Source organism: Fundulus heteroclitus, chromosome 10 (assembly GCF_011125445.2).
Source record: "Fundulus heteroclitus isolate FHET01 chromosome 10, MU-UCD_Fhet_4.1, whole genome shotgun sequence".
Classification (NCBI taxonomy): domain Eukaryota; kingdom Metazoa; phylum Chordata; class Actinopteri; order Cyprinodontiformes; family Fundulidae; genus Fundulus; species Fundulus heteroclitus.
Window position 1 is genome coordinate 12112245 of NC_046370.1, and position 144179 is coordinate 12256423.

Below are 144179 nucleotides of genomic sequence, written 5' to 3' on the forward strand. Positions count from 1 at the left end.
CTGTCCGCTGGCCCAAAGTTGTTACTTAGGCAGAACATGGGTATCGATGGCGACAGAACCGTTGTTAATCAAGCAGCAGCAGAACTTTAAAGACAAATTAATATGGGTTCTTTTGAATTTCGCGATTTTCAAACGCGTTCCCTGGTCACGTGACTGACCTCGCGACCGTTTGGATTAACGGCGGGACGTAAAACCGTTAAGAGACGTTAGGTCATTTTAAAAAAGGCGCAACGGCTGACTATAACGGTTTTCAGAGAAAATCCCAGATAAACCCAAAAATGACTAAAGTTGTCTGCTTATACTTATACTGTGTGGTTATACTTTCAAATATTTTACAATGTATTGATATTTACAGTTCCCTTTCTACCCGGGAGCAATGCAACGAAGTTTAGCTCAAATGTGCATCACTAATATGCAGCTGAACGATAATAAAGCCTGGCTAAGTATTTTTGCGCCTAAATATGTCAGGGAAATCGTTTAGTGGACTAAAATCTTCTTCGCTGTGACTCTGCGGAGTTAAAATTGTAGTTTTTGACGCAATGAACAACCGGTTAATTTTCCCTGAAATAACTCTACAAGCTTACATTCCAAGAAAACTCGCCTTAAACCTTTAAAACTATTCTTACCATGTTCTCGTCGTGGTAAACTTCAACGGAAACGTCGAGACTTGGACAGGTTTATCGACTCAACTACTACGAAGTCGCTGGAAGAGTGAGAATAATTCGAACGGTTCACGCAGAGATTTAAATGGACTGTTCCATTAGGCTGGGGGGCGGGGGGGTGGACTTTACCATTGAGGGAGGGAAATCACAAGATAAATTGATAAAACATGATAAATAAATCCATAAAAGAAAAATAACTTATATTTAAAATGTTTTACCAAGAGTTCCATCTTTTGATATATTTTATCTATGCAGGTTTTATCCGGTTCCAGTGTCCAATTTGATCATTTTAATGAAGCACTACATTAACCAGAGTACTTTGCAAACTCATTGCCTTGTTGTCTGGCAACGTGCGGCCATGGAGAAGTGCCGGTGCTTCGGTTAACAGTAAAAATTTATCGACTTAAAGTTGTAACAGAAGGAGAAAATATACAGTTGACCACGTATAGTATTAGGTTTCAATAGATTTTTAGTTTGACTGGCTAAGAAATCTTTAACATTAGTTGTTTTTCCCCTGTTGTGAAATAAACTGGTAGAATTTTGTTATGATTTACCTATACATGAGATATTATCCCAACAACCCCTCGTCATGGTTCGTTTTTTTTTTTATTATTATTATTTTTAGTTAGTATAGTAAGCAGGAAGATAAGTGCATATTTGCCATTGGAGCATAACGATGGACCATTTAGACTGTTTCAAATATATGAGTAGGCCCAGTATTTACAGACTGTGGTGGATTTGTAATTTTACTTCTGGAGTTTTGTTTTGAGTCTGTGCCAATGACACAAAGTGTTATATGCAATAAAAGGAGCATGGGAAGGAGATTTTCAGGTTGGTACATTAAAAAAAAAAACAGAAAAAAAAGTTTTATATGCACGTAATGTTCCTGAAAGGACAATTATCTTCTATCAAATGATTCATAACCAGCAATTGGGAAGCTGTTTTTTTTTTTTTTCTTAGAATTGCTTCTGTGCTTGTTTTCTACTAAAACAGAAAATACTCCTTCAGGGAAGAAGTTCCTGTAGGAGTATTTGGAGTGGCAATTTCACATTGGAAAACAAGAAAAAAAAAGAAGCCCTAACATTTATGTTCAATTGGTATCAATAAATCATTTTGATTTGAATTATTTAACTCCTTTTGACTTGAATTAAAGATATATTTTCATTGTAAAATGCTGATCATCAAGCCAAAAATGAGCAACGTCTGCAACTCAAAATAGGATAGAACAACCAATCCGACAATTGGTGTTTTCAAGATACACTTAAGCACAACACGACAATTTAACTGGGAAAATTAACAAACCACTGACGTTAATCGAGTTTTTGTCATAACAGCAAGAGGGTGTGTGTGGTCAAACATTTGTTTTTGTCAAAGACAAATTCAAACGGTGGAGGCGAAACCCTTTAATCTTGTGTGTTTATTTATTTTATGTATTTAATTAATAACTATCGTCTCCAGCAACCTGCTGGAAACGATAGTTCATTCATTCAAACCCAGAGTGCTCTGAGTGGGTCGCTCATTCACAACGAAGACATTACAATGAAATTTATTAGTAATAATAATAAAAATTTTAATTATTATGATTATATATATTATTATAACTATATTATTATTATTATATATTTTACTATGACTATATTATTATTATTATCATTATATGGATAATAACGGGCCATACCGCGGTCGTTTTAAATGCCGCCCTACCCGGCACACCGCGTTCCTACCCGACTGACGAATGGAGCGCACCCCTAAGCCACACGCGCTTATGAAAAAAACAAAAAAACAAAAAAACATGGCTGTACCCTTGCTCAGGTTACACCACGTTTCGTTGTTCGTTTCTAATGGGCATAAATTAGCCTCCGACCTCGTCTCCAAATACAAGTTTAATTTGTTTGCCACTAGACTAACTGACAGGTCCACGCAGGTGGCATTCCGAAAGGGAGCGGCTGTCTTCGTTGTGAATGAGCGACCCACTCAGAGCGCTCTGGGTTTGAATGAATGGCCGCAGGTTGCTGGGAACGACAGGAACGATCAAAACTCCGCCGATGCTCCGCGGGTCAGCCTGGGGAAACACAAGCGGAGTCGGCCGTCGTGTCTTTACGACGTCCACCTGGACCACCCGGTGGACTCTGTCAGCAACGTGTGTTTTGAGGTGAGCGACGTGGAAAGGGCGTTCAAGGAGCTCCGACGCCTGGGCTGCGACTTCTACGTCCCCCCCACGACGGTCGAGGACGAGAATGGCCTCGTCACCTACTCCGTGGTCAAATCGGTCGTGGGAAACGTGTGCCATACATTGATCGATAAGACGAAGTATGGAGGGATATTTTTGCCGGGGTTTGACGTCACTGAGAAGGACTGGGACTTGGAAAAGGAGGACTTGTCTTGTCCAGTGACCCATTTTGATCACGTTACCTACGCGTGTCCCAGGAACTCAACCCACCAGGTCATGAAGTGGTACGAGAAACTTTTTGGGTTTCAGCGATTTTTTATAGATGGGTAAGATACGTCCCAATTTATTCTTCCCCCATTCTATGGCAAGCTGTTGTCACATATAATCAAACCACTCTCCTTATATCAGAAAGGTCATTCCTCGCAGTCAAATTTAATTCTTATCAGCCACTGTGGAATTAAAACAAAATTGAAACAGCCTTGACAGCGACAACTATAACCAGCTATATTATTACATTTTAATTTTGCAACACTTCTCACTGACTTATTAAAGGGGATCTGGTAAGTAAATAAATAAATAAATCACACTGTTAAAGCAAGCCCACCTTAAAACCCTTTAGGTCATTGAATGGTTTGATAACTGTCTTTTTTACAAAGCACAGAAAACAGCTGCATTTTTTAACCTCAACTTCATTCAGTGGGACTAATGCAGGCCTTCAGGGGTCTGTCTTAGGGCCACTCTAGTTCATCGATAATGTTGACTGCACTATCGCAACGCTGTTTTGTTGAATTTATGCCAACAATGCCCATAGAGCTCAGTTAAGTATTCGCCTCTAACTTTTCATTCTTTCCAAAAACAAGGGAAAAATAGTTATTTGGTGTGTGTTTGCACTGTTCCTGTGCGCTGGTATACGTTTTGGCCAATACTAGACATCTATTGCAGATATCCATAGTTTAATTAAGTGTTTCTCAATAAAAAAAAAAATATATCACTTCGGGTATAGGAGAACTTATTGATTATCTGGAAGTCAAGTATTTGGAGTTTAAGACGTTATTCTTCCCAAGACAAAAGACAGCGCCCTGCAAAAGCATCAACACATCTTGAATTTTTGTCTTTACAGTTATCACGTCACAACCAGAGACTTGAGTGTATTTTTGAGATTTTATGTGTTAGACCAACGCAAGGTAGCTCATAGTTCATGGTGAAGAGGAAGGGAAACGATCCGTGGTTTTCCAACTTTTTCCGAGATAAAAACAGGAAAAGTAGCGGGGAGCATTCTTTAAAATTGAGTTCAATCCAGATTCACAACTGGATTTAGGTCTAGACTTTGACTTAGCCATTCTAACATATGAATATGCTTTGATCTTAACCATTTAGGATAATTTTTCAGATAAGAATAAAAACAGAAACCACAATTTATTTTCCTTTTCTTTCACAATTATATATGTGCTGTATAAATACATTTGCCTTGCCTTGCCTAGAGGGTACTGATACTTTTCTAAGGTGCAGTATTTTAATTTTCCCAGGAATCTAACTGCTTTCAGACACCCACAAATAGGTTAGTCTCACCAAGAATACACATTGCAGCTATTTCTTTAATAGATTGCTCACCAGGACAGGCACTACGGTGCCATTTATCCAGATAAATGATCTTTATGCTATCTTTTGTAGTGATGAAGATGTGGACGAAGGTTTTGTGGTGAACCAGGAAGGAGTCGGGCTTCGACTCACTGCCATGGAGTACTGGAAGTGCAGCAAAGCCGGCATCTCTCTCCCCTTCACGGACAAGAGAGAGCCCGACTGCAAGTTCGTCATCGCAGAATCACTTCCTCATCAAAGTAAAAGGAGCCAGCTGATATTTCAGATCGCTCCACAGGTTTATGACGTCGCAGCTTCTGAGCGCCGGCCCTGCTCTTCCTCTTTTAGGTCGCAACCAGGTGGACACCTTCCTGGAGCAGCACAGAGCGGCGGGCATCCAGCACATCGCCCTCTACACCAAAGACATCGTCTCTGCTGCACACACGATGGCTGAAGCCGGCGTCCAGTTTTTCTCCCCTCCCCCTGCCTACTACACAGAGGTTTGAATCGCTCCCAGTCGCACAGCCTGTTTGCATAAGAGAGAAATGCATATCAGATCAGCGTATCCAGTACCACATCAGAGCTGGTTTTACTCCCGAATGTCTAGCGTCTTGGGGAAGATTCCCTCATGCAGCCCAGTTCTTAATCGCTCTCTTTAGGACCAGGATGCCACCAGGCATGCCACTGTTTGTGCAGTGAAACAACTCTGAAGAAGCCTTTAAAAATAACAACACAGAAATATCAAGTCTGTGGTGTGGATCATATATTCAGGTCAATAATTCAATTATAAAACTACCAGTTCAACTAGTTATTTGTTCATTTTGACGATTATAGCTTACAGGTAATGAAAAAAATACAGTTTCTCAGACTTATAATATAAGACTATATATATATATATATATATATAATTTTTTAATACAGATATTTTATGGCCTACAGAATTGCGGGAAAGATTGCTGACTTGACAGTTTCCCAGCAGAAAATCATTGACGCCCTCCACAAAGCTGGGTGACCCACAAAAGGCTTCTGCTACAAGGCGATCTGTTCCCAGAGTGCTGTATGCAACCATGTGAATGGAACATCTCATGGAAGGAAAAAAATGTGTTAGAAAGAGGCAAAAAAGCAAAAAAAAGATAACTGATAACAGCAAAGCACAGTCTAAAGTTTGGTTGAGCTTCATCAGGCATCGGCTGAGGCTCATTAGATGGTTTTACATTTATATCGTAGGGAATACCTGATTTTGGTCAAATTTTCAAATAAACTTAATACATTTTGCGTATGCTCACCAGAATGTCACCCTATTATGATGGCTATGACCAGGACTCCCAGTTGAGAGATCCTGTATCTCACTGGTGCATTCTAAAAGGAATGAATAAAAAATAAATAAATTTAAAGCAAAAAATTGCTATCATGGTGTTCAGCTATAGTAAAAGACAGAATTCAGTTAAAAAAATGTTACCCTTTCCTAAACTCCAAGTAGACTATTTAGATTATACCTTAATAAACCAAAGCTACAGCTTTCCGGTGTAGAATCAGGATTTTTCGTTTTTAAATAAAACTTAAAAAATGACAGAGGCGCAACAACAAAAAGGAAGATCACATAGTTCATAAAAAGTACTGAAAGCTACAGCGCAGACAGACCTTTTTCTACAGTGATCATGGCACTGCAAAATCACAAGAGAATCATACGATTGTAACATTATTATTAATGTTTATTGCTATAACAACAGCGTTTACGATTGAGCCCACTTCTTCACTCTTCCCATTTCTTCCTTTCAACTGGTTTGGTAACCACTGATTTATTTTTTTCCTCTGGCAGGCTGGAAAGCGGCAGGAAATAGAGGAGGCGGGACACGATCCCCGGAAGCTTTCGGAGCACGGCATCCTTCTGGATGCAGACCTGCAGCAGGATCCGTCGTCCCTGAAAGAATGCAGCGGAAACAAAAGGTGGGACAAGATATCGAGACTTGCAGCCTCTCGTTTTATGCTTTTTGAAGAAATGAAGCCTTTATCAGCTCATCTGCAACTGTTTTGTTGGGATAGATGTCAAACTGTTAAAAAAAAGAGTGTGAAATAATAAACATCTAACACTTTTATTCTGGGCTTTAAATGACACCTTTGAAAATTCTTCAATTAAGGCTGGTCTGATTGCACAACGAAATTAACATTTATTTTGAAAACAAAATTAGGGAGAACAAGCCTGAATTTAATGATAATATCATCCAATCAGCACACATTATAATGCATACAGGCTGAATTATACAGATATACCTCATTAACATGTCCCTTAACAAACTGCAGAGGAATCACACACTTTTTGTGGTAGAGTTGATTTTGACTTGGTTGGTTTGATGTAATGGAGTTTATACATGGTTATAAACATTTTCGTTAGGATTTAGTTAGTGGCTCTTGCAGAAGATGATGATACTCTGCTTTATTCATCCCAAGCTGGTTCTGAGGCGTGTCTGGGATCGTTGTTCGAACCCGTTTCAGCCAGCTAGCTGTTGATTTGAAGGTAAATAATTTGGAGGTAGTTCTCGTTTACTTTGTGTGACACAGCAGTGCCACTGGCAGAAAAATGGCCCCTCAGTATGATGCTACCACCACCGTGCTTGAAAGCTGACTCTTTGATTGTGGCTCGACCGCCCATTCTTTTTCTTTCCTGACCATAAGACGTTTCTCTAGACGGCATTGAGCTTCTCCATTGGGCCAGCTGTACATTTCAGTCGAGCTCAAAGGTACTGGGGCTTCTTTCTTGGTGGTATCATCTGAGATCACATCTTTGTTACTGTGGATTTCCTGTGGACCATGACACTGGTGTTTAAAGCATCTTCCGGTTTATGGCAGGCTTTAGGCTTGGGCGGCTCCTTAGTCGTTCTTAAACTTCCCGACCAATTAGCTTTCATTAACGACCGGAGCTGGTTTTGGTTTTGGAGTGGCTAAAGATCGCTCAAATAGAACTTCTGGAATGACCCGCATTTAAAAAGCAACTTATTTTAATGAGCTTTGCCATTTGTAATAAAGGAACTGCTGAAATATCGGGCGAGAATTATGACAGATGGCTATATGGCAGTGTTGTAGTCAAGTCACTATGCCTCGAGTCCGAGTCCAGGTTCGAGTCTCCAGTGTTCAAGTCTGAGTCAAGTCCAGGTCATAGAAAAAAAAAATCAGTCGAGTCCGAGTCAAGTCCAAGTCGAGTCCTTATTGATCAAGTCGAGTCCAAGTTCCGCAGTGAAAATTAACGTTTGTTGTAGGAACATGCCGTGACGTGTGATGTATGACATTAAGCAGTAACATTCCATTGCACTAATAATTTATATATTAAAATCATACACCAAATAATATTTTAATGACATATTAAAATTATAGCCTAATGATATAAAAAAAAAGTTGAGTCTTTTTCTCAATTTCCGAGTCAGAATGATCTGAATGTAGGAGTCCGAGTCCAAGTTCGAGTCATCGGTGCTCAAGTCCAAGTCAAGTCACGAGTCTCTAAATTTAGCTAATGACTCGGACTCGAGTTCGAGTCTCGGACTCGAGTACTACAACACTGCTATATGGGCAACTGTGGCTCAGTAGGTAGAGTTCTGAGTTTGATTCCTGCTTTCGCCATCACATTTCGATGTGCCCCCTGAGCAAGGCCCTTAACCCTAAGTTGCCTAAAGATCAGTGCATCGGTTTATGAACGTGTGCACTTTAGTCACTGCGACTGGGTGAATGTGGGTCTATTGTAAAGCGCTTTGACTGGTCAGTGTGCCTAGAAAAGGTTTTTATAGATATTGATTCAGTCCATTTCTAGGAAGTGTGTGGTTTCTCTAACCTGACTAGAGCTCCACACGGCTCCACACATCCACCTGGAATCGCTGCCATTGGGAGGGATTTCAGCACCACATAAGGTGGACGAGCCAATCGGGATCGCCGGGCGGGATTTTTGTACATCTGGCGTATCAGAGAAGCGACTATTTGGATTCAGACAACAGTGGCAGCTCGCAGGGAGGATGCAAGCAAGCTGTAACATTGTTGATGATGCTATTTCATCAGTGTTGTCCAACCTACCAGATATAAATTCTTTAAAAGGACACCAGAGAACGGCTTTGAAGGCTTTTGTCGGTGGGAACGATGTTTTCGCCCTTCTCCCGACTACATTTGGCAAGAGCTTGTTGCACGTCAGTAAAGATGACGGACAAGTGGTTTATCCAATCACATGCAAGGATGTTTGATAAGGCCCCTCCTCCTGAAATACATCTCCAATGGAGCGATCCCAGATGGATGTGTGGAGCTCTGCAGAACAAAGTCCATCTGGCGAGAGTCAAGTTAGGGTTTCTCTGCACCTTAATAAGGGACATTTGTTTAAATATTAGTGTGTGTGTGTGTGTGTGTGTGTGTGTATTGGATAAAACCCACAATTTTGAATGAAATTCTTAGCAGTCCTTAATTGTATAATTATTTGAAAATTTGGATCAAAATGCACTAATAAGGCCCAAAATATGTGTCCTGATCTTTGGGCTATGTCTTCAGATATCTCCTGCAGGTGTTTACAAAGCCCATCTTCGCTGAAGACACCTTCTTCCTGGAGCTGATCGAGCGCCGGGGGGCAACGGGGTTTGGCGAGGGGAACATCCGGGCGCTGTGGAGGTCCGTGCAGGCGTACATGGAGAACGAGAGGGAGGGGGGTTCTCAAAGAAAAACTGTGCAGTAATGATCACTTCATGTTTTTCCTACAAGCCTAACTTATTGCCTGTGTGTTTTAAACGTAATGTTATCGCCCTTATAGCGGAAGTTATGCGTGTCAAAAAAATTGTTTTGATGTTTCTCTCTTCATGTTCTGTTAGTGGGGTTTCTTGAATATGACCAGACTGTCTAAAAAAAAAAAAAAAAAATGAAATGTGCCTACATGGGATGCCGACAGTGCTTAAAACGCTTTAGTTTCTGTGCTGTTCTCCCTTTTATCAAAGCAAACCAAATGAACTGAAAGCAGCCGTACCTCAATAAATCTGTTTCTCACCGACTGTAAAGACTAAACACTGCATTTAAACGATGTTCTCCACATGAGGCAAACATTAAACTGAAAAGAAACCTGTTTTTTCTTCTTTCTTTTTTTAAGATACTACCACCCACGAGACTGTTTGTAATTACAATATTAAAAGCACTTTGTTCAGTGCCTTGCAAATGTCTTCCTAGCCACTGGACTTTTTCACATTGTATTTTAATACCACATACTTCAGTGCATTTTTGTTGCTATTTAATATGATTTCCAAACACAACAGAGCGCATAATTGTAAAGCAGTAGGAATAAATGTAGGTTTCAAAAAGTGTGGCACACATTTTACCTCAGCCCCCACTGAGTCACCGCTCTGATAGATTGTTTCCCTGCAGTTACAGTGTTTGTTTTTCTCCACCAGTTTGGCTCATCGTGTGACTTCTTTGTCCAATCTTCTTTGCCAAATAGCGTGAACTCAGACTGGACGGAGAGCATCTGGGAACATCAGTTTTTCAGATCCTGCCGAAGGCTCACGCATTGCTTTGACTACATGAATTATGCTTTGTTCTAAACTAAACCATGCTATTCATAGCCCTGTCTGTGTAGATATTGGCTTTTGGCTGCCTCCAACAGGTTTTCTCCCAGGATTGCTCAGCATTTAGCTCCATCCGTTTCCCCTCCCCCATCAACTCCTACCAGCTTCCCTGTCCCCGTCGAAGAAAACGGGCGTATGACGAGGATGGTGATCCGCACAGTGGCAGCCCACTGCTCCCCAAGGGTGATGGGTTAAATGCAGAGAACATGTTTCATTGGAATGTACGTTGCAATGACAATAAAGATGATTATATTATTATTATAAAGTTTGATCTCATCAGATCAGAGCAGGTTGATGTGCATATTTGTTGCGTCTCCAACATGCAAAATGCACAGCCTTCTATTAATAATGCCTTTCTTCTTACAACTCTACTATAGAGGACAGATTTGTGGAATGCAAGACTAATGATTGTCCTGCTAACATCTTCTCCCTATTGAGCTGTGGATCTCTGCAGCTCCTCCAGAGTTAACCACGGGCCTCTTTCCTGCTTCCCTGAGTAAATGCTCTCCATGCATTCTCTTTCCATTTAGCAAACCTTTTGAGGCATTCACAGAACCGCTTGATTTATACTGAGATTATGTGACACACAAGTTGGACTCTATTTACCATTTTGCCGACTCCTGGAGGAAACTAAATGCGCTGGGTTTTATTTAGCAGCGTCGGAGCAAAGGAGGCTGAACACAATTCACATCAGCCTTTTCTGAGCTAAACCTTAAATCAAACTCCTTAAAGGAATTTGGATCTGGCTTTCTAACCGTTCAGACTAGTGATGCCTCGTGTAGGACGACACTAGAGAACATAAATGCTTTCATGAAGAGTTTGGTGTTAGGCAGTGATACTGGTGAGATAAGATCACACCATGTAAATCACCAGGATGTATATTTAATGCTGCTGGTGGATATCAGCACCTTTGCCACCACTGAGAAGTCTTAAATCCAGGCAGAAAAAAAAATGTTATATTTGAAATAAAATGTCTTTCAGTTAAAACTGAGTCTTGCTTTGGAATGGTATAATAATAAATACAACATTTTGGTGAACGTAGTACACAGCACTTATGTGATACTTGGGTGTCACATAAGTAGCAATTGTGTGATTTTTACAAACTGTTCTTTCTCATAAATCCCCATAATATCTATGCAAATGTTGGTTCAGAATTTGGAACTAATTCTATTAATTAACAAAGCAAATACATGCTAAATTATGAGCAATCAAAAAGTTAATTTGTTTCAGTAACCCAATTAACTAAGGTGAATGCATAATATAGATTAATTACTCATTCTGATGTTTTAAAGCCCTTATGTTATTTTATTTTTTTTTGCTTATGTGTAATGAAAACACAACATTTCAGATTAGAATATTACATCAAACCAATACAAAAATATTCATTTGTAATACAGAAATATGGGCTCAATGAAAAGTGTGTTTAATAGTTGCTTAAAGGTACTTTTAGTCTGACAAATGAGCCTCCTTGGAACCCATATTCTAATTTATTGAATATGACTGTGTATATATGCACGACCTTTCAGATTCTTTGTGCTCTTGGAGTGAGTTCAGTCACTCTAGATGTTCCGGATCCCTCAGGAACCGTCACTGGACAAAACAGCTGCTCCTCTTTAAGACACAGAGGAGTTTTTTTTTATGGTTTTTGGCAACAACTTGGCTTTGGATCCTCTAAGAGGGGGACTTCAGACCCACCGAGATGTGCCCCTTCACTTTAACTTGGCTATAAACATAATTGGTGAGGATTAGTGGGATGGATGAAAGGCAATGAAACTGAGATGGGAGCTCCATGAAAGCCATATGGTTCTTTTTATGCTCTGTCTGTAGTCACAGGATCCCACTGGGTAAAAGACATTTCAGCAACCCGCTGAAAGACAGCTTTTAAAGTCGTGCACTTCTGAATTTCGACAAATGGTGTCAGTGTTTTTCTTTAAATCTATCTGATCTGTGCAACCAGATGCACAAACTGTTAGATATGTTTTTATATAAAGTTAAAAGGACAAAAACAGTTTGGATATCATAGCTTGTTCCTCCAATGTTAAGTAACTAATAACTACCACATTTTTAGAGAGAGGAAGATAGTTTGCATAGATTTGTTTGAGACTCCATGAATAGTAACTGCAATGTGTGATTAAATGGGAATTGTGAGACGCAGAGGGGATTAACTGTTCATTAAAGTTGAGAAGCGATGGCTCCTGTAACAGGAGTTTGTCAGCCATCTGTCCCTGGCCAGGGTGAGCCACAGATGGAGCCCAGCATTATGCAGGGGGCTCTCTTGAAGATTGCTTTTTTTTTTTTTTTTACTGTGAATAAACACTCAGAACATCAAAACCAAAAAATAAGAAAACAAAAGCCTATTCACAAGATGCACGAGTCTTTTTCTTGTAACTCGTTTGGTGAATGCTGCCCCCTACAGGTTTTACACCCACAACACACATTGTCAGCACTTAGAATCCTTTTGTTACTGAAAAGTGCTTTATAAATAAACTTTCCTTGCCTTACCTCCCTCTACTCAACAAGTACAAATATTATCTAATCATTTGCTTAAAAACGACTCATTTGTGAAGTTTTATTGACAGAACAACCTGGGAAAATAGAAGGTTTCCTGTGACATATATGTCATCAAGGGTAATAAGGGCAAAAAATGTAATATACAAGTTCCAAAACATGCACGTGATAAATAAAATATAACTGAGAATACATAATTTAAATTAATGCAATAAAATCTATAACCGTTTAGAATTTTTTTAAATGCACAAATAATAAAATGTAAAAATCATTAAAAAGCTTATAGCAGACACATACACACACACACACAGATAGATAGATAGATAGATAGATAGATAGATAGATAGATAGATAGATAGATAGATAGATAGATAGATAGATAGATAGATAGATAGATAGATAGATAGATAGATACTGTATAAATTAGTATATATTTAAATACTTCTGAGTCCTGTGTTGTTGCAAATGTCCATTAGCCATCAGTTTTATTCATCACAGTAAACTGCTTTGCAGTTGTTAGGGTTTATCTGACGAGACTCTATTACATTATTAAATAATTTCAGGATGGATGGTTTCACAGTACATAAATAATTGTCCAATTATTAAAAATATGATGTATTACTTTTAGTACAATAAAAGTATATATCATTATAAATGCTTCACTTAATGAGTTATACATTCAAGCATATAATTACGTATTTAAGAAATTGACGTCACATTTCTCTAAATATGGATTCTTTGTCATTTCCTGTGTTCCTTTAAATTTCATTCAAAAATATCGGCCATTTATTTTGGCCGTCAATACTGCACTGCCTTTGATTACTGAAGAACCGGACCTTTAAACAAACTTTTTACCTTCAGGCTGGTGCCCGACACTGTGTTGGAGACAAATCCTGGGTTGAAAAAAAAAAAAAAGAAGCAGACAGTCTAAAACCGAGCAGGGCGGTCTGGATAAGATTAGAAGAACACAACAGATGTTACTCCTTGATTAACAATGGTGTCTGCCAGGGGTGAGCCTCAAGCTCCCCACCCTTATGAGGCCTAGTGAAGCAACTTCTTTCTGCCCTCTTGGAAATGCGTTACTGTACAAAGCTTTTTGGGCATCTTACATTAGGAAAATTATTTCATATATTGTTACTTATGGTTGAAGTTTAACGATAAATGTCAATTATTTGACTACTTAAAATTGCCAAATACTTTTTAAATATTAACCGGATTTTGCAATGGTATTCATACATTATGAACCTTTAAACACTGCTGTCACATTAAAACAGCAATTCTCAATGTACTTTAATAGGGCTGTGTAGTAAACCAACACAAAATAGTGCTTATAGTGAAGTGGGATGAGAATGATACCTAAAATTATTTAACATTTTTAATCTGAACAGTGTGTCCCCATTTTTTTTTCTGATAAAACTAAAAAAAAAAAACAGTGTTAACAATTGCCTTCAGAAGTCAATTCATCATGATTGATCCACGATGACTCTGTAGGAGCTGCACAGATCCACTCCTCAGGTTGGATGAGCTGTTGACAGAACAACTATTAGTTCAGCACAACACAAATTTTGCCTTTATAAAAGAGCAGCAAGCAGAAAGTCATTAGTGAAAAGGAGATTTCTTTTGAAGTTTGTTTAAAGCCATGTTGGATCAAACATGTGGAAAAAGCAGTCTGGTCAACAGACAACCAAACTGAACTATTTGGTTTACACGAAGAAAAAAAGGCTGTGATGATGCTTTTCTTCAGCGGGTACTGGGTTGATGCCGAGATAGTTTTACCCAAAACTGAACGTTGCCTACTGTTTGTTCAAAGTCTAAAAAGTACAATATACTTACTAGTCTAATCTTGATGTAATTGTTCATCAGCCTTTCAACATAGTTTGCGAAACTCCAATGTGGAAACACCAGAATTCTGAATATTCCTAAAGATCTAGCTGAAATCAATCTGCTCATGAATCTAGATCACGTGTTATCAATATTTTTACTTCTTAATGCAACTTTTAAATTACACATTAAAACATTTTTTTTTTATGCAGAACGGGCCTTGGGTGTGTTTTAGGGGATGGGCGGGAGGGGAGCCATTCATGCAAGATCAGCCACTGATATTAGATATATTATAAGAGTTCACTTTTGAAACTGAATTAGTAAAATTAACTTTTTAATGATATTGAAATATATTGAATTTGTTTTAATATACTCTGTTTTGACACAAATGTGAACATTTTGCAAACCTATTATGTCAAAATGTAGTTCACATATATATATATATATATATATATATACACATATATACACATACATATATACATATATATATATATATATATATATATATATATATATATATATATATATATATATATATACATATATATATATATATATATATATATATATATATATATATATACGTTCATAAATCTTGTTTAATTCTTAAATCTTGCCAAAAGGAAGACTACTCGTTCAGTTGGATTGAGCCAAATGATTCGGATCCCTGAGAGACAAACGGAAATCCCACCATTATTTTGGCTTAGTTTAGAAACAGCGATTACTTTTCATTACTTCAGGGGGGTTAGGAGACTAGACGAAAAGGTGGAGGGGGTGCGTCCTTCAACAACAATCATTAAAAGTAAATATTATCCATTTATGTCCCACAAACCTTAGTTTAGAGATGTTGTAAACTGTAAATTTTGTGAATATTATGAATAAGCGCAGCCGAATGGGTCATTTAAAAGTGTAATTAGCCGAGCGGAAGCCTCGTCCTCCCCCTGCAGGAGTGGTATCGTCCTCGCAAGTCATCACTGGCTCATTAGCGTGTAGTTCCGTGGGACAGTGGAGTAGTGGGGCAGTGTTGTAGTTTGTAGAGAGCAGCAGAAGTGAGCTGTCCGCTCTGCCTCCTGCCTTGTTCTTGTTTTTTTGTTTTTCTGCGATAAGAAAAACTCAACCTGGCTAACAGAAGCTGAACAGCTGTCTCTGATTTGTCGGAAAGTCCGAGGAACTCATCACAGTGATGCTTGTGAGTAGGAAACGTTGTTCAAATGTTTTGCAAACATTGCTTGGGGAAACTTAGTGGGACACCTCTGTAGCTACGCCACAGAAAGTTTGATGTGTTGTTTTGAAGCCGTGTAGCTCTTAAATGCGGAGAAATGGGATTATTTTTTAGTGTGGCGTCTCTGATAAAGTCTGAACGGAGTTCCTGGGAGTTAGCTTAGCAGGTTTTTCCCCATGAGAACTACCCTTGCTGTGTCCCTTTGTTTTGCCTGTTTTAGCACTCACACTCTTCCCCCCCCCCCCCCGCTTGAGCCGATTATTATTATTGTTTATCTTTTAAAACAAAAAGACAACTCCTCCTTTTTTTATTATGTTCTACCTGTATTACACCCAGACGGTGTGACATCTGTTTGCAAAACTTAATAAAAGTGTTTTGAAATAACTTGTCAAATACATTTTTAGCCAGTATAAACACGAGTAGTGCAATATTAACAATGAGTGTTAATTGTTTTTTTTTTTTTTCTACATATGTATTGACTTTGAAGGCCACAGTCATTTCAGTCTGGTTTCCTTCTATGTAAGACTTGCACACTAAGGTGTTTTGGTCCTTTTTATATATTTATTTATCTTATTTTTATTTATAAACTGACTTTTTTTTAATAGTTGCTGGATACTGGCTGACGCCACCTTATTTTATGGCGTTGCTATTTTTTTTTTTTTTCCTTTCCTTTTTTGATGTTTGGTTTCAGACTGTGCTCGGGCAGCGGAATGTGGTCGTCTTATCGCTTCTGAAAGCCAGCCTACCTCTCAGGTATGAAGTCAGGGTTGGCTGACACGCATCCTACAGATGCTGGCCGTTCGCCAGCCTGCATCATAAGCAAAAGCAGGGAGACGTGAACGCCCAGGCGTCCCAACGCGGCTGCAGTTTGGACCGTGAGAGCTTGGGACGTCAACTTGGGCGTCTGGCGGCTGAAGGCGTGCATGACCTTCTGCGTGTAGAGTTAATACTTTACATTTACCAGGCCCGGGGCCGCTGTTGTCAAGTTCAAAGTTCTGTCCTCGCTGGGGTTTAGTCTCATCGGTCCCTCTGCCAAACTCGTTTCTGTTTCGTTTAGAAATGGGGTTTTAATAGACTCAGCTAGTTCAGTTTTAAGGGGCACTTTTTTTCCTCTTGAAACTGAGAGCCATCCACCTGGAAGGTTGGCCGCTGGCTCATATGAAAAACTGTTGAGCCGAGCATGAGAGAGTTGGCTGGCAGGAAATTTCCCTTTCCTTTTTTTTATATTTAGTAGTAGTTATCTTAATATACATTGAAACTCACCACCTCTTACATTTAATTATGTATGTTTACCAGATTTTTAATTCATATTCCCCCCTTTGGGCTATTGCACACAGGGGTAAATGTTGTGCCACACAGTCTTAAGACAGAAAAATTAGTCTCAAGAACAACTGAAAATGGAAAAATAATGAAGGAATTCCAAGCACTGGGGAATAATTTTAAGTTCTTGGTTTTGATTGATGTATTCACTGGGAACAAAACGTTTTAAATGTTCAGTTTTTTAACCTATCCCCTCCAGGGGGGGAACAAAATCGTCCAATTCCGAACTCGAGCCGATTTATCGCCGCATCTAAGTCTTTTTAGTGAGATGGCCAAAAAGGTGTCAAAGTCACCGGCGTTCTCAGTATGGAGCTGAGCCCCCCCCCCCCCCCCCCACCTGTTTCTGCTGCTTAGCTGGTTAAAAGAGGATTCCTAAACATTTCCTTGCTGACATCAACGTCAGCGTGTTTTTGTAGTCTTACTGCTTGCTGCAGGCTGGTTACCCTGGCAGGTTTCCTGACTATTTAACCAGATAACATCTGCTTGCTTTACTCCCAGCGGGAGTAAGAGCACCTCAAATGTGATCAAAACATCAAAAAAGGATAATATTCTGCACGTCTAAAAAAAAAATAAAAAATAAAAATAACTCTTCTGAGTCGAGCAATGGGTCCTACCCAACTCTTTCAATCAAACTTAGATTAACAAATGTGTGGTTTGTTGGTATTTGTACTCAGCTATTGTACCATGAGAATCTCTTATCGGCCTTTTTTTATGTAGCCACGTCGATTGTCGAACTATTCCGAGCGAATTCTTATTTTGCACGACCGGTTGCTGTGTCTCCTTAGCCCCCTGTGTAATTAAGAGACTTTGTTAGACTTAGCATTCAAGTGGACAACTTTCCTCTCCTACTTGGGCCGGGTTTGCCCAAAGCCTCGATTACCGAGCTCAACGAAGCTCTTGTTCTGGACAAATGTATACAGTGCGAGCGATTATGTATGAGATAATTAAGCAGCGAGCCAGCTTTAAGATCCTAGGCCTCCCTGGCTGCCATGCGTAGCCATGCTGAGCCTTTGTGTTTATGGTAAGTGGGCAGCTGCATGCCTGTGAGACCCTGGCTGTACCCCAGGCCCTCGACTGAGCCCGATAGCTGCCATTGAATCCTCCCGGCCATGCTCATTTCTGACTATTCACCCGCAGCTTTAAAAAATGTGGAGCAAGCCTCCCGGATGACTTGGTTTAATTTCTGTGAAAGTATCGGACAGCTGTGCGCTTGCCAGCGCCCTACAATGAGTTTCATAAAGTTCCTTTCATTGAGTCGGCCTCGACAGCGCTAAGTGCCACCTGCTGCTCGCCTGGAGCTAAATAATGACGCCAACAAAGGAAGTTTCAGGTTTCGAAAAAAAACCTGGCGTTTTCCCCCCCCCGGCGACGGGCGAAGTGCCCTCTGTGTCGGAAAAAGCAGAACAAGATGGCCATTTCGTGTGCATTTCACAATATGCTTTCTGTTTCTACGCAGTCGCTTGGCATATAAGTGATATGTGAATTTATTTGGGTAATCCAAGTAAAAAAAAAAAAAATTTGCTGAGACGTTCATGTCACATAATGAAAAAAACGGATTTCCTGTTAATTTCGATGATTATTGCTTACAGCTGTTTCCCAGACATTTAGGATATTTCATAAGTTGTTTAGGGAAAATTTGTTTTGGGCCGCATAAACATGGGGGAAGACTGCTGACTAAGCAGTTTTCCAGCAGACAGTCACTGAAACAATCCGGTGTAGTCCCCCAAAAGTCCCTGCTAAACAAGTTGGCTGTTCAGCGTGCTGTGTCCAAACACAATAATGGGAAATTGAGTGGAAGGAAAAACTCAAAAAAAAACAAAAACAATACAGTAACGTGGGCTGACTGATAAGTATGTCTACGCTGTAGAACATATGCAGTTAACGCGTGGTTGCAGCTAGCTTAGCATGAATTGCTATAACAGTGTGGCGTCGCATGGAACCGTAAAACCTGTGGAACTGCTAGTAAAGCTCGGGTTGCTTTAATAGAGACTTTCAGCTCATCTGTATGGCTGGACGTCATGTTTCTGATCTTCTGACACATTTTTTCCTTCCACTCAACTTTTCATTAATATGCTTGCACGCGAGAGTCGTTAACGGTCTGTCAGGCGGTTGTGTAGTCAACAGCGTCTGCTATGATTGTGTAGGATATAGCATGGTCATGAAATAACACCTCCATTATTTCCTAACTTTGTTGGTCTTATGTAATCTAGAAAATTTCAGAGAAACTGAATGTTGGGTTTTTCATGTGTTGTAACCAATCCGACTTTATTTATAAGGCACTTTAAACGCACAGAGACTGTACAAAAAACACAAATATAAACAGCATAAAAATAAGTAATATTGATTTTTTTTTTTTTTTTTTTTTTTAAACTATATAGGAAAGAAATGGCATAAAATCAACAAACAATTTAAGCCAAAGTTTTCATAATTAACAGTGATATGTTGTTCTTTGTGCTTTTTGAATTGAATTACTGGAATAAACAAAGTATCTGGTGTTATTCTGAATTATTAAGATGCACCTATATTTAAAAGAAAGTTAATTACAGATTTGGGACCTGCCATTCCTCATGAATTTGGTTCTTTTTTTTTTTTTTTTTTTTTTTTCTTTTTTCTGGGATTCTCGGCCAGAAAACGACCCTGACTCGACATTCTCCGTACAAACGTTACAGCGACGGAGAACTGTGCAAATCCCTGAGTTCGCTTTCCTAGTGTGGCTCAGGTGCTCAGCAGATGCTCCTATTGTCGACTGTTGAATGCCGTTTCTGCAGGAATGTCAAAAACCTCCCTATTGGATCTCCACACTTTTGCATCTTTTCGGAGACAAAAAGCCAAAACCTAGACATCTCAGCGGCAAACCTTTCCGGTTGAGAAGTATTACGAACATGCTGAAGCGATGATATCCAAGGCTGTTGTTTCTACCAGCTGTCGCAGCGCTGTAAAACGGATTAGTATTAGCGCTAATTGTCAGTCAGACACAAAGCTGACAAATCCTTATGTAATGGTGGTCTAACCCGTGGGATTACAGTCTAGGCAATGTATGGAAAAGCTGCTTCAAAGTGAGTAGTCTCTGCTGTTGGGATCCTTGTTGGGTCTGCGGTGGGTGGTCCTTTTTTTTTTTTTTAAATTCAACTAATAGATATTATGAATTAACATGTCATTTCAAGGCAGTTTAAATAGACAAAGGGGGTCCAGTGAAAAGGCCCGTAATTATATCAATACAGTCGGGTCTTATAGTAGGACTCAGATGCAGCCCGGTTCAATCCCAACTCAAACGCAGCGTAATGCAAAGCAGAAAGTTTGACAAAAAAGCCCCTTGTGTGGAGTCGACCCAATACGCTCTGTGGTTTCCTCACTTGTCGTATCTCGCTTGTGCAGCGGCGGTCGCTGGGAGTCTCTGACAAACCAAACCAACCATGGTCGAAAAAGTTTTCACGGACCACAAAGGAAGGACGTGGGTAACATCTGCTCGTCCGAAGGCAGCATCAGTCATCGCCAATCTCGGGACAGATGCCAGCCAGCAATGCAAAGAAAAGAAACTCTGCTGGAAGGTTGTCAGTCAGACAGTAGACTAGTTTTATGCGTATTTGACGGGATGGAAAACGTTCTGCTGCTTTCTGCGCCGCGATTAGGCTTCTCAGCTGTCATGGCTGCCTCGGCCCAGATAAACGGTTATCGGACGGCAGACGCGTAGAGACTCCCGCAGACGCCGCATACATGCAGCGTCACCAGCTCTTAAGGTTTCACGTCAGAACCAGAGGACGGACGGAAACTCTTGATGCTGAGCTTAGCGGTTTGCAAGATGCAGTTCTGGGTGCGGTGATGGACGCAGCTTCTGCTGGCGAGTTTAGGTGTAGATGCCACGGTTTCACAAAACAGGAACATCTGTATGACTTATTTCACTATTTAAAAAGAATTTCTTTCCTATTGTTGACAAAATTACGACGGAGTATTAGGGCCACACATGAAGAGAAAAAATATTTTTGTCATGACGAGATTAAACTCAACATTTCGAGAATAAAGTTGATATACCGTGGCGACTTTAATCTCGACATTCCAAAGTTTGGAGAAAAGAGCAACCACGCTCCACAGCTGCAGTCTCTGCATTTTAATTAAGTGTGAAGGTATATCTTTGCCGTGGTGCAACTGTACAATCATCACTGGAAGCGGTGGCCTACCAATAACGTAACGTCTTTCCCTAGTGATGCTTACCCGGGTTCGCAGTTCTGAATTTGAGATTCTCGAAATGTTGAGTTTAATGTCGACATGGCGACTTTAAAGTCGACATGTCGAGTTTAATCTCGTCATGGCAAAAAAAAAAAATTCCCTTCATGTGTGGCCCTAATACTCCGTCGTACAAAATATCCAATGTTGCTTTAATGCAGTTAAAATAATTTTGCAACCTCCATGTATTCTTTTGTTTTAATACAGTTTTAATAAAAAAAAAAAAATCAGTTTGAGGGATTATTGCATGGATGATAAGAACCCTTTGCTTTTTCTACAGTAAAACTAGTTTAACAAGCGAATGGTTATACCGGTTAGTTAGTCGCGCTGCCTGCTTAGGTAGCCAGCCTGCGCTTGCTCCTTTTTCGTTTCTCATTACTGTTCCACATCACTGTGCCTACGCAGCAATTTGACGGGAAAGTCACGAATCAGACAGGAAGCGAGACACGGGGGGGGGGAAAAGGGAAACACATCCGCTTTTGGGGGAAAATACAAAATAAATTCTCTAAAGCGCGACGCAAACTCCACGCAATTTCGGGCCAGGTTCGTCCTCACACGGCTCGATAAATGATCAAGAAAACGTGTCGATAAACTGTGTTCGTACCCGTGGTCGGAGCTCAGGAGTCCAGATGAGAAGGTAAAACGGCGATTCTCTACGCTGCCAAAAAAATAGGTTCGGGCGCAAACAATGTGTCCCGGCCTAAATCGTAGGAATGACCTGATAGGGCAGTTTGGGATTCTTAAGTTACCACTTTCACATAAACTTACAGTGCATTTTTCTTCTTATTCATTTTAGCCTTTAGGTTTAAAAAACAAACAAAAAAAACAAAAACAGGAATTGGTCACAATCATCAGAAAACTGGAAGTTCATGTCGTCTGAATAAAAACTGTAGTCATCATGCTGTGTAACTCTATTTGCCATACCTGCTCTGGTTTGCAGGTTTGTCTGCCCAAGTAAAAAAGCCCCCCTTCCCTTTTCTAGCAGCTTGTATTTTTATTCATAACCCAAGGCAAGTTTGAGTGGGTTTCCAAGGCGGCGGGCCTACGCTAGGCCTTTTATAATTGTGTGTGTCCGCCTTGTCATGCAGCGGAGGAGGAATGTTTATAATTATGTTATAAACCTCGCCCATTTGAAGGCCTCGGTTCAGATCCATGGCGCTGGGAGAGAGGGGGGGGGGAGGAGAAAGATGATTTAATTGTTGCAGTTTTCCTCTAACCGAACACAGTGGTTCACGGTGGGTGTGCGAAGAATGAGGGACGACGCTGGGATGGGAGGCGCTCCGTGTCGCTTTGTTTGCGTTTCTGTCTCCGGGTCATTTGGATGCATAAACAACCCCCCCCACCGCCCAGAAGCTCCCTCCCTTGTTTGGGTTTGTCGTCTCAAGGTGAAAAGCGTTAGCTGCGGCAATCATATGCTGAATGCAAACGCCACCTCTGGCGTCCTTGCGCGGTCTTGTGATTGCGGCCAACTTCAGACCCCTCGGATCTCGCCTCTTCTTCTGCTTTTGTTTGCTTATCTGCCGCAGTGACCTTCAGGGCGTCATGCGACCAGCTCGTGTCCTCTTTGTTCCACGGCTGCTCCACCTGACCCGGCCTCACGTGTAACCCATCCCCGTGGTAGTGGCAACTATATAGATTTACTAGTGTGTGGGGTGGGGGGGGGGGGGATCAGCAGTTTTAGTGTAATAGTGGAGCAACATTAATACGTGGAAGGTTGCTTTGATAACCGCGAGGTCAGCTATTCCTGGCCTGGCCCCTGAGGAGTCGGTTACACAACTCCTCTGTGGGCTCTGGAGTGGGGACACTTTTTAAGGAAACTCACAAGCATCCAGAAAAAAAAAGAAAGAAAAGAAAGGTGGAGTTCCACTTAATGTGGCTCGCTCGGAGGAGGCCGTGTGGAAGTGAAAACACATGACGGCAGAGGAGACGGATAAAGCGTGTTGTGGGAAGGCATCCTCAGAAAAACCTGAATTTCCATCATCGTCTCTTCCACGTCTGTAGATGTAGAACAGGATGCACGTGTTGGCGCTGCAGAAATGCAGTGTGTGTGTGTGTGTGTGTGTGTGTGTGTGTGTGTGTGTGTGTGAGAGGGAGAGAGAGAGAGAGCTTGGGTTTTTCAGTATTAAATATTTACATGTGCATGAAAAGGCCATTCTGAAAGGTTAAATGTTTGGGGAGGGGGGGTTGAGTTTCAGATTAGTTTGGTTTGTATTCAGTGTAGAGACTGAAATAAGAAATCTGGGCCATTTTGATGATATTACAGAGATTTAATATAATTTTTTTTTTTTTTTATAGTTCCACCCATACATACAGCCAACATTTTGTCTTTTTGTCTTCCCATGTGTTTTATTTCCTGTCGGTTTGTCCATTTGTCTGTTTTCATTAAAGAGTCAACAGCTTCGTTCTTTCTGCTTTGGGTTCATTGCAAACATACAGTAAGATGCAGTTTCTCATAGATTTTAGCTTCTAGCACATTTTTATGCACTATTAGACAACAAGCCTCATCAGATATATTACTAGCCTGGATCCACGGTAACCCCAATGATCGGCTTATATTTACTGCAGTGCAAGCAGCTTTTATGTCACCCAAGCATGGAGTGATCTTGTGATGACCATGAATTTGCAGTATATCGAGCAGCCCTACTGGTAATATTACCAAACAGCTAAGTCGGTCTTTCTGTTAAGTAACTGCAAAGTAGGGCTGGACGATATAGATAAAAAGCATATTTTAATTGCTGCCCTGACCATTTTACGCTGTTGCTTCGCGTCCTATTTTTAGACACAGAGCACACAAGCACTGATTTCAAACTCAACCCTTTATTTAGTCAACGTTTTACCAAAACTGCAAGTTTTTAAAAAAAAGAAAAAAAAAGAACACTTGCTCTCTGAACTCTTTGAAGAGGGGCGGAGCGTTCCTGGGTCTGCATTTGTGATTGGTTGGGAGGATGTAATGTCTGTAATATTAACCTACATGGCTAGAATGCAAAAGGAAGAAAAGCTGTTATTCTATTGAACTTTTTATTTACCTCTTTTTTTCTATTTTATCTATCTATCTATGTATCTATCTATCTATCTATCTATGTATCTATCTATGTATCTATGTATCTATCTATGTATCTATGTATCTATCTATGTATCTATGTATCTATCTATGTATCTATGTATCTATGTATCTATCTATGTATCTATGTATCTATCTATCTATGTATCTATCTATCTATGTATCTATCTATCTATCTATCTATCTATCTATCTATCTATCTATCTATCTATCTATCTATCTAGAGGAAAGTGAAGCAGGCATCTTTCAGCCTGCTGATCAGCAGTGCACATCAGACTTTAAAGGAAACAGAACATTGATATTTTTTTTATTGTATTTTTTTTTATATATGCAACTTTATAAAAAAAAAAGAAGAAAAAAAAAGAGATTTGTTTCAGCTAAACTCAGCTGCCACTTTCCTTTGTGTCATGACTGAAGAGTTTCTGGGCACTCCGCCTTAGACGCTCAGAGAATCCCTGTTGGGGATCTTTTAAGGGTTTACCTTCCATTTGATGATGCATTTCAGAGCGTGCAGGTCAGGCATCCCTTCTCCTCCGCCAGCCGCTTATATGGTGGAGAGAACATCAAAAATGACCCCACTTTTTAACCCCGCTCTCGTCTCTCTCTGTGTCCGCTCAGGACCGGGCCGAGGAGTGAAGCGCCTTCCCGGAGTTGAAGTCGACGGCAGACCGACACCGCCGAGCCCGTCGAGATGGCCCGCAGCCCGAACTGCCTTTACCGCGACGGCTGTGGCCAAGCATGTGCGTTGCCATGGTGATCATCTACAAGAAAACGGTGGACAAAAAGGGCGGCGACGATGTAACGTCAACACGTACGGACTCGGGCACGGTAGGTTGGATGTTTTTCAGATTACATAAGCAGGTGTGTGTGCGTGAGACGCGTCACCTCGTCGGGTTTATGCAACCTTGCCAAGAGACGTCAGCTGCGCTCTTCAAAGCGGCGCGGTCACTCCTCCGGCACACGGATTGAGCTGCTGCTCCGAATTAAGGCCAGCACTCTCTCCATATAAGCCCAATGTTACATTTCTCTCAAAACAAAGATGAAACTCAACTCAATCCTCGAACGCCGCCTGACTGACTAACAGGACATGACATCAGAGAAACGGCTCGAGTGTTTCGCGATCATAAATGGGGGATATTTATGTTACTGTTGCAGATGATTGCATCATAAAATCTGGCAGCACTAAGCAGGATTTCTCGGAGTATTTCTGTTACACAAGGCTGAGTGACTTCTTTTTTTTTTTTTTTTTCTTAAATGTTTTGTTCTGCATCCTTGTCGGCACAGAAAGAAAATTCCCCCACTTATGTGGACAGAGAATGCCCTCAGTCTCGTGAAATGAAGTCATCGTACTCTGGTCGAACTTTCGTTCGCCGCTCACGGGTTGCACAGCACTAATGACACATGCAAAAAAAAATAAAAAAAGCTTTACTTTTACGCGGTTTATTAACTGTTAACAACTATAAACCCACTTTTATTCCTGTGGCGTTTTTAACGGGCTGACGGAGAATCTTCTTCTTTTTCCCCCCATTTCTAACACTTCCAGGCACAGACCATGAGCCAGGGAGCAGCACTTTTTTCTTGTGGACTTATGGGTAAGCTTTTCTCATCTCTCGATCGATATGCAGTTGTTCAGTTGTTCTTTTTGGCTTCACAGGATTTTTATCTGAGCTCTTCTTTTCCATGACTTGATGGGTTTTGCAGCCGATTGCACACATGTTCAAACGTATATAGATGAGCGTAGTAGCCGTAGTTCTCGTTCTTTTTGCTTTTTGTTCTGAGTGTCATTGATGTTTATCTTAAGAGAGGAAGGAACCTACTGTATGCCCTTAGCAGGACAGTTGTTGTCGTGTTTAGCTGCTGACTCAACACCGCGGTTGGTTAGGTCCGCTCGATGCTTTCCTGCACTCGCAGCAACGCCCCGGTCATCAGAGTGTCTGTGATGTGGGTATGGATATATATATATATATATATATATATATATATATATATATATATATATATATATATATATATATATATATATATATATATATATATATATATATATATATATATATATATATATACGTTGAGCTTCCTTCCTTTTTCCAGCCAGCTGCGCACACAGACGGGGACACTAAAGCGCCGCCTCAGGGACATGGCTGGGTTTATTTTTAGCGCCCTCAACGCAGGGCAGCGAGTACTACGAGGGGCCGACGCTCTGACCGGGCCTGAAGCAGGAGTTTGACGGCACTTAAGTCTTTTGATTGTAAAAACTACGCCCTGGTCAGTTATTAGCATCAAGGCGCGCCAAGGGGTTCTAGACGGCTGTGGTTTCAAAGCAGATGTTAAAATTTGTCATATGCCGTTCCTGGGGTTTACAGTTCCTTTTTCATGGATGACTTTCTGAAAAAAAAAAAAATTCCTTCCTTAGATGAAGCATATAGTATCAGATCAGAACTCCCCTCTCAGAGCTGTGCACTGTTGGTCAGCTGGCTGAAAGAAGCCTGCTACACTTCTTTTTTGTTTTTTTTTGTCATTCAGCCAAAAACTGGACTTGGCCAATATTCCTTTGAGCATCTTTAAACAGTGACCAACAAATCAAATGAAAATTCACTTTTTACTTCATCCATTAAGTAAAGGTTAGGAACATGTTTTAATGCGTAATTGGGGATAATTGATCCACTCCGCCTTTTCCTTTTCGTTTTAAATCTGATCGCCCTATCAAAGAACCTGCAGGACGTTTTCTCTCTTTTGTTATAGTCCTTATAGAGAAGCTGTCCCGCCAGCCGTAATCAGTCAAGATCGCATTCAGCAGGTCCGACACCGTTTAGCAAAAGAAAAAGTACAGCAGCCTCCTATCAGCCAGCAGCATGTCAGTGTGCAGCAACAAGTGGGGGTGGGGGGAGGTAGTACACGGCTACATTGTGCTTAGAAAAAAACGGCAGAAAACTCTGAAGTTGTTTTAATCAAATACCAAAGAATTGGACCAAACCACAGAAACATTGTAAATTTACTAGTTTTTAGTTTTTTTTGTTGGCAAAATCTCATAAAACCCTGGTTCGGAGCCGATATGGAAATTTGTGTGCTTTTCTTTTTCTTTTTTTTTTTTAAACCTTGGTATACCCTGATCCCAGTGTTTGTCCCGTCCCTATTGTAGACGCATATGACATCTGCCATCTTCTGTTGACCGTTTTAAAAAAAAAGTCTTTTTCCGTCCTGTTTGTTAAAGAGGCGAGCCGATGGCGCGACGCGGGGACCAGCTGTGCCTTGCAGCAGCGGCCTGTCGGGACCAGCTTGGAGAGCCTGTGGGACGTCCTGCCGGAGGTGCACAGAGCGTCCGCCGACTGGGGCTGGGATGTCGGCTCCGCTTCCAGCACCATCTCCAGCCTGCTGAAGGACCTCAGCCTGAGCGAGGCCTCGCACTCCACAGCTCCGCCCAGCAAGCGCCAGTGCCGCTCCCTGTCCTGCTCCGAAGAGCTCGCCGGCTGCCGCTCCACCTGGCGCCCTCAAGGCTCCCGCGTGTGGACGTCGGTGGAGAAGAGGCGGTGCCACAGCGGGGGCAGCGTCCAGCGCATGTCGCAGCTCGGCTTCCCGGCCATGCAGCGCAGCTCCAGCTTCAGCCTGCCCGCCCGCTCCAACGCCAAGGAGCCCCCGTGCTTCTCCCAGCTGCCAGTCGAGGCCTTCCGCCTTCTCCGGCTCTGCTCTCTCCTCTGAGCCGCCTGCCCAGCCCCTCTACCTCTCGTACGAACAAATCTGCCTTCCCGAGGCCCGGGAACCCTCGTCGGCGAGCTCGCCCGACTCCACTCCAGAGCTGGAGCGCCGCGGAGGAGAGGGCGGCCTCGCTCGGAGCCGCTCGCAGCCGTGCGTCTTAAACGACAAGAAGATCGGCGTGAAACGCAGGAGGCCAGCAGACTCCCACAAACAGAGGCCCTCCCTGGATCTGGCAAAGATGACTCAGGTTGGTGTTTAGAAAAACAGATCATAAAGTAGAAAAGAAAAAAAACATGTGAAAGAAATTAGGTCCTTATTTATGGTGCACATTATGAAAATGCTGCATAACAGATGAGAGCAACTCAAAGGAAAAAAGGGGAGGAAAGAAGCGTAGTTAACAGAAGTGACTTTGGTTTGAAGACTGAGGGAAGACATCACTGTTTAAAAAAGGAAAAAACACTGGAGTTAGACCTAAAACCTTTAATTTAGACTCTAAATCCTCTTGGGGATGTTTAAAACTGGGATTACGGCTAAAGGATAAAGTCTAAAACCTACTTTTAGTTCAGACAATTGGTATAAAAGTTGACTTACCAGTAAACTGACACTTTCATCACATTAAAAAAACAAAAACAAATGAAAACGACACATTTTAAGATTGAATGTTTTAAGAAACATCAGCACTCTTTGCATTTCCACTGGCGAGGGCGGTAATAACAGGACGATGCTTCCCTTTTGGTTTTCATTCACATTTTTTGAAACTTCCTTTTTTTTTTTTCCTGATTGGGCAGAAAAAAAGTCACGTGCCATCCATGACTTAACATCTAAAATACATTTAAAAAGTGCATCAAACCGCAATGCAAAGCAATGTGTCACCTGTATTTACTGTGACGGATTAATCTCCTGGCAATGGCAGCATGAGGAAAAAATAGAAATTGTGGGACCTAAAATAGTGCCTTGTGGAACTAAGTAGCGCAGGTTGAGTTCGTTCGTTTGTCTGTTAAAGAAACTTTGAAGCTCTTAGAAAAAGCTTCAGAGTTGCCTGTGACATGAGCCTGAGGGAAATGTTGTGTATGACCAAATTCAAAGCTGCACTTGGGTTCAATAATCGGGTTTTGATGGTTTGTTCAGGTCAGTAATGGCTCAAAATCCTAACTTTTTTTAAATTTATGTTGTTACTTTTTTTTCATGCTACAACCACAAACCTCAATCTATTTAATTAGGATTTTATGTCATGGACAAACACTAGTGCATAATTAAGTAAAAGTTGTTTAATAAAGGAGCTTAACATTTAGTTTTATTTGTGAAACCTTTAGAAAATGATGCAGAATGTTTTGCATGAAATCTCAGTAACCTACCTCGAAGCTTGTGGTAGTAATGTGACGAAGGAATATTTTGGGAAAGCTTTTTTTTTTATATATATATATTTTATATGACTCTTTTATTGCAAAATGAGCAGATTTGCCCAGAGTCTCCTGTATTTGTCTGACGCAAATCCCGCAGACGTTTACTGGACGAACGCCACGCTCTGCGATCCGAAAACGATCGTCGCCCAGGAGATTTCGTGCGGGTCCCTCTTTTTTTTTTTTTTTTTTTTTTTTTTTTTTTTTTTTTTTTAAAAACGTTTGCTTTGTTACACTCTGTCCGGGGTATTTCTTTTTTCGCTTTTCATGCTGCGAAAACAAAACACCTTCAGCAAAGGTCACGGCGTTCTCCCTCGACACACCTCGCAAGAGTGCGTCCGCCTGCATTGTCGTTGAAAAGCAATCCTTCATTCATGCAGGCCTGTTGAGAGTCGCATTCCACGATGTGGGTGTGTATTTGCATTCGCATGGGAGCAGTGGAAGTGCGTGGTGTCGTATTTACTGCCTGGGAAAAGACAGCTGGGTCCAAGCAGAGCTCCAGAAGATGGCCTGTGTGTGTGTGTGTGTGTGCGCGCACCATCCAGGACACCTTTCTGTTTTAAATGGGTGCATACATGACTCGTACATCCATTATGTCCTTCTGCCCTCACACGGAGCGAAGTTTCCCATGTTTTCATGAACGCAGCAGGCCTTGGTTCTTTCGGAGACAGTCACTCGGAGTTCAGCAGTGTCACTATTGTGACACAGCAAGCAGACGCCGCAGGAGCTTCAAACGGAGGCGAGGTCGACGCAGAGAATAAACAACCCCAGGCGAAACGAGCAGCGATGTTTTCACAGGGCTTGTAGCGGTGGATCTTAGCTATCGTGTTTTTTTTTTTTTTTTTTTTTTTTTGTTTTTTTTTTTTCCCCCCCATTCTGTTAGGGAGGACATTGTCAACGTGGAGAAAGGGGAAAAAAAAAAAGTAAGAACGGTTAGCATTTTAGAAACTGTCTGTAGAAATGTTATTCATTTCTCTTTTCAAGAAACTCTGACCTAAAACATGTTTAGCGGTGATAAGACTCTCCGCCCAGCTGTAGGACTTTTTTTTTTCTTTTTCCAGCTACCTTATCAGGATTCAAAGTCACCTTACTATTCAAAGATCGGCTGCAGTGTTGCTGAATGTGTGTCTCTGAAGCGTGCCGTCATCCGGACACGTCGGCGGTGTAACTTTCCCGAGGAGAAACCAATCTCCTGCTGCGGTGGCTCAAGCCTCGCTTTAGAAATGTCAGGAAGTGGAGCGGTGGCGACTGAAGGTTAAAGATTATCTAAAAATAAAAGTTTCTTTTGGTTTAAGATTGATTTGTTAATCCTAAACTAATTTTAATCTCATCTACAGTGCCCTACACTCCATACAACCACACATTACAATGCATTTCATTTAGGCTTTATTGGATAATAGGGCACAAAGTAGTGCATAAGCATGAAGTGGAAGAAAATCATGCACAGTTGTCCACATTTTTTGCAAACAAAATCCCACTTTGGTTTTATCCTAAATAAAATCCAGTCCAATAGATTGCTTTTGGAAGCCAACACAATAAGTCAGTAGAGTCCGGCTTTGTAGTTTGATCCCAGTATTAATCCAGATTTGTGTTTTTGCTAAAGCTTCAGGTTTTACAACACAGTGCATTAGTCAACAAGCATCATAATAAAGACCAGAGAAAACAACAGACAGGTTAGAGATAAAGGGTGTAGGGGACTGAAGTAGAGTTTTCTCAATAGAAAACCATGGTATGTCCCGTTTTGGCACGAGCCAGGCTAGTAAAGCTGGCAAGATGAACTGGGGAAGAAGAGGAATAAGAAGACGAGCAGATAAGAGGCCCATGGTAACTCGGGTGGGAAAATCTGTTGACGAAACTATTAGTCCTGTTTGCAGTTTCCCGCAAACCATGTAGGGTAGAGATGCACAACAGATCGGCATTCACATTGTCGGCCAATTGTTCCATTTTTAACAATGGTATCGCTCTGATAAGTAAAACTGGGCCGACATCAATAACTGATGTGTATTTCCATTTTGTTGCCGTTTTAGGGCTGTGCATAAAAATCAATACAAAGATTATTATCAATGTTTTTAAAAACGAATTAATATCGATATTCTGGCTTTCAATATCGATATACCTCCCAACCCCTAGGGGGCGTTATTACAGTGCGTCATTTACTCTTCACAGCGAGGAAGAGCAAGTGAGACGAATTTGCAGAATAGCTGACAGGATTTTGGAAGCAGCTTCATCCCTAAAATCAGATGTTTGGGCACATTTTCGGTTTCTGTGATACGTTAAATGCATCGAACAAAATGCACTTTATTTTCTTGATAATATATCCGTGTATAATAACTTGAACATACAATATTTGCCAGGTTTTTGTGATTGAATGGCTTTGAGCATTAATTTGAAAGTAATAAAGATCGATATTAGAGTCAAATCAAGGTGAGCTATATCGAGAATCGGATTGTATCATGAACTATGTATCGAGAATCGTATCAAATCGGTTTATCCTAGATACCCAGCACTAGTGTATGTGTCACAGGGCGGGAAAGGGGGGGGGGGTCAGCCATGTGGTATTTGTTTGGGCGTGTGGCAGTGATGGTAAGGTAGCGCAGGGTTGTTTAACTGAAGCAAAGAGGGAATGTGTGGTCGAAACGGTAGGGAAGTATACTCGACATATTCAATATCGGTTATCGGCCATTGCAGCAATATTGATACCGGATATCAATATTTTTATATTGATGTAGCAACATGTGCAAAAAGGCCCTGTGGTCATATGAGAACCAAAATGCAAAGTGCGGTCAAAGATCAAAGCATCTTAATCTGTTAGCATCTGAGGAAACTGATGTTCACAGCTGCTCTCCATCCAGTCTGTCTTAGCTTGAGCTACTTTGACAAGAACAATGTGCAAACGTTTCAGTCGCTAAACGTCCAAAGCTGGTAGAGACCTGGTCTGAAAGACTTCCTACTGTAACTGGAAGAAAAGGGAGTTCTACAAAGTATGGACTAAGAGGGACTGAGAACTAATAATTACTCCGGTCCCTTTCTCACTCTTTCTTGTGTCCGTATTGGTTCTGTTCCAAGTTCAGGGCCAGAACTCGGACTGCAGAGTCTGAAGTGCTAATGCAGCAATGCAGTACTTGGCCTGCTGTTGACAAATGTCCTTGCTTTTACCAGAGCCAAGGAAAACGGCAAAGCTCCCCTTTGATCTGCAGCGATCCAAGCAACAACCTTTCTCAGTGCTGTTTCATAAGGCATAGATAACAAGATCAGGTTTAGCTTCAAACTTTGGGCCCTTTTTAAACGATTAAATTAACCATACATGTTAATCTGTACACCTGTCCACCTTATTTACACCAGTTAGTCCATCATCCATCAGTCGTACTGTCCGTCCATCAGTTTGTCCCATCTGTTTCCCCCCTGCCACATTTGCAGGTTTTGTTTTTAAAGCTCAGTCTCAATACAGACACTGGAACTAAATTCATGTTGGTGTTTAGTATTAACAATGGACTAATGACTAACTTGAGTCTGGAAAAGTGTGGAGTTTGGACATGAAAATCTCATAAGTACCCTTTCAGAGTCTGAATAGATCAAAACTAAAAAAAACACAACTTTCTGGTCATCATCAGTTTCTTTTTGTAAAGCTAAAGAATGACCTGATCATATCCGCTTGAGGGTTGAATTTTACCCCTCAGTACTGAGTGTGGCTTTTGCTTCATGCTACATCTGTGCCTCATCTGAGACATTCGGATTTATGGATATTGCAGCTAACGCCACTTCCACTGCTCGCAGCTGCTCACTCCTGCACTCATATTTAGACAGGGCGGTTTTTGAAAAGCGAATGACACATTTTAAATGGTCTACAGAAGCGTTTGATGACCAGCTAGTGTTTGTGTCTATAAGTTAATTTAAAACGTAAGTCAGGTTTTCTCATTCAAGTACTTTAAGGTCATTTGATATTTTGGGTTTTCCACCCAAATCAACCGAAGCCATTGATTTATCTGCATCCACACGTCCTAAACCGGGCTACAAGCAACACCTTTAACAGTCACTTTCTTTTTTTAAAGGTTACATAAGCACACAGAGGCCCTATTCTCTCCCTCGTCCCCCTGGCCCGACACCGTCGAGGCAGGAGGCAGCTGTCCTGTCTTCTCCATATTAGCCGTACAGATTGGATAAGCCTCTGTCATAAAAGCTCCTCATTCCGGCACGTACAGCTGTTGCAGGGCATGCCTGCTGCAGCGTTTGGCACATGTGTATTCGCCTGCAGAGGTTTCTAGGTTTTCCAGATCTAAGTGTGCGTTGTGCAGGGCCAGAGGGGTCAAAAGGCCGACATTGGGAATGTATGTCCCCTGGCTGCCTGGGTACTTGGAAAAAAAAGATCACAGCTTTTCTAGCCTTGACCACTCAGAAATGTGAGCTGGATTATATGCTTCAACTAACCCGTTTTTTTTATATTATTAAAAAAAAGTGTTTGTACAAAAGCTCTAAACAGCCATTTTTTGGTATTTTTTTTATTCCTTCAATTATTTTTATTTGATAGAGGGTGGCAGACTTTCTAGCCACTGTATTATTTGTGGAACTGATCTCTGGTTGGACTTTTCTGTTAAAAGAAACACACAAACACTTTTGTGAACAGATGTGAATAAAGAGGCTATATACACTCCTGATCAAAATCTTAAGACCAGTCAAAAAATTGCAAGAATTTGCATTTTGCACTATTGGATCTTAAGAAGGTTCTAAGTAGAGCTTCACAATGTTAAAAGGACAAATCAGTGCAAGAGACAAGAACATTTGAGCAGGGAATTGTCTGAAAACTGCATTTATACTCAAACATGATTTTTTCAGCTGATCAAAAGTTTAAGACCATAGCTCAAAAAAACCCGAACCCCCCCCAAAACAGAAATCAAAATGTCAAAAAAAAGGACTCAGTAATGAGTAGCTCCACCATTCTTGTTGATGACTTCAAACAATCGTTTAGGCATGCTCGATGCCAGTGTTTCCAGGAGGCTAGTGGGAACGTTGCTCCAAGTGTTGAAGATGGCTTCATGAAGGGCATCCATTGTCTGGAACTGATGTCCATTTTTGTAAACTTCCCTTGCCATCCATCCCCAAATGTTCTCAATTGGGTTTAGATCCGGGGAACATGCAGGATGGTCCAAAAGAGTGATGTTATTCTCTTGGAAGAACTCCTTTGTCAGGCGGGCATTGTGAACTGCAGCATTGTCCTGTTGAAAAACCCAATCATTACCACACAGACGAGGGCCCTCAGTCATGAGGGATGCCCGCTGCAACATCTCCACATAGCCAGCTGCTGTTTGACGCCCCTGCACAACCTGAAGCTCCATTGTTCCATTGAAGGAAAACGCACCCCAAATCATGATGGCGCCCCCACCACTGTGCCGTGTAGAAAACATCTCAGGTGGGATCTCCCTGTCATGCCAGTAACGTTGGAAGCCATCAGGACCATCAAGGTTAAATTTTTTCTCATCAGAGAAGACAACTTTCTTCCACCTTTCAATGTCCCATGTTTGGTGCATCCTTGCAAAGTCCAAACGGGCAATTCTGTGGCGTTGAAGAAGACGTGGCCTTTGAAGACGTTTTTTGTTTCTGAAGCCCTTCTCTCGCAGATGCCGTCTGATGGTTATTGGGCTGCAGTCAGCACCAGTAATGGCCTTAATTTGGGTAGAGGATCGTCCCGTGTCTTGACGGACAGCCAATCGGATCCTGCGGCTCAGAGCTGGTGAAATTTTTTGGGGTCTACCACTTGATTTTTTGTTCCATAACCCTCAGGATCATTTAAAAAATGCAAAATGACTGTCTTACTGCGTCCAACCTCAGCAGCGATGGCACGTTGTGAGTGGCCTTGCTTATGCAGCTCAACAATCCTACCACGTTCAAAGTCAGTGAACTTTTTTGCTTTTGCCATCAGGAGGTCTTGACAGTGTAAAGACTTCACAGAAAATGACATGGAATCCAGATGTTTGCACAGCTTTTGGCTTTTAAAGACTATGGTCTTAAACTTTTGATCAGCTGAAAAAATCATGTTTGAGTGTAAATGCAGTTTTCAGACAATTCCCTGCTCAAATGTTCTTGTCTCTTGCACTGATTTGTCCTTTTAACATTGTGAAGCTCTACTTAGAACCTTCTTAAGATTCGGTGTTGCAAAATGCTAATTCTTGCAAATTTTTGACTGGTCTTAAGATTTTGATCAGGAGTGTATTAAAGAGACTAAAGACAAAGCTAAAATAGAAAAATGTCACATTTACAAAAAGTCACAGCGAAAGCAACAGTAGAAGGCTAGATGTGACTATTAAAGTTACATTGACAATGTAAAATTGATAAAAAAAAAATATGTATTTAGATTTTAAATAAGCAGGTAATGTGTCTCTGAGAATGCTATCTTGGCTAAGGATGTTTTCCAGAATGGGGTTTTGACGCTACATCTTAGTAGTTCTGGTAGATCTGTTGTGGTTTTATAATTCCCTGACATAATCTTACGAGTAATAACAAAAGAGAAGGAATGCAAGTTCATTTAAACGTTGAAATAAGAAACTTCAAATGATAAATATCAAATTAGCTAAACTAAGGAGTTCAACATTTTTAGAAAGTTTCAGTGATTTGTATTGTACTTTTGTTTGTTTGTAACGAATTGTTGATGCTCTGTTATGCATGTTTGAGAATACTCTCAAACCCAACCAGTCAACAACCAAATACTCTCAAATGAGAGTATTGCTCAAAGAGAGATGTGAAAGTACCTTTTTTACAAGTCTCGCCATCCACATGGACACCTGGGTCATAACATGTGAAGGCCTATTTGAGTAAATGGATCTGGAAGATCATTAATATACAAACTAAAAAAAATGGATCCAAAACGAGTCCCCTGTGGAACTCCTGTTTACATTTTTATACAAAATTGAATGTGATCACAACACAGTGGCTTCCCTTTTTAAATATTTAACTCATGATTATGGCTTCTCTGAGAAATTATTCTTTGAGAGTTCTTTAGATCTAAAAACATCAGCGCAAACTATATATCTTTTTATCAAATAACTGGTAAATACGTTGTAAAAGGAGGTCAAGTAGCAGTTTTTTTTGTGTAATTGTGCCAAAAGCCAGTGGGTATAATAATAGTAGCTCTGAAGCACCTTTCTCTGATACTTTGGACTGAACCAGGTGAAGGTTACTGAGCCTGTTTTTGCCTGATTCATGAGCAGTACCAGGTTTAGGAACATATTTTAAAGCATTTTTTTCCCCCCCAATTGTCTGGGAAGTGACCATTTTTAACAAAAACTCAACCGTCTAGTTACATGATTTGATGCAAGCACTCTTAACGGCTAGTTTCTTTAGCAATTACCCTCCTCAGGGAAGGTCTCCGTGAGTGCCTGCTGAAAAATGGTCAAGAAACACACAGAAAATATCTCTAATAATTTTATTTGTGCTAAACGTTATCTATATTCATCATAATTAAACGAAACTCTTACATCACTGTGTGTAAGGGCTTATTTGGATTTCACTTTTTGAATTGAATTACTTTGAATACATTAACATTTCAATGATATTCTTTTATTTATATACATCTGTAAGTTAAAAGATTTTGTTGTATACAGTCTTCAATATTCAATACAACTGATTTACACATTTTTATCAGTAATTCCAACATTTCTTTTGATATCTCAGGCAAGAAATTCATTGGCAGATATTTATGACAGAAGAAATCTGTTTATTCAATTGTTCTGATTCAGAAATTATGATATTACCAAGTTTTTGTTAATGATTTGTTTTTGTTGTTTCTCTACAGAAACTTCGGAATTTCCACAGCCTTAGCTGCCCCGGCATCACGAGCGACGACCCGTTAAAGTCCGGCCCGGCGGCCCCCCCTCTCAGGTCCAACACCACCGATGACTTATCCGACAGCGAGGATGTTCCGGAGCTCAACGGGAGCGAGCCGTCTGACGCCGACTGGAACTCCGGCGGCGGCGGCACAATGGCGGGAACGACGGGCGGGAAGGACGGCGAGACCCTGTGGGTGGGACTGTGCAGCATGACGCGGGACATGTATCAGCTCGGAGGAGAGCTCGACATCGAGCAGATTGAGAGGAACTGAGCTGAGCTGCTTTTTCCTCCTCCGAGGGGGAGGAAGCTAATTACGGGACTGGAAGTTTATCACCAGGTGGTACAATAAACAGTGCTGATAGTCTTAAGGACAAAGCGAGAGGGAAGCTCATGCCGAGAGCATTCCAGGGCGTTTCTATTATTTTTCTCTTTTTTTTTTTTTTTTTTTTTTCCCCCCCCTCCTTGAAGAGAGACTGAGCTGGAGTTTTGTGCTTTAAAATTTCCATGTTTTGGGAGTTTGCGTTTCAGGGGCGACTCTCCCCAACTGTGCGGTGTTCTCAGGAGAAATCGGAAGTCAGGAAAGAAGGATTTGAGCGGGACTAAGAAAAAAAAAAAGGATACTATGACACAGCTCTAAATAGCCTGAATAGCCTATTTGTGCTTTGGAGAGAATTCACAGCAGGTTTGTATAAATTCTCTGCACCAGAAAAAGTGTCTTTATTATAATTTTTTTTCCCTCTTGACGTTCCTCACTAGCACAAAGGTACACGACGGAGACGAATGAACACCACTTAACGAGCTTAACGAGCTACCGTCGAAGCTCCGTTCACTCTTTACCGAGCAATAAGCAGCACACAACGCCTATAAAGTATACAGATGATAACATTTTGCTGAGTCACTGCAGGCTCACCTCCGAGATCTGAGCTCCTGAATGTCCGAAAGACGCTTCGAGATGCTAACTGTGTTAATGTTCTTTCTTTATTACGATTTGTAACTACAAAGTTATGTAAAACATGAACATAATTTCTATAAAAAAAAAAAATGAAATAAACCCAGGTTTAAAAGTGGTATTTGTGGTCACGTTCTTTAACTTGCCGTTTTTTGACTTGCCAGGTTGTGATCAGGTGTTTGGAACGGCGCCCTGCCAGAAGAATACACGCCGCTTGAACTTTCCCACATTTTGTCTCAATGCAGCCATTTTGTCGCCGTTTGATTTGACAAAACACCACGTAGGAATGCAAAGCTGTGAAAATGTCACAAGTTATCAAAAATATTGTGGTGCGCATATGTATTCAGACCACTCGAGTTTCTGTTTTGAACGTGAAACTGAAATCTTTTACCCACTCTTCTCTGCAGTACTGAATTAGATGGATGGTGGCGTGATCATCAGTCTGTTCACCTTTTTGGCATTGATGACCTATTGCATTTAGGTCTGGACTTTGACTAGGCCGTTTTTTAGCTGTTTTTTTTTTACCCACGAATATGCTCTGACCGAAACCAATTAATTCTAGCTCTGGCTGTGCATTTGTGACTGGTGTCCTACTATGAGGTGAAACTCCACCCAAGGTTCAAGTTTTGTGCAGCCTCTAACAGGTTTTCCACTTCCTATCGCCAGCTTCCCTGTTCCTGCTTGAAGGAAAGCATCTCCGCATCCTGATTGTGAGTTCAGGGTGACGTGTAATGTTCGGTTCCCTTCACACATTTGCATTTTGATTGTAAAAACAAACAAACAAAAAATCCCTTTTGCAGTCATCTTCGTTGTTGGCATGTCTTGAATCTGCAGCTCCTGAGTTACTGATGGCCTCTTGGCCGATTTGTTGTTTAATGATCTCCTTACCAGGTCTGTGTAATTGAATTGTTAGTTGCACTAGATTGCATTTTGAGTTATCAGAGTAAAGAATCAGATTCTTTGTCAAAAACTGTACAGTGTAACTATGTGCAGTCCCAAGCAGCATCGAAATGTAAAAAAAAATTCTTTAAACATCTGTATAAAATGTTGGCTCAATACAAATGGATGGCACACTTTTTAAGTTCAGATATTGTTTCCATTACCTTTACAACTACGTTGTGTTCGTAATGCTTTAAAGTTTGTCGTTCTAATCTGACATTGTGGAAAACGTTCAGCCGGTATGAATATTTCTGCAAGGCATATCAAAGATACGAGTGAGTGAATGAATTTCCTTAGCTGGCCTACTTTTTTTTTCTTTTTTTTTTGTGTGTGTGTGTGAAACTGTGAGGTTTGACATTTGGTTCACTGGAATAGTTTTACAATGAAAGAGGTTAACTGTTTTTTTTTTTTTTCGAGCAGGCGAACAGTTTCGCTTCAGGTTCCAATTCAATGCCGTTTTTCCAGCAAAATTCTGCAAATGTTTTGTTTTTAAAGCCCAGCTATCGGCTAAACGGCATCTAAGCAATTAACGCCATTGTCGGGGGGCAACGATAAAGACTGACCCAATTAAACGGCATGGAAACAATCGGCAGCAGTAAGCGTGGTGCTGCTGATGGCCCTGTGTTTGTGTGCCGAAGCGGGGGAGGACGCTGAGGAGGGGAGGGAAGTCCGGTCCAAAACGGGGCGGGTGGAGCGGCGAAGCTGAGCGACGGTTCACCCCGAAGACCTCGCTCCCTCCCCGCTGTAGGAAACAAAAGGGGCTTTTTTCTCTAAGGAGCGCGGTGACGTGGGAGGCGGCAGTGAATGTGGGCCATGTGTCAGGGCTGCTGCTGCTCCGTTTGTCTGCTTCCCCTCCCCGCCTCTGGTGCCTGTGCAGACCTCAACAGTTTATATTGTTCACTTTTATTTTTTTGACTCTGTTGTGATTGCGCACCCCTTCACGGCCTGCCCTCGCCGACGGTGACGGCCGACGTTCTTTGAAAGTGTAAGGTAACCCCCCAGAGAGGGAACGAAGTCGCATCATTAAAGGTCCGGCTGAGTAATTTGAAGATTGCTTGACATGCTATTCTCTCCGAGCTCAAATACCGCACAAAGCCCCATCTGTGGGGAATAAAAAAAAAAAAAAAGGAGGCCTCCGAGGCCGGCGCATGCTCCAGTAATGGACGATTATGTTGTCCTGCGAGAATCCGTACGCTTTGCACAGTAAGGTCACGCTCGCCCCTGTCAGCCGCCTGTGGTACGTGCAAGCCACTCACCGGCCCTGGAAATGGGTAAACATGGCCCTTGTTAAACGTGCTGAGCGGCAGGCTGACACACCGAGGGGCCCCGCGGGTCTTTAATCAGCAAAGTGACAGGAGTGAAAGGAGGCTGTGTTCTGGGAGAAGATAGGCGTACAACAGGAGGGGTGGGCAATGTTTGGGCCCCGCGCTGCACGCTCTCACAAACCCCCCCACAAGCGCCAGCTCCAGTTTTTGGTCACTTTTTTGAACTGTCATGGGTGGTTATGCACAGTCCTTTTGTTTCCCCCGATGAAGATTCCCAATGCATATTTGCCTCCGTGTTGTCACAGATGTTCCTGCTCAAGGCTATTACACTATTTGGTCCACATGTGCACAAACCATTTAAGTGCAAAAAAAAAGAAAACGTTTTCAGAACTGATTATACACTGCTGTGAAAAAGCCCCCCCTTCTATTTCAGACTTTGACTAGGCCACTCCAAAAACCTTCAGCCATTCAGAGCTGGGTTTGCTTGGAATCAGGGTCCTGCTGTATTTTTCATTTCATTGACTGAATGAAGGACATTCAAGATTTTCTCGGAGAGCAGGATTCATTTATCCATCGATCGCAGCAAGTTGTTGGATTTATTATGACCGCCTTTTAGAAAAAGTTCCTCCTTTTTCTAGACCGGCGGTGTCCGCTATCAGTCCTTAAACGCCCCCAGATGTTTTCCTGGTTTATCGCACCTCGATACTCTACAAACCCGATGACACGTCGAGGAAGTAATTCGGCTGTGTCGAAGCAGGGACACCGACCTCTGAGGCCTGGAGGTCGTCACTCCTGGTTTTTGTCAAAAGGAGACCGTTAAAAATGCAGCGCATTTGTTTGTCGCCTGTTCACCAAATTCTTCGTAGATCGGAAAAACGACTTGTTGCTTTTTAAGACCTTTCAAGCCTGCGATTGTGTTCCCAGACAGGTGTCTTCATTCTGCTGGTAAATGTAGCTTTAAAAACTAAATACTGCTAGAAGCTGGCTGTAATCAGACCTGGGTGTGGGTAGTGGAACAGAACCCCCCCCCCCCCCCCAAAAAAAATTATTACAGTTAATTTGTGTTTTAACAAGGATGGTTTATGTTGCGGGTTATCTTTAGGGTTAAAATTAGCTTGATGTCAGACATTTACAGTAAGTGTGACAAACAGGAAAAGATCTGTAAGAGGGAAGGTACCTTTTTTAAAAATGGTGTGTGGAGAGGGGCTGTTTAAAACTCCTTTAACTATTGCTTTAAAGGTTCTAGGATTAATTCATATCCACGTATGTAATTCTGTCTTGTCTCAAACATTTGGGTGTGTTGACTATTTTTCAGTGATAATGCTGCTTGCGTGTTGGCTATAAGCCACCGGAATGAAAGTGAACCTGATGCAAAAGCAGAAAGAATCTCAAACGTACGCAGACACACAAGACGTTGGGAACGCTGGCGACAGTTTGTCCGCAGATCCCTTGTGAAAAGTCAACTGCTTTGGAGGCCAACTTGTTGACTGAACTGATTTAATGGTTAACTGTGGGGAAATGACAAATCGAGGCCATAAAAGCTCTCCTGACGATAAGAAAGATCCCGTTTTCCACGTCGGCTGGAGGAAGCGAGCACTCAACGGGCTTCCTTTCTCTCGGACAACGAGGCAACTGAATAAAGGAGACAGAAAGGAGCCCAGAGATATAGAGAGCTGGTTAGAAAGCTGAGGTCTGCCGCAAACGACCACCGTCACGCCCGGATCAAACACACGCACAAGATCGAAAACGGCATCATGGGGGACATGCTTTTTGTCTAGAGGTCTAGAGCGCAAGGCCTTCGTGGGCAGATGAGAAGGGGTCATGTCCCTGGAGGGGTGGGGGGTGGCTGGGGGGGTTGCGATGGGGCCACATTAGCAGAATACAGACTCCTCTGTGTTTGAACTAGGACGCTTCTCAGATTGCCTGTCAAAAAAAAAAAAAAAGGGGAGGGGGGGGATTGGATTGGGAGCGAGAAAGCAAAGGGAGGGAAACATTCAGCGTTTGGCTCGAGCCATGACTTTTCAGGCTTTTAAAGCCTCACCACACCCGTTGGAACTGCTGGCACGGATGCCCACGAGGAATGGAGAGTGATGAAATGTGGAGGAAAGTATGAAACCTGGCGAGCAAAAGGCAAATATTCCACACTCAGAACGGTTGGGGAGGGCGGGAGGGGGGGACAAACAACTGGCTGCTATAAAAACAAGTGCAAGTTTTCCACGGATAACGGAGCGCTCAGTGCTGCAGGTGCTCCGCTCCGTCTGGTCAGCTGACCCGCCGTTTCCTGTCAAACAGGAAAGAGGCAAACGAGAGGAGATGAAAGTTCAAGGTAGCACACAGCTGGCAGTTGTTTTAGGTGGCTGAATGCAGGTGCGACACAAGCGCGGCAGTGTGCGCGCCGGCGAAAAAGGAGTCCAACCCAAACAGATGACATACAATCGAATGTGATCGTTGGCTCGGGCCGACGGCAGGGTGCACTCTGCGCGCCGTTTGCTCGGTGGGATCCCGGTGGCACCTTCTGCAAAATATATGAACAAATAATCACTTTTGTATTTCATAAATGTTCGAAGAAAGACAAAAAAAAAAGCTGCCTGGAATCGTCTTTAAAAAAAAAGAATCCTAAGTCCTTGTGAATATGCAAAGCGAGGAGAAAATGGCAGAGGCATAAATCCACAGATGAGGCCTTTTCTCCTCCTGGTCCAAGCAGTCCTGATATTCACACTCCGGCTACTGAGGCGTCTTTGACAAAAGCTAAAAATGAAATAATCACATTAGAGTTCGGAGAATAGGAAGAAGGATGAAGGGTGGGAATAAAAAAAAATGCATCCTTGAAAATTAATGAAAATCAAAAAAGGTTTTGGAATGACTTTATTTATTGTTCTAGTCTTAAAAATCTGTGTCCCCCCCAGTGGTGGTTCTAGACCAAATTTAGTAGGGGGGCCAGGGTGGGGCCAGTGTTTTTTCACAGGGGCACAGAACAAACGATTTGGGACTAAAAGCCTAAACAGGTCAACATTTCATCATTTAATATATTAAGTAAGCCAAAGAGCCAATTGTGGCTCTGGAACTGCAGGTTGCAGACCCCTGATCTTTTCTCAATACAGCGAGAGCTTAATGTGAAACAGCTACATTTTTTAATTATTGTTATTTTTTCTATTTATTTTTTTATTTTGTTATTTTATTATTGTGTAAAACCATAAACATAAAAAATACAACTGATCCAAATGAGCAGTCAGTCACGGTATCTTTGTCAGCATTTATCATCCTAAGAAATTGAATATCATGTCTTTAGTACAGGAACAGTTCTACAGGGCCCCTGTTGGCCCCTGTCTAGAACTGCCCCTGGTCCCCCATTTTCCCATTTGACTCTTTCAGGTACATAAAGGAGCCGTTGGCTTTCTGCTCCATCTGACAACCGATGGAGTCGTTTTCTGTAATCTACTCGCCATATGCAGCGCTTTCTCGAACGTCTGAACACCCGTGAACGTTTCTATTGGGTGCTCAGCTGCTGGGTCACGACCACTAACTCAGATGTATTACGCAGAGATTTTATGTGACAGACCAACACGAATGAGTGCATAAATATAAAGTGGAAGAAAAAGTGCTTTTACAAATAAGAATCTTTAAAAGGTGTGGGTGGCATCTGTTTGTATCCGGTCCTGTCTCAGTCAATGCCGTGAAGAATCACTTTTCACTGGGATTTCAGCTGCAGATCTTTGGGTCGTATCTGTTACCGCCTTGGATTGAAATATTTGCCCATTCTGCGTTGCTAATTAGTTTAACCTCAGTCAGGTTGGATTTGGGTGGATCTTGGAATGCAAATCTTAAAATTCTGAATCACAGATTGTCATCTCGATTCAAGTCTGGACTTTGACTAGGCCATTTTAACAAGAATCTGCTTTGATCTAAATCACTCCATCGTAACTTTGGCTGTATGTTTAGGGTTGTCATCATGCTGGAAGGTGAACATTCACCCCAGTCTCAACTAGTTTGCCTTTAAGTGTTTTTTTCTGTCAGGATTGTACTATATTTACATCTGTTAAGAAAAGCCTGCCCGTAGCACAATGTTGCCACCACCATCCTTTGCCATGCAGATGATGGTTTTTGGGGGAATATCCGTTTTTAGTTTTCCACAATTCATAGGAGTTTGCACATAGACCAAAATGTAAACTTTTATCTTATCTGGCTGTGATGGCCACACCTGCAGCCACACAGTCGGTAACCTCACAAACCACTTTTTCACTTTAAGTTTGCACATACTGTATACATACGTTAATTTGTTTGGTTTTTAGTGTGACAATATTGAAGTACATTAGTTCCAATTGTAGCGCGCACATTTGGTTAACTTTTGTATATTTAATTTTGTTACATGCTTAACATCTGTTTGTTTTCTTTTTTTTGGTGTTGTGGGGAGTGCCTCCAACTGGGCTGAAGCAGAGGACTCTGGCTGGCACACTCCAATCCCTGATTGACTCACTGATTGGGTGGTACCATCTGGAGTTCCACTAGGGGGGAGAAGACCATGGAGTCCTTATTTTAATTCTGTGGCAAATTCTTTCTTTTGCTTTTGTGATTTATTTATTTTGCTAATTTTTAGTTATTAGTCATTTAAGTTTAATCCTTAAACCAACTGTGTTTAGTTATCTTTGTTGTTGCGTAGATGTTCCCTTTCCCTCTTCCTCAGTGTGTTAGTCTGGTCTGATCAGCCAGTATTTAAGCCCCCTTTGTTTGTTGTATGTGAGGTCAGTTTGTTTGTTTGAGCAGTTAGTTTGAGGTTTTTGTTATGTTTAACTTTGATATTTTTGGCTTGAGTTAGCTTCTTTATTTGACCTCTTTTAAGGGCCCTATAATTATTGTTTGAAATTTTTGTTACTTTGGGGAAATAAAACCCAGTTTTTTGAAAGTTACAACTGTGTCCTCATGCTTGACCGGCTCGGTCCCTCACACTGGCATAACATAACATATATTTAAGAGTCAACTGGCCCAAGCAGGAAGCCAGTTATAGAAATACAGTGCCTTGACAGATGTTTGTCTCCTTACAGATGTCCTCTTTCTGTCACACTTAAATGTTTTATATCACAAAAGACATTTAATACTGAAACACATGGAGTAAAAGATTTATTTAGACTCTTTTCTGTCTAAAATTATTTTAATTGAGCCATATTAGAGGGTTTTGCATCATAAATGGCTAAGTAAAGATCACGCTATAGCATCTCAACCAGAGTTAATTCTATTTTTTTTTAGGCCATATTAAACTATTCAGAAGTTGAACTGCCTGTGTGCTTTGGATCATTGTCCTGTTATTTAATCCAAGTGTTGTTGGGTGTTCTCTTCTAAGTTTTTCTGCTGGAAAACAAGATTCATGGTTCCAACAATTACAAGTCGCCCCGGTCCTGAAGCAACAAAGCAGCCGCCCACAGAGACACTACCACCACCTTGTACAGCAGCTTTAACCAGTTGCACACCTTCCACTCATCAGTCCACAGAACATATTTCTAAACATGTTGCGGATCATGAGTTTTTTTTTTTTTTTTTGGCAAATGAGAGATGAGCTTTTGTGGGTTTTTTGTTGTCGTGGACACTCCCACAGATGCCATTTTTGTCCTGCCTCTTTCTTATTGTTGAATGATGAACTCGGACCTTAACTGAGACAAACGAGGCCTATAATACTTTAGATGTTGCTCTGGGTTCTTTTTCGACTTCCTGGGTGTGCAGCTGATGCGCTCTTGGGGTAATTTTGACAGGCGGGCCACCCCTGGGAAGGTTCGGCACTATTCCAGGTTTTCTCTGTTTGTGATTAATGGGTCTCACTGATGTCAAGAATTTTGATTCTAATCTGTTTTTTAATGTCTTTGTCAGACAGGAGCTATTAAAGTGATTTCTTGATCTTACAGATATGATCAAGTCTGGGTGGGGCTTAGTCACAATTTAACAAGGTGGGTATTTTCTCAGGGTTCCAGGTTGATATGGATAGCTCCTTTAAAAAAAAAAAGGAATCGCATTTCAAGAACTGCTTTTCCGTCACTTGGTTTATCCTCGTCTGATGTTAAAATTAGCTTGACGATCAAACATGTCCGGCTTCCTGGCCCTAATACTCCGTCGTAGCTTCTTGTAAGAGTTGTCATAAAATACAACTCGTAATATTATGACTTTATTCTCATAATGTTGCGACTTTATTATTGTAATATTATGACTTTATTCTCATGATGTTGCGACTTTATTCTCATAATATTATGACTTTATTCTCGTAATATGACTTTATTCTGATATTATGACTTTATTCTCGTAATATGACTTTATTCTCATGATGTTGCAACTTTATTCTCATAATATTATGACTTTATTCTCGTAATATGACTTTATTCTCATATTATGACTTTATTCTCATGATGTTGCGACTTTATTCTCGTAATATGATTTTATTCTCATAATGTTGCAACTTTATTTTCATATTATGACTTTAGTCTCATAAAGTTACGACTTTATAATGTTACATTATTCTCATAATATGACTTTATTTTCGTAATATTATGACATTATTCTCATAATGTTGCGACTTTATTCTAATAATATTATGGCTATTCTCATAAAGTTACGACTTTATAATGTTACATTATTCTCATAATATTATGACATTATTCTCATAAAGTTACTTTATAATGTTACATTATTTTCGTAATATTATGACTTCTCATAATGTTGCGACTTTATTCTTGTAATATTATGACTTTATTCTCATAATATTATGACTTTATTCTTGTAATATGACTTTTTTCTCATGATGTTGCAACTTTATTCTCATATGACTTTATTCTCGTAATATTATGATTTTATTCTCATAATGTTGCGACTTTATTTTCATATTATGACTTTATTCTCATAAAGTTACGACTTTATTCTAATAATATTATGACTATTCTCATAAAGTTACAACTTTATAATGTTACATTATTCTCATAAAATTATGACATTATTCTCATAAAGTTACGACTTTATAATGTTACAACATTATTCTCATAATATTATGACTTTAATCTCGTAATATTATGACTTTATTCTCATAATGTTGCGACTTTATTTTCATAATATTATGACTTTATTCTCAAAGTTACGACTTTATAACGTTACAACATTATTCTCATAATGTTATGACTTTATTCTCGTATTTAAAAAAAACAACTTCTCTAGCCTGGCCCTAATACTCCGCCGTATCCAAGACTTGGTGGTCAAAGCTGAAATTTTTACGGAAACCTTGATTCTGTCGTTGGTGAGCCACGGTTACAAAAAAAAAAAAAAAAAAAAGAGTGGCAGAGTGGAACCTGTAAGCGAGGATCACAAACATAAGTCAGCGAGGTGACCTGCTGTCAAAGTCAGGGACTGAACCTGCCGGCAAATCTCACCATGCAAAAACAGCGGAGGTGAAAAACCGATGTGCAAATTACCCTGAAGAGAGCAGCCTGTTGCTTAAGCATTTTACGGCCTGTCATTATAATGGCAGGGAGGACACATGTCCGGACATGTCTGCTGAAAACGAGGCCTTCGCTGTTCTCTGGAGCAGCTCTGCCCCCTGCATTCACGGTGAAAGAAGCGTGCGCTGGACTCCAGGAAGAAACTTGCCATTCGTTTACCCAACATGGCAACCTGAACCGGGTAAACTCGTACTAATTTGTAACTCGTGTAGTGGGGGGGTGAAAGAGCGGATGACCTCAGGGAAGGCCTCAGTGTCGTGGTTGCTTTTATGACTGAACGACGCTGAACTTGCCAAGAGGGGAACTTCTGTCTTCAATTCCCACGTTAAGCTGCAGTTTGAAGAAAAAAAAAAACCTCAGAGAAGCAAAAACTAAAACCAGTGAAATGCATGTTTAATTGCCTGACATGCAAGGCCAACAGACAGGAACGTAAAAAAAAAAAAAAAACAGACAAAACATTCATTGAAACAACGTGTAGGCTGTTGGAAAACAGAGCACCAGCCGCACCAGCTGCTAGCACTTGGCTGCGAGCGTTCATATTTAATAAACAATCTGAAGGAGGAGCGACACGGCGAAGCCCCGACACGGTTTCATAACACCACGCAGCCTTTTTTTTTTTTTTTTTTTTTATTACCTCTAATTGTCCAATAACATTCAAGCATGCGTGTCAGCTAATGGCGAAATGAACCAGAAGGACCTCGGTGAATTACTTGGCAGGGGATTTTTGTTCTCGCAGAATGTACACCGGGACCTCGAGGGCAGGCAATTGAGAATCATTTGTTTATTGCCCTACTTCAAAAAAAGGCCTTTGTGATCCAGCTGGCACACACTGAATTTACTCGCTCATCATTTTAGCAGCTCTTGCCGCACAGCTCAACACAGACATCTAGTCAAAACGATAAAGACAAGCAGCTCGAGATGCTGTGATTCTTCTGTGATAATCTGCTTTACTTTCTTCAGTTCGAAACATGAATACGAATTGAAGGAAAATAACAGTTTTTGACTGATCGCCCATCCCAGTAGCTCTGACCACTTGTTCAGTCTTTGTACTGAATTGTGCTATATAAATAAATTTGCCTTGCCTTGCCTTGTTTAGGGTCATTGTCCTGTCGCAGTCTCACATCTTTTGCCGCCTCACAGGTTTTCTACCAAGATTGTAGCTCCACCCATCTTCCTATCAACTCTCACCAGCTTCCCAGTCCCTGGCCAAGCACGATGCCGTCACCACCGTGCACCGCAGTGCCAACAGAAAGTTCAAAAATAACGGGCCCCGTTAGCACGTAGGGAAAAAAAAAAAAAGGTTCTATGTTGGTCTCATCTGACCAGAGCACCTTCTTCCAACACGTGTGCTCCTCCTTGGCTTTATTCTTGCCACACTTCCACAAAAGGCCAGGTTTGTGGAGTACACGGCTAACAAACGATCTTACCAGCGCTGTGGATTTCTGCAGCTCCTCCAAAGGGAACATGGGCCTCTGAGCTGTTTCTCTGAGAAACGCCCTCTCGAGGAAGCCTCTCAGTTTAGCTACAGGGCCAGGCCTTTATAGGTTTGCAGTTGTGCCATACTCTTCACTCTGAGAGCTCTGTCAGATGTTCAAAGCTTGGTATTTAGCGTTATAATTTAGCACAGCTTTAAATGTCTCCACCACTTTACGTATGACCTGTCTGGTCTTCATCATGCTTTTTGTTCACTACAAATCCCAACCCCCCCTGAGGCCTTCACAGAAAAGCTAGATTTTTACCAAGAATAATTACACACACTGCAAAAACAGAACTAAAAATAAGGAAAGATTTCTTGAAATTAATGCGTTTATTCTTGACCGGAGCAGGTAAATAAGTTGATTTGCCAATGGAATGAGATTTTTGCACTTAAAATAGGAACAACTCATCTCCATCATCTTATTTCAAGTGCAGGATATCTAGCTTATTTTAGGGGTCAAAATACTTATTTACCTGCTCAAATCAAGGACAAACGCGGTAACTTCAAGAAATTCTTCCTATTTTTTAGTTCTGTTTTCTTTGCATATTTGCTAAAAGTGACTTCTGCATTTAACCATTAATTATCATGGATGATGTGTGTGAGAATGTGCTATTTCAAATTTTTTAGTTGTTTTTATCAGTTATTTGTTATTTATTTCTTATATTGTGTGTAAATTGAGAGACAGAGATTTATTTATTATTTATTATTGTTTTTTTGTTTTTTTTTTAAACATATGCACGGATCGATGGCACTTTTTAAATTTCGTTGTTCTTGTGACAATGACAATAAAGTTTTCATTCATTTTCATTCATTCATTTTCAAGACATTTGGTTGCACTGGATTTATTTAGGGATTACAGTGTAAAGGGTGGCAGGGGTGTTGAATACAGAAAAGACCCCACTTTTATTCAGTTTTTTGGACACTTTTGACAGTAAGCTGACAAGAAAGGGGGTTGAGAGAGAGGAGGAAGACATCAACCCGCGATGGGTGCGTCGAGGACTGAGGTGTCTGGACATGTTTCACATGCGCTACACCTGTGCCCCATTAATTCGTGGAAAATTTAGGGTCGGGCCATTAGAGGGATCAGAAGCTGTTACAAGATGCTCCCACTAAATAAAATTTATGTAGAGCAGCTACATAAGTAATTGATGGGTAATTTAGAGAATTTCAAGTTGATGTCCAATAATTATAATTGAACTTTATCTATCTCACAATGGAGAAATTCACTTCTTTAACCCATCTCCTTTGGGGAGCAGTGGGCTGCCACTGTGCGGCGCCCGGGGAGCAGTCTGGGGTTAAGGGTCTTGCTCAGAGACCCAGAGTGGCAGTCTGTGGGAGTTGAACTCAGAACCTCCAGAACCCAAGCGCAATGCTTCTAACCACTACACCATCACTCCAATATCAGGTTTCAGAACAAATAAACAAAATGTTTTACAAGAAAACAATGGCAATATCTTCTTCAATCAGAGTTCTCATATGTATGACAAATAAAGGGTGAAACAAAACCTTTCACCATTAATGCAATTCTGTTGTGGTAATTCGATGCACAAATAGAATAACAAAGTATAGGTTGCTGTGACTTGCTTTTATATTGCCTTTATACAGTTCTTTATCCCTTTTGGCCAAAGTTATATAGGGCCAATGTGGAGGGCCTAAAGAACCACAGGTTGATGACCCCTCGTCTATCACATAACATCCCAATAAAATTAAAATTAAGTTTGTAGTTATAAATGTGATTAATCATTGTAAATGATCATGTTTCTCCGAGATGATCTCATTTCCATTTCGAGGATTATTCTTTTTTGTGAAATACAAAAGTCTCCTCTGATATGAATTACAGTTTAAGATAAAGGAGACAAAAGCAAAACCTTCCCCCCGCTTTATTGACACAACAATGACTCAGAAAAAAAATGAAATAGCTTTATTTTCCAATCAGATTTGTGTGACATTGTCTAGTTCACGTGCACGTTTTGTGTCGCTGCACGTAAAACAACTTGACCACAGTCATTTTCTCAGCTGCACTTGGTTACAGTAGGTTTCCAACGACTCTGAGCAAACACTGCCTCGGTTTTCCCGATCTAACTGTCAATCAGCAGCTGGTTACAGGCTCGTTCGCGTCAAGCTGGAGGAATCCCATCTATGTCAATCATGTACCGACAAATGCACACCGCAGCCCGACAGCGTTTACAACCGACTAGGATAAAATTCACCGGAGTCGGTTTTAACACCATGTAGGGCGAGCAGATGGCTGATCCCTTCCACCGTTTAACGGCAACGTTTATAACAGCTAGACAGCATGGGAACACTTCGGCTAATTCCTTTCGCATTTTTGTTCAACTACCTCAACACTTAGGAACCTCCTCGTGTGAAACGACACATTTAGGAGCTATGAGTTAGCGCTACAAGGCAACACAGAGGCTGGATTGCTCCAGGCGGCGGCGAGTTGGAGGGTTTCCTCAGGCTCCGCGCCCTCTCTGACCGAGGATCACGTCCACGGCCTGGGCCAAGTTGTCCACGGTGGCGTCGGCGCTCACAGTCGGGTGTCTCTCGTCGCTTGGCCTGCGGGACGACAAGTGAACGCGTCAGAAGCAGGAAGGCGCAGCTGCCGCATGGGATGCTGTAAACGAGGAATTTAGCTCTGATGCTATCAGCACCTCAAAACAACACGGAGCGGAGCTTAAAAACTGGGTACGGCGGCCTAAAAACGACCCACAAAAAGGCAGAAATAGAATTACCCAAGCAAGCTTTGTGATAATAGGACCGAGTAGAGACAGTCTCAAAGAATGACCTGCAGTGCAATAACAATACTGTTTCCAAAAGATTTTTTTTTGTTGAGATGTTGATTCGTGGAGGTAGAGGGCATGTGTGCTGCTGCTTGCCAAAAGCAAAGCAGGGCCGCGCAGCGCATGTTTTAGATCTTTATCACCAGCTGCAACGGTGCGTTCCCACCTGAAGCGTTTCTGTATCTAGCTGAAACAAACTGGGAGACACACACACACACACGCAAAAAAAAAAAAAAAAAATCAAGTTGTTTCATCTCCAACACTCCTATATTCGACTACTTCCACAAGGACAATGCACCCTATCAGCTCGAATCATCTCCACCGGGTTTCTTGGACACAACAATGAGTTCGCTGTTCTCCCGTGGCCTTTCCAATCACCAAATCTCAATCGCATAAGGCTAGTACCATTGTACCTAATAAACCGACGTGTGTGGGAGTCTATCCCACACACTGACAAAACTGCCACGATGACCAGATAACCAGTGTTCACTACGCCTGCTGGCAGCTGGTCACTTCCACTTCTCACCGTGGTGTACGTTTGTAGTTTTGGTCATTTCGCACCAACCGTATTTTAATCCGTACTCGTTCTGAAATGATATCCACCAGCTGGGGGACACTTGAAGGAGTCAACCGGCCTAAACGGCAATCAGAACCAAAATCAAAGAGAAAATGGGGCATCATAAGACGCTTTAAGAAAATAATGTACTGCTGCTGAATTAAGTCACGGGAGATTTGAATCTTTTTGTGACTTATCTTTTATGGACATACTTCATGGTAATCCTAAACTACTGTTAGCAGCGAGTAAAAATACCACAGCACAAAAAAAAAGGTTAGAAGCAGAACCGCCCACTACAAGAGAACGCTGTGAACATGTTGCATAGTGAAAAACTCACCTTTCCCTCAGACTACATACAGAACGTTCTTACACAACATGGTTTAAAACAGACAGACTGTGTGAAACCAACAAGACTAGACTTGAACCAACGTGAACTTGTGACACCTAAGGCATGTTTTTTTGTTGTTGTTTCAATCATCAAAACGGGGCTCAGCTGTGAAGAAAGATCATACCCCTCAGATATCATATCCTGTTCTGGGTTATGGTATACAAGCCAAAACAAAGAGATTCACACCGTGCTGTCTGTATAGGAATACAAAGAGTGTTGTAAAGATTAGAAAGTGCTGTATTTGGATGCTGAAATAAGAAGATGGAAGAAAATACTGAGCTGCAATGAAAAAGAAACCCATATAATACGATTTAACGGGTGTGAAAAGGTTTATTTAAAGGGCTGTAATGGAAGTGGGAAGTTATGAAACAGCAATGTGTAGGTGAAAGGGCAGATTAACCCAGAGCCTCCCAGCCTGTAGTCATAAAGCAATGACTGATCAATGCGTCAACGTTTTCTTTGCGTGCAAACCGTTTGCTGTTGAAAACTTAGCTAATGGGGGCCGCAGACTGGCTGAGGCTACAACAGCAATCCGGCTGCTGCCGTGGTTCCTAAACTGTGGCAAGCGTCGCAAAACGTGGAGCAACGTTTCATTTCGTCCTCACTGACTAACGAACGCCCTTCTTTGGAACAAGGTCCGCTGATGAATGCAGATATGGCTGTTTAATCAGCTGGTGGAGGAAATACAATCAATTTGGTATGGCACCAGGCCCGGCATTTCCTCCTAATCACATCAAAAGACATGGACACCCCTTTCATTCATCCACAGGAGTCCTGTTCATTTATGAAGGGGAGCTTATAGATCCCCCCCCCCCCACACACACACACACCAGCTACCCCTGCTCAGACCAGCCTAGACCAGACTCTGTGTGCTGCCTCTGTTCTGTCCCTCAGTCACGGGTTGGAGCTCCAGATGGGGACTCTTTGTCTGGCTACGGGCGTGCGGCACACACCACCATTAATCCCGCCTTCTGAGAGCCTGCGGAGAACCATGGTAAATATTTGTGAGCCGTCCAAGTGTAGCGTTAGAAAGGAGAGGCCTGGAGGTCGAGGCGGCAGAGGGGTGTTGAATACTGAAGCCACGTTGAATGAGGGAAGAAGCGGTGCCATGTGTTTACGCACGTCTGTCAGCTGCCAGCGCTTGGGTTATGCGAGCTGCCGCACTAATGGCCGTGGTGTTATGTCTCCTCTGCAGAATTGCTCCCGCACCCTTTTCTGCCCGAGGACTGATGGGGCTTACACAGGCACGCACGCACGCACGCGGCATGAACTCACAAGCCAGTCAGTCGCATGGCTCTAAGGTTTCAAGCAGCGAATCCAGCCGCATTGTCTCTTTTACCTGTTGCGCTATTAAATCTTTCAAATGTCCCCCTTTGCTCCTGTCCCCAAGACGTCCGTGCAGGCAGGCAGGCGTGTCCGCGGGCATTCATTTTGCTGCTTTCCAATCTCTGCCATGAATAATGGAGCAGCGCCCAGGTCAATGTGACCATGCAAAATTCAGCACAGTGCTTCTAGTGTTACCGGTGAGGTAATGCGCGGCCCCGCTCCGCGTCCTTCAGGTCGGAGCAATATCAATACGCATAAGCGGATCCGTTCGGCCTCCGCGACTGGCCGCCACCGCACTGCCTTTGTGCAGCGGTGAGGTCAGCCGACGAGGTAGACGGCAGCGGCAGTCAGGGGTTTTGTCCGAGGCAGCTGCTAACACGTTGGCAGAGCAGAGTGTTTCTCCACATGCAGAGAAAAGTGTTTCTCTGCATGTGGAGAAAAGGCCGAAAAGTAGGGCTGAACGATTTTGGAAAATAATCTAATTGCGATTTTTTTTCTTAATATTACGATTTAATGCGATTTTTTTTCAAGTTTAATTTATCATGTGTTTTTAAATATATACAAACAACAAATCAATTGGTTTCCTCGCGGTGCGGATTAGTTGCTAAAAGACCCACAGCATCTAAACTCATTTCAACCAAAATTGCAATTTTGACTTTTCTCTGCATTAACCACAAGCAACAAAAATGGCCTCTAAATAAAGATGTTTGTAAACAAGGACTATTTTAAACAAGAACTTTTAATGTTTCTATTGATCAGAATATTATTCAAGAGAACAGCTTTTAATTTAATTGGACATCAGTCCTTGTTGAACATAAAGTGCAACCAAAAAGCAAGTCTATGTATTAAACTGATTGACCTGTACTTAATGCTATGTATGATTATACAAACTTTAAAACAAGTAATAAAATTAGATTACCTCACTGCTGCAACTGTCTTCCCTTTCATGTGGAGGCAAACCCACTTCAAACATTTTACCAACACCTAATGGACGTGTCTAATTCACCAATTGTTACATAGCCAAAATTGCAGACTTCTGTGATTTGGAAATTGCGTTTTTTTAAATTGCAATTATATTGAAAATGCGATTAATTGTTCAGCCCTACCGAAAAGGCAGCGTATAATTGTGAAGCGCTGGGCCCACAGCAGTTATAAATTATGGTTAATGCAGTAAAATGTATTTGGTATATTTGCTTGTGGATCTACGGAATAATAAACATTATTAACGGCTAAGTTTAATTGCTGGAAATTTTATCAAACTAAGAACAGTAGTTTTTGTTTTGATTTTCAGGAAGTGTTTCATGTCTGTACTATTAGCAGATTCCTCAAAGAATAGCAACAGGCTTACTTTAAATACTGCCATTCATTTTTTGTTCAAATCTGAATCTTCTGGCCCACTGGTGAGATTAAACCGTGACGCTGAATTTGTGTCTTTGGCTGCGTTCACACTGCAGGTCTTGATGCTCAACTCCGATTTTTTTTTTACTCAAATCTGATTTTTCCCTGAGGTGACCATTCATACTACCATTAAATGTGGCCGCCATCAGACTTCTGTCTGAACAGTTTTAGTCCCCAAAGCGACTCGCGTGCACAGATAACAGAAGGAGACCTCACAGAGCAGTGCATTGTTTACGGAAGTAATGATGAATGTAATTGTTTCTAAAAGTGTTCAATTAAGTTTTGTTAAAAAAAATATATATATAAAAAATAGAAAAGATAAAAAAAATAAACAAAAAAAACGTGGAGACCGGCATCTCTCCTTGTTATTATTAGAACGCTATTGCGCAATGGGAGCCAATAGTATTAAGACCACATTATAGCAAGATGAAGATAAGAGGAAAGCAACACAGCTATTAACAACGGTCTGCTGCTGCTCTGCGTGGATGTGTAGTGAGACAGGAGAGTGATGTGAAAGACAGATAAAATGTGACATGACGGTTCAGACGCTTTGAAAAAAATCTGATGCGTATCCAAATTTGTACCACATATAAAAGTGGCTCAAATTGGATTTCTTTTGGGTGTCTGTGTGAAAAGATCGGAATTGGTCTGTTCATACTGCCGTGAAAAAGACAGATATGCAGTATTTTAGAGCGAAAAAATATATAAATGTGGAAATTACAAAATAAAACATAGTTGGCCTGATAAGTACTGTAACAAAAAACAACCTATTTGACAAAAAACAACAACTTCGTAACCACACCTTTTACAAACAGGAAGCGCACACCATATTTGGATGAAGTGTTATCTGAATCCACAATGTCCGCTTTACTATTCTTGTACATTGGGCAGAAGACTTTTTTTCTTGATTAAAAAATAAGATATTTTCTAATACACACACATTGAAAGGGTGTGAGGGTCTTTCTTGGAGACACTGAAGATGGTAACAGTGAACCCTTTAGCTGCAAAGATCACCTATGCAGGAAACATGGGTGATCTCCGGTAAACTAAATGAGGACAGATTTCTCCTCACCAAATAAAAACACTGTTGGAAACACTTCCTGCCCCAGGATTACGAAGCATTTGGATTCTTGACTTTAAAAGGTGGAACAAACCAAACCTTAGGGAAAAGAACACAACAAAGCTCATACTACGACTAAGACAGATATTTTAAGAAGGAAGTTACCAGCCAGACCACAAATGATGTTTGTGAGCATAAAGTTCCTAAGGTAAGAAGACCGTTTCAATCTCTCCAAAATAACCCTACAGCATCTTTAGGCTGGTATAGGACCTATTGGATGAGTAACAACTTGGAAGTCATGTTGAGCAATTGTAAAAGTACACAAAATAGTAATAATAATAATAATAATAACTGGGTGAAATAATTTGAGGAAAAAACTCAGATTTCAAAGGAAAAGAAAAGTTGACTTCACTTAGTAACAACGTCCACACCTAACAGTGTGGTTGTTGGCTCGGCCTGGTTGTGCATCAGTACGGTGCACTTACTGATTGAAAAATGTTCAGAAATTTGGGTACACGGCTGGCTAGACCCCAACCAGGGCTGATTAAGAGTCTTGCACATCTGATAGGACTTATAGGATACTCTTCATGTAGTACAGCACAAGTATAACATGCCAGGAGGTCATATAAAAATACTTTTGTGTAATTGCGGTATTTGCCTACTATAAAAAGTCCACTTTTAATTTCTTTTTACAGAATATGAAAACAAACAGAAGGTTTTTGTTATGCGCCACCTAATAGCATTTAGGTCGTGTTCACACATTGAAAAAAAGGAGTATATTGGAGTTTTTGCTGACTAATCTGTCACAAGCTGATTCTAAGCATGACTTGCAGCAGTGAAGTGGTATACAAGTACTTCTCAAGAAAATAGAATATTGCGTAAAAGTACAATAGTACAAAGTAAAAGTGCAATATTGTTGCCAGTCATTTCAGAAAGTGAAATTGTTGTTTTATACTGATTCATTATACATAGAGTAAAATATTTCAAGCTTTTAGCTAACTTTGACGATAATGGCTCCCAGGTAAAGAAGACCCATAATTCAGTGTCTCACAGAAAATCACATTAGACCAATCAACAAAAGGATATTTGAAGCACAAATGTCAGGCTTCTGAAAAGTATGTCAATTTCTATACACTGAAAACTTGGTTGGGCCTCCTCTTGCATGAATTACTGCATCGATGCACGTTGGAATAGAGGCGATCCACCTGTGGCAGTGCGTAGCTGTAATGGAAGCATAGGTTGCTTTGATAGCCGCCTTCAGGTCATCTGCCTTGTTGGGTTTGGTGTCTCTCATCTTACTCCTGACAGTAGCCCAGATATTTTCTATGGGGTTCAGGTCAGGGGAGTTCTAGATTAAATGCAGAATTTACATTAATTTGAAAACAGGCCTTTGGACCATTGAACAACAGTCTGCTTCCTTTTCACCTTAGCCCAGGTGGAATGCTTCTTGGTTGCCTTTGGTTTAGGAGTGGCTTGACACGAAAAACTTAACTTTTGTAGCCCATGTCTAGTATTTGTCTGTGCGTAGTAACTCCTGAGGCACTGACTCCAGCCTCCACTCCTTGTGAAGCTTCCCCAAATTCTTGAAAGGCTCCCTGTTGCTGGTGCACCTTTTACAACCACACTTCTTCCTTCCACTCAATTTCCTTCTAATATGCTTGGATACAAGACACTGAACAACCAACTTCTGTAGCTATGACCTTTTGTGGCTTCACCTCCTTGTGAAGAGTGTCGATGACTGTCTTCAGGACATCTGTCCAGTTAGCAAATCTTCCCCATGATTGTGTCGCCTACTCACAAACACTGAGAGACCATTTAAAGGCTCAGGAAACCTTTGCAGGTGGTTTGAGTTAATTGACTGATTAGGTGTGAAACCATGAGTATCCAGTAATTAACTTTTTCACAGTATTCTAACTTTTTGAGAAGCTGAATTTTGGGTTTTCATTGTCTGTACGTCATATTCATCAAAATTACAATAAAAAATGCCTGGAATATATCACTGTGTGTAATGATTCTATATAACATGTTTCACTTTGAGATGATTGGTATAAAAATATTGCTCTTTTCCACAATATTCTAAGTTTTTGAGATGTACCTATCGGCAGATTGGTACAAAGACTTTACAATAGTCCTTCTAAAACACTTCACATACAGAAAATAAGAAACTTTGAATATTCTCAACAAAGTAACTGCATGCGGATGGAAGAGTGCAGAACGTTTGATGTGGTAGTAATTTTTAGGATCAGTAAGGGCTGACCGAGGTGAACGTTAGCCTAATTTCTGTTAAGGTAATGTTGCACATTACTACGGTTAAAAAAAATTCACAACCATAGTTAGAAACAGTCCTTATATACGAGGTGAAAGATATGTTCACTAAAAAACCCACAAGTCGTTAAATTAGGAACAAAACCAGGCATGCTTTTAATAAATAACCCACAGAAATGCACAGATAAAGGGTAGGTAAGATGGCATTTCTCTGCCTCCACTTGGTAAATCCCTTTGTAGGGAAACATTAAAACGGGAACCCCGGTTCTAGTTTCAACCAGTAAGCAGACTTTTATTTGCAAACCGAGGATTCTGCATAAGAGGAAACACTAGTGCGGTTCGGCCATACACGGTTCCTTCTTATCCAAAAGTATGACCAAGCCTTTTTTTTTTTTTAGCTCTCTGCGCCAACACAGGATTTTACTTTTACTACACCATTTAAATACATGTTGACTACCTCGAGTACAATTTAGGTCCTTACTTTCTATCTTTAGATGCAGGAATCCAAAAATATTTCTCAGAAACATTTTTAACTGAAGGACTCAAACTACCAAAAGAATGTTTCAAGAATGAATCTCATCTTTGTACTATACGTGCTTCAAACCTACAATCATCAACCTGTAATTCTGACCATGTGAGACATTATATAAGCTAAACATGTTGCAAGTGAAAACTCTTCTTGCATTATGAGACTACCCTGGCTTAGAGAAATTACCCATGGATAACATACCAATCATCACTATAAACATTTTGTGTGAGTACAGACTGTGCCTTGATGACATGAAAGTGGCCCCAAATGACTCATAAATAGTGCATACTTGTTTGTGAAAGTCAGCTGTGCATGAGAGATAAACAAGAGAACAGATACGGCGCAGAAGATAAAAGGAAATGGGATTTTTAAACCTCATGATCTGAGAACTCCTTCGTTGTTTCATTTGCATGCGTTGTCAAGGCAACCGCCCGCATGGTAAAGGAATGGCTACTCTGCCAAAAGTTGACGCTTAACACACAGGAACACGAACAAGAAACACACGCAGGCACAAGACCAAGGGAAGCCACTCTGACACGTAATATAAACTGAGTTTCGATTTATACTTCTCTCTTAACCTCTCCACCTTTTTTCGCTGAGTAGGTGTTTCGTCTGAGTGAGTGCAGATGGAGCAGATATGTAGCAGAGCAGGCATAGGGGGAGTTTAGATAAAAAAAAAAAGTTCAACCTGAGCCAACATTGGATTACTTAGTCTGCTGTTATGTTGTAAAGGGGTGACAAAACACAAATCTAGAAATATATATTAAAAAGTTTTGCAGACTAAACAGAACCGAAGGTGTTAACGTGACAAATATCGATCTGGTACCCTTATTGTTACGGGCCTGATTATTTATGTGGCGACTTGGTCTCAATTTCCCGTAATATCTATCCCGTGGTGTTTCCTAAATCACTTTCTCACCTAAAAATTCATATTATGAGAAGGTTTTATAATGAACCATGGGGAAAAAAAAGCATTTAAACCATTTCCTCTTGTGAGCTGTTGCATCTTTACCCTCCGTGCTGTGAGACCTGTGACTTGATGTTTAGACGTGTCTGTAGAGAAGGATAACACTGTCTGCAGTAATTCTTTTCACAGGACAGCCATTAGTCATGTAATTTAACAAATGCCGCCTTTTTGATAGGGTGGCGAGACAACAACCAATGTTAAAACAAAATAAATACAAAATCCCATATGAAGTTTGCCACAAAGCATTGGCGACACAGCAAATATAGAAGATGGTGCTCTTGTCAGATGAGGCCCACATTGAACTTTCTAGGCCTGCATACAGAAAGTGTGGCAGATTAGAAACTGCACTTCCTGTGAACACACCATGCCCTACGCTAAAAATGGTGGTAGCAGCGTCACAATGTGGGGTTGTTTTTCCTCTGGAGGGTCAGGGCAACTGTTCATTGTTGATGGGAAGATGAATGGAGGTACATACAGGACAATACTGGAATAAAACCTGTTGGAGACTATATCATACTTGGTACCAGGGTGGAGGTTCAACTTCCAACAACAAACACCCTAAATGTACAGCCAGAGCTACAACAAAATGGCTGATATCAAAAAATAGTCATGAGGTCGAATGGCCCGTTCAGCGTAGCTTTAGCAAGGCTTGAAAAATATTCTCCATTTTTTGGGCAGGAAAGAATGAACAAAAATTTCGGTCCAAAGTTGGAAGAGACCTAGTCCAAAGGACTTGCTGCTGTGAAAGCAGTGAAAGTGGGTTCTACAAAGTACTAAGGGCACCTGACTAAAACACTTTTCAGATTTTTCCTTGTTACAAAAAAAGTGAAAACCATTCATCGTTTACTTTCCATTTCACAATCATGCCCCAACCTGTTCTCTTCTATCACATCACATCAAAACACAACAAATTACAGAGCAGTTTGTGGGTTTTTTGTGGAAAAAAATATGGAAAAGTAAAATATTCTAACCAAGACTGTAACACATTATAATTTAATGTTGAACTGATATACTTTCCCACTGCCCTGAAGCCAGATGTTGGCAGATGTCGGTACTTTTTGATCAGGGTAGAAATGGCCCGAGATTGCAGCAGATTAGTAGGATTTACCACTACCTAACCCTAGAAAAGTCTAGAAATTGTACAGCAAATTCCATTAAAACTGACGTAAACTAAAAATAATTTAAAATGTCAGATTAAACAAACATGGTTCCCATCAGACTGGAATTACCGTTGTGTTTGTAATGAAGGAGGCTAAGCTAATCACCGCCAACTATAAAGGGCTAATCTGCAAGGCATGAACTCTAAAGAGGTCATTTGTATCTGAATTACATGTGCTCACATCACATGTAGAAGGACGTTTTGCTTAATATTGGCTCGGCATCTAAAGGCACATTCAAACTGGATCAAAAACAGAGATAAAAGAAAAAACCAGAAGCTTATCAACATGTTCATGACACTGACTAATAGAAGTAAGCATGCAATCATTTTAACTTTGAGCTACTTCCTCTGTCCAAAATGGAATAAAACCACATGTACAGTGTGTTGTGGCTTCCATATTTCTAAACGCTTCTACAGAACAGTCAACATTTCATAACAAAGAACATTTTAGTGGCAAATATATACATTTATACGTTGTTCTGACAAATTCTGACTGATGTTGACCACTTTATTGGCTTCTGTTTGTTAACTTTTTTTGCTGAGAACATAGTGCTGGCTATCAAGGGAGTTAAAATCTAGGTAATTTCCTAGCCATAGGTAATCATTTTCACTTTTGCACGTCTGGCAATTTTCTTAAGAAAACTTAAAACCACAATTCAGTCTTTTGCTCAGGCTTCTAAGCTGCTAGCTGTACTTAATTATCTATATTTGAAGTAGAAACTTTCCCTTTTAACAAGCTGGAAAAATGTTGCAGATACACATGGTGCTATTCTGATGCAACATTAGAGGAACACTACTTCAGGCACACGTGCACCCTTTACCAATCTGCATGTTCATATTGTATTCATAGTGAAAATGCATATTAACTCTTGTTTACAATGTGTCTGTTGACCTTAAACTTAACCAAACCCCGGAGACTTCCACTGCAGTTTTAAAGGGAACATCAAATTTTCAGTTCTTTCAATTCACATTGAAATCTTTCAGTTGTGGTCTATATAAAGTGGAACTGCAATGCTTTGGTCTGAATATATTGTTGATTTACCGCCACGTTTCACCGTTTTGTCCCAGTGCAGAGGTGCGTCTGAGAGCAACTTGTTTTGGTGCCGTCTCTTTAAATCTAAAGGAGGTACTTCACACGTCGCCCCCTTGTATTCCCTAGAGTTTGTAGATTACCTTAATATTTAGATTTCCAATAGGCTGTCAACTTATTTAAATCTAATATATTCAATAATAGACTGACTAAAACCTCAAAAAACAAACAAACACTGTACCTTCCTGTTTTGTGCTGAATGCCTCACTCTCTCTTGCAGCCTAAATATGTCTTTACATGTTGCAGAAAACCCTTACAAATAGCTTCTTGCATCTTGTTCTTGCTTTGACCTAATTTTTAAACACTTCACTGTCACCAGTAAAGCTAGCCAACTTTGGGCTCAGTAAAAGAGTAATTTTGCCAGTATAAGCTGGTAGTGTTCAGTGTGCTCACTGACCAGGAAAAAAAAAATAAAAATCAGACGTTTGAGTTTCTCACTGGGCCGTAACTGGTGAGGAGCCATCAAGCTTGGTTAACTTCTAAATACGTCTCCATTGGAAATCCTTGCTAATCACCCGCCAATATGAAATCTGTCAAGTTTTTAAACATTTAAATTTTTCTTTTCATAAAGCCATTTTTTATGTTTAAAAAAAAAATGACACAACCACATACAGTTTGAAATGCAAATTACTTTTAACAACCAAAACAGCCAAAGCCAAAAGAGGACAGTGCACAGAACTGCAATGCACATCAAATCCCATTTTAAATTTCATGACAAAACACTAAGGCTTTAAAGTTTGCAGAACACAAATGTGCAGCTGCTGATATTCTAAATTAACCGCACAACATCAGAAATGTCCACAGTGGTGCAGACAGACTGTTTATGACAGCAAACTGTCAGAACCCATGTGCAAATTTTCATACCAAACCGGTGAATCAGTGAAAGAGTATCAGGAAGGATCACATTTTCACAATAAAGCCACCTATACAGCCACAACCTGCAAGCGAACATGACCGGATGATAACTACAGCCCTTCATGTTCAGCCAAGCCTTGTGGGAGGATATTAAATGCCAACTCAAGACAAAGCGCTCTGCTCTAATCCCGGGGCTGCGGGGATGGAGGTGAGCAGCTGTTCAGTCTTTTCCTCCACCCAGTGACGCTACAGGAGTCTTATTGGCCTCAAGGGCGAGAATGTGATCACAGTTTAAATGCAAAAAAAAACATAAATAAGTACCCCGATTACAGTGATAGCATACTAAGGTTTGAAGAGATCTGAAGACCTCCGGGCCAACTGGCATGCAACGTGTTTTCATCCTAACTAACAAACTTTTCATATCTCTTCACTCCGTTATCAGATATCGCCAGGACTTAAATAAAAAAAAAAAAAAGCCCAACGGACCAAGGGTAAACCACCATCTATTTGCATGTTATGGCAACAGACGATTCCCTTCCCTGTGGAAATGAGGTGCGATGTTGACTCAAGATCAGCAACAGCTGCAGAACGGTGTTCACACTTTACTTAGATTAACCGCTGTTCTCAGGCGAGCTGGAATCAAAGGGGATTCCCTTTGCTCAGTATGCACGATGAGCAACTGGATTTTTTTCTTCTTTTTTTTGTTTCCACTCATCCTGTTGCTGTGTAAAAACACCTCCGGAGAGAGCCAGGGCATTATTTGTGCAACAGAGAACGACCAAAGTGTCAAAACCACCCACTGGAAACTTTCAGCTTTTCCAAACATTAAAAGATCAGAGGACACGAACCATTACTGAACATCGCCGTCGTCGTTAACGGCAACCTTAAGATGTTCATTACTTCACAGCTGGTAGTATTTGCTCAGTATGCAGAGCTTCGCGTGACCCAGATCTTACCGCAGGCCTTTTAACCAGCGTGTTATTATTTGCTGTGCTGCTGCTGCTGATTTTCTACGCCTTTTATTTGTGTCTCTCAGTCTGAATGTTTTAAGATAGCGATGCAACACTGCTGACTCACTTGCTTCTGACACACATAGCGCACACCCAAACAAACATGCAGGGACAAGGTAGTCGGGAGAAATGGTGGAAACTAACAGAACTAGGCAAATCAAAAAAAAATCCACACCACTCCTGGCTGAGCAGCTTGACAATTGGTAATTGCTTAGCGGGACTGATTCTCCGTTCAAACAAGAGGGAGTTTGCCTTTGTGTGTTTAAGAAGCAGCTCAGTGCTTTAGCCTTGTGGACTTTAGCGCTCAGATTCTCTCACACTTTCACCGATTTTCTCCCTCTGTCTGAGGGTGGAAAAGTACAGTCGAGGAGCTCGGAGGCCAAGGCCCGGTCAGCCCCTTTGTCTTGTTGTGGGAGTCTGGTCTCACCATCAGAGAAACAGAAAGAGCCTAGGTTAATTATTTATATCCCATTGAGTTCAAACACCCAGCAAGCTTTAGAGGAGCCGGGAGGCAGGGGGATACTGTCACCACATGGTTGGTGGGATAACAGGCTTTCTGAAATTGCTTAAAGTGTTGCTCTCTCGCTAGCAGCCTGAATGAACCACAGCCATGTCTCAACGCATCCTAGAAAATGCATTTTTGTCTCCTTGACTTTGTTTTGAAACACCCCATCATTTCGTTTAGTTATCCGTCTTCCTCGGAAAACGCCTTTTTTTTTATTGGGGAAACTGAGCGAAGTTTCAGATTACACTTCCCAGAGAGTTTACAAAGAACAAATTAAACCCTCCATGTGTAACAGGGTGGCTGGTTTGTTGTGGCTTGGGAAACAAACTGTTATTTCTGAAAGATTTGACTGCTAAAAGATGATATATTCAATTCAAAGCATCAATTCCTCCGTTGGGCTTTGACATTAAAAGGGGCCATGGCAACCCATTTCATTTTTCTGTGGTTTTGGGGGTATAATATGATCTGTTGTGCACTGATGAGCCTGTGTGAATGTCAAGAGCGGGTACCAAAAGACCTGCTCATGTGCGGTCAAGCTTTGTTTCTTTGCTCAACACTGGTTAGATCAGAAAACAGTTTCTCTATGTAGGTTTTCTACATAATTCATATTCTCCAATCAGAGCACACCATGAAGCAAACGGCCTCCCTTCTCCCTCCTCCACCTCCATTTACCTCTTACCATCCTCAAAGCATTTATTTATAATAGGGTTATAATACATTCTCTTGCAAAGCTATTAGGACACCTTGGTTCTACTTTTAACCTTCAGGACTGTCTTAATTCTTTGTGGAATGTTTGTTTCTGACTCAACAAAGCGTCAGAAACATGCCTCATAGATGTCCATATTGACATCATAGCATTATGCGGCTGTTGGAAATTTGTCGGCTGAACACCAACGATGCAAATTTCACCAGAGCTCAAACATACTCTACTAGATTAAGACCTAAGAAACCACTCGGAGATGATTCAAACTTTGTGACATGGTGCATTACCCTGCTTGAAAAAGCCCTCAGAAGATGGGAACACTGTGGTCAAAGTGTGCCCCGACCATTACACCACCACTAGCCTGAACCACTGATACAAAACTTGATGGAGCCATGCCATTATGTCAGAAATGCTAAATTCTGACACTAGCCTTTATATGCGGCAGCTGAAATTGAGACTTATGAAATCAGCATGTTTCTCATCTAATATGTTCCCATTCGGTCAGTCAATGTTATTATAGACTCAGGTTTCCTGTTCTTAACTGATAGGAGTCACACCTGTCATGGTTCTCTGCTGCTGTTCCCCATCTGCCTCAAGGTTTGACATGATGTGTGTTCACACATGGTATTCTTCATTCCTCGCTTGTAGCAAGTGGTTATTTGAGCTACTGGTGCCTATCACTTAATCCGTCTTCCTATTCTCATCGAATCCCCGTCATGAACAAGGCCTTTCTGTCCACACTACTGGTGCTCAGCGGATATTTTCCCCTTTTTGGAACATTTCCTGTAAACCTGAAAGATCGTTATGCATGAAAATCCCAGAAGATCAACAGTTTCTGCAACATTCAGTCAGCCACGTTGGCACCAAAACAATGACATATTCAAAGTCATGTAAATATTATTTTCTTCCCTCTTCTGCAAGCTTGGTTTGAACATCAGGAAGCTGGCTTTGCCACATCTAGATGCTTAAATGCGCTGAATTGCTGCCATGTGAAAGCAGATTCACCTTTTTTTGTGAGAGGAAGGATGTGGGTTGGGAACAATTGTGTTTTCATGTCCGTCCACAAGATGAGCATTCTTCATGTACTTCTTCTATATGTAGAGTACAAAATGTAAGTGGTATATATGCCACAATAAATCAAAGAAAGGCTATATCTACAAGCCTGTGATCTTTTATTAACTGTATAAGTCAAACACTGTCAAGGTATCAAACCTAATAAAGTGGCTGATGAGTGTGCATTAAATACGCTGAGATGCAAGATTTTTCACCAAAGCAAATCCTGTTCTAAATCAAAACTGGTGCCAAGTGATGCTTTAAAAACACAACAAAGAATCGGTTTGGTTTTCCACAGCAAGAAAAAGGAAGTTTGGTGATACTGAAAGCCCCAAATGATAGAAATAGAAGCTATGTTTACGTGCACAAAATTTCATGATCGGATTAAAATGTATTCTGATTAAATAATTGGATTGTACTGTTTATATGGGCACACAATGTGATCCTAATGTGCGTGTATATGCACCTGGCTTTATTCAGAATAGAACCACTCTGACATACGCAGTTATATTACACTAAACCCCCCCCCCCCAAAAAAACAGAAGTACTTCTGTCGTTGCTAAACAACAAAAATAGTAAACAAAGCAGTATTATAAGAGTTTGTTTGTCTTCAGAGCACCAGGCTGGACTTGCACAATGTTCTAATTACGCTGAAATGTTACCGTAAGCAAAAAAAAATTCAAACAGAAAGGTTGCATCAGGAGCCGACAGTCATGTTTATGTCGGGCGCACTCGGTCAGTTTGCCACATTTGGAATAACTTGAGCCTGACAAGTGTATACATGCATGTATATGCATGTTGATTGGATTATCAATCGGCATAAACCACCCCTCTCGTTCGGATTACAATTTTGTTCCGATTGAACTTAATCTGATCATAATATTCCGATTGTCTTGTTTACATGATGCTTTTTTTTTTTATTCCTATCGCCCCTTTATTCCGATTACTTTTGTCCATGTAAAAGTAGCTAGTGTCTCAAGTGATGTTAATAGATCTAAACGAAAAAATGTTAGTGTAAATACAGGTCTCTGGATTTCATTGACCTATGTTAGAGATTATGAAATTACAGAGACTGGACTGCAAAATTGGTTGCCATGGAAATTACAGATAAACGGACTCTGGAGGCACAGAGTCTGACATACTTGGATATGAAACAATGACTGTTTAGGGGAAAATGTGTCAGCATTACAGTATGATCTTTTCCACCAATGTGATGAACAGAACACGGATATCAACCTGGGCACGCCCCTGAAGGGTTGTACACAATAGGTCCTACTTAATGAACTGTGGGAGGAATGAACTGGACTCTCTCTCTGGCACATGTTGCGTTGTTGCGTGTGAAGTCCAGTACTGAAACTTTAAACATCCCTCTGCCTTTTAGATTAAATATGGTAAAATATAGTTACGGTTTGAAGAGTCTTTTTATTACTACAGAAGTCTACAGTAGAAACACCACATTATTGGATAAAAGAACCAGGGATGACCGCAAACAGGTCAATTACACCAACGTTATCCCTGTGATAGAAGATATTTAAAGGAACAGTAGGAAGCAGAGGAAAAATGGAGCTGTAATTTAAGGCCTTGTCAGAGCTTTTATAAATAGGGAAGCCCTGAATTTTTATTTCATTAATAAATTCACTGCCCCATTAGCCCCTGGGATGAAGTGGTAGAACACGAGTATGAAATGGGTGTACAAACTGACCAGAACCTGATGCAGATACAAATAAACAAAAACGAAACTGTAACTTCAGTTTTGTTCTTTATTAGATTCTATGAAACTCAATTGCAAATATTCTAACCTGTGTAATCCTACTGGAATGAAAATAATGCCAAGATAATAAAGCTAAAGTTCTCTGGAAACAAAAACGATAAGGGTGGAGCAAAATGTGTGTGTGTGTGTGTGTGTGTGTGTGAAAAAAAAAAAAAAGCTTTCATGTGCCAACTATGAAAAGTAAAGAAGATCCTGCAATGGAAATGCAAACCTTTTGTAACATGCATGCTCCTATTTACCATGCAAATATTTCATCAATACCAGCTGCTGACAGACAAAGGAGGTGCATAGAAATGTGCAGCTGCCAGACAAGACTGGGCATACATGCATATTCATTATGCTTTCCTACATTTTTGACACCATTCAGTATCTAAGGGAATTGTGAATAAATGGTGCATAAATATAATTTGTTATGTATACAACGGATGCATATATGATCCGAAAATAAGCAGCTTTACTTAACTCATGTGTTTGCTCCGTTACAAAAAACCTTAATGGGTCGGGAAACTTTTCATTTTCTTTTTGAAAGAGGTTCGGTACATAAGATGATGTCTTTGTGGATTATGGTCTAGAAACAAACAGACCGAAATGACACATTTAGAAACACAAACGGGTGCGCTGACGATCCTTTGACAGTTCGCAGCCTCAACGGAGACGCGTTGCACTGAGATAACTCCACTTCCTTCCCACACAGACAAAACTAATGTGCAAGCGGTGGTTTTAAAAGGACAGGGTGTGTGGGACTGCGCGGTGCTGCTCGACCATACAAAATGCCTGCGTTCTTGCCTATGGAGGAGCGACTTTGCAGAGTCGAGCAAACGTGTGGTCAAAGTGTGACTCAGACTGAACAACATGCAAAGGCATGACTGCACGAAGAATCAGGCTCTACAAGAAAAAAAACCCTGAGATATAAAAACACCATAGTGGGTGAAAGATTATGGAGTTGCGTAGGTGAAACCGACAGAAAAAGGTCATTTTATATAGAAGTTGATATAATACAGCACCATGGAGACAGACACCATACAGCACCATGGAGGAATGAAAGATGAGCCAGGCTGAAATACAGTATTTACACAGGGGCACTTCTCATTTTGTAAAGGTTAAGTTGCAGCCACAAGAAGATATGGCCGACCTGTAGAGGTTCAGTGACACAGGGATGCACAGAACAAAGGCTGTCCGTAATCACTGCAGTCTTATATTCTGTCGGACGTCCATTTGATTCGTTTAAGATGAGCTTGGATAGGAAAGAGCGTAAGCTTTCTGTGGACACATAACTCCCACAGTAAGATTGCCAAAGTATTCAAGAGCTGCTTTAGCAAAACCTTTAAACTGAATGATTAGCCAACTCAGTTTGGATCCTGTCAAACATGCTCTCCTTTACTAAAGAAAATATGCAAATACATGGGATTACTTATTCACAAATGCATTGTCTGTTATACTCAAAATGCATTCATCATTCTCTTTGCAGATGCCCATGTCTGCAGCCCAGATTTCCCCCTGACAGCCCAATATCACTAGGCTAGGCAAGGCAAATTTATTTGTAAAGCACATTTCAGTACGACGACAATGCAAAGTGCTTTACATGATTAAAACATAGGAAAATAAAAACAGAATATTCATTCAAAAGCTGGCACTGAGCACACAGTAAATGAAAGAAAACAACACACAGAAAAGTCTGTAGCGAGAGGGATAATTTGATCAAATAGCTTTGTATTTGGAAGGTAGCTTATATTTTAGATTCTCAATTATTTAAAGCTGAAATCAGTTATAACATGCAGTGTAACCCCACCCCACACAAGTTTTTCTTACGGACAGTTAAATCAGATTAAATTTCCTGTTTTATATTCATTTGGATTAAACTTTTTTTCTCTGTTTGATGAATACCAGATAAATGAGCAGATGAGATAATTTTTTTTAAAAATACTTTCTTTAAAAGTAGTAAGTTTAATCAGGCCGAAACTAATAGGCCTTAAACCAATTTGGGAAAGTCTAAGTTATGTCATGGCTTTGTAAGATTCTGTTACTTCACAACATCCATTGGAAATGGAGGCACTGGTATGCGTGGGTATTAGACACCACCTCCAACACACTGCTTCTTTGAGTGAAATCAGCCAAGATAGAGGATAATTGTGATCACGCAAACCACAGAACGAGTTATCTTGCGGATGCCTGAAGGTGCCACATTCATCAATTATATGCAAGCAGAAACACCCTGGGAATGTCTAGCCATCATAAGGTTCATCGAGAAGACATGTTTTGTGTCCCGGAGATAAATCTGTTTTGGTGAGAAATGTGAAAAAAAAAAAAAAACAACCAAAGCAAAAGACCTCGTGAAGATGTAGGCTGATCCTTATAAGATAATGTCATTTATCAACACGCTCCAACATCTTCCTCTAGTAGACGCTACAGAGCACTGTACCCTGAAACCAACAGACACTGGAACTTTTTCCTTCCCACAAGCCACCACTGTAATGAATACCTCACATTTGTACACATGCCTGGCAAATAAAGCTGATCCTGAAACAATTCCTGTTCTGACATGTACTAAAAGGCCACTTAAAGACCACTCACTCCAAAAGTAATATAAACAGCGATATTATAAGTTTGTAAATACAGTCAGGGACAAAGAATTTTAGTTTTGAAGAGATGCCTGACGGTCATATAAAATAAAGTGAGTTGCCAAAATGACCGACAGTTTTTTTGGTGATGAAAGGGGGAAGCCGGCCAAGTCTGAGGAGACCTTCCTAACTGTGGTATGGGGGTGGCAGCATCATAATGTGTTGGTGTTTTACTGCAGGAAGGACCGGTGCACTTCACAAATTGGATTTCACCATCAGGAGAATACATAGTTAAAAAATATTAAAGCAGAATCTAAAGACATTAGCGAAGAAGTTATACCTTGGCCACGAACAGATCTTCCAAATGGACCGGGAGCCTAGGCATATTACCTAATTATTTACAAACTGGCTTCAGGAGAGCAAAGACAAATTTCAGATCGGCCATCATAAAGCCCTGATGTCAGTCTTAAAAAAAATAAGTGGACAGAGGTGAAAAGGTGTTTGAAAGCAATGGGGAGCATACGGTCACACCTGTTCTGTCAAGAGGAATGGGCCAAAGCTTTAGCTCGTTAGGAGTTCACCTGGCTGATGTTATAGTGTATGTAAATATGTGGTTTGGGCCTTTTATTATTAGAAAACCAAAACACAATAGCATATGAAACATTGCATCCATATGTCTATTGAACATATTCATTTTGCAATGATAATTGCTATTCAGTATATAGTGCCGCTCTAAGAAATGTCCAACTTTGATCAACTTATAAAAGATCCGTGGTCCTGGAGAGATTCCTCTCATGTCCACAAACTCTTTGCTGTGGGAGCTGGAGTCAGACAGCAATTATCTCTGCAACACAAAAACCCCTTCTTGATGTCCCCACCTTAGAGTTAAGGGACACGCCCATGACTCTTGTGGTAAGAGTTAACAGGGCTTTTTAGTCATCGAATGGGGCACACCAATGGCTTCTATAAAAATCGGTTTGAAGCCGTTGTGTCCCCCGTTCTCCAAAATGAACTACACCACTGCTACGGATTGCAGTGCCTCACCTTGGTGTTGACCCGCATCCTTCCTGCCGTCACTCCTCAATTAGTCTCAGGCCATCCTGGTTCTAATGACTCTGATTACAGGAAAACGGAGCAGTTACAGTGATGGCTCTGGATATTTGCATAGTGACTGTCTGGGGGTAACTGTGCTCCAACTGGTGTTATTCATTTACAAAACAGCATTTTTGCATAGGTGTGTGATTTTTTCCACAAGTACAACGGCTTCACTGATAAGATGTGTTGACCTCTGTACTTTATAACCCAGGTTACACAATTCCCACCATTCATTCTGAGCTAAAAAAGTAGAGCATTATAAGTAAGCTTCCTGTAATACAAGCTCCTCCCTAACTGAATAAAAACGATTTTAGAAATAGGATTATTGGCAATACTTTTGTGTAGAAACACTTTATGTGCTTATTCAAAAGAAAAACTATAACTTACTGTAAGAGAAAACTCCATTTAGACAATTTTAGAAACTTTTGACTCATTCTCATTGGGAATACAGCAGAAATATCCTTTTTGTCCCATGGTAGAGACATTCAGGTGCAAAATGACATGCAAATGTTAGTATGTAGATGCAAATAAGTGTAAAAAAAATGACTGCTAATTTTAAGCATAACTTTAAGATGAACATTAGCTGCTGCTCCAAATGACCACACTACAGAAGATGACTGATGCCATCACATAGTCAAAAACAGTTCTTCAGAAGAACGCCTTGAACTGAAAAAGTTCTCAGTCTCCTAAGGAGGTAGTCTGCTCTGACCCTTCCTGTAAAGAACATCAGTGTTCTGATTCCTGTCCAGTTTATTGCTCAGGTGAACACACAGGTATGCTGGTGAAGATCGTCAGTGATCAATCCAAAAAAGGTTAAAAAATTAAAACAAACTGGACTTCTGTTGTGAAGCTGAAGACATTTCGCTTCCCATCCAGGAAGCTTTCTCAACTCAAAAGGTCTGAGTAGTGTGGAAACTCAGCAGGAATCAAACCTATTGCTGTGTTGTAAGTTTTTGAAAGTTGAAACCTAAGCCCTCCTCCTCTGTTTAAAGTTGTTTTTTCTTGCTTTATGTAAATGGCTTCGTTCAACCCCCCCCCCCCTCCCTCCTCTCAAACCATCTGTCTTCTCTGTCCAAAATGTGAACATTCTGGTCCTCAAAAGAATGTCCTTTATCCTTGAGGTGAAGGTGGATGGCTGAGTCTTGTCCTGAGGAGGTAGCTCTCCTGTGTTGAGCCAACATTTCTCCTGTGAGCGGGGCAGACGATGAGCCTAACAACTCTCCATTTTTGGGGCGACCAGTTCCAGGTGAATTTACATGTGCATCTAAGCTCTAATGAGGTCTCACCCTCAGGTTTATAAAGCTTGGAACTCCACACTACTCCAGACACTTTGAATATAGAAAGCTTCCTGGATGGGAAGTGAAACGTTTTTAGCTTTAGAATAGAAGCACACAGGTACTGATAAGAGTCCACTGAATGTCAGGTCCCTGAATGCCAGTACCACCGCTGTTGGTTTGGTGGGTCTGAGTTCTGGGGAAGTCCCCCAAAAGCTCCTCGATTTTTCCTACATAGATTGGGAAATTGTTTCGGCGGCCCCGGTCCACAAACCCCTCTGTCCGAGGTCTGTATTTGATGTTGTCACCTGTGATAAGGACGACTTTGGCAGAGCCATAAGGTTTTGGCTGGTGTTGGCTGGATGGTATTAAAAGCACCGGAGGAATCAAAGAACACGATCCCTACGGTGCATCCAGACTTCTCGGATGGGTCAGAGTTAAGTGATGGAGGGATAGCGTTATGCACCCTGATGCCAGGCTGGTAGGCAAACTGCACCGCTGCATTCGCCATCGGTTGGTGAACGTGGTTGAGGACCAACCACTTTAGGGTCTTCATCAGATGAGAGGTCAATGCTACCGGCCTGTGATTGCTATGGCCCTTTAAACGTGTACCACACGGGAGGTATTCCACAATTTAGCACCTTTCCCAACTTCAGACTCATGTAGATGTACAGTAGGGCATCATGGGATATATGTCCCATGATGCCACACAGTTTACACGTGTGACACCTACGAAGACTTTTCATGTCCTTCTAATACAGCTCTCAACTCCTCGTTTGCTGATCCAAACACTCTACAGTATTCTTCTCCTTGATCCAGGTTTTTTTTATTTTTTATTGGCGAAACAAGAATTAAACGCTCTATTTGTAACATGGTGGTGGGTTTGTTGTGGCTTGGAAACATGTGGGCGTTGCTTACTGGAAAACTGGTATTTGTTTATGTTTGGTGAAAGATGACTGACTCAGCTACATTCTATCAGTTTGGCAAACTCACAAAGTCTCTAAAACAACCAATAGACGTAGCAATTTCCTATGCAACTGATTGGTTAAAAGGCATACCAGGAAAAAACAAAAACAAAAAACAACAAATAGAAAACTTTTTTGCGCTTTCATCAAAAACCTCAGAGTAAAACCTATAAGAGTAAAACAGTCATGTATATATGACTCTCAGCTGTTTTGATGTCTTCAAACCTTCTTGAGAATTTGCCATGCAGTGCCTCAAACACATTTAGTATTTTTGGAGGTGATTAGCTGATAGTCTGACTTCCTGCGGTGTCGACACGACAGTGAAAAAGTTTCCCTGCAACTGACTTGAAAGAAACTTCTCATGAAAGCTGTCACCAAGCTGTGCATTTAATGTGCATTTACTTGCAGCTTAGCATTAGTTTGGTCATTTGTGGAAGCACACCAAAAGCAAAGGCTGAATCTGTCATCCAGTGTGCATCTGAGAGCTCTGGGATGTCCTGCTTTTTCTTTTCACAAACTCTTCAATCTCTGCTCTCTGGTCCCATACTCTTAAGCACCTTGCCTAGGCTGGGCCATCTCACAGACCTGGTAGCATATGTCTGTGCTCACTGTAACACTATAAATCGGTGCTCTTATCCTGATGAAATTAACTATTTTAGTTACAACATAAACAATATGGCTCATTTTTAGCAATTAAATTCTGAGCTATTAGAGTAATGGAGTAATATTCAGATTATTTACATACACATTTCACGATCGGATTGAAATGTATTCAGATCAAAAACATTATCGGATTGTACAGTCTATATGGGCACACGATTAATTAATCCAAGTATGATGTGCATTTACACGCGCCTGGCTTTATTCAGAATAGAACCACTCTGATATGCGCAGTTTTCAAATTTCCCTAAAAACTAAACAAAAAACACAGAATAAGAAGTATTTCCTTCTTTGTTGAAGAAAAAAAAAAAAGCAAACAAAGCAGTAGTATAGGAGTTTGTTTGTTTTCTGAGCACCCAGGCTGGACTTGCACCACATTCTAATTATGGTTGAAACGTTACAGAATAATTTTGAGCGCTTTTAATGTTTCCCGATATATTTCTGCCGCTCAAAAACGGAAACATGTCACATTGTTGCGGTCAGTTTGCCACATTCAGAAGAACTTGATCCTGACAAGCGTCTACATCCATGCCGATCGGCTTGTGAATCGGCATAAACCAGCCGTCTCGTTTGGAATACAATTTCATTCCAATTGAGCTTGATCTATTCACAATATCCCGACTGGCGTGTTGACATGACGCATTTTTATTCCAATAGGCTCTTTATTCCCATCATTTTTGTCCATGTAAACCTAGCTACTGTTAATTAATTCTAATAAAATTAAAATATAGAATTTTTTAACCACATAAAAGATATACTCAACAAATATGTAATTTTCTTCTGTGGGAATAAGTCAGTGCTAAAAGAGAAAACAAATGTGTTTCTTTTATAGCTTGGTTTTACACATCTTTACTAGGAGCTGCCAAAAATCATGGAGGGAACCGCATGCCTAAAAAACGTCTCAAATACTATTTCTTATTTAACTTCAAATAAATAAAGAAATAACATTATATTCAACTTGGCCTCTGAAAATGAGTCATGCTGGATCAATAACACTTATGAACGGGAACAGAAAGCCGTGGTTTCATTCAGAGGACATTTCAGGGAAGTTGCATATTTGCTGTAGTGTTTACAACTGCAAAAAGCATTTCTCAAGATCTTTGCAAAGTGCTTGATCAAAAGGAGCTGTTGCCTTCCTTTTTAATTTACCCTGAATTAGCATTTAGAAACAAACAGGCAACTCATTTCAACAACACTAAACTAAAACATGTTCATTTCTGTTTTGTTTTATGCACTAACTTACCACCAGTTACAAAAGGAGCTACTTCTTTTTCTGTTTATTTTCTCTGTTCCTGACGCGGTTGGGTTAAACTACAGAAGGGACACTTATCTCGATCCTAATCACATGACCACTGACCCCTCAGTGCAGAGCTTGCTTCCTGTTGCGTCCCTCAGTGACGAGCGCAGAGGGCACAAACCTGGGTGCGGTTTCAGTGAACTTGCATTGCGGCTTTCTATCATCAGGGACTCTCTCTCTCCCTCCTGAGAGCTTTAATCTGGCTCGGTCTGCTTGTTTCCCAACATTTCCCATTAGCAGTGACTCCCACTCTGCTGGCCGGAGTGGAGTGGGAGGTTTACAGTGTAAACCTTTGGAAGATGGTTACTGCTGTGTGAGAACTCCCTGCCAGATTTCATCCGAAATCCAGTGTGGGCCCCCCCAAGTTCGCTAGTATCCAGATCCGACAAGTTGCTGCAGAGATGGAAGGACGTGCACTAGTACTGAGAGTTTACGCTGATCTGTGTTTGATTTAGGAGGATGCAGAAAGCAAAGCAAAACAGTGTTAGAAAAAGGGATGCAAAGAGGCATAGTGACGTGACGCTGCTTTTTAAAACTGCTTCAAAGCCGACCGGTTCCGTGCTGATGCAGTTCCCTGAAGATAAGAGAACAAGAAACAAAGAGCGCAGGACCAACTAAGGTCAGAGACAGTGGGAGATCCCTATTCAGATCTGAGAAAATAACAAGAAGCCACAGGACTGGAAAAACAAGACAAAAAGACAGAGCTCAGTGATGGCATCATACTCTGGTAACACTCTGGTTGTTAACATAAAGACGGGCTTAGTCAGCGTCGGATGAAATTTTTCTGCCATTTCCTGGTTTCTTTCAGCAGTGCATCATAAAAAAAAAAGTCTGTCTAGGATGTACCTTTCAATCTCTTCATTTTAATAACAGATCAAACATGTAACGACGAAGACAGCCTTGTAAAGACCACTGACTCCCAAATTTGAAGTTCCTCTCTTTGAATGCTGTTATGATATCTTTTGTTTAGCATTATTTTTTTCAGCAACTAAACAGTTTTGGTTAAGTCCCAAGGCTTGTGACAAACTATGTTGCAAAAGGATCAACACTTCTTAATCTTTTCCCCCCCACATTTTTTTTCACATTAAAACCACAAACTACAGACAAAGCAGCCAAGAGGGATAGATTTACTATGGAGGAGCTGTACAGAGCTACAGCTCAGGTGGGAAAATCTTTTCTTCTGCCGGGAAAAGGAAGCTGCTCAGAGATGATGGGAAGATTGATGGAGCTACAGATGGGGTCATTTCCCAAGAAAAACTGTTAGAGGAAGCAAAAGACTTGAGATTGAGCTGCGGGTTCCCTTTCCAGCAACCCAATGACTCTTCGCATACAGACGGAGCTATAATGAAATGATTTAAAATCAAAGAGAACAGACATATTTATTCATTTTTACATAAAAAAATCTCTAATCCTGTATTGAAATGTTTCTCATTAGTCTGATGTAATATTCTAATCTCAGTCACGTTTTCATTAGCTATAATCGGGAAATTATCGTAACAGAAAACAAAAGGCTCGAAAACACTAGTCTTTGTGGAATTAATTTATGCATGTCACTTAATGAATTGAGGTAATTAATTGATTCTGACTGTTTTCAGGTATTAGAATGACTCAACCAATGTCAAGACCTAAATTTAAATGAAAATCTTAGGCAAGACTTTTAAATCACTGATGTACTTTATACTGTAATTTGATTTTTACTGCAATTTACAAGCTGTATGCAACGAAATTTCTTTCTGTACGCACTCTGTGCATACAAAATGACAAATAAAGTTGTCTAAAGTCTAGAAAATTCATGTTTATAGACCCTACTCATCCCATCTAACTGAGTTTGAGTTATTTTAAAGAATGGTTCAAAGAATGCAGCCTCTGCAGAAAGCTGGCTGAGACATAACCCCAAAGCGTTGCTGCTGTAACTGCAGCAAAAGATGGTTCTAAGCATAGCTTCAGGGAAGCCGAATAAGAATGCATACCACACTTTTCTTTATACCCCCTCCCCCCCCAAAAAAATTGTCTTATACAAACATGTGCAACATTTCAGCCTTGTTTCTTGTTATATCTGGGCCTAGTTTACTGGCAACAAGAGAACAGAAAAAAAAATCTCGTAAACATATCCTTCCCCAAAATAAACTACCTAAATCAATCAAAGGAAAATGCAATAAAAAAAACAGAAAATACGATATCTGATGCATATCACACTTATTTATATAAAAAAGTTGAAAAATGCATCACTTTGTGTCGGCCTATCACATCAAACACATTGAAGATGGTGGCTGTGACATAGAAAAGTGAGGTTGTGAATATTTTTGCAAGGTACAAAAATAAAATAAAATGGCAGTGTGTAGCCTTGAAAGAACAAAATGCCAGAGCAACAAAATAGCAATAGCCAATTATTTGGCAAAATAAGTGTTTCTCTTACTTAGCCTAAACTACAGGCTAAGTAAGAGAAACTACTGCTTGTATTGCTTTATGTTGGCCGGAAATTATACTGTCACAAATCTTTAATTAATTATGTAAAATGGGAACTAAATGCCATATTTTTTTTTATAGATTTTACATCTCTAAAACAGTGACAAAGTTGGATTTAAAGTTAAGCCCCCCGGCCTATGCTTTTACTAAAGGAATGTAATGTCTAAGATCTTATGCACCTTTAATGCCCTCAGTGAAACTCAACACTCTAAAAAACCTGAAGGTTGAACAAAGGTTGGAGCAGAGCATGCTGTTGGCACATTTGTTCCCATGCAGCTGATTAACATCAGCACTCAGGTTTCCCACACACCCCGTGTAAAATCCAGCCACATTTCACTCGAAGGCTCCACTCTGAAAACCTGCTCTGCATTAAAGAGCAAAGGGCTCCCTCAGAACGCACAAGCTGCAGCTCATTATTCAAGAACCAGGGAAAGCTGGGCACTAGTAGAACGGCTTTGTTGCAATAAACCCTATGATGGGCCTACACATCTTCTGCATCTTCTTCTAGAATTAGGCCAGAAAAAAAACAACAAAAAAACAAAACAAGACATGGCTAGCCCCATCGCTGTGGGACATGGACTTCCTTGATACACAAACAAAATTAGTGTGTATCCTGCATGGCAAGTTAGGAAACGCAGGGAATGCTTTGACATTTTTTGGAAAGATAATTGCAAAGACAGTTTATTCCTTTTTGATGAACAAAAATAACAACCCTTCCAATACTTTCCAGTGAGATTTCCAACCACAGCACAACACTGAGACTGCATTGGTAAATGTTTTCAATGGCATCTTAACAGCAAAACAACTAAAGATTCAATGTTAGTATTACAGGATCTTAGTTCTGCATTTGGCAAAGTTTATCATACCATCTAGATTTATGGAATGGAAAAGTGAGTGAGGAATGTGCTAAAGTGGTGCAGATCTTATTTGGTAAACTGGTACTTTGTTAGTTTTATTTGGGCAAACAAATATCAAATGTTCGGGTTCCTCAAGGCTCCATTCTTGGACCACTGTCTATGCTCCGCCTCGCTCAGAAATGGAGTCCTGCAGTATTACAATATCAAAAAGGGTGTCCATAATAGCCACTGGATGGTATTTTCTCCAAGTTAATACAAAAAAAATAGAAGTAATTTCTTTTGTTACCAAAATTGCAAGGTTAGAAAAGAGGAAAGAAAGAATCCCACAGAGTATGCCAGAAACCAGGATGTAGTGCTGGACTTCAGCTGACTTTTAATATCCACACAACATCTATTACCAAATGAGTCAAACATTGTCTTAAAAAAAAGTTGTAAGAATGGCACAAAACAGCCAGCGCATGCTTTTATTTTTACTAGCTTACATTACCGTATATACAGGCCCTCATGCTGCTACCAGAATACCTAACACAAATTAAAGGAAATGAATCACATCACACCAGTCCCTAGTTACCTGTGCAGACTCTACACCGGTCTATAGGAACCGAAATGGCCATTGACATTAAATACCTAAATAGTTTTCAGAGTTACTTATCCAGTATGAACCATCTATATATGACCAGAATTAGTCAAGAACACATAATGCATCTACAAAAGGATCCTGTGTCTGCTGACTTTCACTTATTATGTTAATACCATAAGACTCTCCAACAGCTGCATGCAAAGCCACCTTTTAGGCCCCCCAGTGCCATTCTGAGTGTAATAGCTCTTGGAAAGCATTTTATATTCTCATATTAGGTTTACAAGTGTAAAATAATATATCCAACTTGAGCCATGCAATGCAAACCTGACAGCTAAATACAAATACATTCCACGCTTTTCAGATTTTTATTTGCAAAACAAATTCCAAAACAGTCTGCCACTTTTGTTTCACTTCACAATTCTTTTACCATATAGTGCTGCTCTATTAAGTAAAACCTCAATAAAATGCATTGAAGCTGAGGGTTGTAGTTTGACATGTAAAAAAAAAAAAAAAAAAAAAAGTTCCAATGGTACAAATGCTCCTGGAAGGCACTGTATATTCATAACAGCAGTAAATCTTAAACAAAACCAGCCCGGGAATTTTTTCCCAGCTACAGTTTTGTCAAAAGCCTTTTATGTGTGATTTGTTTAATATTTGTACCCTTTTCACCCGCCTACCCTGGCAGGTAAAAAGGGTCTGAGGTCACCGAGTCTGGGGTATTTTAAGGCTCCCTCTTTCCAAACCTGATGGGAACTGGAGGCCTGTGCAGCATCTGGTTGACTTGGAAACAGCTGTGTTTTCACAGATCTGACTGAGGGTTTATGGCTCCTTGGAGCAGGCCAGGGTTCACGGGGCTGTTTGCCTAAACAATGTTAAATCTCACGTCTCCCATGTCCCTCTGAAACACCATTAATGTCACAGTTACTTTAATTTTTTTTTCACATGTTGCATAAAAATGAGTCTTTTGAGAGAGTTAAAATATTATGACCTGGTTCTGTTTAAAACATAAATGACTGTTTAGATGTCCTAAATAGGCTGCAATTGATGCATGCTTTGCAAAAGTAAAACTAGAAAATGTGATAGTGCCTGCCATTTTGTTCATACCAACACTTTAATACCTTTTTCATGGCTTGTTCAGCCCCAACAAGCCCATTTAGGATATGAAACATACCTTTTTATTATTCGAATCCCTGAAAAGCACAACTTTTATTTTGAACGGAATGTGCGCGCTTTAATTTGAATATATCGATGCCTGGTTTTGGCACCCTAAACATGTGGAGCATAGAGCTGCAGTAACGTATCCTAAGAACAACCAAAACCTTTATTGTGAAGAGAATGTATGGGGTATTTGGCTAGACCAACAATCTATTTTTAATTATTAGTTCATTTATTGCCACAAAGCCAACATTTACAATAATCCAAACTAGGAAATAGCGTAACTCACCTCAAAACCCCCTTTTGTTACAGATAAACAGTATAAACTAGGCTTAAAGATGCCACTTTAATATTACTGTGCAATTTTTACATTTTAAAGTGAACTTAGTTAGTTCTGCAATATGCGTCTTAAAACCGTCTTAGTGCTGCCCTCTTAGGGTTGAACGGTGGCTATTGTTAAATTTTCCTATTGGTTCAAACACTACATCATCATAGCCCCAGGTTCAGGCATAAAAGCATCTCAGTCTGACACAAACCCCAGTCAGGAATCACAATTGGGAGCTTTGCCAGCAAGTTAGCATCTTGTTACCAATACGTTAGCATAGCTATAGGCAGTAGCCATAATATAGGCAATAAGCCCTGCCCCTCACTTTCTCTTAGCACTGCCCACTTGGGTGGCATTTTTCAAACTTTGTCTCGAGGTGGGCTTTTGCTTTTACATCTGGGTGAGTTACACTTAAAGCAGGGGTCTTCAACCCTGGTCCTCAAGACCCACTGTCCTGCATGTTTTAAGTGTTCCCCTGCCTCCACATACCTGAATTAAATTAATGGGTGATTAACAGGCAGCCCATGACGATTGATGAAGAGGTCACAATCATTTGATTCAGGTGTGGTGGAGCAGAGACAACTACAACATCCAGAGACAGTGGGTCCTGAGGACCAGGGCTCCATCTGAAAACCCTTAATAGCTTCTAGCTCCTGTCCCTTGACCTTTCATGGGATAAACAGTAAGAAGTCGATCATGTGGAGGAAACGAGCTTCGGACTGCTGTGCCGAATTCGGACAGCCTTCAACTTCAACGTCATAACGTGACGGAAAAGCTCATTGATGATGCGAGTCAAATCTGGGCTTACAGCCTTCCAAAAATGAACTAGAAAGGGCGAGATCTCTTCTCTCAGGCCATTTTCATTGATTTACGTGAGCGGGCTGTGCTGATACATTATGTCATGCAAAGAATTGTGGGATACCTAAAGGGTTCTTAGCGCCGGTAAGGGACGTTGCGGGGTTTCTAGGTAAAACTAGTCGCGGGAGGGAGCATACAGGCTACCTTTCCTATCTCCTTCCTGACTGACTGCACTATTCGGACAGCACTTATGGTGACTGCTGACACACTTCCACTTTCGCTAAAGAGTCCTTTGTCTATAAGGGTATTCCGATTGAGCCCAGGGTTGACAAGTCATGCTTTAAAAGTCATGCTTTAAAAGATGATCTGTACGGTAAGTTGAAAGGCAAACACAAATCACTTTTTTAATGACCGGTTTGGCTCTATTACTAATCGGAATCATAATTTTGTAACTGTCGTTACTAGGAGATATTAAGGCATTTATTTTGAAAAGACCAACACAATCTTCCTTATCATAGTTTTACTTTCATTAAAAAGGAGCATAGCATAAGCTTCAGGATTCTTGTAGAAGTTTTCCCCCTCTGGCGACAAGTTGAAATGACACCAGTGTTGTGCACATACATGGCAACATAGGAAAAACATCTGCGACTGCACAGGTCTTTTGTTTAGAGGTGGAACGTCTTGAGGTAAGAAAGCTATCGATTATGACAGAGACTCAATAAAGTAGCCAGGTGAACAAGGTTGTGGCCAGAGGATTCGGCCCAAATCACTTTCTAATGACCTGAATATACAGCCTGTAGACGCAACTATGGTAAATAGAGGATAACTCATTTTACACATCGGGCAATTGTAAGGGCATGTATGGGAAAGAAAAAAAAAAAAATCATTTTCAGCTTGCAAACTTGCACTATGCACCCTTAAATTGGAACATCTAGCTTTAGAATATAGTCAATGAAATATTGAAACTTTTATTTGGACGAATACCTCTGGTGGCTATTTTTAAAAGTCATGTTCCTGTTGATTTGTGATTAGTACTACTAAGCTTAAAACCAATTCTTTGTAAAGTGACTTGCAATGACCTGTTGTGAATTTGCGCTACATAAATAACATTGAATTGAATTCTTAAAATATTATGAAATATATATATAGTCTCTACAACTGGAAAAATATCTGTTAATGAAATAGTTTTCACTGCAGGATTAAGTCCATTAAGAACTTAGGCCTTTCCGTTATCATTTTTAAAAATATGCTTTTTATTTTGAATCGTATCTATAAGTTCAACTGTGGATGTCGATTTGTAACCTTCTTTGTTTGTAACAGCGGGCACGCGCAGTACATAGTTATGTTGATTTCTGCCTTTTCTGAGCATGATGCATAGCACTGACCACATGACTGCAGTAAAAAAAACTGAAGGTGATAATAAAAAGGTTCTTAAACATGTAATGCAAGCCTTGATGCTGGCTCATAGCGAGTTTAATATTTTTATTTTTGACCTCTGTAGAAAATCTGTAAAATAACCTCCAACTCCAGGCCATACCAGAAATTTCAGCATAAACCCTAACCCTTGGACAACACCATCCTTCATTATTATTATTCACCCTTTTTCAAGCAACATTTGTCCAGATCATAAAAAAGATATAACCACACAGGCGTGACAAACTAGCTACACCAAGTCATAGCGTTCTGTGATTAAGCCAATTACAATAGCTGCAATATCACACGTGATAAAAGGCAAAAACTGATAGCACATTATGTTCTTTTGCTCCAATTATCTTGCTTATAGCCACAGAATGAGAAGAGTCAAGTGGTGATTTAATACAATCGGCCTTATCCTGTGTTTAGATTACGTGCGACAGACGTGGGCCCAGCTGACTGTGCTGTTGGAACAAGATCGGGGAGTAACATAAACCACATGAACTGAGCCTATTCCACTGAGAGTTTGAAGCAGAACAACCTAGTCTACTAAGCTTGAGCTGAATCACTATAAAATGATGGGTTTCAAAGTCATGCACAAAATAGGTTAACTACTCAGTACATGTGCATGCTAGTCAGATATGCAAAAGCACAGTAAAGAGTAAACAGACGAACCCAAATATCCCTGACATGCCCACGAATCAAGGCACTGATGGAGGGGTTTATTAGTTGTGAGGATCTCTTCTCTTAACGAGAGGATTAAAATTAGATGCTCATGCAGATTACTCTGTGTTGTCTGGGCAACATTACAAAAAAAAAAAAAAAAAAAAAAAAAAAAAAAAAAAAAAACCCCTGCAGTGATAGTTTGCAGCAGGTCCTGTCGTGCCGTGGCAAAACCCTGCTGGTTAATAGCTCAGCTGAACAAAAGTTCCTTTTCAACTCAGGCTGACTGAGGTTAGGCCTTGGTTTAGGCTCAGACTCATTGCAGTAGTGACCCCATTTCGGTGAGGTTGTTTTGAGCGCTCAATGATTGACAGATTTTATTTGGTTTGAGCTCCTTTTAGACTGAGAATAAACAAATTCACTCTGCTTTTATTCAATTGGTGCTGTAATTTCTACTTTACCTGCAGGATAGTCTTTATATTTTATTTATTTTTTTACATTTCGTTATATTACAACCTCAATCTTCAATGTACTTCTTTCAGATTTGATGTAATGGACTGACACCAAGTGGTGCATAATTGTGAAGTGGAAGATTTTACTGATAGAGGGTTTACGAAAGCTAAAATCTGATAAAGTGTGGAATGCATTTGTAACCAGTCCCATACTTTGATACCCTTAAATAAAACTCAATTCAGAAGTCACTTAATTAGTATATAAAGTCCACCTGTATTGAGATAAGAAAGTTTCTTAATTGTCCAACAATAGGGAAATTTGGGTGTGACAGCGGCAAAGAGAGTTACACACAATAGTACAGAACAAGCCAGTTTAATCTAAAGTTAGTTCTAAAGAAATACCAAGAAGAGTAAATATTGCACAATTATTGATAATAAAGAATAATCAAGTAAAAAGGATGAAATATTCAAGTTAAGCAGTGGAAACGAATTCCAGCATATTTACAGAACTCCAGATAATATAATATGCAATATGCATGATAGTACAGCAGCATCTGCAAGTCTACCTTAGTATCTGGGAGACCGTGTAAATAATTAATGATTGGATCAGAAGCCGTGCAACCATTAGCATGTTTGTGAACAGTTATTGAGTCTGAAGTCAGTAACAGAGATTATTAGAAGTCTAACAGCAGCTGGGAGGAACGACCTGCGGAAACGTTCCTTTGAGCATCTGGGATGCAGCAGTATGTCACTAAAAAAAGCTCTCCAGCTGTGCAACAGCTCCATGCATGGGGTGGAAGACATCGTCCACCAGAGATGTTATTTTTCTTACAGTCCCTTTATCTCCTTCCACCTGCACTGTGTCCAGGGGGCATCCCAGGACCACACTGGACCTCCTAATGAGCTTCTCCAGCTGCTTCCTCTCAGCTACAGATAAGCTGCTGCTACAACAGACCATGCCACAGAAGATGGCTGATGCCACCACAGAGACAGAGAAGGTCTTAAGGAGCACCCCCTGCACTCCAAAAACACAGATTAATCAGTATTAGTCTGTATTCTATGAAGGCCTCAGAGGTTTATTAGAGAACAGCATCACGAAGACCAAGCAACACGCCAGACAGGCCACAAATAACGTTCTTGGACATTTTAAAGCAGGATAAGGTGACAAACCATCCTAAGCTTTGAACATCTTAAAAAAAAAAACACTTTAAAATCCATCATCTGAAATAGAGTATTGCACAGTTGCAAACTTACAAAGTTATGGCCATTCACCTAAACTGATCAGCCAGGAAAGGGTAGCAATAGCCAGAGAAGCAGCAAAAAGCACCGTGGTAACTCTGGAGGAGCTGCAGAGACCGAACCCTCAGGTGGGAGACTGTCAGCAGGACAACTATTTGTTGTGTGCTATAAAAAATCTGGACTTATGAAACGACAAAAAAGAAACTTATTGTTGAAAGAAAGCCAGAAGTGGGCATATGTTTCCCAGAAGCCATGTAAGGAACATGTAGAAGTCCAATGAGACCAAAACTGAACCTTCCAGCCCACATGCAAATTACTATACGTGGAAGAAAGCTGACACTACAAATCACTGTGAAAATGGTGGTACAAGTATCATGTGGTGGGAATCCTCTTCTACAGCCGAAATAGGGGAAATTAGTCAGAGTTGATGGGAAGGTGGATTGAATTAACTACAGGACAATCCTAGAGGAAAACTTGCTCGAAGATGTAAACGCTGGTAAACCACCCAAACAAACACACAGTCAAAACTGAATGATTTGGTTTAAGCAAAGTCAAGTGGCCCTGTCAAAGTCCAGATTTGAATCCAATTAAGAATCTCAGGCAAGACTTGATACTGGATGTTGACAGACACTCTCCGTCCATTTTGACTAAGCTTGAGCTATTGTACAAAGAAAAACAGGCAAACATTTCCGTTCCTACATCTAAAAAAGCTAGAGAAGTGTAGATAGAGCTTGTTCTACAAAGTAGCAACCATTTGTAAAAAAAAAAAAAAAAAAAAATAGATAAAAAGGAACACCATGAGTTAATGTGTTAAACTCAGTAATGTGTTAAATTTAGCCTTAAAATAACTTCCAGTGGTGATCTGCGCTACATGAAATTCAGGTTTAAATACATAAAAAGCATCATAAAATAAACTGAATTTACGACATTATATAATAGATATATACATATGCCATAATATGCAGTTCCATATGAGCATAAACACTTTCCTGTAATCATGTTTCTATTTCCTTCAAGCCATATTGACCCAGAAGAGTTAATCTCCCATAACTTCTATGTGATGACACCATAACAGTGACCTTACAGTAATCCTCAGGTTTGGAGCCATAAATCGCCCGCTGACTCAGAAGTTGCAGTCAACGTGGGGGAGAGGATAAACACTATATTTGGCAGAGTCTTAAACAAACAAATCTGGAAGATTTAAGAATGGGTCATCTGGCTCACACGAGGCAACTAATGTAGAAATGTGCTCGAAGTGCGCCATCGTGTGGTGGAAAAATAAACTTTTGGCTTCTCAATCCAGGGCGCACCAATTATGGAGACTTTTATAATCTTTTAAGGGTTCCCTGTTTCTAAAAACCAAAACAAAACACTGCTCATGATTCTTTTTCAACTTCTAAGAACGCTTCAAAACACAAATCCAGCTACGAAAGGAGGTGAAAGTAATATGTGGCTAAAAAGACATGTATTCTGTGGATTGATGACATCACTGACCTGTATTTGCCTGTTCTGACTTGTACACCTTTCATGCCACAGCACTGCGCCCCTCCTACATCGTTCACCAGATCATCTCCAATCATTAGAGCCTGAAATTGAGGAAGAAGGAGGAAAGAACATTGGTAAATTAGCTGGGAGTGCTTAACGTACTTCCCCGCTGGTTGCACAATGCTCTGTACCAAACTTGTGAGTAATTATCGAAACATTTCTGGAGCTTAATCATTTTTAATGGCTTGGCAAGCAGTCTCCCTTTGTTAGTTCTGTTTCCGTGTTCAACGAAAGAATATTGGGCCAATGTCTCTTCCGCTCACTTTACATGTACTCTACATGTCATTTGGACAGACATTAGGAAAAGTCCTGATGCTTACTGTTTTGTCCTGCTTGCCGCAGACTGTCTCATGTCTTTTCACGATGCATTTCGGTTACTCGCGTTTTATAATCACATTCGGTCTTCGCTGTTGGAGGTTTTCGTTTGTCTTTTCTTTTCTGAATTCCACATTTACAGAGACTCACATTTTCAGCTTCCTTTGTGACTTTTTAGGCCATTTTTAAAAAGGCAAATGCCATGGTTACGAACGTATGCAGGATGATACCGTTTCAAAACAGAAACTAGACGAACAAACGGACGGATAGACAAATGGAGGGATGGACAAAAAAAACATACACGATAGACAGATGGGAGACTGGCTGGACAAATGCAGGAATGGATCCATGCAAAAACTAATGATTGGCTAAATGGGTGGATGAAAGAAGGGATAAATGAGCAATCCGTAAACAGATATATACAAAGATTGGATGGACAGAAAGATGGATGATGGAGTTGACAGATGGATGGAGAAATTAACAATTGGATGGAGGAACAGAAAAAAAAGGATAGACAACAGAGACCAGGTATACCAATAATAGATGGATGGAAAAGGGATAGACAGAGAGAGATGGATGGACAGATGTCCATAATTATCCATACCCAGACATGACAAAATAAAATATATAATTTTTCTGACTGGCGAAACTCTAAACTAAAATGCTAAAATAATCCCAAAGGCAAGTTAGCCTAAATGACTCTGCGTCACTCTGTAACTCCAGCATCATTCATTGCTCCACACCTCATTTGGCTTCAGCCCCATGTCACCGAGAACACTCTGGAAGAACGTCGGCGATGGCTTCCCGATTACTTCCGCCTTTAAATCACACGCGTACTAGAGAGAAAAGGAAGCTCACGTTATAAATAAGACTGCACAGTGAGAAGTAGTCATCATTAATGCCAAACAGATCAAGTAACGCAACCAATATACCTCAAGGGCCTTCATGTAAACCCCAACATCTAGTTTCAACCCATCTGTCTCCTTGTAGTACCTCCTGGGGAAGGAGTAGACAAAGAAAATCGTCAGCGTTTAGCTAAATCTGTAAAATACATGCATTCTTCCTTTTGTTTAATTCGTTCATTACCCTTGGCCAAGGGAGAATAGCACAGGCCTTTCCAATCCTATGAGGACCCTAAATGCCTCATTTAGGTTCTGGTAGGAGAAGTTCTCAGCCGCGTCTCCAATGACCACACAGTTTGGGTTGGTCTTATCCACGGCATCAAACTCAGGCAGCAGTCCTGGCAAAAAAGGGGAAAAGAATAAATGAAAGTTGAATGATACAAGAGAACAGAGTTTGAACAGATAAAAATAACTCTTCTCGCTGTTGCTGTTTAACTATTATCGACCTGCCCTGGTTCTTTTATCCGATAATGTGGTGTTGGTATTGTAGACTTCTGTAGTGATAAAAAGACTCTTCAAACCGTAACTATATTTTGCCGTATTTAATCTAAAAGAGAGGAATGTTTGCAGATTCAGTACTGGGTTCTCATAACAACACAACTGGTTACTGAGAACCCCGTTTGTTCTCACAAACGGACATTAAATACCAAGAATGTGTCCACCTATTCAGGGCGTTCCTAGTATGATATCGGCTTTCCGTTCATCACATTGGTGGAGAAGATCATGCAGCAATGCAGACGTCCTTGCTGACACATAACACCCATAACATTCTGTCATTCTGTCCAGTCTAAGTATGTCAGACACTTTGCCCTCAGAGTACGTTTATCTGTCATTTCCATGGCAATCAACTTTGCAGTTCAGTCTCTGTAATCTCATAATCTATTCAGGAAACTGACACAAAAGGTGTACCATAGTATATTGTTCGTATTTTGAAGTATTGGTATGCTCAGCAAACACTGCAGAATAAATGGGGGGGGAATGTGTCTCAGCTCCATTCAAAGTTCGTAATGGGGTTAGGCAGGGCGGGATTTTGTCCCCAGTTCTCTTTAATTTGTATCTGGACGAACTGTCAACCAAGTTGAGAGCTTGTAACACTGGTTGTGTGGCTGGTAACTCTGTACTTAATCACCTGATGTATGCAGATGATTTAGTAATATTTAGTCCAAGTACACTGCAAAAAGGGAACTAAAAGTAAGTACAATTTTCTTGAAATGAATGTATTTTTCCTTGTTTTGAGCAGGTAAATAAGACTATTTGCCAATGGAATAATATCTTTGTACTTAAAATAGGAACAATTGATCTCCACCATCTAATTTCAAGTGCAGTGTATCTAATTATCTTATGTTAGGCATCAAAATACTGATTCCATTGGCAAATAGTCTTATTTACCTGCCCAAATCAAGGAAAAATACACTAATTTCAAGAAAATTGTACTCACTTTTAGTTCCCTTTTTGCAGTGTACTGCTGGGTTACAGCAACTACTTAACATTTGTTCTGAGTATGGTCTGGAACACGACATTAAGTACAATCCATCTAAAAGTGTGGTCATGATCTGTAGGAGTAAAGAGGATAAATTTATTCAGTTTCCAGATTTTCGGCTGTCAAATACTGTGCTGGGTGTTACAAACAAAACCAAGTATATTGGGCACATCATCACAGAAAATCTGTCAGACGATGATGATATCTGTAGACAATAAAGAATGTTGTATGTTTAACCTAATATCCTTGCACGTAAATTAGCTGCATGTACTGATGAAGTCAAAGTGGAACTATTTAATGCATAATGTACCTCTCTGTACACTGCTCACCTGTTGTCTACATATAGAAAAACCAACCTGCAAAGGCTGCAGGTGGCCTATAATGATGCTTTGCGGGTACTTTTGAAATGGCCAAGATGGACTAGTGCGAGTTTTTTTGTTTGTCACAGCAAGAGTCCATACCCTACAAGCTGTTTTACAAAAGTTAATGTAGAAGTTTATCTGTAGGTTAAATGCATCTGGCAATAATATTTTATCACTTACTGACACCACACGTAGTGCAATCCGATACCAGTCTAAGCTGTGGAGACACTGGTATTCCTGTCTTCTTAAAGCGCCTATTTAATTGATAATGGTACTTGTATTGTGTTTTTATTTTTATCTATTTATGTATTTTATTCATGTATTTATTGGACCATGAGTCCAGAATAAAGTGTATCTATCTATCGATCTTACATTGCTGTATACATTTTTAGAATAGAATAGAATTCAACTTTATTGTCATTGCACCGTCACAAGTACAAAGCAACGAAATGTGGTTTGCATCTATCCAGAAGTGCTATACAGGATATAAATATTATTTATAAGTGTATGTATAAGTAAAATAGTAATAGTAGGGGACTATAAAATGTTGTGTATAAATATAAATATGGGAGCTATATGCACAGATTATACAGAATATACAGGAATGTTAGGAAAAAGGATTATATATGTATTAGTGGGTTTATAATACACGATAAATAATGGCAGATAAAATTTACAGAATCTATACAGATTGTATACAAATTGCGCATATGTGTGAGGGGAACAGTCCATGGTACCCATTTGGATCTGTTACTAACTCCACATTACCCTGAACATGCCGCGTCATGGTGTGGTCACCTTTTCCTCATCAGCGACTGGGAAGCTGGTCAAGGGAAGATGAACGGCGCTAAAGGCGCACTGCCATCAACTCTGACCGGCTTACCTGTCCTGCATAGGAGGAGCCTTCCCACAGCATGATGCTGCCATCGCCATTGGTCAGGGGCAGTGGTCTTCAATTCTGGTTCTGCAGCTTTTAGATATGTCCCCAACACATCTGAATCAAATGGCTGAATTTAATTACCTCCTCAGTACGCAGTCAGCTCCTCCAGAGTCCTGCAAATGACCTGATTATTTTAGGAGAGTCGGCGGCATTACCTTCGTGCACCAGCAGGTGGGGCCTTAAACCCCTCTCCTTGAGAACAGCGATGGCTGCAGGCGCAGGGGGGAAGACCTCGGCTACAGAAATGTCAAAGCCCAATCTCTGGAGTTTGGCTACGAACTTCTCTCTGGTCGCCTGAGTCTCGTTGGTGCAGAATCGCAGCTGCAGGTCCGATTCTTTGAGCCTACAACAAAATTAGAGCCACGTCGAGGTTATTGGGATAAACTCCATGTTGCTTACATAAAGTTTAACTGGTCTTGCGTTGTTTGCATAAATTGCAAACGTTACTGCAGAATGCATACATGCACAGACAAGTACCGACTTTCTTTTCTGGAGGAAAATGCCAACTAGTCGGATACAATTTCTTCGCTCCCCCACCTCCCATGAACCTAAACTTTAACAAACCAAGCTACAAACATGGAGTCATACACGTCACCTTTTTACAGCCTCGATGGAGCCAGGGATAGCAACCCCGTCGCCCTCCCCGCTGTCATACAAAACTCCACATAAGTCCAAAATGACGCCTTTCAAACTCTTCGCACAGCCTGGCCACCCCGTGTCAGCCATGGCGATATGTACGCTCTGCGCCTGCGCGACCCAAAGTGGCGGAGCTAACACCATGTATGGAGGTACAACAGTGCCATGAAAACTAATTTCAGAAAAGTTCTGAAATACAAAGGAGAATACGCGTGTAAATATATTAGCTTTCAGGGACAAAACAAGTATATAGAAACATTTGTGAATATAAAAAATATTTTATGGCCAAAAGCACTAAAGGTAAGCAAAATATGGGGATTGTGTAGATGAAAAGAGAATATATATTAAAGGATATTAATACTGTTGCATATTTTCCTTACATCCCTGTTGCATTTCATCTATTTACATTGAATATTTCATTTTTATCTGAATATGCCATACTATCAGTAGTTGTCCAATACTTTATTTTACTAGATTTTTTTGTCTATGTCTTTATGATAAGTTCTGTAACTTTAGATCAGCTTGCTTTCCAATACAGATTTCATGTTCACCGTGGGCCGTTTTACTGCTCAAGAAAGCGCAATTTGCATAGGGATAATATTTAAATCCACTCTTCACGCCGTGGACACTGTGTCGGTCGAAACGCACCATAACTCTGTCTATGTGTTTCTGCCTCTGTCATGCCCAAATTTCCCCACTGTGGGACAATAAGGGTATTTCTTATCTTATACTATAAGAGTAGAAATAATAAATGCTAGGTTCTTGTGTACATATTATAATATTACATTTTTGATTATTTACATTTAGATTTTTAGTGTCCTTTTAACCAGATTAAATGTATTTAGCTCACGTATTTACATAATCTCTGTTGAACATTTTAGGTTTTCCTTTTATGCTCTTTTGACTTACACTGCTTTTATCCATCACTGTTTTTCCTCCCTTGGCAAAAATGATGATACCTGTGATAGACTGGCGACCTGTCCAGGGTGTATGCCTCACATCCACACTGACAATGATTAATGCACCAGTGCACAAGTTTCCCCTCACCTGACGTTTTCTTAGTAGCTTTTTTTTTTTTTTTTTACATCAATGGATCACAAAAATGTCTTAGGCTTGGTGGGTCGTTTTATTCAAGAAATAAACAGCAGTCAAACCAACTGTGGAGTATTTTCGTTTTCCTTTTTTTTTTCTAATATATGTAAAGCTTATTGTGTATTACTTCGTTGTCCTGAACTCTTCAGTCAGTTGTTTTACTTAAATAATTTTTCTAGATTTCCAGTAATTGTCTTTACACATTTTCATCTTTTTTTTTATTTTTTATTTTTTTTATTTAATATGACCCCACATTATTTCCTTTCCTTTTCTGGCTCTAATAGGACTCTCACGTGGGATTTCATTCATGCCATGTGTCCTTGAGTCATATTCGTGGTCGTTACATAATAACCACCAAGTAACCTCTGACTCGCTACATTAACAAGGCTAACACGGTCTTAACAATATAGACGTGTATGTATTACATTTAGGGGAGAAAGGCTTAATTCTGGTTTTTAGGAGGATTTCGGTATCTGAAATAGCCGGTAAAGATTGCAGCATGGAGGCGTCTCCTCTGACGTAAGCACGCACGAAGAGCCGCCGCGGCGTCAGGCACGTTGGCCAGTCAAATAATATCCGCACCGGAAACGCACACGCATCAAAATTTTCCGCCGGCTCCGTGAGCATCACCAAAGAGAGGGCTTCTGAACCGCTGTCCTGTTTACAAAAGGTACATTTTAACTTTGTTCTTCTTCTTCACTTTATCCGATAGACGGAGACTTTAGTCAGACTGGCAGGAAATAAGAAGAAGGGGAAGAAGAAGAAGAAAAAAAAACCGGTATTATGCGACACGCCGTTTTTATGCGGTTGACGTTCCTCTTTGGACGCTTTTTATTTCATGGTGAGATCAGATTCAGGCAGACAGCCTTCCTCCGACGCTGTTTTTAAGCTCTTCCTGTGTGCGTTACGGAAATTTACCCAGGGATGCCGCGTTGCATAATTACAGGTCGCTTCTTGACAATTCAACAGTTCTTCCTGGGAACAGATTGAAAAAAAAAAAAAAAAAAAAGGTCGTGGCGTTCTTTATTTAGCTTGGCTCGGTGTGATCCGTGGGTGCCGTGGAGGCAGCTCCTCGCTGACCTATCAGCTGTCAGGGACTGAGGGATGAGCCCAGACTCAGGTCATCTCTCCCAGGAAGGAGGTGCATGTTTGCTCTGCTGCTGCTGTTTCAGCGTATTGATTGACAAAACTCTTGCTTTCTCCAACGTGATTCTTACCTCCCCCGGTTTTAAGGTGCATTGCCACGCCTGAACAGTTAAAAAAATGACGCCTGCTATGTGTCAGATGCCAACTGGCTGTCTGTCTGGGCCTCCTCAGATAACTTTACCGCTAATAGGTCCATCCCAATAGATTAGAATATCGCCTAAAAGCTATTTCTTCACAGGCTAGATTCAAACTGTTGCTTTCTACACACAATACAGTTCTTGGATAATTAGAATATTCCATAAAATGCATAAAATAACTACAAATATATACAGAAATGCTCTGTCGTGGCCTACACAACCATGGATGGAAACTTTAGTCAAACTTTAGTTACCCTGCTTGTGTAAGCCACAAAACACATGGCTAAAAAAGCTGGCAGCACAGAGTGAGTGTGTGATCCTAGCGAAGTCAAGGACGGTTTAATGGAAAGCAATACTGAGGTGGCAAGAAGGCGCAGAACCAAAATGGAACCGTGCAGGATTAAAGGCATTGAAAAATAGTTTTAAGGGAGAGTCTCTCAGCCAAGACTCCAGCTGGAGGATTTATGGAGTATTATCCAGAGGAAGACGAGACGGATTAACGCAGACGAGCTGGAGGCTGCTATTAAACCGACCCAGGGTTCCCGATCACCTCAGCAGAGCCAGAGGCTGGTCGCCTCCACGCCACGCCGCATCGATGCAGTCATTCATGCAAAAGGAGCCCCAGCAAAGCATTAAGGGCATTTTCTACAGTACACGGATATACTTCCTATGACTTGAGGCTTATATTTTTGTATTAAAAATCATTAAATTGTAATATTAAAAATTTCTAAGAAACAAAATTTGGATTTTTATTTTATTTTATTTTATTTATTTTTTTTATAGCTGAGCCAAAATCACCCAAGTTTACTGAATCAAGCAGCTGGGATATAGCCCCTCTGTGTGGAAGGAATCTACACAATAGGAGTTTTAAGTTTTGGATTCGAGGTGCCGTAATAAACCTTTCTCTGCGGTTCTAACTTGTTGAGATACACCTGCAAGTCGAGCAGTTTGGTATTTTACTGTGAATATTGTCCCGAACGTTTCAAATCCAAGGGTTGGAGCGTGTCCAAATGGAACCGTCTGGAACCTCCACGCTGCTGTTTTTTTGTACGCCCGCATCCAGCCCCTTCCTTTGTGTCGGACGTGAAAGAGAAGCTTGGTTCAGCAGGCCCATCAAAGCCTCTGGCCTCTCTCTGGGCGTTTACAATGCTGTAGGTTTGTCTTAAAAAGGAACTTTTACAACATTTGTATGGATAATTGTCTCCAAGTCATTATAAAGTGCTGAAATCATCTGCTTTACAATCATTTCTACTATCAAGAATAAGTCCAGGTCTGAAGTACTTTGGGTATTTTCCTCTCATTTGGATAAAAAAAAAAATCAAATCATCTTAGATTACCTGGTCAAACGATTCTTTTCTCCCCTCCATCTCCTCCGATCTGCTGGAAACTAAACTTGACACTCCAGCGTTTGCTAGGCTCAACAAATTATTCAAGGCCTATAATTAATTAAGCGTAATGCAGAGACAAGATATCAGATTGTGCTGCTGAGAGGTGTTACCAGTGGGCCAAACAACCTCCCAAGAAACTGTGGCAGGAAAAGAAACTGGAAAAGTTGCATAAAGCAAAGTTCTTAAGTCTTTAAACTATTTGTTTTAAATAGTAAAATTTGCTATTTTGTTGGAGTTTTTTTTATTTAATCATTTTAAATAGTCTGTATCTTGTTTTTAAATGCATTTTACACTATTTCCTAATACATCTTTTTTGAAACTTATTTGAAATGTTTGAAAATGTGTATCATTTATCTGCTGTTTTGAATAAATAGCTTTCAGATAATTGTGTTTATATGTAAATATTGTTTCATACAATCTTTTGTAAAGAAGTTTGTAAAATGTAATATTTATTTAAAAAAAATATTTAATTAAATCTCTTATTTAAATCCTTTAAAAGTTTTTGCATTTAATTATTCAGTTAAATTATTTGTACATTTTGTTTCTTTAAAAAAAATCTAATTTTTGTTTTATTTTACAAATGCATTTTTGTCTTTGATGTAGATAGTTGACGGATCGTGTATGTACTACTTTTTTTTCTTTTCTTTTTTTAATCCTTAGGTTTTGTTGATATGGTATAGAACCTAAACTAATACATTACATGTACAGTATTATGTGTCGAAATTATGGCTGAGTATTATCTAGGATGAGCCGATTCGATACAATTCTCGATACATAGCTCACGATACAATACTATTCTCGATATAGCTCAGCTTGATTTGACTCTAATATCTATATTTATTACTTTCAAATGAATGCTCAAAGTCATTAAATCAACAAAACCAGCCAAATATTATATTTATGTTCAATTTTATATTTTATTTTTTTAAACATATGCACGGATCGATGGCACTTTTTTAAATTTCGTTGTTCTTGTGACAATGACAATAAAGTTTTCATTCATTTATTGAACACTGATATATTAACAGGAAAATAAAGTGCATTTGGTTGAATGCATTTAACATATCACAGAAACCAAAAATGTGCCCAAACGTTTGATTTTAGGGACGAGGGCGGTTCTAAAATGTTTTCGGCCATTCTGCAAATTCGTAATGGCGCGCTGTAATAACGCCCCCTAGGGGTTTGGAGGTATATCGATACTGAAAGCCAGAAAATCGATGTTAAATTGTTAAAAACATCGATATTAATCTTCTTTTTATCAATTTATTTATTTATTTATTTGTGCATTTTTTTATGCACAGCCCTAGTCAAAATGGCCTCCAAGTACAGACAAATCAGCTCTTCCCTCAAAATTAGGTCATGGTTTCCTGTAGCACCTATCATTAAACTCACAGCTGCACTTGGTTCCAAAAAAAAAACAATGACATGTTTCCACTGAAAATGCATCTTCTCAATCTCTAGTTAAATCAAAGCGTTTGCCTTATTCTCTCTGTCTGTGCCCAGCCACGCAACCAGCAAGCATGAAGGGAATGATTCTTCAACTCAGCCGCAGCCTGAGCCGCGCCGCGCCGGCTCTGCGCAGGAGCGTCCACACGCGTCCGCGCCCCGCCACCGCGTCCAAGCTCACCTCGGAGGAAATCTACGCCCGCGAGGAGAAGCATGGAGCGCACAACTACCATCCCCTCCCTGTGGCCCTGGAGCGAGGAGAAGGTGAGTTCATGACTACAAATGGTATAAAAAAAAAACTTTTACAAACAACTCTGATCCACAGTTGTACTTAGCTTGTAGTTTCTCTGTTGACTGCAGGAATCTACGTGTGGGATGTGGAGGGCAACCGGTACTACGACTTCCTCAGCGCTTACAGTGCAGTAAACCAGGGCCACTGCCACCCTAAGATCGTCGCGGCGCTCACCGAGCAGGCATCCAGACTCGCCTTGACCTCCCGGGCGTTCTACAACGATGTGCTGGGGGCTTATGAGGAGTACGTCACCAACATGTTTGGGTATGACAAAGTTTTACCCATGAATACGGGTAAGTCCTGAAGGTCCTCGTCGGATGTGTTTTCCAAGGTTTTATTATTATTTTTTATTTATTTATTTATTTATTTTTTACCTGAAAGCTACATGATTTGCTTTTTGTTTTGAATGAAATCAGGGGTTGAAGGTGGTGAGACGGCCTGTAAGCTTGCCAGGAAGTGGGCCTACAACGTTAAAGGGGTTCCGAACAATAAGGCCAAGATCATTTTTGCAGGCAAGTCACATTCTCATGTTGAAATCTAATGGCACAGTTGGCAAGTGGGTTATTTTCTCAAGAGTTAGCTGAGAATCACATTTAAAGATTTAAAAAAAAATTTTTTTATCTGTCTTTCTTAAGAGGGGAACTTCTGGGGTCGCACCATGGCTGCCATCTCCAGCTCCACTGACCCCAGTAGCTACGAAGGCTTTGGTCCTTACATGCCCGGCTTTGAGCTCATCCCATTTAATGACATTCCTGCACTGGAGGTACATGATTAGTTTAAAAAAAAAATACATGCTGTGTGTAAAAGTTTAACTTTGTGTATGTTTAAATGAAGGTTTTGTATTTCTTTTCTGGGTTAAATCTGTTAATTTTCATCCCACCAGCTGGGTTTAGGCTTACCATGTTCCACAGGATGTAGAGAAACGTTGACTTTCAGTTCAGCCTTTGCCTTTCTCTGCATAAATCTGTATAGAAAGGCTGACTTGCTGTTCTGCCTCTCTCCAGAAAGCCTTACAGGACCAAAATGTTGCTGCTTTCATGGTGGAGCCCATCCAAGGAGAAGCAGGCGTGGTTGTGCCTGACCAGGGCTACCTGACCAAAGTGCGAGAACTTTGCACAAAATACAACGTAAGTCCAAACGAAGGCAGCAGAACGAGAGTAAAAGGACTAGTTTGACGTCAGTATGAAGGATGTCGTAAGAACCTTGATCTTTATGTACCAAAGAATTGAAACTGTATGCAGTATGGTGTGCGCTGTAGCTGTCTGCAGTTGTAAATCGCATGAGAAGGAAAAATGGGTAAGGACATGTCAGCACCAGCTATATTATAATCAGTGTTTTCCAGGTCTGGGTATAGAAAATGAGAAGAGTATGAAAGATGGGGTGGACTGTCCCTTTAAAGATTTGTTTGCATATAATGCTTTTCTTTTTTTTGTTTGTATTGTTTCCTACGTTGTGTTTATTCTTCCTCCATGTTTACTGCGGACGCTCCCTTCTCTTTAACCTAGCAAGTTATTAAAGGGAGTGTTGCCTAGTTATATAAAGAAACAGTCGCAGCATGACTTCAGTCAATCGAGCTGTTTGTGCCAAGACTTGGGCTGGACGATACTGGAAAATCTAGCATTGCCGATAATACCATTACATATCGGGATGATGATTTCAGTTGCTATTTATCCCCATGTATGCGTTTCCTCTTTTTCTCATTTATGCTTTCTGCACTCTGTGACCTTTGGGTCCGGTGTGAGCATCAGCTGCCCTGGGACGCTATCCAACTGGCTAAATATTACATTAACTTGTAAAATATAAGTTCACAACACTTAAGAATATATTTGCGAACAATTATTGCGCTCTGAACAGTCCTTTTGCGAAACTGAGGTAATATTGTTTAGACAAAGTTGCTCCTGTGACCCTTGTGCTGTTGATTTGGGACCCCTGACAGCATATTTTAAAGCAAGTGTCACAGATTTGGGTTGTAAGTTAGACCGTGATTTTAAATTAGATGGTCAGATCAGAGCATTTATTAGATCCATGTGTTTTAATCCCTTAAGGCAGCTGGCAAAATTTAAATATTTTCTGTCGAGACAACTCGTTGAAACAGTAATCCATGCTTTTATATCAGCCTGGATTACTGTAACGGACTCTATGTTGGAGTGAATCAGTCTTTGCTGCTCCTCAATTATGGAATAAGCTGCCCCTGCACATAAGAGAGTGCCTTCACCGCCCACCTTTAAAACTCTCCGTAAAACCCAGTATTATTCTTTGGCTTTTACCACTAGCGAGGCTTAGTTTTCATTTTAAATTGGTTTTATTATTTCTTTCAGGTGTTTTTATGCATTATCTTTAGTTTTTTGATGGATGTTTTAGTTTGTATCGATGCACAGCGCTTTCTTTCAGCCGTTGGTTGTTTTTAAGGGCTTTATAAATAAAGATATGGTATTGTGTAGCCTCCTTTTCTCCTTTTTTCTTAAATCTATTAGAAGTGGGACCTAAACCATAAAACTCCCTTCCTTAATGCCTGCAGGCATCTGAGCCCTGTCTGTGTGTCCTATTTCAATCCACCCTGCCTGACCTCTGTGGAAATATCTGCAGCAGAATATATTTTGGCCACGATGTCTCGTGGAAACCCTGAGCTAGTGAAGCGTGAAAGTTAGCAAAGTAAATGACACGCCAGTGTTGGATTAGATTCTCAAATAAGATATCCAGCCAAGAGAACGTTTCAGTGAGCACAGTGTGTTATTTTCTTGGAAAGCGGACATTATGTGTGGGAAGTGTTGCAGCTGCGTATCTTGTTGCTGTATCAGCATGCACAGAGATTAGGTTTCTCCACAGTGTAGCAACACGTGGAGCGAGTCTCTGGCTCCAGGAGGGGACCAATGTACTTGGGAGATTTTATTTTTTCAAAAATGTCTTTTTATTGAGTTTTCATTAAATGGAAAAAGGAAATAAGAAATAATATTTTTTTTCCCCCCCCAGGGCTAAGCAAGAAGTTAATCCCTTAAACCATCCATCGATAGGGTTTTCCCATAGATTTCCAGGTTTAAGGCAATTGTCCTTTTTGCTTATAGACAACTCAGGTTTATTAGTATCTTATCATGACATTTTATTTGATTTCCCGCTGAGCAAGAAGACACTTGGATCAACTTCCTGTCTAATTGGGTACAGATGTTCTACTTGCCGGGAGATTTAGTCTAAATTCACCGACCCAAAGTGCTTCAGAAACTGCATCGGAGCTGTTTCCAGGCTTTTGCCAACAAATATTCGCTCTTGGTTATGTGATTTTATTTCCTTAATTTATTTGGCACCAGTGGCCTTTGTTTGACCGTAAACAGACAGGAATATGGGATTGAGAGAGAGGGGGGCGAAGACATGCGGCAAGAGATTAAAAGCAATTTAAGCAATAATGATAAAAAAAACAACCCTCTCTCAATATCCATCCATCTGCCTGTCCGTCCTTTAGTCTATATCAAAGCTGTTGCCTAAAAGTACTAACTCAAAGGGAATTCTTGGCCGTCTTTTGGTGTAAAATGCTCTGAGGTGATTTTACTGCTGCATTAAACACTGATCCGAACTGAGTTGATGATCGTGGCAGCGTCACTGAGTCCAAACGGTTCTGCAGTCACTAACAAAAGCCCGTTGGGGTCTTCGCAGGTGCTGTGGATTGCTGATGAAGTGCAGACAGGCCTGGCACGGACTGGTCGACGGCTGGCTGTCGATCACGAAGGCGTTCGCCCGGATTTGGTGATCCTGGGCAAAGCTCTCTCCGGAGGAGTTTACCCTGTGAGCCTTCTGCAGTTTGATCAGACGACACTTGATTGCGCCGCTGTTAGCTTTGACCTAACTGTCTTCGATTCGCTCAGGTGTCTGCTGTACTCAGCGATAACGAGGTAATGCTGACCATTAAGCCAGGGGAACACGGATCCACGTACGGGGGGAACCCTGTGGCTTGTCGCGTTGCTATTGCAGCTTTGGAGGTCAGCATTAAACTTCAGCTAAGACCTAATAAATGAAAATAATTTTATTCTCAAGTGTTTCTGAAAGGTAATTAAGCATCATTAGTGCCATATCTCAGTAGCTGTACTAAAACAAATGTTTTTTGTTATTATCTGCAGGTGATGGAGGATGAGAAGCTCGCAGAAAATGCTCAGAGGATGGGAGAGATTTTACGGGCCGAGTTGAGGAAACTGCCCAAAGACATTGTGGCAACAGTCCGAGGGAAAGGCCTCCTCAATGCAGTTGTGATTAAAGAGACCAAAGGTGAGGTAGAAAGCCGTCTCTGCCTCATGCAGAGCTCTAGTCTTTTCTTTCAGAGTGTTAGCAAACAGACTCATGGGGTTGGACGACTCAGTTTGTTATGTAAATTCTGGGATGGGATAACATGCAGTGCAAAATACTCAGTAGCATGCAGGTGACATTTACTCCTCTTTCACTGCTCATACAGAAAAGCAATAGAAAACTTGGTTAGCGCACAACTGACAGACAAGTTATGCTATTTTTAATCATGTACTAACCTAAACCTCTATATTCCTCTTCTAATGCTGCCCTGTGCCACTGACAATAAGGCTTTTGATTATCTTGTAAAAGCAATCAAACCTGAATGGGTTAACTCTACACTGAAACACAAAGTGAGAGCATTTTCAGTATTTCTTTAGCAGTACGGCCACTTTAGTGCTAGATAAGTAGAAACACTTCAATATATGGTAAAATAAAACCTTGAATGGGGGCATTATGAAAACCTGTTTGTCATACTTTTTATATATGGTAATTTAAAAAAATTGTGACTCTTTTTTTATACTTTTGTTCTAAAATCTCACCTCGTTGTCCTCCAGCAAATATTGTGCATTATTCTCTAACAGCTGGATTTATTGTTACCCCTCTAATCTTTCAAAACGGACATTTTGTCCAGAAGTCTTGTGCTTCATTCAGATGTAACTTTGCAAATCCCTGTCTTATGTCATAGTTTTACAAAGATTTTTTCTCCTTAACATTCTGCCAAAGAAGCCGTTCTTCTTCAGTCTTGTTTGTTTTTCTTTTATCATAAACTGTAGCAGTTGCAATGCTGATGGCCGTAGAGTCTCGGATGGAGAGCTTTTTGGAGTTATTTTGGTTTTATTTATTTGCATTTTCTCTGCCAATTTACTCCAAAATGAGACCATGCAGTGTTCAGAGACTTTTGCTCCTGGGAAGATTGGTGGCTATCTTAAATATTTTCCAAAATCCAGAAAAAAAGTTTCTCCCTCCACTGTATGCTAATGCATACCTGTATGCTAGAGCAAGGGTTCCCAAGGTTATCAGCCTGGGACCCCCAAAATAACAGTGCCAGAGACCTTTGGGGACATTTTGGGGGTAGGACATTTTTTTTCTTTTCTATAGTAGTCATTTTCTGAGAACTCTTATAATAAAGCGCAGTCTTCCCCCTGTGTTTGTTCTCATAATCTTTTACACCTAATATTATGACTAACTTCTTGTAAAATGCCCAAAAATAATTGTATTACGACCATTGTTGAATAAAGGAAATATATGACAAAACACCAAAAAAACAACAAGCTTTGATTAATTTCACCTATTTGTGAGAACAAAACTTAATTTTTAATGATTCAAGGCATACATTTTCTACAATAAACAAGTATATCTCTGACATTGTAAAATCTCGCGACTACCACTTTGGGAACCCCTGCTCTAGAGCAGTAAAATGTACAAACTACTTTCCCTCTTAAGTACCATAGATGCTCCTGTGGTGTACGTAGTAGTTTACATGACTGGTTCATTGGAAGAGGCAACATTAAAGGGGCAGAGCGGCTCAAACTGACCTTCCAAATCAACAAGTTGCTTTGTCTTCCCCCTTCACAGACTATGACGCCTGGAAGGTTTGCTTGCGCCTTCGGGACAACGGCCTCCTGGCCAAGCCCACCCATGGTGACATCATCCGGCTGGCCCCGCCTCTCGTCATCAAGGAGCACGAGCTTCAGGAATGCATCGACATCATCCAGAGAACCATCATGTCCTTCTAAAAAAAAAACATGCAAACATGCAAAGACGAAAACGTAGTCAAAATCCTCTGAGGCTAATGTCAATCGAAGTGTTTTAGTTGCTTTTTGTTTTGATTTTATTTGTACATTAATGACTCTTCAGTAGGCAGTCTGTGAGAATACACTATTGTAAGAGAAACTGCTGCAAAAGAGAGGGTATGGCTTTTTTCCTAAGGAAAGGCTGTAGAATATCTTAAATTGTTGCTGTGCTTAGTTTACCTTTTTTGATTTTTAACTGTAAAAGTGTTTTTTTTTTTTCTTTCCAGAAACCTTCCGTTTAAGAATGTAGAAACAGTATTACTACTGAAGCTTGTATTCCCCCTATAGGACGGGGAAGGAAATGCAGCTTTCTTTATGTACTGCGCTTTTAAGGTCATACCACACTATTTCAGTCAGGTCAAACTGTCAGCCTTCCACTGCCATCCTTAACAATTGGTCTGAGATATTAATGTTAATATGCTTATGTTTGCTTCCACAGCCCCTACTCTAGTACAGCTAATACTAATATAGGTTATCATTTAAACGATTACTCTGGATTTTTTATTTTTTTTTAGCTCGATTGCTTTCTACTCAGATATTCTGGAAGAGATCTTGTTACACAAGAGGTCAAAAAGTCTGGATGTTAAGAGTTAGGAGTTGTCTTTTTTTAATTTATATATATATAATTGTGCATTTGCACTGTAATTGCCACTTTTGAAAACAAGTTATTGTAATTGATGATCAAATTGACCACATTTCTAAGTTATCTCCAAAGGAGTTGTTTGCTGCCACAGAAGGAAACCTGAGGAATCTCAAATTTGAGAGCTCTGTTAGGTTTGTTTAAAAGAGGAGACGATGCTGCTTTAAGTTAAATTAAAGAATGTTTGGAGGGCACATGGTGCCCGCTGAGGCCCACTTAGTTTACACTGTTTGTGATATGCATATGCAAAGATGGTCTTTTTTAAGATAATTGATATTATTACAAAGCCCACTGCTTAAATTAATAATTTCTGCAAAATCTCTTGTCATTCTGAGCCAGAAGCAAGCGTTGTTCTGTTTTAATAGATATTAAACTCAAATAAATTGCACAAGGTGACGTTTAAAAAAACAACAACGTATGTTTGTATTTTTTTACGCTCAACATTCTGGGACAAGATGGTATGGAAGACCGTTTTGTTATTTCTGCTGCAGATTTAGTGACATTATAAAAGGTTAAAGTAACAACACAATAACAGATAACTTCTAAGAATACAATGCAGTAGTTTATTTTTACAGCACCAGTTTCCAACAAATGTAATGTCAAAGCACTTTATAAGAGAAAAATATCACATTTAAATACATACACGTATCATCAAAGCAATCCAGTCGTAAAACAATAATATTCAGTGACATAAATTTCAGTTCACTTCTTGGTTATAAAACAATGCAACACGTTAAGTCGAGTTCAATGAGGCAAAACTGCAGGGGTTTTTTAGTCTGGAAAAGCACAGAGATGAAATGGTAACTATACAAATGCATCTCAATATATGAGATTATCACTGAAAATTTCATTTAAATACTTCACCACTTACAGCTAATGATAGCCAACATTTAATTTCTCAGTTAATTAGAACGTTTCACAAAACTTAAAAAGAGGATTTTTCTATGCAAAAATATGGCCCACATAATTGTCTAGCAGACATTGGCAACCTTTACAAGGAGGGTTAGTCACAAAATTGTATCAGGCCGCTCCTGAACCAGAAGCTTCTTACTTTGGCTTGGGAGAAATAGGACTGGACTCTTCAAGTCTAAGAATCCAGAATCAGTTTGATTTGTGGAGTCGTGTCATGTGCTGTTGTTGGCCCACAGCGTTTTATCAAGCCCAAAGTCAACAACACCGTCTACAAGGACATTTTAGAGGTCTTCATGCTCCCTTCTGCTCACAAGCTTGATATGGGTGCTAAAATTATTTTCTAACAGGACTTGGCCTGCCCCCCGCTGCTAAAAGTGTCATCACCTGCTTTTATGACCATGGTATCACTGTACTCGGTTGGCCATCCTACTGGCCTGACCTGACGGACCTAAACATAGGGGCTAATGTCATGAGGAAGATGAAAGACACCAGACCCAAAAATAAAATCTGATTAACTAGGAAAAAAAACACACAATGTGAACCACTTCGATGCTTTACATAGTGATGTCATTACTGCCAAAAAACAGATAAACAATGATTAGGCATTGATTAGGCTGTTAAATAATGTTGTCATTCACTCAGGTACATGTATGTTAGATACATTTAAATATCAGAACTGTGTTTTTACAGAAGAATTTGGAGGCAATGCTATATCCAAAAAAAGTTAAAAAACAAAACAAGATGTTACGTTTGAAACATCTTCAAACTTCGGAAAAAAGTCCAGTTGTTTTGTTTCTTAACTTTTTTTTGGAATGATCATGACCTGGATGACTGAGAATCTTCACCAGCATAAGCAATGCTATAATTCACCACTAGATGGTGCTGTGCTCCTAAATTAAGGTAAGTAAAACTCAGCGAAGACTGAAAGGAAATGGACCAGGGAAACCAAAAGTCTGTGGATAACTTTTGTTTATTGTGCAGGGCTGTAAAACAGACAGCAGAATATTTAATATTTCTCATACTAAGACAAGATGCACAAGAAACTTCAGGCTAATTGATTTAGACATTTTTAGGTCACAAACTGGTGACCTCCTCAGTAAAATCACATGAAACTGGCCCACAAATTGTTGCGCCTGGCAAAAGTATTCACACCCATGGGACCTTTTTACAATGTTATTAAAAAAAATAATAATTTGGGATTTTAACAAAACAAAGTAGTAAATAATTGTGGAAAAACAAGGTACACAGCGTTCTTTTTTTCTTTTTACAGATACAAAGTATTCAGCCCCTCTGGGTCAATATTCTGTAGGACCACCTTTTGACTGAGATTTCTGCCTCATTCTTCTTTGCCAACTAGCTCAAAGTCCGTCAGATTGGACGGGAATAAATACACATAAATATACTTTCTAAAAACCAAGTGTCCAGCTAGAGTCCTCGAGGGTCGGTGCTCTGCAATGTTTAGATGGGTTTCTGTGTCAACACTGATCTCCCCTTCTAACATGACCATGTATGGAGGACCAAATTGACATAATTAAGAAGAAATGCAGAAATAAATTAATGCTCAATAAGTATGATTAATTGGACACTTTATTTGACAATTTTCTCATTTATTTATTTGTGTATTCATTCATTCATTATTTTATTCATTCATACACTCATTTATTTGTGCATTTCTGCATACATTTCTGCCTCATTTTGCGAATGAGGTGGGAGTTGTCTGCATGCTTTAACTTTTACCTATTGGTTGGTTAGATCTCAGTGCATCCCTTGAGTCTCTATGACTTTCCCTCCAGTTTTTTTGTTGTTTTTCTTTCATGGTAGTATCACTACTTTGACCCGTGTCAACTGCCATTAATACCTAAAAGAAGAAGAAGACTTTCCCTCCGAAGAGCATTGTGTAGCGATGGCGAACTGGCAGGCTGACGTTCGGTGTCAGAGCTTTTAAGGGAATCTGCTGAAAGATCTCGTGGTTAGCCATCTTTGGTGTGACTGGTGTCGTCATGGAGACTCAAGGGATGTAGTAATATCTAACCAACCAATAGGGAGAAGTTGAACCTGGAGACACCGCCCCTCATTTGCATAATGAAGCAGAAATGCATACAGAAAATGCAGAAATGAATGAATGATTGAATAAATGAATGAATGAATAAATAAATAAATTATTAAATAAAGTATCCAATTAATCATACTTATTGAGCATTAATTTATTTCTGCATTTAATCTTAAATATGTCAGTTTGGCCTAAAGAAAATCAACTCACAGCATGATGTTGTGGGGAGGGGATGTTGTGTTCAGGGTAATATGCAGTAAATCCCAAACAGTGCTTTACATGTCACTACAAAAAAAAAGTAGCTTCTTTCACGTCTTTGCTGTTTTGTGTACACGGTTTTTAGATGATAAACAGGGCTTTGCGAGACGTTCAAAGCTTGGGATTTTGTTTTTAAAACCTAGACGCGCTGTAATTTTCTCCACAACGTTATCTCTGACCTGTTTGGTGTTTTCTTTGGTCTTCATGCTGCTGTTTGTTCTCTGTGTGATTATATTACACAGATACTCTGTTTGTTAATATGGCAACCACTGATTTAACTATAGAATTGAATTTTATTTACGGATGTCACACTTAAAAAGGGAGCTCGCTACAAATATAGCCCCCACTAATCAGGAGTTTATGCGTAAACATGTTTGAACTCATGCGTGCCTTTTTTTTGCCACTTCGAAATGATGTGCTACTTTGTGATAGTTTGTTGAAGTTTATGGTTGTTATGCAGCAAAATGTGACCAAGGGGCTAAATGCTTTTTTGGCAAGGAGCTATAATTGGCTTCAGTAAATAATACAGATGTGACACATTCCAGTAGTTGAAAATCTGCACATCAAAAAGCCAATAATTGTTAGGAAATGTGGCAGTGGAGGGGAAGCAAATGTATAAAGTCATTCACAGTCTAACCAAGCTACCACAAGTCCATAACTACAAAGAAGAAAAAAAATCTGATTTTGTTAAAACATTGTCTTAATAGTGAATTTGTACAACTCAGACTGAAAAGGTATTATTGAGTTCTTCTTTAAGTTATACAGAGAAGCAAACTCCATCTGAGGTAATCTGGTTAGGTTTAGTTGTTGAATTTTTTTTTTTAGTTCATGAAAAAAGTTTCACATTACAGATTTCTGACTGGAAAGATGTCTGTGTTTTGCAAATGTGCTGTGAAATGTAGTATAATACTTTCTGCGTTAGATCAATAAAATTCACTCAATCTTTCTTAATGCTTTGCACCTTTAATGTCATACTCCTCTTTAAATGCTTTGTATTGATTTCATCTTTGTGAGCGTTCATTGAGTCGGGAAATGCTTTCATTTTTTTTTAGCTGTAGGAATGCATTTGTTGATTATGTTCTCGCTCAAAAAAAAAAGAAACAGACATTCAGTTTTCCGGTGGTTGCACACTGGTCAGCGTTGTGAGCTTTTGGTCTGAAACCACAACAATTTAGAAAAAATGCATGTTTTTTTTTTTTTTTTAAGTGTTCAGGCTTTTGCTACTTCGCTGTCTCTTTTCAAAACCCCAAATTATAGTTTGAAAAAAAAAAAGGAATGTGTTTTGTGTTTGTGTCAAAGACAGCTGTTTATCCTGTAGCTGGGGACAAAAAGGAACACAGCACTACCATCTACTAATGATAAATACGGTGCCTTGCAAAACTACCCATGCCCCTTGAACTTTTCAAAACACATTTCACTTTACAACCACAAGCCTCAATGCATTTTATTGGGATTTATCTCTTAAGCCTAGATAAAGCAGTGCAAACTTCAAGTTTGCACTTGATATATGATTGGTTATTTCGCTACACTTGTGGGGCGCCTTGAGTGATAGCCCCAAAAGTGTAGAAGAAGAGAAATGCTACGTTCTGTTGGTGGAAATGCACTGTTAAATGAGAGTCAATTGGTAGAGTCAATTAGTAGAAGTGTTTTAATTATTCTTATTACATGTAGCCACGTACTATTAAGTAAAAACTGACATTAATAATACTTTTAAAATCTCTATATATTTTGACTTTTCCCCTCCACATCTAGGGAGGGCAGCGCCCCCTATATGGGCCAGCCACCACTGCAAACTTGTGGAGTGAAAAATAAAACTGAAAAGTGTGGCATGCATTCGTATTCAGTCCCCTGTTGTCAATACCTAGTAGATCCACTTTGAGCTGTGTCTACAGCTGCAAGGGAGGCATGTATCTAAGTAAGTAAAATAAGTATATAAATATTAATCAAGTAACACATTTTCCCAGACAGATGTCAAGTGCTTCACCAAAAGGGTGACTCACCAAAATAGACAGCAATGCACAATACAGAAAAGGAAACACAGTACAATGATAAATGTACCATAAAAGTTCAAGTTTAAGTTAAGTTGAAGTTAAATTGTTGAGAAACATTTATCTGTGTTTTGTTATGTTCCTCTAATAAAAAATAGGTTTTTACTATCCATTTTTAATGATGCTCCATTGAAAATGCTCAGTCAAAAATAACACCCACATTTCTGTAGCTGTTCTTTTGTAGAAGTCCTATATTCCCCAGCATTGTTTAAAGTGCACTCACCGCGATGTAACGGCATATCCCCCGCCCCCGGACAAGTTTAGAAAAATGCCGCGTCATCTCTAACACGGGCGAACGTTCAAAGCAGTAACAAACGCTAAGCACCATCGATGAATTTCCCCCTGTGCTCGCGATTCCAACTCCTGAGTCTGACCCGACACAGAGCCGTGGATCTGAGGGAGATGCTTTAAAACCCGAACGCAGGCCTTGTGATGACTAAAGCATGTACTGTTTGAACCATTACCGAAATTCAACGGCAATAGCCACCGTTCAACCCTAAGAGGGCAGCACTGAGACAGTTTTTTAAGACAAATATTGCGGAACCTAAGAAGTTCACGTGAAAATGCTACTTATTGCATTATTATTGCACCCTTAGTTCAGTTTAGTTTATCTACAAAAAAAGACTTTGAGTTACACTTTAATGTCAGACTTGGCACTGTCCAGTGGAATAATCAAAGTTTCAGTTTAATCTAAGTTTTTTTGGACATTTTTGCCAGTTTTTTTTATTTTTTATTATTTGTTAAAAAGCTCAAGCTCAGTTGTAGTGATTGGAAAGCCTCGAATAACATCATTTTGTAAGTATGTTTAGCGCAACTGTCCTGCTGGAAGGTGAATATCTGCCCCATTCTCAAGTCTTTTGCAGCCACTGACTAGTCTTCCTTCTATAGTCTTCCTCCATACTTTGGTTTTACATGTTGCATTTTGGTCTCATCTTACCAGAGCACCTTCTTTTAGATGTTTGCCGTGCTTGGCTTATGGCCAACTTTAAACTGGCTGCTATGGATTTTATTTAGTGGGTAGAAATCTATTATTAAAAACTTTCTGAAAACCATGTATCATTTTCCTTCTGCTTGACATCCATGCACTAATTTGTGTTGGCCTATAAAATAAACTGCAAGTCGAAAGAGTTTTAGGAGTAGAGCTCGCAAGGAAATGAACATAGCTGGTATACTGCATAATGCTGTTTCACAGTAGGTAAACTGTGATTTGTTTTACACCTTTGCATTCAAGTAGCAACTCTTGTAAATTGTATCATTGCTGAAATTAAGCCCTTGTTTTCTTTAGTAAAACTATTCATAACTGGCCCGCAGACTGAATTTCAAACCTAAGACGGGCTGAGGGATGAGTGGGCTTGTCCTGAGTGTACTTGAGAAAAATGAGCGGTATCCAGTTTGGCACGGGGTGGGTGAGCGTTATTACCAGGTGACACTGAGAAATGAGCAGACTTTGATCCTACACTCTGCTCAGAGCTGCATCCTGCCCTGCCGTGTTAGGAAGACACACCATATTCCACAAATGAGCTCCAGTTTTGGCAGCGGGATGACAGGCCCGCTGGCCATGTGAGGATCTGGGAAAAACTTGAAGTCCGGCTCCAGGCTCGGACCGCCGCCGCGGCCAAACCTGAGCATTCTCCCGCAGCTGCTTTGCTGCTTATCTTTTCACACGCTCGGCTCTAGCAGACAGTCTCCTTCTGAGCGTGAGGTGCGAGGCTGGGTTCAAAGCGGCCCGTCTGTTCCATCCCAGCGAGAGGGTCGAGAGAGGCTCATCTAGACTAAATGGCTTCTTTTGTTCCCTTCTTTCAGCTCTTTATCTTTCCTTTTTTTTTCTTGTTCCCAGTCTTTCTGTCTGACTGCCCTTTTAATTTGTTATCCCTCCACGTGATACCTCTCTCTCTCTCTCTCTCTCTCTCTCCTCTTTCTGCCACTTTCACTTCAACTCAGTCAGCCCCATTTGCATTCCCGCCCTTACATAATGCAGAAATCCGATTGTGGTACTTATCGAGGATGTAATCAAAATGCTGCACATGAAATTTAATCCAGGTGAAGTTGCATTTAAACCACGGTACATTTAAAAAGCCCTGTATCCATTAAAGGTGCGTGGAGCGGAATGCCAGCCAGAGAATGATGACTGATGCTGTGCAGATCAGAAAAAGCTATTCCTCTTTTTTTTTTTTTTTCTCCTCCGCAGATAAATCACTGAAAATGTTGGACTCGCCTGCCAGCACTCAAATTAATGGGGCTTTTGCCTTAAGTTTATGACATCCGAATGCATTGATAAGATACATGTGCATCCTAAAGTGCAAATGATATATGACCCGTAAGGAAGGAAATGCACCGGCTAATTTTCTCCCACAGCCGCAGCCCTTCCCCGTCTGAAGGGGATGCATAAATGTACATACATTTATCAGGCAAGGTCTTCAGAAGGACGGGCCTCTCCCCGCACGCCCGGAGCATAGGGACACTTGGCTCTCTCCGTAAGTGCTTTCAGAAAAAATTATCTTATTTGTCACGCCCCATTTGATTTATATCTGCCTTTGAAAAGTACAAGAGGAGAAGCAGAGGTCTCACAGCAACATATTGTTACAGATTCCCCCCCCCCCCCGTCTGCACGTTGCATAAGAACGCATCGGGCAAACAACTTAGTAAAAGGTAGGCGGTACAGTCCCTGCCTTTAAAGTAAAATGTTTACACCTGGAGAAACGGAGAGGTGAGGCGTGCAATAGTTTACAGAACCCTCTGTTTCTGTGAATGCAACTGTAGGTCACGTGAAGAGAATTGTGGATCTCCACAAGTCAAAAATACGTCGGGTAATATTTCCAGATTCCTGGATGAGCCAATTTAAACTGCTGAAACAATTATGTTCAAGTATAAACGACATGGGAATGTCCTGCTGTCATACAGTTCAAGAAGCGGACAGGGTGTGTTCCAGAGGTTCAATAAATTACAATATCATTCAAAAGTTCATTTATTTCAGTAACTAAATTCACCGAGGCAAACACAGTATATAGATTATAAGGAAAGAACATTATTAGGAAATATTGAATCTCCAAAGATCCGCCATGAAGCTAAAGCTTAGACATAAACAGGTCCTCCAAATGGACCCTAAGCATACTGCCAGATCCAAAGTGGATAAGGACAACAAAGTGAATGTTTTGCCGTGGCCATCGTAAAGCCCTGATCTCGGTCTGAAAGGGCAGAGCTGAAAAGGTGTGTGTTAGAGCTGACCCCATGAGGAATGGGTTGAAATTCATGTAAACTATTGTAAGAAGGTTGTAGAAGAAACTATTTCATCCATGTCCTGCAGTTAGTAATTCAAATCTACCAAATGCAGAGGAAACCTTCTGAATTTCAAGAAAGTGATAAAAAAAAAAATACATTCCGTTGTTATCATGGCATTCAGCAAAACTAATTTAGTACATCGGTATTTCTAGCTGATCTGGAACCGGATTAGAAATAGTGCAGCAGCAAGGAAAAATATTAGATGACCTTTGTTATAGTGTGTGTAAATATATGGGTTCAATTGATTATATAAATATACGTATTGGTCTGGACTTTATTAGAGTTCAAATCTTGAGCCCCAGTATGGCTTTAGTAAATAACGGTGTCCTCAGTGTTAGCTTCATGCTGGAACGATAACGCAGACCTGCTGTCACGACTTCATCTTGAGATTATTTCTTCATTTACACTACTCTTCTTTAACCGTTCCATGCCGAGTTCGGACCGAGCTTGGATCAGTTAACCGTGCCAAACTTGGTTCTTATGACCATTTACACATCACGCTGACACGGTTCCTCGCCTCCTAGTGACGGTCTGCGGTACTACTGCTCTCTAGGATTGAAGGAGGGAATCAAGCAAATAACATTCAGGAAGTTATGTTTGGTTATAATTGTGATATTTCGTTGTTTGCAGAGAGTGGGGCGATGAAGGCAACCTTTGGTGAATTTACTTGACAGAGTCGGCTTTTGGGAAGTGGATAAGACAAACAAACGTCTAATCAGGGCCTACAGACGCAGGAAACAACGACAGACGTTGAGGTTCATCACACTGCTAAGCAGAATCATCACTGGAAACCGTGTGGCACGGTAGGTAAGCTAATATTTTTATGAATGTCTGACGAGATGACGCGGTCTGCTCATGCGTTCTTTGTTATCAGAGAACCGTGCCACTGAAAAACCATGCCGAGCCCTACTATCGAACTGGTCTAAATTTAGCGCGGTTCAGTTGTGTCTGGCACGGTTCAGTTCAGTTCAATCCATTTACACTCGATAGTTATCTCGGTTAACGAGCTCGGACCGTTCTCGGCACGGTTAAAAAAGGTGCAGTGTAAACGGGGCTTATGTCACAAAATACATTTCCTTCAGGTGCCTCTACGGCTTCTTTAGGCTAATTGTTATTCATGATCACAGTGATTATTGTTTGATCTTTCAATGATTTCCTGTCGCCACACGCTGTTGCCACTCCAGCAGGAGGTACGAAAGGTCCACATGTAGCAACCACAACATGGAAACCACAGCAAAACAAGCATTCTCCTCCCCTTCTGGCATGGGCATTTTGCAACACAAGCCGCAGACAGTTACTTTCCGGCGATCTCATCCCTTCAGGTCAACCGAAAGTCTCTGCCAGATGACTCACAGCTCAGGAAAAAAAAAAAAAAGGTTTCATCAGGACTTTGCAGCAACAGCCTGACCACAACAGCTGCAGACAAAGCCCTGCTGTTTACAAGAGTGGGAATTTAGGTGAGGGAAGAAGAGGAAGCCGCAGGAAGCAGGCGGAGGACGAGGGTTGCCCGCAGTAACTCGAATCTAGGGCCAAAAACCCTTGAAGAGGTCAATCTGACACGATTTACATAAAACGACACAAACAAAGGACTTGTTTACTCAGCAAATGAATGTGACGTGGAGGCCTGCAAAGCCTCTTGTTCTTCAGAAGGAAAAGACTGGCAGCCTACAGGATCACACTGAGGCTGGCAGTGATGAGGACTCTCCAAGCCGGGCTCGGGCAAGCTGCCACAGAGGCTCTCAGCATCATGAAGGGATACATCTAGACTTCAAGCATCGCTTTGGCACTTTGAGCTCTTCAAACACAAAATGACATATTGGAGCCCCGTTCACGACAGAAGCCACCATAGTGGCATCAAATCGGTGCTACATAACTGTTAAAAAAGTTAAATACTGAGTAAAATAAAGAAAGAAAGTCTGCCCTCATCCCGCTGGGGCAGAGAGAGCCCTTCACTTATCATCAGCTGGAGGTGAAATGAATTAGTTATGTTGTTCCTGTTCATTGTCTGAGCTAATTAACCGCTAATGAGGTATGTCAATTTTCATTTGAGAAACTCATTCGCAGACAGTTTGTGCTAGGGATTAAATCACTGCGTTCTGGCCAGCAGATAAACTGAGGATGGCTCTTCAATTAATTCTGCACTGGAGGCATTTTAGAGAGCTTGGATTCAAAATAAATGTCCAGAAAAATGAACTCTTTAATAATCACAGCAAAGATACTTATTGCTATGTTTTAATGGTTTGAAATGTCCTCAATTTGCCCACCTGTATTTGTGAATGTACTGTAGATATTTGCCTGACTCTTTGAATATGTCAAACCGTGCAAATGTATTTACAGTACCCCTTGGACATTTTCAACATTTTGTGTCATTGCAATCAAATATTTCAGCATATTTTACTGGGATTTTATGTAACAGGTGGATATAAAGCAATACATTTTGTGAATTACAAATCAAAATCTGAAAACTGGAGTTTTTGCGATGTCACTACCAGCTTTGGACATGTACACAGAGAAACTCTTTTTAATTCTTGCAAAATAGGCCAAGCTTTATCTAAACAGAGATTAAGTGTTTGAGAGACAATATATCTTTAAGTCTTGCTACAGATGTCTATTAGATGTAGGTACAGATTTTGGATTGTTGTAACATGAATGTATATGTGTCATTTTTAGATCCGTGTATATATATATATATATATATATATATATATATATATATATATATATATATATATATATATATATTTTGTGTGGAATGTCGTACATATATATATATATATATATAGTGTAACGAAAATAATTCCCCCCTGGGATTATTAAAGTATTTCTGATTCTGATTCTGATACATCAATGTGCTAGGCCCCGCCCACACGAACCTGGGTTTGGCTGTATCCGACGAACCTCTTGGTCAGATATGGATGTCTCCTCCAGATAATGTGGTTGAGAAATCGCCTCCCAGAGTAGGAAAGTTTGAAGCTTCTCACCGTGGGGACTCCATCTGGAATCTCTATCCTCGTAACCGGCTACACGCTGGCATGTTTGTGCATGCGCCTCTCTCTTAACACGAATGCGCTAACACAAACAGCAATGGCAGACTTTGGAGTTGCAGTTGTGTATCAGACAGTATTCAATTAACTGTGGATTTTACAGTGACACATTTTGCTCCTCTACTGCATTTAAGTGGACCGCCTTGTCCACGCTTCTCACAAACGTCTCGTCTCTCTCTAGCGTTCATCTTAGCTCCTGTTCCTGTTAGCTCCGACCTTTCATGAGGTAAACAGTAAGAACTGTATCGTCGGTAGGAAAGGAGCTTCAGACAGCCTTTAACTCAGACGTCATTACGCGATGGTCGCGCCCATGGATGATACTGGTGAAATCCGGGCCTACAGCCCTCTGAAAAAGAACTACAAAGTGTGCACTCTCTTCGCTCTAGACAATTTCATCAATTTCTGTGAGGTGGGCTGTGCTTATACGTCATCCAAAGGATTGTTGGATTCCTTATGGCTCCTTAGTGCCGGCAAGGTAAATTGCAAGATCCCTATGCTAAAGGAACTATGATAGGAAGCATATAAGCTCCTTTTCCTACCTCCTTCCTTACTGACTACATTATTCGGACAGCACTTACCATGGCGAACACTGACACACTTCTGCTTTGAAAAACGTCCCTACCTTTGTGGATGTAGCCAACGTTTTTCCTGTGCTCTTCGTCCTGCTTTACTTGTGTGGCAGCGTTACCGCGCCACTCCCTGGCACGGCAGAGGTATTACAAAGCCTGTTACGGATCCTCTGGCTTTCATCTTTTCTGTGTGACAACAGTGTTCTGCTCTATGTGTATGTAGCCTTAACCATCCAATTGTTGCTCTAGGGGCATGCTGGTGATGTGCGTAGTGTTTCCATATTGGCCTAAAAGTCTAATCTTGGTCTCATCTGAGCTAAGGATCGAACCACTAACATTTCTGCTATGGATCTCTACAGTTGTCAAGATTTATTACGGACAGTTTCCTGACACCTGATTGAACCTACTGTAAATTCCCCTGCACATGCTGCAGGTTTCCTGTGCCAGGGGAAGCAAATCATTCTTATGGCTTCACTGGGCCGCTACCCCGCTTCACTACTGGCATAATGTTATTTCCACTGTGTGCTTCATTCGTTTTTTCTGCTGATCAAAAATTAAATACAATTATTATTACTGGTCCTTAGCAGTTGAAATACAATTATAATTTAAAGCAGCCATCAAATTTGCTGCATAATTATTGTTGAACTTAGGTGTAATGATGTAAATTTTATCAGTAGACCGTGTTTAGGGGTTTGGTGGGTGCATTGGATCGAGGATTCTCAGTCACATCTGGGCCTGATACGAACACTGCCAGAGGGTAACGCTTTAATTAAAAGTAAGGCTGTGTTTTCTCGAAATCAGTTTCTCTTGACACACAGGGAAGTACTGTAGAAGGCTACACACACACACACACACACACACACACACACACACACACACACACACACACACACACACACACACACAGAGACCCATACCCTGGAAAATGATTACAAGTAAAGCTGAAATGACAGCAGAGTCTCCCCCCCGGTCTACAATGACAAGGCAAAAACATCAAATTTCTCAACCACGTAAGTGAACATCTGAAGACTACCGCCCCAGTGGACGTTGCCAGTCAGTGTTTAAATGGAGCTCGTTCACATAGCTTTACACTCTGCAGTCCTTCTCTCCAAGTAAATTAACCCCCCACCTCCCAGAGGGGAGAGGTTCGTAGATACCTTTACAGAAACTGGTAAAGTTCTGTCTCCACAGCTTCTCCACACTCTTACCTTTGATTTTCTGGCTCATGAAAACACCAAATCTGCAAAAGCACTCTTCGGCTTTGATCCTTCACGTCCTCCACAGTCCTGCTGAGCCTGCGTGTTCGCGGCCTCCTGACATCGGTAACCCTTCTCCAAAAGGGGAATTGTAATGCAAGGCAACTGCTCCGTCCGGCTCTGGGGGTATCACAATCTTGGCTGTAACAGTTCTGACTCTTGATGAGGTTATGGGGGTGAAACAGCATCAATTTTTACCCAATTTTACCCAAGATCTTCTGATGTCTATGAATTTGTAAATGCCCTCCGTTTAAATTAGCCTCGAGGATGGTGCTTGTTGCAATCAAATATATTTATGTTTGTTGTTGTGATGTGACAAAATGTGGAAAAGTTCGAGGGGTATGAATACTTTTGCACACCACTATATATAAGCATTATTAATGAGCAAGCAAAGTCTAAGTCCACAACTCTTAATTCGTCGCATTTTGTATTTTCACCTAGAAATCTCTTCAAACCCCTTATTTCAGTGCAAGGAACTCTCTACTACTGCTATCCTTTCTCCCTTAATGCCTTTATCACAAGAGCTGGTTGCCTGAAATCGCTTAGAGCGGTTTAATAGGGTGATTAGGGCGACTTCACTTTATTTTCAAAGTGTACATCCATCTTCATCAAGCTGTTGACACCTCAGGAATCCTTTTAGCAGATTCCTCACCAAGGCTGACCGCAAATCGTTGTCAAGTTCCACGGGAAATCGGTTAAACATCCTCCCGTACCTCCATATTCTCAGCGTACGACGGGACCTGCCGGGGTCTCCGTCTGGAGGCTTGTGACGGATTCGTCTGGAAATGGTTTGACCTGCAGACCAAACAATAACACAGTTTGTTGTAGTTTTGCAAGGAGCGATGTGACCTAATGTGGTTATGTGTCAGAGTGCTTTTGAAGTGCAGCTTCTTGTAAAAGTATTCAGACTGCTTGATGTTCTCGAAGTTTTGTGCAAGTTTTACTGCTACAAGTTTCACGGGGGATGACTCGAGTTCAATTTTTGATCCTTCTTTGAAGAATTGCTCAAAGTGAGTCAGTGTATGGGGATCCCATTTGAACATTGACTTTTTTAAGTCTCGCCACAGATTCTCAACAGGATTTAGGTCTGTACTTTGACTGAGCCATTTTAAGACTAAACCAATCTATTACAGCTCTGGCTGTGTGTTTAGGGTTGTTTCCCTGCTGGACGGTGACCCTCCATCCCAGATTGAACTCTTTTGTAGCTGCTGACAGGTTTTCTTCCACTCTTACTCTGCATTTGTCTTCATCCATCTTCCACAAGGATCCCTTCATGGTGCAGCAACCATGCAGCCACATTAATAAAAGCCAGACTTGTAGAGCGCATAATTAATAGTTGTCCTGCCAGATTCTCCCATGTGAGATGTGGACCTCTGCAAAAAAAAAAAAAAAAAAAAAAAAAAAGATTAAATCTTTGAAAAGTACAGAAAAGTACATACCTCATTTCTCTGCATTATCAGTAGTGAAACTGTGTTTGCGGAGAGTCCAATTCAGAGATTAACTGCTAAGAAGTATAATCAAGGAAGGCAATTGCCCATGTCAAACTAAATTTGTTTGTTTTCTCCAACCTACCAGATACGACTGGTGTAAATGAGGTTTAGATGGAGATGTATCTGTTTGTGAGGGATTTTGGAAGGCAGTTGGTGACTGTGGTAGGCAAACTATCTCAACATATAATTGCCATAAATTTGAAACAGACAGTTTATAGGTCTTTAAGAAATGTCGTCTCTGAATGTGACATTGTGCAATAGAGCTTGTTTGTGTATTTTGTACATAGGATGAAGCATTATAGTAGCCTCAAGCAAGGAGCAATTGAATAAAATTGCATTAATAATAAAATTTATTTTAATTCTTACAAAAAAATCTATTCAGGTTTCATTAAGCAGTATACACTGGAGACTATGTTATAATCAGAAACTGATCAAACTATCTTTGATTAGTTGAGTAGCTTAGCTCATGTTCTGCTAATAAACAGGCTATAGCTACTTTAGTTTGCCAACTTCCTAGAAATATCTGTACCTGATACCTGTCTTTTCTTTTCTTTTTTGTAAAGAAATACATAAAAACTTAAATACCCCAGAAAACATAAGCACCCAATTAGCTAATATTAGCTATTTTTTTTTTAATTTTCATAAATGAACTGGACTGAAACATAATGCAAAAAAATACAAATAAATAAATAAATAAACACACTTATACTGACCTGAGTTACAGTACCCTGTACTGATTCAAATATTCATTCTAAGTATTATAAAACTGTGTGCTCATTCCTAGATCTTTACCTTATCATCTGTTTATGTACGTTTATGTTATCATATTTATCATATATTTGGATATTTGTTGGATTAGTTTTTGTCTAATTAGTTATGTCTTATTTTTGTAGTTCTGTTAGATCCTTATTTCATGCTTGCCTTTCTTTAGTTTTATTTCCGTTCCGTCATTATGCTACCTGTGTATTTCTGTACAGTCAGATCTAGCCCTGTCTTATTTAGCTTGTGGTCTCCATTGATTCTGTAGTTCTGTTAGATTTGCTTCTTTTAAGTTTTACGATTTTTCCCATGTCCAGCCATCATCCTGTTCCCCCTAGATTTAGTTCCCTTATGTTCCTGCTCGTTCTCTGTCCTCCTTTCCTCCGCTATTTAGATCTCATCCTCTCACCTGTCCCATATCGCCACCTGCCTCTCTCCCTGATTTCTCCTCCCATTAATATTGTCATACCAGCCATTACCAGTTGTCAGGTTGTTTGCTATGCTACCCGGTTCTGGTCATCGTTTGTTCAGTTCCTGATTCCTGTTTTCCAGCCTGCATGTAAGCCTTGTTGTTCTATTGATACAGATTCTTTATTACTCAGTTATGATTTGTAAAACCATTATTGTTCTATATTTGAGCTATGAAATTGCTCAAAATAATACAAAAAGCTCCTGTCATAGGTTGAACCTTTATTTTACCCAGTAAAATGAATCTTGACATGGTAATGCCCCAGATATTGTGAAAACAACAGTGCATCTACGCTAAATAGTGTTCCCAATCAACATCGATCTATTAAACTCCAGATTTTTTTTTTAATCCTTGTTATCACTTAGATCATGAAAATATGAGACATCAAGAGTTTATGAATACATGCAAGATGGCAGAATTTACCTTATAATGCATATGTGCAGTTACTCAGTAAAAATAAATGTTGCTGTTTTTAGTATGTCTGTTAAAATAGATGATTCAATAAGCCAGTTTTTACTGATAGGATCTGGAAAAGATATTTCTAAAAAATAATTCAGATAATTCCAGCGGTGGGTTTAGACCAAATTTATCAGGGGGACCAGGGTGAGTTTCATGGGGCACAAAACAAAAGAATGAAAAAAAAAAAAACACAAAACATGTAAATATTTTAGCACGTAATACATAAATTGATCTGGAGCCACTTGCAGCTCTGGAACTGAAGCCAAAAGTGCAATACCTTAATTCTTAGATGGTAAACAATAAAATTGGTCCAAGGGAACAATCAGTTACAGATTCTGTGCCAGTTCATTTCATCATTGGAAAATGATTTACTAGAGTGTCTTCAGTACAGAGGTCATAACAGGGGCCAGGACCAGTTGTACAGGGGCAGGGGCCCCTGCTGGCCCCTGTCTAGAACCGCCCATGGATAATTCCCTAAAAATTATAAATCTATACAGGTAAAAGCAACAACAAATGAACACCTCAGAATAAAATCTAAATGGCTCTTAATAAAAGATAATGTGACACAAATTCTCCCAAACAAAAGATGCAATTTTACTTTTAAAGTCAGACATCGCTAGAATAATAGGCATTCAGGAGGATCTACTGTTTCAAACTGGCCAGTCACTTCTTTGCATTGTGACACGGAGTTCAATGGTGTGTCAGCAGCAAGGGAGGCTTTCAATGCTTCAGAATGAAGCTGTCCCACCCAACCGTGCAGAGATGCTGGCCTGAACGGAGATTAGTATGCCCCTGGTGTGGCCTGGTGACACAGGTTGAAGCTCAGTCTCCCTGTCTGGACATCTGGAGTCAGATGGAGAATGTTCTGTTCCAGAAGGTGAAATAAAAGCTGCAAGCAAATGCATACTGACTCTTTAGCTTTTACGGCTTTGAGTTAAGTGATGGTCAAACGCTAAGGAATGTTCTGTGAGACTTTGTAGATGCAAATGTTTAATTTTCAAGAAGGCATACAGAATTGGACCTGGTGCTGTCTGAAATGTAAATAAATGGTATATTACTAATTGTAGTTCCCCAATGAGGAGTTTTAAACACAAATTGTTCTGACCGGCATACAGCCTTGCTAAAATCTGAAAAGCTGCATAAAATTCCACCGGAAATGATGTTCACAATATTCTCAAAGGTTTGTGCTTGTTGTGTTTGTCACGCATATGAGGAGCCATATGTTTATGGGAATATTTGGCCATTCTTTTAGACGCATATTTGTGAGGTCAGGTTCTGATGCTGGTCGAGAAGGCTTGGCTTGCAGTCTCCACTTTAATTCCTATTATTGGGTTCATGTGCAGACCAGTCGAAGCGAACATGTTTCGGCTGCTCCAGATTCCACGCTTTACTATGTCGCTACGCTTTGCATTGACTTTGGTGACATCAGGTTTGGATGCCGCTGCTCAGCTATGCAAACCCATTTCATGAAGCTCTCTACTACATGCTGGTCCTGAGCTAATCTGAAGGCTCATTAAGTTTGGAGTTCTGCTCTGTGGAGCAGAGCATCTGCTGACCCTCCTCTGTCATTATGTGAGCAAACACTTTACGGCTAAGTTGCCACTATTCCAAATCGTTTCAAGGACAGGTCGCCAGACCATCACAGGGCAAATAAAAAACACGGGACAAAGCACTGCACACACTCACACACTCCTTTTGTTGTATATGTGGGACCACACATCACAGCAAACTGGTGTTCTCACTAAACTAGTAACACCTTCACATCCAGTAGCAAGGCTAAAACTTTACTAGCGTATTTGAAACAGGATTGCTGAAAAAATAGGAATGTAGAAAACGTTCCTCAGGATATTTTTCCTGACTGGGAGAAGAAAAATAAGACTCGGACATGAGACAAGAATGAATGTTTATTTTTAACAAGCTGACCAGGGTCCGGTAAAACAACCTAGATTGTGAGAATGCATGTCAGGATAACAAAGCGGTGGAAGGTGGACAGTCAGCTGAGAGGTCGGATACCTTGAGGAGTTAAAAAAAACTGGGCAGAAAGTGAGTTATTGCAACAAAATGAGGGTGAGGAATCACATGACAACATGTGGAAGTAGTTGCTCTTGTTAGCTGAGACCAAAACAGAGTTTTAGTTTATTCTTAAAGCACTTAGTGGCAGAAAACAATCATTGGGACACCATATTATACCCACAATTAAAAGTGATGGTGGCACTTAAATCCCTTTGAAAATCTCTGCAAGACTTGAAAATCTATGATCAAAGATGCTCTCTATCCAACACGACTGAGCTTTTTTTTTTTTTGCCATTTTGCAAAGAGGAATGGAGAAAACACTTTAGCCTGAAGAGGTGTAAATCTGTGCGAAAAGGCTCTTGTAATTGTAATTGGAGTGAACATTGTTTTACAAAGTATCGATTCATGAAGTCAGGATGCAAATACATGCCACAAATTTTAGATAGTTGTAAAAACATAGTTATGTGCTATTTTGTGTTGGTCCGTCAATTCAGATTTGACCGTTGTAGCGCCAACATTGCAGAAAGTTTCCAGGGCTTAGAACGGCCTTAAGAAAAATAAGCCCTCTGCTTTCATTTAATTCTGAACAGTGTTTGCAAGGATTTGGGTCAAGCGCACAAAATCCATTTCACAAAAGCTCGCTTTTCGTTGACGTCCCTCCCTCCGCTAACAAACGTACACATCCAGTCGCAAAACATAATAGTTAATAGATTTTGGGAACAGGCTCACTATTGTGCCTCTAGTACAGCTCACTTTCATGTTGTTACGCTGAATCGGAACACATTCCAAGTGTGCTGGGGATAACACCAAAGCTCCAGAGTGGTTCTGCACTGAGAAGCCTTTTTCCCCCCTTTGACTGTTCTCGTCCAAGCATTAAAAGTGAATTCATGGGTTGCCAGGTTTGGCACTGAACCTTTGATAGATAGCAGGTAATGTTATCCACCTTGACATTTTCCTAGTAAAAGCTAATCTCTGCTCCTCCCCCCCTCCCTTCTTACAGAATTGAATAAGGAGCTTTAAAGGTCCAGGGTTGGAAAATGTGTTTTTTTTTCTTAAAAAGAACAAACAACAATTTAAAACATGTGAGATGTATGGCAAAAGAACATAAAGAGCTGAGTTCAATAAGGATTCTTGCCTCTTTTCTAAACTGCATTGCTTCATCGTTGCTGTTCTGTTGCCCTGGATGGGCATCGTTTATATGTGTCCATTGTAGCAGTCAGATTAAATGTTAGTGTGAATTGTGAAAGCAGTTTTTTTTTTTTTTTTTTTTTTTTTGGAAATGGCATCAAGAATTGAAAAAAAAAAACAATTACAAAGACCTTGTCGATGTCCTTGGAGGGAAGAGAGAGAAATGAGAATTTCCCACTTTGTGTGGGCAGCATTAGTCAAGCATCCATCCCCCGTTGGGCAGACGGAGTAGAGAGGGTTGACAATAAAAGACCCCAGCTTTTTTTGTTAGGACGTGAAAGATGGACAATGCTGCTACTGTGTGCTGAGAGCAGGAGCCATGCTGAGACGGGATCCGTGAGACCGCCAGAGCTTGTCATAAGTACGCCTTTCTTTTGTTGGGCTCCTTTTCTATAAACACGGCTTGCCTCCTCCGTTTTTCTCTTTTAACTCTTTTCATTTTCCTCAAGGCCTCCCGTTTCGACAAAGGTGTTTTCACCATACCCCTCCTCTGTATTGCAGATTGCTACAGCCTAATATTCTAAAGCAGTCGCACATTAACTGCACGTTTTTAGTGGTCACGCCACGCTGCTTTGTTGCAACACTTTGAAATCTGTCTTCAGATTGTGCTTATAATTTTATGTTGACTCAAAACAGAAATAGCCAAAAGTCAACGTATTCAAGCCCCTTGAATGTTTTCATTGTCACTGATTTTGTATAATAAGACAACAGAAAGTTTCCTAAGGATAGTTTTCATCTTCTTTCACAAAAATATCTGAAAAATAGGTTAAGCCCTCTAACTTTACTCCCTTAAACAATCCTTTACTATCAGCCAACTTCTAAAGTCACTAAAACAATAATCCATGCTTTAAACATCTCAAGGACTACTGGTCAATTCATCATATGGCAATGGAAAGACCACCAAGCTTCAAAGACATGGCCATGAACCTTAGCTGACAAGCTGGGCAGGAGACCATTATTCAGACAAGCAGTCAAGCTGCTCTTGGTTATCCTGGAGGAGCTGTAGAGAGCCGCAGCTCAGGTGGGGAAATCTGTCGACAGGAAAACCATTCATTATGCACGCTACAAATTTGGCCTAAAAGTGACAAAAGAACAGCCATTGTTGAAAGCAATTTACAAGAAGTCTCCTTTGCATTTTCCCGTGACCAATGTTGGAGTCAGACGGCAAATATGTGGAAGAAAGCGCTATGGTCAGATGGTGCAAAAATAGAGTTGTTTGGCCTTCCTGCTAAACACCATAAAAGGGAAAAAAATAACACTGTACATGACTTTGAACATAGGGCTGGACGATAATTCAATAACAATATAAGTCGATCAATAGATGTATATCGATGATAGAAAAAAAGTCTCAATAAAAAGTTCAATAGAACAGTTTTCCTTCCTTTTACATTCTAGCCTATCATGTAGGTTAATATTACAGTCATTACATCCTCCCAACCAATCACAAACACAGACCCAGGAAAGCTCCGCCCCCAAGCTGCGCCCCTTTCAAACAGTTCAGAGACCACGTGTTCTTTTTCATGTTGAAAAACTTGCAGTTTTGGTAAAAAGTTGGTTGAATAAAGGGTTGAGTTTGAATTCAGCGTTTGTGTGTTCTGTATCTAAAAATAGGTCGCTAAGCAACAGAATAAAATGGGCAGGACTACACTTAAAATGTTATGAAATTGTTGATAATTATTGATATTGATCAATATAATTTCTATTATATCGATATGCTTTTTTTTAAATATATATATCGTCCAGCCCTACTTGAACATAGCCATAACCATTGTGAAACATGGTGGTGGCAGCCTCAAGCTGTGGGGAGGACGTTCAGAGTTGATGGGAAGGTGGATGGTGCTGATGCAGAGCAATCCTGGATGTAAACCTGATACAGCCTATAAAAGACTTAAGGCCCAGTAGAAGGTTCTCCTTCCAGCAGCACAGCGACCCTAAACATGAAGCCAGAGCTACAATTAAATGGTTTAGATCAGGGGTGTCAAAGTGTCCTGCAACTAGTCTAACACACCTACATCAAAACGACGACATTACCTTCTGGCTCTCAAAGTCCTGAAGTTTGACTCCTGTGAATCAGGTCAATGATATATTTGTATCTACAAATTGTTGTTTGTCAATAACAAGAACAAAGCCCCACTTTAGTGCATCGATATTCAAGGATCTAAAGTGGCAAAATGTGAAAAAGTTCCACGGACATGAATACTTTTGCAATCCCCTAAATTCATAATTATAGTGATCTGTTCAAGCTGGGTCTTTTTTTTTTTTTGTGAGGTGCCTTTGTGCAGATAAGAAAGAAGTGAATATCTTCAACCTTGGTTGCTTTTATTATCCCAATCCTCAGTGGACAGCATGGCTTCTGTGACTAAATACCCCACATAGAAAAACCCTTTTCAACAGAAACAAGACTCTGTGTTTAGAACACCTCTGGGCCGCGGCGGCTTCCAGTTGGATCACAACAGCAGCCATCCTATACGGATGTATTTGTTTCATTTAAAGAAAGGCTTCTCCAAGGAGACCTTTGTGAGGGAAGGACGGAAATAGCTTCTGCACCCATACAAATTGAGGCAGTGCAGATTGTGTTGTCACATGCATTGGAAGTGCTGATGAAAAAAGAAAGTATGCATAAAATCCCTCACATAAATGTAGAATCAACCGTTCGTGGAGATATGACAGCCTTTAAAGTGGAGTGTGTATTTTTTATTGAACAAAGCCCGGAGAGCGGAGGCGACTGAAGGGACGACCAGCCCCGTTTTACTTCAGGAAGCCTCAGGGAGCAGTCCTTCAAGCACTAAAATGTGAGCAGGTCCTCATAAAACTGGATGTTGAAAGCAAAGTGGATTTAAGGGAGGGTTCATGCATGCGTTATAGAACATTTGAACAATTCAATATAAATATGACCGTGGGCTTAATTAGCGCACTGAAACCAAAGATTTATAATGCCTTGGGAAAAAAAAAAACCTTGAACGTTTAGTGCCTTAAATCCTAACTTAATGTGTGATTTCATGATTTTGTGTTATAAACCAACTCAAGCTTAGTGTAAGGGAAATTGTGAAAGGGGAAAAAAAAAACTGAACAACAACAAAAATTCTGTCTGTGTGTCTGTGTGTGCAGTATAAATATCCCAAACAGCTGTCTGGACTACAATAATTGTTGGCTGCTTAATGGAGTCTCATTGCAGTAGATACCCACACCTACACGGCAAAAATAAACCTAGAAATAAGACATTTTGTTTTGAAATTAAAGTATTTTTCCTTGATTTGAGCAGGTAAATAGGACTATTTGCCAATGGAATAAGATTTTTGCACTTAAAATAGGAACAATTCGTCTCCATCGTCTTATTTCAAGTGCAGTATATCTAATTATCTTATTTTAGGGGTAAAAATACTCATTCCATTGGCAAATAATCTTATTTACCTGCTCAAATCAAGGCCAAATTCATTTCTAGAAAATTGTACTTATTTTTAGTTCTCTTTTTGCAGTGTAAATCAGGTGACGGTACCCAATGTGCAAAACGTCAAAACGAGGGAGCACTGGAAGCACAGATGAGACAGAGAGGACCTGATATAATTTTCCAGTGCCACTGCCCACATGGATTCAAGTACTGCCCTATGGTGTCAACACAGCGTAGAACTTCCTTTCTGATAGAGTTGCAGCTGCAATTACAGCACAGATAAAGTTTCAAACTACCAGCTTTGCATTTCCAGGCTCTGAAATCTTTCCTCACTCTTATTTTGCTCACCTGCTTAAACTCAAGCAGGTTGGATGGAGATAATCTGGACATCAGTTCATTTCAGGTCTTGTCACCGATTTTCAGAGGGATTTAGGTCTGGATTTTCTAACACACACACATATGCTTTAATCTCAACCATCCCAATGTGCCACACCCTCAAGTCTTTTGCAGCCTCTAACAAGTTTTCTCCCAGGACTGCCACGTATTTAGTGCTATCCATCTTCTCATCAACTCTGACCAACTTCTCTGGCTCTGCTGATGAAAATATTACCTCATTGCATGATGCTGCCACCACCGTGGTACATAATTGGGATTTTCTTTAAGCATACAGTGCACAGCTCTTTGCATTTTGACCAAAGGGTTTAATTCTGATGGCTTAAACAGTGCTTTGTGAGATGTTAAAGCTTAGGATATTTTTTAATCTGACCTGGCTTTAAACTTTATTCCTCACCCTTTTACTGTGTTCCTTGGTTTTCATCATGCTGTTTGCTACTTATGTTCTCTATCAAACCTCAAAAACATTGCCAGAACAGTTATATTCCAACACATGGGAAAAATCCCACCCCTGACTGACTCTATTTACAAACTGGGTGATGCCTAAAACTGGTGGCAATGGACTTGATTTAGTTGTATTAGATTAGAAAGGGCCAAAAGTCTATGCACATCACATTTGACTGTCGTTTAAAAAAAATAAAATTTTTAATCACCATGTTATCATTTACTTTAGCAACTTTTCACTACTTTTGCAAGGGTATCTCGTAAATTCCCCCCAGCTCCAGCAAAATTCAGAAAATCAAATAACTCACATCAAAGTTTATGGCTGTAACATTAGAAATGTGGAACAATTTAAGAGGGGCTCATTATTTTGCAAGTTACTCCACACATTTCACTCTTGTAATCTAAAAGAAAAAAAAAAATCACCTTTACCTAAGTTAGTATAACAAATTCAACGTAAGAAGCTATTCTTTTACGTGAAAACGAATCTGAGCAAACAGCTCAAAAAAAAAAAAGCTGATTTAAACAGGAAGTGAAACTGCTGTCTTTGTGAATCTACTTTATAGCTACTGAACATGGCGTGCAAAGAGCTCGAGGGACGTGAACTGTTTTCACGAGAGCGTCTGAAAAAAATAAGCCACATGTTCTGGATAAATAGAGCATTTTTGGTTGAATTGCCGGAAACGTCTCATTTAATTAAGAGCATAAGAGCGTCCATGTTTACCTTTGTCCTCAGCTGAGGAGTATGTTCAGTCTTCTACAAGCCTAAGGTCATAAATACTGAACTCAGCTTGACCCCAAGCACATTATTTAAAAAGCCAATCATCAGAGGTGAAGGGAAGTCTGTCTGAGCTGAGCAGCCGCTCTGTTGTTAAACTAGGTACCTTTTGTGAATAAAGTAAGCGGTCCAGTCAACAAATGAGTTTTTAACACGTCGGTTATTTTGTGTAAATGTATGCAATCCTAACCAACTCTGGTTTTGGGCCGAGCAAAAGTCATGTTTTGCTGCCGCTTCCTTCCATGGTGACAGGGCTCTAACCTCTTCGTTCAGTCTCAGAACACGTCTCTGTCTTCACTGTGTGGCTGTCTGAAAAGTCAGCCAACTGATAAAAAGAGACAAGCAATGACTGTATTCATTCTCACCCGGAGCTGCTGGTAAAGCCAGCATGAGCGTGTGTGAGTCATTTCTGAGTAATTTCTGTTTTAAAGCCTCATCAGAGTTCTCAGGAAAAGAGGGAAGGATACTGTCTGGGTTTCATTTGAAGGCTAAATTATTTGCTCTCTTCCTAATTGGCCTTCAGTAAGTATTTGTTTGTTCTTAATTTGAGTTGGACATTCAAACAAATGAATGCGCTTTGACTGCTCTATTGTAGCTCTAGCTGTATGTTAATGATTGTCGTAGCACTGGAAACACTGACGGTTCGAGTATTAATGGCACCCTGGCCAAGCTTCTCCTTCTGCTACACACCAACAACCGAACATTTTGGAAATGATCTAAATCCTGGGGTGGAATAAGATGCATTGCAGTATCACACAAAACATCTAAAATGGGCAAGGCAAGTTTATTTGTATAGCACTTTTCAGTAACAAGATAATTCAAAATGCTGCACATGACATAAGAAAAGAAAACATTCAGAGTACATTGCAGTGGAATAGTAGCAGTAGGTCAAGCTAGTCTCCTGGTTCTCAGCATCAAGCAGGGCAACAACTCCCAATTCGCCAACCTCCGACAACAAAGAAGTTGCAATGGCAATGATAGTGAAGCTCAGCGCGTCACCAGAAGCGTTTTTTGCCTTATCAACATTAAGGCAAAGAAGAAGGGCAAAAAAAAAAAAAAAAAAGTTCAAATGAGTCATACTTCAAATCAGGGAAGTTATTTCAAGGTAACCACAGACAAATTGACGATAATGCCCAAGTTTAAATACCCAACATAAACAATATGTAACAAAACTGCAGTAGATGTTTTCATGCTGCCTTTGAGATATCCATGGCAAGAATTTACAATGAAATTCTGTATTGGAGTGCAAATTTACATTACCTATTAAACTCTTGGGGCAAAATCAGAGTCCTGTTAACTCATTATAGCTGACATGTATTTATGTTGCAACATACATATCAAAAACACATGAAACAGCAGAACTAGCGTCAAGCATTACCCTTTATTTTGACCACTAAGCATACAAAAACTAAGCATTTGCTTGCAGTTACCTTCGTATGGTAAGGTCTCCGTCGATCACTGTTGTGTCAGCTCCTCATGAGCTCGGTTGCATACCTTTATCCATCGTTTACATTTTTCTAGACTCCTTTTAGGGTTTTGGGCAAAGAATGAACTGAAGGAATTTCACCCTCTAAACCAGCGGTCTCAAACTCTGGTCCTTCGAGGGTCGGTGTCCTGCAACTTTTAGGTGCTGTCTCTGCTTCAGCGCACCTGAGTCCAATATGAGCTCATTAGCAGAGCTTTGCAGGGCTTGACTGCAAGCTAGTGAGGTAGTTTAGCCATTTGATTCAGGTGTGTAGAATAAGGGAAACATCTAAAATCTGCAGGACGCCGGCACTCGAGGATTTGAGTTTGAGACCACTGCTCTAAACATTTGGGATAATGTGTCTGAACTGCATTTTCTCCGCAGACAGCCTTTAAACATTTTTCTTAATGAAATCTGTCTGACTGCAACTGCATTCAAAATGCAAAATTCCTGACAATGTTATCGGGAACGGTCTTAGGCTCCTGTGGGTAAGGGGCGATTGACTTCAGGGCAAATTGCGATCGGCACGGTGAGTAAAACTTTTTGATGTATAATTAATAGAGCATGGAACTATGCTTGGTATGCAACTCTGCATTTGACCATTATTAGAAAAACCCCTCTACTGATGCTTCGAAAACCAAATGTTGGGTTATTTATTGATTGGTCAGTTGGAGATGAGCCTCCAGGATTGATTGACAGGTGGCGTCACTGCGGTCCTTACGTCACATCAACTGGCTTGACGTGCATGAGAAAGGACCTACTCACAGATTTGCTATATTTTTCTTAATCAAGTGCTTATGTTCCCCATTTCTAATGCAGCCCTGGGTAACTGTCCACATGGCCCATAGCTGGAGGGTGAGCCTCAACCTCAATCTTCAGTATTTTGCAGCCTCTAAAAGGTTTCCTTCCAGTGTTGTCCTGACTTAGCTCCGCCCACTGTCTAATCAACTTTGACCGGCTCTCTTGTCCCTGCTGGAGAAATGTATCCCCACAGATTGATGCTATCACTACCATGCTTCATCATGATAGTGTTTTCAAGGTGATGTGCAGTGGTACCTTTCTAAGTCTTTGGGAGGGCCCCGTTAAACCGCTGCATTTAAAATGAGATTAAATCACACATGGGTGGACTCTATTGATTAGACTTCTACAGGCAGTTGCTTACCCTAGATTTTATTCCAGACTATCAGAGCAAAAGAGATTGAGTACATTTTTAAAGCCTTGCATCATTTTTTTCTTCCAATTCCGAATGAGAACATTTTTAAAAGTTCAATGCTTTTGCAAGGTGCTCTCCTTCTCCTCACACCAATAAAACAAATGTTAGTTTTAGACCTAAAGACTGAACAGAGTGAGCCTGAGACATAAGAAGATTTCTGTTATCTTAAAATAACTCCAATCACTGCTAGATTTGATTAAGATGGTTAATTGCTGGGAAGAACGTGGTCATTCATAAATTCTAACAATTAATTGTCTCATTTACAGCTATGCTGCAGAAACAGCAGGTGTTAGGTGTGTTTGGTTACAGAAACCCCTGCACATGTAAAAAAAAAACAAACAAAAAAAACAAGAACAAGAACAAACAAGAAACATGTAAATCCCTATTAAGCAAAGCCTAACTAATCAGTCAATGGAAACAAGAAAGTAGGGAATAAACAAACGGCTATTTAAAATGGCTAAATAATTTTTGCAGAGCGAGAATGAGCAACGCAGGGCAGGTATTTGTTCTTCCAAACTGGGACTAGAAGAAAGAAAAATGCAAGACATTAAAAAAAGAAGATATTTTTGAAACAGGGGATGTTCCTCAAGCCACAAAAATGACAATGTCCAGTCTGCTTTTATTCTCCAATTCACACCAATGCATCCCAGTCAGAGCAAATGGAAATCTTCACCTTGGCTGGAGGTTTGTTTTCGTTTTCCTCAAACTGCTCATTTTCTGGGACCAAAATGGTGTTTGTTGATGATAGGTTCAAAAAACTTAAGGCATCAAAACAACCTTTGTTTGTGTGCGCAGCACAAGGAACTGACCGAATCCTAACAAGGTCACGCAACCACAATCAAAGCAAAGAGACGTTCATCTTTTCACTGAAAAATTCTCCAAAAAGTAAGATGTGTTTATTGCACTGTGAAAGGGTTTTGTTTATGTGCTATCCATCCATCATTTTATTTTTCTTATCCAAGATCTGATCACAACAGTAAAAGGTTCAACAAGGAAAGGCAGACGTCCTTCTTCCCATCTAACTGTTCTGCACATCCTGCTGGATCTTAAGACATTTTAGGGCTAAAAGGTGAAAATATATGCTCCAGGTATTAGATACCTCAGTTCAATAGGTTGGTAACATAAAGAGCAAATTAGCCAATTACATGGCAGCAATTCACTGCATTTCGGCATGTACCCATTGGGAAACGAGTCCCTAAAGTTCAAGAAAGAGGATTTAAGTGAGTTTGAAAGCGCCATGGACGTTGGGGCTGGTCTGCAGATTTCAGATGCTGCTGTTCTGCTTTGATTTTTACTCATAACCATCTCTCGGGTTGTCTTATAGAGAGACAACAGTAGCTAAAGTTCCAACCAAGGCATGCAGAATTCATGTCTGAACGCACAACACATCAAACAACCGAAAACGGATGGGCGACCGCAGTGCACAAAACCACACCAGGCACAACACCTGTTAACAACAGGAAACAGCTCATTAAAACTGAACAATGACAGAAAGGTGTTGCCTGGTCCAACAGTTATAGCTTGGCTGCATGACTGCAGGGTGAAAATAGCATGTAAACAACACAAAAAAAAAACTGTTCCATCCTACCTTGGTTGAAGCTGCTGGTGGCAGTATAATGGTATGGGGATCTTTTTTTGACTTGCTTTGAGCCCCATAGTACCACCCTAACATCAATTAAATGCTACAGCCAAACTCAGTGTTTTTTGCTGGCCACGTCCACCTCTTTCTGACAACAGTGTACCCATTCTCTGATGGCTGCTCCCAATAGGATGATGCACCAATGGTTTTTGGGATATGATAACAGGTTTGTTATACCCCAATGGCCTCCCCAGTCACCAGATCTATCACTAATACAGTAGAGGTCCTTTGGGATCATAGAAGTGCAACAAATCTGGAGCAACAGAGAGACGAACTCAATATAGATCAAAAAGTTGAAAGAACGTTTCTGAGGTTGTGATGAAGCTTTTCCGCAAAGAATAAAGGCAGATACAAAGGCAAAAGGAGGTCCATCTTAACACTAAGTTGTGCCGTAAAAAGTGGCCGATTGGGCAGCGAGTTCTAGTTCTGCCCTGGGATCTGCTCTCAGTGGGAAGTGCCAGGAGAGCCTCCAGATTAGGTACCCAGAATGCAACCTGATCAGATGCCGAGGCCTCCTGAAACATCTGACTGGGACAGTGGGACGACTCCGAGTCCTTGATGGATGACAGAGCTCCTCGTCCTGTCTCTAAGCCTGAGCCTGGCCAACCCACTGAGGAAACTAATTCCAGCATCTCGTGTCCAGTATACCTTCTTTCAGTCAGCATAAATATCTCACTGCCATCAGTTAGGATTAGATTGTAGTTGGGCTGGTTGCTAAAAAAATTTATTTGTCAACTCAGCTCTTTCTTGACTGCAATTCTATTTCAATTCAATTTATTTATTTATATAGCTCCAATTCATGAAACATGTCATCTCAAGGCACTTTCCAAAGTCATATTCAATCAGATTATACAGATTGGATCAGATTATAGAGATTGGTCAAAGAAATTTCCAATCTAAGGAAACCCAGTAGAGTGCATCAAGTCTTGACAAGCAGAATTCACTCATGAAAGAGGATAGAGTCACAGGGACAGTCATCTGCATTGTTGATGGCTTTGCAGCAATCCCTCATACTGAGCAAGCATGAAGCGACAGTGGAAAGGAAAACTCCCCATTAACAGGGAGGAAAACCTCCAGCAGAACCAGGCTCAGTGTGAACGCTCATTTGCTTCGACCGACTGGGGGTTACAGAAGACAGAGCAGAGACACAACAAGAGAGACAAAAAAGCACAGAAGCACACATTGATCCAGTAATCTGTTCTACATTAGATGGTAACAGCGGGTAATCTGTCTTCTCTGGATGATGTCACAGTTAACAGAACGCCAGACCAGGTGTACCTACTATGAAGAAAAAATGACCGAGAACAAAAAGTTAAAAGCTGAAATGACGACAAGCAATGCAAATTGGAGAACAGTAGGAGAACTCAGCAGAGTGAGAGAAATAGACCCTGATGTCCTCCAGTAGCCTAAGCATATAGCAGCATAACTATAGCGATAGGTCAGGGTAACCTAAGCAGAAGACTAGTATAGCGCTCACATTACTACAGACGAGGCCCCAATCTGTCTGTCCATCCAAGCACCACTATTGGACAAGATGGTAAAATCGACCCACAATTAAAACTGAGTTGTTTTTCTAAACATTCAAAACTCTGCTCATTGGCGAAATTCTATTTCAAAAGGGCCATTGTCAGAAAAAAAAGCCAATTTGCTATCTTAATGGACAATCACCTGATTTCAAATGTATCTCGTGCATAAGAGCCCTTCTTAAAAAAAATTTATTCTGAAACTACAGATCCCAGATTATGGTTTAAAAAAAAAAAGAAGTGTGTCACTGTTCCAAAATCTCACAGACAACCTGGTGTAAGTAAAGTAGGTCAGGAGAAATGAAACGTGGAACTGGAGAGGATGCTTGTGGCGGGGACTGATGGATAGAGGAGAGTTCAGCCCAGTATGTATCGTCATGGGTGGTGAGCTGGTAGGCAAAAAAAATAAAAAATAAAACCTCCTGTCACAGTAATGAAGGAAAGACGCTTTAACACGATCCAGCAGTTCACCGATCAAGTGGAAAAAATGCACATACTCTAATCTTTAGTGGATAGAATAGAATGGGGTACAATTTAATTTTGCATTAAAATGATCATATAAAGAAATGAAAGACAACCTTATAAAGTCTATTTAGCTGTCCTTGTTAAGCAATTGAACAGGTAAATCGGCTGGTTCAAAGTTGATGAATGAGAATCAGGAAAGTCGGGCAAGCTTAAGAATTTGAATGAGTTTGGAAAGGTTATAATTGGGATGGATAGAAGGCAGGGTGAGAGGGTCAACCTACGGGGCGTAAATGTTTTGCAGCTATCTTGGTGATAGATACTGCAAAAAAAAAAAAAACACCTTCAGAGGTCCTGTAAAGTCGACGCATTGATAGATCGGGGCTGTTTTTGCAACTAAAGAGGTGGTCGCGATGTTATGCGTAATTGGTGAAAACCCATCATTTAGGTTAGAGAACTGACCCAGCAGGCTTTTATTGTGTGTAGTTTCATTAAGCCGCCAGACCACCTTTCACTGTAAACTGCCCGCCCGGGTAGAGCTTCTCTCCTAATGAGCACCTCCGTCACCGCTGGTACGGCCGTCCGCGTTTGATGGCAAACACTGTGATGCATTTTTCTATTGAACTGAGAAACAACAGACAATTTGCAGAGTGGCGAGGAGGGTGGGGTGTGGGGTGCAGAACACAATCAGGCTCAGCTAATACGGAGCATGAATAAAACATCAGCGGAAGGTTTCGTGGTGTGCTTCCCCCTGGACTTCAGAAAAATTCTTCCAGGCAGTAGGCGATAATGCAGTGGGAGACTTTATGAACAGCTCATTTTGCACGGCTGTATGCCGTCTCACAGCTGCAGTTAGGCAGGAGCTCGGAGACTTGACTCTGACTATGGAATAATTCAGGACAGTATGCCTGCGCAATGTTATTAGCTCAGCTTCCACAGAGGATGTTAACAGCGCATTATCCTTGAATAAAGCAGATATATATTGAGATATATGAATCCAAGAGAAGTCCTTCCGGCTGCATGACTGTTTTGTTTTTTATTTGTGATATTTAATTCTATTCTATGTAATTTAGCATTAACCCTTGCATGTTTTCCAAGATTTAACTCCTAAAACACATTAAAACCTCCAGGATGTACCATTACAAATATTTACAATATTGAATCTGCTAAATAGCATAAGTAGTTTCTTCTTTTTTTCCTTATTATATATGTTTCATTTATATTTGTTGTGCTTCTCAGCTGGATGATGGCCAGATCAGCCCTCAGATATATTCTTATAATTCTATATCTTCTTTTATTGCAATAGCGTAACATCAAACTCGATATCTGGAACAAATGCTCCGTCTGCAATAAAAGATTATTTGCTTTAAGAATTTTTTCACGTCTACAACAGTGGTGGCAACTGTAGTGATGTGACTAAACTGAAACCAAAGTGTAACAGTTAATTTGAGTATTTTTATTCAGTGGAAATTTTTTTCAAAATCAACTTTGCCACATTTATTGACAACTTTATCAATTCCTATAAAATAAATGTAGATATTTTTAATCTATGCTTTAAGATGATGAGATTGCCCAAAAACATCTAATTAGTGGTATATGACTTCCTTTTCCCTTTAGCTCTCGATAGGATGTGACACAGAGGACCATTTCTCTGGGCGACTCTTTAAAAAGAAAAAGACAAGACTAAAAAGATTAATAAAAAAAAGAAGGTTCTTGCTCACCCATATCCATATTGAAATTTGTCTGTCCTGCCATCACAAACCTAAACATAAGGAATTTGTTCAAAATTTAACTGCCACATCAACTAATACTATGAACTTTGGTTAGATAAGATTAAGACTAATTATGAGCTAATAAGGTAGATTTTTAAACCCCACATGTAATAGTTTTACAATATTGTAGATTTTTGTCTTCTTTGTCCCTTAGAAACACCATTCCAACCAGACTTTTTAAGTCAGATGATGTTTGTACAGTTTTGAGTAATGCCTTCTCAGGTCAGGACCTGAAGTTCCTTCTTAATTAAAACAGTAATATACAGCAAAAACTTTATTTTTTTTTGCTCAATTTCCCTTATTTCCATTGCATTTTTAACTTTTTTGCTGAACAAAGGATAACTGCCTCTTGACCCAAGAATAGTGTCAAATCACTCTCATTTGCTCTCATTAGTGCTATCTGCTTCATGAATCTGGGGCAGCAAAAATAAAATAGTGGTTGCAAAACATTTGCAATAACTGAAAAAGGTTGTTGCATTCAGCAAAAAACAAAACATAAAACAAACAACAAAAACAAAGAGGAAAATAAACATATTGGTCTTCATATTAGCCTTGCATAAAAAAGAGGAAATGGACAAATGTGTCCAAAAGGATGTTATGCCCACCTTGAAATCAGATAGATGTAGTGTGATGCTGTGGGCTTGATTCTCTTCTTGATGTCTTGGGAACCTTATTAGGGTGCATGGCATCATGACTTAGTTGGATAATAAGGACAATTTCAATAAATAAATAAAAAAAAACTCAAATTGGTTGACATTGGGTCATTTACCAAAATAATGATCCAAATATATTTCTAAATCAATACAGCAACAGCTCATTTGACAGAAAATTAAGCTTCTTCCACGACTCTGATAATATAAAGACAACATGGAAAGATTCTAGTCTGTCTGTGCTCCATCTGTGTGATGTATATATATATATGTATATGTATATGTATATGTATATATATATATATATATATATATATATATATATATATATATATATATATATATATATATATATATATATATGTTATAGGAGGAGACCAAGTTCTTCTGCACAGGCAAAACCGATCTGTACAAACTGAGTAGTAACACAACAGATGCAACAATATTTGTGTCAAAACAAATTTTTCTTAACCTGATAATAAATGCACCCAAATCAAACGTTTTTAATGCCAGATTCTGTCGCTGCAGTAAAACAATCATTTATTTCAAGGTATTTTACACATCTGCACCATTCATGCAAACTGTAGTGGCGCACCACTGAATATACACCGAGACTGGATGTGTGATTGTGTGGTTGTAGTGCAGTCTTTGGGAACCCCAGTCTTCAGTTTTTTTCCGGTGTGATGGTGTTATGGTTCAGTCTTTCCTGCGGCTCGCTCTGTTAAATCTCTGAGAGGTTTGCTGTTCCACTCAGCTCACCCTCACCTTGGTGACAGGCCAAGCCAGAGTTTACATCCACGAGAGGCCCCCAGGTTTTCATATGACAGCATCAGACATTCCTGAGGTTTGTTGCACAGTGCTTTGACTGTTCAGAGCTCCTGCCAAGTCCATAGTAACAGACAAGCCTATATTTAGTTGCGTTTAGGGACTGTTGGAAAGCGCTTAAAATAGTTTTGAGGGGAGACGCTTCTATAATGCTCCTCCTTAGGGGTCCATCAGAGTCTTGAATATCAAAACTGCACAAACACAGCTTATGTTGTACTGAAAATGTTGACTCTTCATTATTGCTGCAGCTGGTTCTCCAAGGCAACTGGGACGAAATACAAAAGCTAAACTTAAAAAGTCTCACATTTTAATCCTCAAAGTTAATCTTTAACATTTCTAAAACAGTCAAATCAAATCTTTCCCCACTCATTGGGAGGCTTCCCAAGCTTTTTAGCCTTTGGCTCTTGGCGCAGCCAAAACTGTGCAGCTTTCGCTCGCAATCCTCTTATCTAATAAGTTCAGCGCTCTAATCTTGTCTAAAGGGAAGCCAGCATCTTTCAAGAAAATCTTTGATAGAAGAGCTACAGGAAGCAATGACTGACAGTTTCCCCCATCAAAGGTTAGATCTCTTGTTGGTTTGATGCTGGAGTTTCAGAGTACGGGGTAAAATCTCCAGAGTCTCCGACCTGAATAGCAAACCAAACAGAGAACTGACAGCTTTAATGGATGTCAGCTATCTGTGAATGCTCCCATCATAGGCTCAGAGGGAATTAGAATAACATGAAAGAGAAGTGAGATCCACCTTTGACAAAACAAATCAGATCCATTTTTACCTCACAGTCATAGTGAGCTTGACAAGTTGCCCAATAGAGCTTCTTTTAAACTCTGGCAGAAAGAAACCTTTTATCAAGCCTTCAATTACTGTCTGGATTATTCACTGGTGCCACCAAGGATCTGCCAAGAGGGGGCCATGACCATCCCCATGAACTTGTAAGATGAAAAAAAATGTTGTCCTCTTCTTCTTTTTTATTTATTTATTTTTTGCAAACTTGCTCAAGCACAGTCAGACTGAATGGGGAGCATTGGTTTTCAGGTCTTGCCCCCATATTCTCAATTAGGGGACAGTTTTTATACATGACTGTATCTTAATTGAAATTATTCCATTATTATTCTTGCTATATGCTTTACCAATTAAAGGTACCTTATATTCAGCTATGTCCATCTCCCCAACTTCCCTGTCCCTGCTGAAGAAAGCTTCCCCACAGCATGATGCTGCCACCACCACATGCCATCGTTGGGATTGTGTGTTCAGGTAGACTTGCTCTTTGGTTCCTTTCGAAAATCACGTTCTTCCTACCACTCTGGCATTAATGCCAGATTTGTGCTGAGTGGTGGAGCTCACCATGGGTCTCTTGGTCGCTTCTATGTTCTCCTTGTTTGATCTGTCAGTTTAGATGGATGGCTTTGGGTTGGCAGGTTTGCAGTTGTTTGTTTTCAGAAAATGAACTGAGCAGTGCTCCATGAAATCTTCAAAGCATGGGATTTTTTTTTTTAAAGCGCAACTGTTTTGAACTTCATTCCTGCCCTTTCAAATATTCTCTGAGGCATTCGCTGAAATGCTGTATTTATACTGAAATAAATTTAAGTGGACTCCAATTAGATAAATTCTGAAAACAACTGGTGGGACTGGATTTTATTTAGGGGGATGAGATTAAAGGCGACACTTTTGAATACCATATATAATTCTCCTTTAACAACTATACAAATATTGTTCTGGACTGTCACTTAAAGTCCAATCAAAATACAATTTGGTTGTGAAAAAGTGAGGATAGGGTCTGTGTATGAATGTTTGCTAATATAACAGCAAAATCTTGTTAGCAGGCCACCCATTTCAAAGCGTTCTGGAGGTGACCCTGCGGTGATCACTAAGCTCGGCCATCATAATGCTGCGATCTTTTTACTGCAGGAGAACACCCACCGTTGTGCAAATAAACCCCCAATAGGAGTTGGAACTTGACAGCGTGTGAATGTTAAAACCCAGGATTAGCCTGCAATTGCTGTTTAAACACAGAAGGAAGGAGAGGATTTCTGTAAGCCGGCATAATTATGTGGCATCAGCAGATAAACTACCACTATGAGCCAGCAACCATCGTCGCCCCCACCGTAAACACCAAAGTGTATCAATGCTTTGTTTAGACTGACCTACAAAGGGGCCTGTTTGGATTAAACAGTTTCGATGTTGATTTTCAGGGTATATATCACAGCTGGATTTTGTCCACCGACGAGTTGAAAAACGGTATCCATCATTCACGTCCGTGCCATCTTGCGAAACAACTCGCTCAGGAGTCTAAGCGTTGCATTCAGAACATCAGAGGAAAGTGGTGAAATAACCTGCTTTAAATGCTCAGTGATAACCATAGTATCTCTTCCAAGCTAGAAGTAAACATCAGTTCAGCTTTAAATCTGCATTTCTGCACCAAAGAGGTGGAGATTCATGTATCCAAATGGGCTGGGATCAATAAGGTTTGAGTTTTTTTTAATCAAGAAGCGCTGAAGGCTCAGGGTGGCTCAGCGGTCCCGGCTTGCAACCCCTTTGTGTGACGGTGTTAAGAGATGTCTCAGACAGAAACCTAGTTTTCAGCGAGCTGGAACGAGTTCCCAGAGAGTCCTGGGCTTGTTCAATCTGCTGTCGACAAGCAAAGCCATTGCCCTTATTGCCCTCTCTCTTCCTCCTGCTGAATGGCTCCGTCAGTTAGAAAACCCCAGACAGCTTCAAGCAAAGCGGTGTGTGTGCCCTCGCGTGCCTTTTTTATGTTTGCACTTTGTTTACCACATTTTCTTTTTGCATCCCAACAGCTTGTCTGAAAAAAACTTGCTAGAGAGCATACAGGAACTATAGTAAATGTATCCCAAACAAAGATGGAGGCCACGTTTTGCGAAATGAAACATGATTAATTTTCTTTCTTTTTTTTTTTTTTTTTTTTTTCCAGTGATTAACATGATTCATTTTCATTTATCATTCTTTTTTTTTTTTTTTACTTATTCTAGTTCTTAAACAAGGTAGGGCATAATAACAACACCAAAGAGGAGCAACAAGATGGGGTGTAATTGCAAACTTGTCTTTATTCTTTACCAGGCTAGTTTTATATTTTTATTTTTACTTTTAGTATAATTTTCTTACTATGCAATCTGGAACTTCTTTGTCTCACTTTTTTTATTTTCAATATGAGCAAACAATACTGAAAGGGGTTCTTCAGGGGTCCAGTTTTGGGCCACTTTTATTCCATATCTGCCTGTTTCACATAATTTGGATAATGGAGTACTTCAATATACACTATTTTACCAAAAGTACTAGCCACTACACGACTAGGGTCCCTTACACTCACAGAGTTAATGTGTGCCGACAATATCAATAAGTAGACTTGTCCGAATTTTCTTCAGCTAAAAACAGAAAATATGTAAGACATTGTTTTTGGTCCCTAAAATACAAGGTAACAGCTCAACACACAACTTGTCTCACAACGAGGCCAAGAAATCACTGAACATACAGGTAAAGTTGGTTTCACTATGGCACCAACCTCATATCACTGCCGCTGCTCCCAAATTAATGTGGGAAGAACATAATTAAAGACTTTGATGGTCGAATGGCGACTTAATGATTTTAGTACAAAAATATCTTTCAGGATTTATAGCTTGGTATGAACCATCTAGATTCTTAATGTTGCTAGACAACTGCTTACTCAGTGTATCTTGAACCAGAAGATCAGGGATGTTTGATTTTGACTGAGGCAACACTGAGGCTGCATCCGAAATGTTCTAATTAGAGCCCCTAACTCCAGTTCCTAGCTCCTGTTCCTTGACCTTTCTTGAGGTCAACAGTAAGAACTCTATCGTGGGTAGGAAAGGCGCTTCGGACTGCTGTGCCGATTTCAGACAACCTTTAACTTATACGTTATTCCGTGACAGAAACACACATGAATGATGTTCGTCAAATCCAGGCCTACAGCCTTCCGACAAAGAACTACAAAAAGTTAGACATAAACAAGTTATCAGAGTTTAATTTTCAAGGTTAAAGGTATATAGCCATGTTATATGCTTTAAAAAAGACCAAAAGTCGTTTGATCATGATAAAATAAGGTTATATACACAAAGCGTCCATCCCGATAATGTTTTGAGGGTCCTTTTTGAGGCTAAATAAAGCCCCACAAAGGGCACAATGAGCAAATATAAACAGATAGGGGTGGGTATTGCCAAAGAAGTCACGATTCGATTCGAATCCCGATTCACATGCCACGATCCGATTCTATCACGATGCATCACAATACTTGAATTATTGCGATGTATCCCGATGCATTGCGACATTTTCACTGAACATTGTTAGAAAAAAATGCAGCCATTACCAGTGGCTGACTGGCTGTGTATGATCTGGGTAGTGTCTTCAATTGATAGATAACTGAAAGCAACTGAATTCATACATAGCTGTATTTATTGAAACGATTTTTGGAGGCATTGCCGTGAAAACAAATATTACTGTTACTGCAGTGGACACACTGACAAAAAGTGCTTAGGATTTATAAAACTTAAAATAACAAAATAAGGATAATCAGTGCCGTTTACATGGCCTCAGTGGTCCTTTAAACCAATGAAGTTGTATTCCACTTGTTTTTGGCTGATGTTCGCCAACCATTAATGCAATTTTATTTATTCATTTTTTTAAATTAATAATCGATACTTGGTGTCAAGAATCGATGCAGTAGATCGTGAAACTTAGAATCACGATGCATCGTCATGACGATTATTTTGCACACCCCTATAAACAGACGGGGCAGACGTGGCGGTCTGCGGCAGAGGCTTAAGTGGCAGGGGCACCTTCGGATACCGCTGCCCGCTGTCATCCCAGCTAACGCTCACCGCCTGGAACAAAGTGGAGGAGCTTCAGGGCAATGTGAAGTACCTTGCAGAGAACATGGATGCCTGTGTCCTGGCCCTCACAGAGACCTGGCTTAAGCAGCATCTTTGGGTCTGGAGATCAATGGTTTTGAAGCTCCATACTGCCTTGACAGAGACAAGTCACTTGGCGGTGTGTGTCTTTATGTTAATAAAAGCTGGTGTACTACGATGGTTGTCAGGGAGACATTAGGCACTAGAG

The 144179-nt window shown here is 40.3% G+C and overlaps 5 protein-coding genes across 5 annotated transcripts in view; 3 read left to right on the forward strand and 2 right to left on the reverse strand.

Annotated features, from left to right (window-relative positions):
- Window positions 1–759, reverse strand: part of LOC105926438 (tubulin alpha-1C chain) — a 3832-nt gene extending 3073 nt beyond the window's left edge. Inside the window, exon 1 of the mRNA XM_012862749.3 lies at window positions 627–759. Coding sequence (XP_012718203.2) covers window positions 627–629 — 3 coding nt within the window. The 5' untranslated portion in view covers window positions 630–759. The remainder of the gene's footprint in view (window positions 1–626) is intronic.
- Window positions 760–2412: 1653 nt separating this feature from the next.
- hpdl (4-hydroxyphenylpyruvate dioxygenase-like) lies at window positions 2413–9490 on the forward strand. Its single transcript, XM_012862747.3, has 5 exons — window positions 2413–3158; window positions 4504–4670; window positions 4759–4910; window positions 6230–6357; window positions 8929–9490. The coding sequence occupies exons 1-5, from the start codon at window positions 2428–2430 to the stop codon at window positions 9107–9109; spliced, it is 1359 nt and encodes a 452-aa protein (XP_012718201.2). The 5' UTR covers window positions 2413–2427; the 3' UTR covers window positions 9110–9490.
- Window positions 9491–15303: 5813 nt separating this feature from the next.
- On the forward strand, window positions 15304–38121 carry fam53b (family with sequence similarity 53 member B). Its single transcript, XM_012862816.3, is given in 6 exon segments — window positions 15304–15507; window positions 24761–24970; window positions 25686–25734; window positions 27354–27810; window positions 27812–28082; window positions 37019–38121. Coding segments are annotated over 5 exon segments (1173 nt in total). The 5' UTR covers window positions 15304–15507; window positions 24761–24880; the 3' UTR covers window positions 37325–38121.
- A 12934-nt stretch (window positions 38122–51055) lies between these two features.
- LOC105926481 (phospholysine phosphohistidine inorganic pyrophosphate phosphatase) lies at window positions 51056–92672 on the reverse strand. Its single transcript, XM_036142026.1, has 7 exons — window positions 92504–92672; window positions 92064–92251; window positions 89311–89464; window positions 89157–89220; window positions 88968–89060; window positions 87859–87950; window positions 51056–51708 (listed from the first exon to the last, which is right to left on the reverse strand). The coding sequence occupies exons 1-7, from the start codon at window positions 92632–92634 to the stop codon at window positions 51606–51608; spliced, it is 825 nt and encodes a 274-aa protein (XP_035997919.1). The 5' UTR covers window positions 92635–92672; the 3' UTR covers window positions 51056–51605.
- A 1507-nt stretch (window positions 92673–94179) lies between these two features.
- oat (ornithine aminotransferase) lies at window positions 94180–105158 on the forward strand. Its single transcript, XM_012862808.3, has 10 exons — window positions 94180–94306; window positions 97811–98017; window positions 98114–98338; window positions 98462–98557; window positions 98681–98808; window positions 99050–99172; window positions 101691–101819; window positions 101900–102013; window positions 102152–102296; window positions 103890–105158. The coding sequence occupies exons 2-10, from the start codon at window positions 97828–97830 to the stop codon at window positions 104048–104050; spliced, it is 1311 nt and encodes a 436-aa protein (XP_012718262.1). The 5' UTR covers window positions 94180–94306; window positions 97811–97827; the 3' UTR covers window positions 104051–105158.
- Window positions 105159–144179: the final 39021 nt, after the last annotated feature.

Excerpts from the sequence above, each read along its gene's own strand:
- hpdl (XM_012862747.3), top strand. The coding sequence starts at position 2,428 with ATGAAAAAAACAAAAAAACAAAAAAACATGGCTGTACCCTTGCTCAGG. Across the intron at positions 3,159-4,503 it reads CAGCGATTTTTTATAGATGG|TGATGAAGATGTGGACGAAG; the intron begins GTAAGATACGTC and ends TATCTTTTGTAG. Across the intron at positions 6,358-8,928 it reads GAATGCAGCGGAAACAAAAG|ATATCTCCTGCAGGTGTTTA; the intron begins GTGGGACAAGAT and ends CTATGTCTTCAG.
- LOC105926481 (XM_036142026.1), bottom strand. The coding sequence starts at position 92,634 with ATGGCTGACACGGGGTGGCCAGGCTGTGCGAAGAGTTTGAAAGGCGTC. Across the intron at positions 92,252-92,503 it reads TCCATCGAGGCTGTAAAAAG|GCTCAAAGAATCGGACCTGC; the intron begins GTGACGTGTATG and ends ATTTTGTTGTAG. Across the intron at positions 89,061-89,156 it reads TTTACATGAAGGCCCTTGAG|TACGCGTGTGATTTAAAGGC; the intron begins GTATATTGGTTG and ends TTTTCTCTCTAG.
- oat (XM_012862808.3), top strand. The coding sequence starts at position 97,828 with ATGAAGGGAATGATTCTTCAACTCAGCCGCAGCCTGAGCCGCGCCGCG. Across the intron at positions 98,339-98,461 it reads AGTTTTACCCATGAATACGG|GGGTTGAAGGTGGTGAGACG; the intron begins GTAAGTCCTGAA and ends GAATGAAATCAG. Across the intron at positions 98,558-98,680 it reads GGCCAAGATCATTTTTGCAG|AGGGGAACTTCTGGGGTCGC; the intron begins GCAAGTCACATT and ends GTCTTTCTTAAG.